This window comes from Hyla sarda, chromosome 2 (genome assembly GCF_029499605.1).
Source record: "Hyla sarda isolate aHylSar1 chromosome 2, aHylSar1.hap1, whole genome shotgun sequence".
NCBI lineage: Eukaryota > Metazoa > Chordata > Amphibia > Anura > Hylidae > Hyla > Hyla sarda.
The window spans coordinates 335,791,874-335,936,052 of record NC_079190.1 but is presented as its reverse complement, the minus strand read 5'-3'; the positions used below and the strand labels follow the sequence as shown (position 1 = coordinate 335,936,052).

The window sequence follows — 144,179 nt, the reverse complement described above, 5'->3', positions numbered from 1 at the left end:
GAAAAAACGAGAGCGTAAAAGCGAAAATTGGCCGGGACAAGTGGATCGTCATGAGGGACAAGTAGATTTTGCTCCATTTTAGTCCCGTGGACAAGTAGTTTTTTATAAAATTTCCACACCCCTGTGACTGTTTTCCTGAGGGCCAGTCCTTGACCTCGGGAAATCCGTTAAAATCCCAGCACTGCATTTTCCAATGTCCTGACTTATTACAGTAAGTGTAAAAGGGTCTTTGAGTCCCAAGGGTCTATTGGGCGGAGGATTGCGGTAATTGAAATTGTGGGGAGCAGGGGCAGGTTTTCTAGGCAGTGGCGGTCAGGTAGAGCGGCCCGGGTGGCAAGCTCCTTCACCGCCTTAGTCAGTTGTTCAATGTCCTGCCTAACACTCTATAAATCTGAGGCTGCGGTGTCGGGCATAGTAGAGGACACCGTGGCAGGGGCAGGTGACGGAGGTGGTGTAGGTTGGGCTACCGCCTCAAATGGCTCTTGAATGTGAGTAAGGGGTGTGCAACCTTCCTCTAACTCAGTCATGGACTCAATCACTAGGATAGCCAGTCTTTTAAAAGCGGGGAATGACATGTTGGGGTTTTGAACTGCTAACATTCTCAGCTGGGCTTTGTCCCACTTATTATGAACTCCATCAATAAATCTGTCCATTAACACCTTGTTGCCCTGCTCGGGAGTTATACCATCTAATTTTTGGACAGTGTCTAGGGCATTCTGCAGGGCTACGGCATATGCTCTCAATGTCTCACCTGGCTTTTGTCAACTTTCATACAGCCGGAGACGTACCTCTGATGGAGAATGTGACTCAAATACCTGGTACAGTTCTTCAAAGATCTGCTCTACTGTTGCCTTCTCAGAGGCTCACCAGGTGCGGACTTCCTCTAATGCTGGTGCTTGTAGTTGTCCTGTGAGCAATTGCATCTGTTGGTTAGGAGGAAAAGAGTAAAAGACAAACAATCTATGGATCCTCTTTTTGAAATCCCATTGTAGGTAGGGAGGACAGGGTTCCCCACCTACCTCCAGCAGACGCTGGAACACCAGGACTGTTGATGTTGACTACAGGCAGGGAGGGCAAGGTCCCGACTGTTGGGGCAGGTGATGACCTTGCTGCTGGTTGATCTGGAGAGCTGGGTTCTGACATCCTGTTGATTTTTGAGTACGCTGTCGCTTTAAGAGAAATAAGGTGGGTTCCCTTTTAAGATGCTTGCTGTAGCGCTACAGCGGCTTTGACTTGACTAATGGGGGGGGGGTACTGTAATGGATGCTCCCCCTCTATTTTGCAGGTACCAGGTTGTGAATAGTCTTGCGACCAGACTTGCGGGCACTAATGGGTTAATACTGACAGCTGCTTGCACCGGAGACTTAATACTGACAATTGTTGGTGTTTGCAGAGTCTGCACTGCAGTGGGTGTTGACAGATAACAGCAGAAACTAGCGCAGCAGCCGTAACTTTCAATATGGCTGCGGCCAGGGAACTTCCGGTTTTTGTCCAGTCGGCAAAATCATCCCCTGTGCAACACAGGATGGCTCTTTGGTTCCTCCTTGCTGTACTGAAGAGGCATCACCAATGGGGACTGACGAGGTGGAGCTGCGACCACTCACGTGCGCGGGCAGCACCCGACCAAGTTTACCCTTTCAGGTACCGACTCTCTGCTGTTCACAATGGCAAACAACAGTCCTTTCTTCACCTCCCCTTCTATTTCACAAGCGCCTTGGGTAAAACACTTTCCACTGAGTCCCATACACTTTCTGGCACAAATTTTATTTGCATTAGCATGCGATTTTCAGACAATACTGGACACAGTTCAGACTGGGGAGGACTAGGCGCACACTCGTATCCTGTTCGTAGGATGACAAAAGATGTGGTATAGGGTGTGATGCAGGGCAAATGGAATTACCCTATGGACAGATGGCATTAACCCCTTGTATTTGTGACGTCAGGGCGTGGTTTATCCTCAATACCACCCGAAGGTAAACCTCTGGATCCATGGCTAGGCATGGGGGCAATAATGACTCCGATGCCAAGTTACGGACAACGGTAGCTTTACTGAGTGACAGATGGTACAGTCTATACAGTGTAGTTAGGCCCATGGAGGTGACCAGTGACCTCAGAAACCTTTAGTGCAGGCCACATTGACTTGAAATTAGATGACAGTGACTGACTTGACTTGACTGGAGACAGACTAAGCTGTGACATTAGCTTACTTGCAGATTTGTAGCTTGTGGCTGCAGACTTGACTTGAGGCCTCCTATGACTCCAGACACACTCTTAGGCTCGACTGCACCTCAGCAAAGACTCAGGAACTAAGAGAGAGAAGAGACTCCTCCTAGGGCTTTTATGGGGGGAAACTCTGGTGGGTCCCATTGGTCACTTTTAAGTCACCTGGTCACTGATACTTCCTAGGTAACAATCACATGACAACTCACATGACAACTGATGATCACATGTTAACCTTTCTTAAAGATACAACATTCTTATATACATAGCATAGGGGATAATATACAATTACAGTAGAACAGATGCAAGGGGGGGGGGGGGGGGAGGGGACACTGTGACAACTCCTGTACTGGGCCACCAAATATATCTCTGTTATGCTCTGGTCATTTTCATATGACCAGTGGCACAGTAAAGGCAGGGCATTGCTCCAGCACTTAGTTTCTTCCCCTTCAACCCCTGGATGTGTTTAGATGCTAAAGATAGGCTTTAGCAGGTCTACTGCTTTATGCAGGAAATTGAGTACAATAGGGTGAGTTATGGTGACTGTAGAAGACAGGTAGATGATATTGTAACTGTAACACCAAACGCTCCTTTATGTCTTACTGATCACAAAGTAGTAACAAAATGTTTCTGTCACAATGAATTCAAATTTCCAGTAGATCAATTCGAGACACCATCTTGGCAAGTATCACATAATTTGGCTAGAGTGCTGGTAAACCCTGTTTTAACTTAGTAGATAAGAAAATCTCTAAAATGTATGGTCTGTCTTTAATTTGCCATGTGGTAGGGGTTTTACATTCAGTCCTAATAGGGGCACGGGCTGTTTTATACTCCTTGTAGTTCCTTTTCAAGTTCCCAGCTGTGGGTTGTAGACCGAGAGTTGCAGTCTCTTTAGCCACTACTTGTTGACCAGGCGTGGCCAGGAGACCGCAGGTCCTGTATTGCAGCACTTTACTTGTATCCACAGACATATCTTTACTGACTAGTAGCAACTTGATTCTTCTGACCAGTAGACTTAGTTTAGGTCCTGAAAAATATGTTAAAAACCATTACATAGGACAAAAAATTCATGATATTTAGGTCTCTTTGCTGAAATTTAGGCCTATGTGACTCAAGGCTCTGCAGATTCACACTCTACACTCCTTGCTCTTCACGCTCCCTATTCACTACATTGACTACTTTCTACTGACTAGACCCCTCCTCTCTAGTTGGAACATCCTCCTCCCAGCTAGGGCAGGGATTGGTGGCTGAGCAGGGACCTCCTCCTTTTAGAAAATTCTATACCATATATGGATGTGAAATACAAAACAATATGGTTTACCCATAAGATGTAGCTAAAGCTCAGGAAACACCATATGCTCGGCTTGTGCATAGACATTTCCAGAGAGAAAATAGTATAATAGAATTGTAATACAGTGCGACATTAAAGTGTACCTGTTACAATAAAAACACAAATCACTAGCTTTACTCTTTAACTGGTGCTGATCCTGTCCCTGTCTTAAATCCTTGTTTTCATCCTTTCATGGCTCCTAATTCCCTTATGTATTGTTGCTCACATTGCATGCAGGTTATTAAAGAAGAGGGAGCATTTCCTTGCTTGCCCTCACATCTCATAACAGAGCTGACAGTTGGTTGTGCTTTTCACTCCGGCTCACACAGCAGGCTGATAGGCAGGGGGCATACACAGTGCCCTGCTGGTCTCACCCACACTTTCTGTATTTTGTCTCAGTATAGAGACAAACCTGCAATAGCTGCAGTTTTCTGAACAGTGGAGGGTACCCTAGTGGTCACAAGTACAGAACAATTTTTTACCCAAAAATATACATATTTGTCAGGATCGCAACCTTAAACAGTGACCATAACAAAAAAACAACACAAATAAATAAAGTGCAGATGTGTTGGTTGGTCTCTATTGCCTCTAACCACTTTATAGTTATAATGAGTTATGACTTACACATATACACAGATAAGAAGAGATATGCTGTATTATAATAGTAAGGGTTCAATTGTCCCTCTTCAGTAATGAGGCAATAGAACTAATAACCGATATTATGGGGGAGATATATCATTGCTTTTAGAGCATTTTTTGTCTATGTTTTAGTGCAGTTCAGGCGCACGCAGCACATTTAGCGACTTTTATTCGTCTTTTGATATAGACAGTTTCACTCTTTTTGCCTACCCGTAGAACTTTTTCTTTTTGACCATGCAGTAGTTATATATCTATAATTTGCGACTTTTGTCAAAAGCTGCTATTTTGTGCGCAAAGGTACTTTTTCAGGCGCAAAGCTACACCACCTACCAGTAGGCATGAGAATAATTTCTTCCTTCCGCAATTCAACCTTTAACCTCTTATGGACGACAGCGTCCCACTCCCTTTCTATGACATGCGCTCAGGAGCTGAGTGTGGGTCATAGCTGGGTGGTCCTGGTGGCTATCCCATCTCTAATGCCAGACATCACCGATGTCTAGGACCCATCTCTAATGCCAGACATCACCGATCACGGTGATGCCTGGCTTTAACCCCTTAGACACCGCAATCAAATTTGATTGTAGCGTCTAAAATGCAAGTAAAAATGTCCTGGCAGCTCTCTGAAATTAAGTAAAAACACCTAACCTGCCAAATTCAGGACCCAGGAAAGTGTCTACTTCCCTCCCTCACAAGCGTCAAGAAAAAGTATGAGGTAGAGCTTTTCCCACCACAGCAGAGCTGCGCAAAATTCATCATCCTGCTGCACCTTCTCGATAACAAAGATGCCCGCTAGTCAAACCCACCACCCAAATAAACATGGGAAAATAGCTCTACCGTAGACATTCTTTGATAAATCTGGGCGCATGTCTCTATATACTGTATAAGTCTAAAATAGAGGAGAAGTGCAAGTTAATTGGCTTATGAAAAGAAAATAGTAGTATAAAATCTCTATGATGAACTATAATGAATATTTTTTATTGCTATAATAAATATTTTCTGAACCATCATAGTTGTGACTTACCAACATTTTTTATTCAAGCTGATGTATATAAAACTTCAAATAAAAAATTCAAGAAGTCACAGAAGTTTAAATTTTATGACTATTAGCAAACTGGCTCATAGGCTGGTTTTACACCTGTCTGTTATAATAATCAAACCCCCTCATCAGGCCGGACTTGTTGCAGTGTAAAAATGGCATTATATATCTCCTATAAAATAAGTCCAAAAAATTATACACAACACATTTTGTTATACAAAATAAATTTTTATTTAAACATAAAGTTTACCCAATATTAACCCATAAAAACACATACACATAAGACCATTAAAATATTTTCTATAGGATGGAGGGGTACAGTGCAGGACAATTTATCAAAAATATCAAAAATGTTCATATAATAATAATTCATCAACTAGGATACTAAATATGTATATAGAAGAGATCCATAGTTATTCAATATATATGGCATGTAAACAGATGTAATATTGCACCATACATAAGGTGCATAACAAAAAGAACTATATGTAAACAATAATATATAGTATTGCACTAAAAAGATATTGCACTAATTCCAAAGGCTGCAAAATATATGATTATATTGCACAACAAGGTATATTGCACAGCAAGATGTATTGCACTTGAGAATAAAATGTATTGCACTAAAGGTAAGGTGCAATCAATAATAACATATAGTCACTAAGCAGCTTAATCACATAACAAGAATAGAGTGCCATACAGATAACACATGCCTATATAGATATAGGACCGCTCCTGGACAAAGCAGCAGCGAAACGCGTTGGAGGGTGAGGTGGGGGGGTGGGGGGTCTGGGGTCCGGTGCAGTCTCTGGTTACGATCTCATTGTTGGTTCTGAGTCCTCCACTTGGAGGTATTTATATATCTATATGGGCATGTGTTATCTATATGGCACTTTATTCTTGTTATGTGATTGAGATGCTTAGTGACTATATGTTATTATTGATTGCACCTTACCTTTAGTGCAATACATTTTATTCTCAAGTGCAATACATCTTGCTGTGCAATATACCTTGTTGTGCAATATAATCATATATTTAGCAGCCTTTGGAATTAGTGCAATATCTTTTTAGTGCAATACTATATATTATTGTTTACATTCAGTTCTTTTTGTTATGCACCTTATGTATGGTGCAATATAACATCTGTTTACATGCCATATATATTGAATAACTATGGAGCTCTTCTATATACATATTTAGTATTCCAGTTGATGAATTATTATTATATGTGCATTTTTGATATTTTTGATAAATTGTCCTGCACTGTACCCCTCCATCCTATAGAAAATATTTTAATGGTCTTATGTGTATGTGTTTTTATGGGTTAATATTGGGTAAACTTTATGTTTAAATAAAAATTAATTTTGTATAACAAAATGTGTTGTATATCACTTTTTTGGACTTTTTATAGGAGATATGTTTAGTTTATAAGTATTGTTCATAAAATTTGAGGGTTACTAACCTACCTTTTTTGGGCATAAAAAGGGCATTAGCTGGTGTTCAAACACAGTACTTAGTATTTGGAACTCATTTTGTTCGGTTTTGTACAAAACCCAGAAGTGGAGCCTACACAGGGAAAAACTATAATGGAAACACTTGCACCTTTTTTTATTTTGTACCCACTCCTGGTTTTGGTAAAAATACAGACCAAAATAAAGATCAAGATGAGTACCAAATACCAACTAAAATACTGTGTGTTGACCCAGCCTCAAGAAAGAAATTAAAACCAGGTTTTCATATGTGCAGGTGCAGTAGCCCAAATAGACATATGTTTATTTAATATTTTGGTGGCCAAAAATAAGCAATAAATAGACTTTGTAAGTTGGTCACCGGTGTCCTAGAAGTGGGGCCAGCGGGCTGCTGACACCCAGGTAGACTTGTGTGTCAATCAATGGCCAGTGATGTCTAGAAGAGAGGCGGTGTTGGTTGAGAGGTTTGTCCAAAATTTAACATGCAGCCCAAAGGACATTCCTGAATCCTGGTTTTGAGTTTGAGAGTTGATACTTAGTAGACATTGGTAGAACCCACCATTTTCTATTTAAAAGGTGCACCTTGCAATACTGCTTCCAAATTGTGTTGTTATGTAATGTGTAATGTGCTCCAAATGAATAAGTACATCAAAGCAGGTCTCACATTTACTGGTTTAGAAATGTAGTTGTTTCACATCAGACTTGTTGGGACAGTTACGTTTGTGTTTCTTACTTCACATTTCCAGTGGCTGGTAATCTGCCCCAGTTTCTTACTCTTCCAGATCAGGGTATATTGTTACAATACCTCCTCCTGTGGCAGCTGTACCACTGTGGCTGCAGAGAACGTGTTGTCTGTATGTCTTACTACAGTGGGTCTCAACCCAGCACCCTTAGAAAGGAATGCAGCACAAACATTGCCAAGCTGTTTAGCTGAACCACTTTTTAGCGTTTAGTGACTAAAAAATAACTTTACCACTGTACAAATCACTAGTCAGACCACACATAGAATACTGTGTACCGTACTGGGCACCAGTGTACAAGAAAGATATAGTGGAGCTGGAGAGGGTTCAAAGACGGGTAACCAGGGTATTACGGGGAATGGGAGGACTACAGTACCCAGAAAGATTATCAGTATTACGGTTATTTAGTTTAGGGGGAAAAAACTGTAAGATGCAACCAAATAACTATAACTATGTATAGAAAGTTCATAAAAAGCAGCACATCCAGATAAGTGGAATGGGTGCAAGCCTGTTGAACCTCGGTGCTCCGGTTCTTACTAAATATGTAATGGATAAAGGCAGCACACCACGATGATATAATCCAAAACTGTGAATTTATTCCATGATGTATAAAACAACGTTTCGGCGATCTCTCACCTTGAAAATGGCGGTGAGAGATCGCCGAAACGTTGTTTTATACATCATGGAATAAATTCACAGTTTTGGATTATATCATCGTGGTGTGCTGCCTTTATCCATTACATATAACTATGTATAAATATATCAGAGAATCTAATAATTCCCAGGACTTTATTTATAACAAGAAGGCATCCTCTACATCTAGAGGAAAGAAGGTTTCTACACCAGCACAGATGGGGATTCTTTACTGTAAGAGCAGTGAGGCTATAAAAATCTCAGCCAGAAAACTCAATAAAAACAGTTCAAAAGGGACATGGATACATTTCTAGAGAGTAATAACATTACAGATTTATAGGAATGATAGAACATTGATCCAGGGATTTATTCTAATTTTTGGAGCCGGGAAGGAATTTTTCCCCTAGTATGAGGCTATTGGCATTAGCCTCATAAGGATTTTTTGTTTTGCTTCCTCTGGATCAACACAGTAGGGACACAGTAGGGATACAAGTTGAACTTGTTAAACATTTGTCTTCTTTGAACCTTCTGAACTATGTTACTATGTTACTAATGACGCTTTTACCTGACTCCCACCTGACTGGGAAAGATAACTGTGTATAACTAAGGTTAGGGAATTCAAAAACATGTACAAATCTAAGAAGGGTTTATATAAATCACTTTAACATACACAAATGATGTGTTATAACTATGCGCTCAACTAATAAAAAACAGACATTCATATGGCTAAGGTTGGGGTGTTCAGATAAATGACGTAGGTAAGGGGTATGAATCAATAAATTATTGTGTAACAAAGTAATAAAGGATTCATAATACAATTTTATAAATGTTTGTTTTCTGTAAATATCTCTGATTATCAATAGATTTTTACATTCAGAGTAATAAATATCTATTGACTGGTAGGTGTTAAAAAGAAATACATTTATTTTCAATGACTGATAAGATAGTGAGATTGTGTTGGTGACTAACAACTCAATACACTATGGGGGGGTATTTATCAATTTTGTCTACAGTAGTTTTGGAGGACGTGCTCCAAATTTATCATTTGGTGCATGTTGTTACAAATTTTGGCACACATGGCAAAATCAAAAAGCGCCTTTTACACAGAAGTTACCGCCACAGAGGACAGCATTTTACCCTGCAAAGTCCCTGAAGCAGGATATCATTAAGCGACGTAAGTCAGTAAGTCAAATCTTTTTTTTTTTTTTTGGGGGGGGGGGGGGGGGGGTATCCACCATGTGAACTAGATAAACTAGAAGAGAAGAAGCGCCATTGAGCTTTTGGAAAATAATTTGTTTGGAATGGAAGTAAGGGGCCATGTGCGTTTACAAAGTCCCCCGTGCTGCCAGAACAGTGGACCCCCACACATGTGACCCTATTTTGGAAAAAGCCAAGGTCTGAGCCTTGGAGTTCAGACACACCTTTGGAATCTGAAGCACCAGGACCATCCAATCCATTGGAATATTTTGACCAACAACTGTATGTAGAGGAGGATGTGTCTAACTGCCCCCAGCAGCACACCTACACCAGCTGCAGGTGAGATTGAAGAGATGGAAGAAGCAACAAACATACCTTCTTCCCAAACAACGACCAGACCACCCACTGGTCAAAGGACCCATGGAAACACAACACAGAACATTGAATACAGGATATGGTAAAGATATATTTTTGAAGACATTGAGGCAAATTATAATTTGAGTTTACTACTCATCCTTTTGTAAAAAAAATAATAACACAGAAAATGGCATGATACAACATTTACAAAGGGTGATGTTCTTCATATCTAACAAAAAATACAGAAAAAGGAACAACAATGAGCATCTTCTTGTGTCTAGAAGACATCTTCAAATAGACAACATGGCTGTCAATTTGTCCAGAGAACGGCACCTTCAGTAGACAGGAAATAGGAAGAGAATGCTTCTCTAACCACTATCGCTTGTTGAGCTGTGCGTCCAGAACCCCATGAAACAGCAGACTCACCCCACGACACATGTTCCTCCTCTTCTATATCAGGGCTAGAATAGTCCAGAATATAGTTGTGGAGAACACATGTCGCTTTAATGACTGAGTCTACTGTGTCAACATCCAACTGAATAGCAGTGCTCAAGATCCTCCACTTCCCAGCCATGATCCCAAATGCACACTCCACGAAGCGTCGTGCACAGGTAAGCCTCTGGTTGAACCCTTGTTTCCGGTCATCAATTCCCCTTTGTGGGTATGGTCGCATCAGGTTCGGCAAAAGTGGGAAAGCCTCATCAGAGAAGAAAACATAGGGAAGTGGATTCATGGTACCCGGAAGGGGCTTTGGTGGAGGCAGAGTAAGTTGATTTTGAAGGACATGACGGCCAAATTCTGAAGACATCAGCACCCGTGAGTCCCCGATACTGCCATAGGCGCCAACTTCAATAGCAATAAACTTGTACTGAACATCAGCCACCGCTATCAGGACCACTGAAAAATACTTTTTATAATTGTAGAAGCGTGATCCTGATCCCAGTGGCTGCTGTCCACGAATATGCTTACCGTCGACAGCGCCTATGCAGTTGGGAAAGTGGGCAACAGACTGAAATCCTGATGCTGCCTGAAGCCATCTCTCCTGGTTTGGACTGGGCAATGAAATTGACTGCGTGTACTGCCAAATCAAGGTGCATGTTTCCTTCACAATACCACTGATGGTTAATTTGCCAACACGAAATTGCAAATGTAATGAGGCATAACTCTCCCCAGTCGCCAGAATAAAAAAAAATTTATTTAAATTGAAAACAGCTGTATGACCAAAGGTCACATATAGATTTATATCAACATCATTAAATCATAACATAAATATTCGAAAATAATACAAAATTCTTTGAAGATTTATATTACATTCTAATGAGTTAATAAAATAAAAAAATAAAACTAATAAAATTAAATAAGACAAAATACAATGTTTGATAATTAAACTCCACATAGGAATCCAGATAATATATTACATTTACCTCAAGGTGATCAAAAGACGCTCCATTGGTGAGATTGCTTTGCGCAAATGTGTGTGGAAACGCTGAAGATGTGGTCCAACAATGGACAAAAGATTATCAAATGCCTCCATATGGACAAAGTTATAGAATTTTTCAGGAAAACTACAGTAGAAATTTAAAAAAAAGTTACAAAATATGTGACAAACACATAAAAATTTTACAGGATACATATACACACATACTGTCTGAGCTCAGCATAAAGATGACAAATATGACCACGGTCGTCTCGCAGCAGATTTATGGGGTGAACCCAATAACGGCGAAGCCTCCTGGCTTCCAACTAAAAACAACATACAAAATGAAAGCTATTTCACATTGGTACAACACATGTAAAGTTGATTAAAACATCCTTTAAATTTACAAAGAAGTTTGACAATAAATTACCTGATGCTGCCTGCGACGATGCAATACATTCACCAAAATGCTCATCAAAGCACACATCTCAGGGGGTTGCAAGTGCGTAATTGGTGATTCCTCGGCAGAAATGATTGCAGGAGAAGTAAGATCCGACATTATATTAAATTAGTGTGGAGAAAAAGCTGAAAGGAAGCCAAACACCAAGCCACAAGAAAAAGCACAACTCCTTGACCAAATAGGAAAATGGAGATTGCAAACTGGATAAGGGGTGTATTTAAAATGAAGAATATGGGCTAGTCCAAAAACCAGTGGGCTGATCATATTTAAATTTCTGACTCAAATTCGTACGGATTTTCCGCATGTAATCCGCTTTCAATATGCCTATGTTCCGCGTTTGAACAAAAATCTGCCGGGAAATGAGAGTCCCATTGAAGTCAATGGGATTCTGCGGCGGAAATCCGTCTGAAGGAAGAGCACCTCCTTTCTTCATGCGGAAATTTTCAAGCGGAAATTAGGCACGCAAATTTCGAGTGTAAAAATCCGAAGTATGAACAGGTGCACGGAAATCCCATTGACTCGCATGCTCTTTTTAGCAAGCGGAATTTCGGACGGAAATTTTAAAACAGAATTTCTGTCGGAAAATCCGTAGTCTGAACCTAGCCTAATGCTTAGATTGTCGGAGCTTGTTTGGCCATGTCAGATGCTGGGTCAACGGAGGGTGAAGGTCCCTCTGAGATGTCGTAGGATACTAGTGGTCAGCCCCGGAGGCGTCGCTGCCTTCACAAAAAAAAAAAATTTTCACACCACCTTGTCGATCAGGTATTTATATTGTTAAACATGTTTTTTTTTTAATATGTCCTCATGGTGCATTCTTTTAGGGGAATATTGGGCTTTTTTTTATATAAAGAAGGTGTTTTAGTTGACTTGAAAGTAATATTTTATACTATAATTTATAAAATTTTCTTTAGAATTTCCGTTTCAAACGTAATAAATGTGATAGGTTTACATTTGGCTTGCCTACGTTTTCTTTCATTAAATATACTTTTTACAATGAAAAGATGCCAGCTCACCTGGCAAACAGGCGTCATTTTGAATTCAATTGTTGGACTCTTTTTGCGAGGCTGCTCAGTGGAACTTTGCATGCTGTGTTCACTTTTAATCATGTACTGATGTGGATGGAAATATCCATTGCCAAATTTTTACCACTAGATACGTGGGTTAAAGGGGGAGAATTATCAAAACCTGTCAAGAGGAAATGTTGCAGAGTTGCCCATAGCAACCAATCAGATCGCTTTTTTTATTTTTCAGAGGTCTTATCAAAAAAGAAAGAAGTGATCTTAACCTCTTCAGGACCCATGACGTATGCATACGCCATCACACCCTGGGTCTTAAGGACCCATGACGTATGCATACGTCATGTCTTTTCCTGGTCTCCGCCGCTCACCCGGCGGAGATCGGAAGCGGATCCCTGCTGAAATCCTTCAGCAGGGATCCAGGGCAAACGCCGAGGGGGGCCATGTATGGGAAATCGCCCTTGCGATCTGCGGCGATACCGGGCTGATCGGGTCTCTGGGACCCGACCGCCCGGTAATTTCGCATGATCCCGGCTGTCACAGACAGCCAAGACCATGCTGGAGCCTAGGAGCGAGGAGGCAAGCCTGCCACCTCCTCCTATTCCCTGCGATCTGTCGGTTAGTTAACCGACCAATCGCAGGAGGGGGGGCGGTTACTTCCTCCCGTCCTGCCCGGCCCCTTGAAGTCCGGAGAGGACGGGAGGAAGACCGGAGGATGCGGCGGGGGACGGGGGAGTGCTGGGGACCGTCCCCGGTACTTACCTCGTCCCTGAAGACCCGGATCCCGGCGGGGAAGATGGCGGCGGCGGCGACAGGTGAGTAGATCTTCAGCCGCGGTCGGGCCCTTTACAGCAATGCACGTCGCCGTAAAGCGACATGCATTGCTGTATTGGGACCCTATATACTACAACTCCCAGCATGCCCAGACAGCCCTTGGCGTCTGGGCATGCTGGGAGTTGCAGTTTTGCAACATCTGGAGGTCCACAGTTTGGAGACCACTGTGCCCTTCCAGATGTTGCAAAACTACACATCCTCAGCATGCCCTTACTGTCCAGGCTTGCTGGGAGTTGTAGTTCTGTAACATCTGGCCCTTCAGATGTTGCAGAACTACAACTCCCAGCATGCCTGGACAGTTTTGGCATACTGGGAGTTGTAGTTTTGCAACATCTGGAAGGGCACAGATTGGGAACCACTGTAGTAGTGGTCTGCAAACTGTAGTCCTCCAGATGTTGCAAGCTACAACTCCAAGCATGCTGGGAGTTGTAGTTCGGCAACATCTGGCTCTAAAGATGTTGCCGAACTACTACTCCCAGCATGCCGGAGAATGTTTGGGAGTTGTGGTTTTGCAACAACAGGAGGCACACTGGTTGGGAAACATTGTCTGTTTCCTAACTCAGTGTTTCCCAACCCGTGTGCCTCCAGCTGTTGCAAAACTATAACTACCAGCATGCACTGATAGACTGTGCATGCTGGGAGTTGTAGTTTTGCAACAGCTGGAGGTTCTCCCCCTGTGAATGTACAGGGTACATTCACATGGGCAGGGGGCTTACAGTGAGTATCAGGCTGCAAGTTTGCGATGCAGCAAATTTTGCGCGGCAGCTCAAACTCGCAGCGGGAAAATCGCTGTAATCCCCCGCCCGTGTGACTGTACCCTAAAAACACTACACTACACTAATACAAAATAAAATAAAAAGTAAAAAACACTACATATACACATACCCCTACACAGCCCCCCTCCTTCCCCAATAAAAATGAAAAACTTCTGGTACGCCACTGTTTTCAAAATGGAGCCTCCAGCTGTTGCAAAACAACAACTCCCAGTATTGCCGGACAGCCGTTGACTGTCCAAGCATGCTGGGAGTTTTGCAACAGCTGGAGGCACCCTGTTTGGGAATCACTGGCGTAGAATACCCCTATGTCCACCCCAATGCAAATCCCTAATTCAGGCCTCAAATGCGCATGGCGCTCTCTCACTTCGGAGCCCTGTCGTATTTCAAGGCAACAGTTTAGGGTCACATACGGGGTATCGCCGTACTCGGGAGAAATTGCCTTACAAATTTTGGGGGGCTTTTTCTCCTTTCACCCCTTATGAAAAGGTGAAATTGGGGTCTACACCAGCATGTTAGTGTAAAAAAAAAAATTTTTTTACACTAACATGCTGGTGTTGCCCTATACTTTTCATTTTGACAAGAGGTAAAAGGGAAAAAAGCCCACCACAATTTGTAATGCAACTTCTCCCGACTACGGAGATACCCCATATGTGGGCGCAAAGTGCTCTGGGGGCGCACAACAAGGCCCAGAAGGGAGAGTGCACCATCTACATTTGAGGCGATTTTCACAGGGGTGGCTGATTGTTACAGCGGTTTTGACAAACGCAAAAAAAAAAAAAAACACATGTGACCCCATTTTGGAAACTACACCCCTCACGGAATGTAATGAGGGGTGCAGTGAGAATTTACACCCCACTGGTGTCTGACAGAGCTTTGGAACAGTGGGCTGCGCAAATTAAAAATTTTGTACAGCCCACTGTTCCAAAGATCTGACAGACACCAGTGGGGGGTAAATGCTCATTGTACCCCTTGTTACGTTCCTCAAGGGGTCTAGTTTCCAAAATGGTATGCCATGTGGGGGTTATTTTGCTGTCCTGGCACCATAGGGGCTTCCTAAATGCGACATGCCCCCGAGCAAAATTTGCTCTCAAAAAGCCAAATATGACTCCTTCTCTTCTGAGCATTGTAGTTCGCCCATAGTGCACTTCATGTCAACTTATGGGGTACCACCATACTCAGAAGAGATGGGGTTACAAATTTTGGGGGCTATTTTCTGCTATTAACCCTTGCAAAAATGTGAAATTTGGGGGGAAGCACACATTTTATTGAAATTTTTTAAAATTTTTTTACATATGCAAAAGTCGTGAAACACCTGTGGGGTATTAAGGCTCACTTTATTCCTTGTTACGTTCCTCAAGGGGTCTAGTTTCCAAAATGGTATGCCATGTGGGTATTTTTTGCTGTCCTGGCACCATAGGGGCTTCCTATATGGGACATGCCCCCCAAAAACCATTTCAGAAAAACGTACGCTCCAAAATCCGCTTGTTGCTCCTTCCCTTCTGAGCCCTCTACTGCGCCCGCCGAACACTTTACATAGACATATGAGGTATGTGCTTAGTCGAGAGAAATTGGGCTACAAATAGAAGTATACATTTTCTCCTTTTACCCCTTGTAAAAATTCAAAAATTGGGTCTACAAGAACATGCGAGTGTAAAAAATGGAAATTGTGAATTTTCTCCTTCACTTTGCTGCTATTCCTGTGAAACACCTAAAGGGTTAAAATGCTGACTGAATGTCATTTTGAATATTTTGGGGGGTGCAGTTTTTATAATGGGGTCATTTGTGGTGTATTTCTAAGATGAAGATCCTTCAAATCCACTTCAAACCTGAACTGGTCCCTGAAAAATTGTGATTTTGGAAATTTTGTGAAAAATTGGAAAATTGCTGCTGAACTTTGAAGCCCTCTGATGTCTTCCAAAAGTAAAAACCCATCAATTTTATGATGCAAACATAAAGTAGACATATTTTATATGTGAATAAAATAAAATAATATTTGGAATATCCATTTTCCTTACAAGCAGAGAGCTTCAAAGTTAGAAAAATGCAAAATTTTCAAATTTTTCATCAAATTTTGGGATTTTTCACCAAGAAAGGATGCAAGTTACCAAAAAATGTTACCACTAAGTTAAAGTAGAATATGTCACGAAAAAAAAATCTCGGAATCAGAATGATAACTAAAAGCATTCCAGAGTTATTAATGTTTAAAGTGACAGTGGTCAGATGTGCAAAAAATGGCCGGGTCCTAAGGTGTAAAATGGCTGGGTCCTGAGTAAATTGAACAAACTGAGCAGATTGGTTCCTTTTAGCACCATTACATCATTTAATTACAGTTAAACTTGCATTATTATTTATATAATGTATTGTATTATTTATATTATGGAAATGCTGTTAAAAATTATCGTATGAAGTAGGATAATATAGTTGCAAATATGAAATGTATTATTGACACCAAATCTTGTTCTGCTCTACTCATGTTTTACTTCAGAATTTAAAAAAAAAATGCTAATAGGTTTTCCTAAAGTTTGAAGTACTTTTTGGCTCCTGGAAAAAATCCTTACCTTTAAGTGTAAAAAATAAAATGTGGGAAGACATCCTTGTGGCCGTGAATGCGATTTGTGTGGATCAACGCACTGTTATTGAAATAAAAAAGAAATGGACAGATCTGCGCAGTGTTGTGAAAAATAAGTTGGCCATGATTTCAAGATCAAGTAAGCAGACTGGTAGAGGGCCAAGCATTCCCGTTACACTTACACCGCTTGAAGAGAAGGTGGGAAGCACCTACCAAAGGATTCTCATTGATGGTCTAGGGAGGATGGACATGTTTGCCATGTCAAGGGAGACAAGTATTTTTTATTTTTGGGGGATTTTGGAAATAATCCTTTTCATAGAATCATTAGATTTTGGGTGTTAACTTTTTTTTTCTATAATTTACCTTTTGTAGATACTCAAGTTCCTGACCCTGCAGAATTGGAGGTCAAAATTGAGTTTCCTGAACAGAACACCCAGGAAATGTTATGCAAACTTCTTCAAATAACCCAGATTTGGGTTTGACAGACCTTCAAACACACTTTTTGCAAGATTATACACAAGAAGCGCAGGATACTTTAAATGATCTTGTTGCAAATGTGGGAACCTTAGGTGACCACCTACACACCCTAACATCCACAGTAGGTGAAGGCTTAGAAAAAATGTATGATGTTTCTTCAGAAATGGGAGAAAAACTTTCCCAATTAGTGGCCATTCTGTCCAATATTTTGAACAGGTTTAATTCTTCTACTTTAGCCCCTGTGGCAACAGTATATCCCACCCAAAATGAATCCCCAAACCAGTTTTCTCCATCAAATCTGGAAGATAGTCATCCCACACCATCACCTGTGCAGTGGTTACATTTAAGCCCTAGTGAAGGCAAATTCTCTGGTGCAAGTGTAACGGTTGATGCACCAAGTACCCACCACTCCCAATCAGGTGGTGTTCATGGTAAAAGGAGAACTAAAAGCACATGAATAGCCACTGAGCCTATAAAACAAGTTTCTAATGTACAGACTACTTATTCTACAGCTAACTTTCTTTTAGATGTGAAAGATAGTCTCATTCCTATACGTGCTCCATACCTGTAATAAAAAGATTTAAAAAGATTTAATTCAAACACAAGGGTTAGGGAACTTGTTGTTTCATTTATGCTTACATGTTTATCTTGAAGATGGCCTGATCTGTAAGCAATAGATGTTGCTTTTATTTGTTCAAGGAGTAGTGTGGTGCAGCCTACTCTATCTGTGCTGGAAAAAAATAAATCAAAAAAACATAACCCACGTTCCTGTATTCACGATGAGGTCCACAACAGCTGATGGGTACTCCGGTCCATCTACTTCATTCTTTTGTGTGCATGTTTCGCAAACAGTGCTTAGCTTATCAATGGGCGAGGCAGGACACGGCTGCATCCTTATGAAGTCATGCGCTGTTTGATGTTCAGTGGACACATAAATAGGAAGAAGACAGATGAGAGGACCTATAAGCATTTCCAACCAGCTTTTGTTTTTTAGCTCTATAATCTAAAAGTGATTATTGTGTGTTATTCTCCACACAGTTGTTGTTCACTGTTAAGGCAATAAAAATACTTAATGAAAAAGCAAATTTGTTTTCATTTGTCATTCATACTTTCAGGAGCATCTTGTGAACTTTTGACATTTCTGAATTTAAACTTTTTTTTAGCTAATTCAGAATTTATAGAAATTACAACACTGTACTCTCTGCTGATACCTCCTTGTCGATCAATTAATGAACTTAGTTGAAGAAATTACAAAATGTAAACCCTTCCTGATTTAATCATTAAATGAAATCTGTCACCATTCTCAACATCAATAAACTCACTTTAGCAACAGGTATTGAAGGTGACACTGATGCCCACGTTACTCACCTTGTGCAGTTATGTTTCCGTGATCTCCGTTAATCTTCACATTTCGCCCAGCTCCGGTGAACCGGCTTTGGGCATGGGCGGACATTCTTTACATCAACAAAGCTGTTCTCTCATAGTGTTCCTCACAATGGAACATCACCGGGACGTCACTGAGCTCCGCACCATGCCCCATCAGCTGCTGCTCTATGCTGAGTCTTGCTGTGAGAGAACTGCAGTAGGGATGCCACTAAGCTCCTCTCATGCCCAAAGGCGGTTGGCCATACCAGAACCAATGGAGAAGAATAACTCATATCCCCGCAAGGGAACATCCAAAGTTGAGTACAAAGGAACTTACATCTAGTTCCAGAAGTAACGTGAAGTGATATCCTGTCAACACCTACGACCCTCATTTGAGCTTTCATCTCCTCCAGGTCCTTGATAGCTGATGTGCTCTGTGAGATCGTCAGCAAGTTCAATATTTCTGTCACGATTCGGCTGGCAGGAGGTGGATCCTCTGTGCAAGAGAGGAATTGGCGTGGACCGTGCTAGTGGACTGGTTCTAAGTTACTACTGGTTTTCACCAGAGCCCGCCGCAAAGCGGGATGGTCTTGCAGCGGCGGTAGTAACCAGGTCGTATCCACTAGCAACGGCTCAACCTCTCTGACTGCTGAAGATAGGCGCGGTACAAGGGAGTAGACAAGAGCAAGGTCGGACGTAGCAGAAGGTCGGGGCAGGCAGCAAGGATCGTAGTCAGGGGCAACGGCAGGAGGTCTGGAACACAGGCTAGGAACACACAAGGGAACGCTTTCACTGGCACGATGGCAACAAGATCCGGCGAGGGAGTGCAGGGGAAGTGAGGTATACATAGGGAGTGCACAGGTGAACACACTGATTAGACCCACTGCGCCAATCAGCGGCGCAGTGGCCCTTTAAATCGCAGAGACCCGGCGCGCGCGCGCCCTAGGGAGCAGGGCCGCGCGCGCCGGGACAGGACCGACGGAGAGCGAGTCAGGTACGGGAGCCGGGGTGCGCATCGCGAGCGGGCGCCACCCGCATCGCGAATCGCATCCCGGCTGGGGGCGGTATCGCAGCGCACCCGGTCAGTAGATCTGACCGGGGCGCTGCAGTAGCGAGGATGTTGCGAGCGCTCCGGGGAGGAGCGGGAACCCGGAGCGCTCGACGTAACAGTATCCCCCCCCTTGGGTCTCCCCCTCTTCTTGGAGCCTGGGAACCTGAGGACCAGACTTTTGTCTAGGACTTTTGTCCTCAGGTTCCCAGGATCTCTCTTCAGGTCCACAGCCCTCCCAATCAACCAAAAAGAACTTTTTTCCTCTGACCGTCTTGGAGGCCAGTATCTCCTTCACTGAGAAGATGTCAGAAGAACCGGAAACAGGAGTGGGAGAAACAAGTTTGGGAGAGAAACGGTTGATGATGAGTGGTTTAAGAAGAGAGACATGAAAGGCATTAGGAATACGAAGAGAAGGAGGAAGAAGAAGTTTGTAAGAGACAGGATTAATTTGGCACAAGACTTTGAAAGGACCAAGATAGCGTGGTCCCAGTTTGTAACTGGGGACACGAAAGCGGACATATTTAGCGGAGAGCCATACCTTGTCTCCGGGAGCAAAAATGGGGGGAGCTCTTCTTTTCTTATCGGCAAACTTTTTCATGCGAGATGAAGCCTGTAAAAGAGAATTTTGGGTCTCTTTCCATATGGTGGAAAGATCACGAGTCACTTCATCTACAGCGGGCAAACCAGAGGACAAGGGAATAGGGAGGGGGGGAAGAGGGTGACGGCCGTACACCACGAAAAATGGGGATTTAGCAGAAGATTCAGAGACTCTAAAGTTGTACGAGAATTCGGCCCAAGGTAGAAGATCTGCCCAGTCATCCTGGCGGGAGGAAACAAAATGCCGTAAATAGTCACCCAGGACCTGGTTAATTCTTTCTACTTGCCCATTGGATTGAGGATGATAAGCAGAAGAGAAGTTTAATTTAATCTTGAGTTGTTTACAGAGAGCCCTCCAGAATTTTGACACGAATTGGACACCTCTATCCGAGACAATCTGCGTGGGCAAACCGTGAAGACGAAAAATGTGTACAAAAAATTGTTTTGCCAACTGAGGCGCTGAAGGAAGACCAGGAAGAGGAATAAAATGTGCCATCTTGGAAAATCGATCAACGACCACCCAAACAACAGTGTTGCCACGGGATGGGGGTATGTCTGTAATAAAGTCCATACCAATCAGAGACCAAGGCTGTTCGGGGACAGGCAGAGGGTGAAGGAGACCAGCAGGCTTCTGGCGAGGAGTCTTATCCCGGGCACAGACAGTACAGGCCCGCACAAAATCAACAACATCTGTTTCCAGAGTCGGCCACCAATAGAAACGAGAGATGAGTTGCAAGGACTTTTTGATGCCCGCATGGCCTGCGAGGTGGGAGGAGTGACCCCATTTGAGAATCCCGAGACGCTGGCGTGGAGAAACAAAGGTCTTCCCTGGAGGAGTTTGCCTGATGGAGGCTGGAGAAGAGGAGATCAGACAGTCAGGAGGAATGATGTGTTGCGGAGAGACCTCTACTTCCGAGGCATCCGAGGAACGAGAGAGAGCATCGGCCCTAATGTTCTTGTCGGCAGGGCGAAAATGAATTTCAAAGTTAAAACGGGCAAAGAACAACGACCACCTGGCCTGGCGAGGATTCAGCCGTTGGGCAGACTGGAGATAGGAGAGATTCTTGTGATCGGTGAAAATGATAACTGGAAATTTTGATCCCTCCAGCAGATGCCTCCATTCCTCAAGTGCCAATTTAATGGCCAGTAGTTCTCGATCCCCGATGGAGTAGTTCCTCTCCGCCGGAGCGAAGGTCCTAGAAAAAAAAACACAAGTAACAGCATGCCCGGAAGAATTTTTTTGTAGAAGGACCGCTCCAGCTCCCACTGAGGAGGCATCAACCTCCAATAGGAAGGGTTTAGATGGGTCAGGTCTGGAGAGCACGGGAGCAGAAGAAAAGGCAGACTTGAGACGTTTAAATGCGTCTTCCGCTTGAGGAGACCAGGACTTAGGATTGGCATTCTTCTTGGTTAAAGCCACGATAGGAACCACAATAGTGGAAAAGTGTGGAATAAATTGTCTGTAATAATTGGCGAACCCCAAAAAACGTTGGATAGCACGGAGTCCGGAGGGGCGTGGCCAATCTAAGACGGCAGAGAGTTTATCTGGGTCCATTTGTAGTCCCTGGCCAGAGACCAAGTATCCTAGGAAAGGAAGAGATTGACATTCAAACAGACATTTCTCCATTTTGGCATAAAGTTGATTGTCTCGAAGTCTCTGAAGAACCATGCGGACATGCTGGCGATGTTCTTCTAAGTTGGCAGAAAAAATCAGAATATCGTCCAGATACACAACAACACAGGAATATAAGAGATCACGAAAAATTTCATTAACAAAGTCTTGGAAGACGGCAGGGGCGTTGCACAGGCCAAAGGGCATGACCAGATACTCAAAGTGTCCATCTCTGGTGTTAAATGCAGTTTTCCATTCGTCCCCCTCCCTGATGCGGATGAGATTATATGCACCTCTTAAGTCCAGTTTGGTAAAGATGTGGGCACCTTGAAGGCGATCAAAGAGTTCAGAGATAAGAGGTAGGGGGTAGCGGTTCTTTACCGTGATTTTATTAAGTCCGCGGTAATCAATGCAAGGACGTAGGGAGCCATCTTTTTTGGACACAAAGAAAAATCCAGCTCCAGCAGGAGAGGAGGATTTGCGGATAAACCCCTTTTTTAAATTTTCCTGGATGTATTCAGACATAGCAAGAGTCTCTGGGGCGGACAGAGGGTAAATTCTGCCCCGGGGTGGAGTAGTGCCCGGGAGGAGGTCAATAGGACAGTCAAAAGGCCTGTGAGGGGGTAAAGTCTCAGCTTGCTTTTTGCAAAATACGTCAGCATAGTCCATATAAGCCTTAGGGAGACCGGTTACAGGAGGAACCACAGGGTCACGGCAGGGAGTACTGGGAACCGGTTTAAGACAGTCCTTGAAACAAGAAGTACCCCAGCTCTTGATCTCTCCTGTGGACCAATCAAGGGTTGGGGAATGGCGTTGAAGCCACGGTAGTCCAAGGAGAATTTCGGAAGTGCAATTGGAGAGGACCAAAAACTCAATTTTTTCGTGATGAGGTCCGATGCACATTAGGAGGGGTTCCGTGCGGTAACGCACGGCACAGTCCAATCTTTCATTGTTAACACAATTGATGTAGAGGGGTCTGGCGAGACTGGTCACAGGGATGTTGAACCTGTTGATGAGAGAGGCCAAAATAAAATTTCCTGCAGATCCGGAATCCAAGAAGGCCTTAGTAGAGAAGGAGAAGGTAGAGGCAGATATCCGCACAGGCACAGTAAGGCGTGGAGAAGCAGAGTTGACATCAATAACTGTGTCACCTTTGTGCGGAGTCAGCGTACGTCTTTCCAGGCGGGGAGGACGGATAGGACAATCCTTCAGGAAGTGTTCGGTACCGGCACAGTACAGGCAAAGATTCTCCATGCGGCGTCGTGTCCTCTCTTGAGGTGTCAAGCGAGACCGGTCAACTTGCATAGCCTCCACGGCGGGAGGCACAGGAAAGGATTGCAGAGGACCAGAGGAGAGAGGAGCCGGGGAGAAAAAACGCCTCGTGCGAACAAAGTCCATATCCTGGCGGAGCTCCTGACGCCTTTCGGAAAAACGCATGTCAATGCGAGTGGCAAGATGAATGAGTTCATGTAGGTTAGCAGGAATTTCTCGTGCGGCCAGAACATCTTTAATGTTGCTGGATAGGCCTTTTTTAAAGGTCGCGCAGAGGGCCTCATTATTCCAGGATAATTCGGAAGCAAGAGTACGGAATTGGATGGCGTACTCGCCAACGGAAGAATTACCCTGGACCAGGTTCAGCAGGGCAGTCTCAGCAGAAGAGGCTCGGACAGGTTCCTCAAAGACACTTCGAATTTCCGAGAAGAAGGAGTGTACAGAGGCAGTGACGGGGTCATTGCGGTCCCAGAGCGGTGTGGCCCATGACAGAGCTTTCCCAGACAGAAGGCTGACCACGAAAGCGGCCACTCGCTGCGGGGGAGGTGCAGGAGCTGGCGGAGGAGATGATTGCTGAAGCTGTGGTAGTAACTGCTGTAGCATCACGGTCAGTTGAGACAGCTGGTGGCCTTGTTGCGACTGCTGGGCGACCACCGTGGTGAGGTCGGCGACAACTGGCAGTGGAACTTCAGCGGGATCCATGGCCGGATCTACTGTCACGATTCGGCTGGCAGGAGTTGGATCCTCTGTGCCAGAGAGGGATTGGCGTGGACCGTGCTAGTGGACCGGTTCTAAGTTACTACTGGTTTTCACCAGAGCCCGCCGCAAAGCGGGATGGTCTTGCAGCGGCGGTAGTAACCAGGTCGTATCCACTAGCAACGGCTCAACCTCTCTGACTGCTGAAGATAGGCGCGGTACAAGGGAGTAGACAAGAGCAAGGTCGGACGTAGCAGAAGGTCGGGGCAGGCAGCAAGGATCGTAGTCAGGGGCAACGGCAGGAGGTCTGGAACACAGGCTAGGAACACACAAGGGAACGCTTTCACTGGCACGATGGCAACAAGATCCGGCGAGGGAGTGCAGGGGAAGTGAGGTATACATAGGGAGTGCACAGGTGAACACACTGATTAGACCCACTGCGCCAATCAGCGGCGCAGTGGCCCTTTAAATCGCAGAGACCCGGCGCGCGCGCGCCCTAGGGAGCGGGGCCGCGCGCGCCGGGACAGGACCGACGAAGAGCGAGTCAGGTACGGGAGCCGGGGTGCGCATCGCGAGCGGGCGCCACCCGCATCGCGAATCGCATCCCGGCTGGGGGCGGTATCGCAGCGCACCCGGTCAGTAGATCTGACCGGGGCGCTGCAGTAGCGAGGATGTTGCGAGCGCTCCGGGGAGGAGCGGGAACCCGGAGCGCTCGACGTAACAATTTCTATTATGTGCATTGACTATGTTGTTAAGAATACAGCAACAAACAATAATTTTTCTGACCAACACGAGGTTGTATCCATACATCGGAATCTGCTCTTAATTGTGCCAAAAAGCCTCTCAATTAGGGATTGTGTTCTACAATGTGCAGTATTAAATCTCTGTTCTGAATCATTTGACAGGTTCAGATAAGGTGTCATGAGCCATGGAGCCAACCTATAGCCGTTGTCACCTTCAACAAATAAAGAAATGTGTGTATATTATGTGAAAATATCCAAAAAGACTAGCAACAAAGTAAGTTTGCACTTAAAAAACAACATTATTGTACAATCTTATTTATAAAATTATTTTTCAAAGTTTTGCCTGTAGTATTGGAATTTGAATAAAGTCCAAGTTAATAAATTTTTTCATATTTTTTTTTTACAATTTTTTAAAAGAAAAATAACATCTTTCATAAAGAAAACACATTTGTTTACCTTCTTACCTAATAAAATAGCCTCACAAAATTCACCATTCTTAAAGGCGGCTCCAATCTCAGAATTTGCCAAAATAAAAGCATCGTGGCTGGAGCCTGGATAACGGGCCACAATGTCCAAGATTTCCATATCCGGACCACATATCACCTGCACATTACCTGTTTTTCATTTCTGTAGTTGGCCTCTATTGCGTTCGGTGACAAAAAAGTCACGTGGGTACAGTCAATCAAGCTGACCACCTGTGGGAATCCATACCTTCTATAGAATTTTTGCTGAATATTATGGATCTCAGACCTTGAGGTTGGAAATCGAATGAATTGTGGCGCTAGGGTAAGTATGGTGGAAACTTCTTGTCGGAGATTACGGGAGAAACTGGGCTGACTTATACCAACCTTAACCCCAATGACATACTGGAAGGTCCCTGTTGCAAAAAAATTTTAAATTGCCAACAATTTAGTCATTCCAGGGATTGCATTACTCCGCAAAGTCTGGCTCTCCAACTGTGAAGTTATTTTCTGGTATATATTCTCGAGCACATCTTTATTTAAACGAAAGTGGTGTTTCATCTCCTCATTTGTGGTAAATATGAGAGTAACATTTTTTTCCAGGTTTTCCGCGCAATCCACCAAGGATGGGTCAGAGTTTCTTCAAAGGAATTTTATTTGCCAAAGAAACAACGCGTTTCAGAGCTTTGGAGCTCCTTCGTCAGGTAAACATGGCAGTATGACAGAACTGAGTGCAGGAGTGCTCTTTATGTTCAAAATTGGCGCCAAAGTGTAGTTAGCCCCGCCCCCTGGGCATGGCCACCAGCTCCAGGCTCTTACTGGATGCGGATCAGGAATAAAAAAAAAACCCCACTCGACATCTGCCTCACAGGAAACACAGCTGTGTTTCCTGTGAGGCAGATGTCGAGTGTTTTTTTTTTTAAATTCCTGATCCGCATCCAGTAAGAGCCTGGAGCTGGTGGCCACACCCAGGGGGCGGGGCTAACTACACTTTGGCGCCAATTTTGAACATAAAGAGCACTCCTGCACTCAGTTCTGTCATACTGCCATGTTTACCTGACGAAGGAGCTCCAAAGCTCTGAAACTCGTTGTTTCTTTGGCAAATAAAATTCCTTTGAAGAAACTCTGACCCATCCTTGGTGGATTGCGCCGAAAACCTGGAAAAAATTTTTACTCTCATATTTACCACTGTACCTACCGGCCAGGAGCACTCCTAGATCCGGGACCAGGAGGCTGCACCACCTGCATGATTACCCAAGCGCATTTGTAGTTGTGTCTTTATACACAACTAAGCAAGGTGATTGGTTCACTAACACCCACTGCACACCACTTGCTTGATAACACACTGATACTTGTCCCATTAGGAGCTCTGCCATTTTTTCCTCTCCAGACTTACGCCATCTCCTCATTTGTGAAATGGTCTAAGTCAGCTCTTAGTTAAAAAATGCATGGACGTCTATACACTGTGTTTTGAGGTGTCTCTGCTAGTCCGTCTTGCCTATTGTTGTTGACCCACATCAGAAAGAGAGGTACTGTTATATCCATCCTGTCTATGTTTCACCTACAAAAGAGCAAATGTGATAGTGATAATTTTTATAAACTAAACATAAATGTAAATTAGTAGTCAAGTATGTTTTTCTGTGTTCACATATTTCATTTTTTTTATGGAAAGGCAACTCTGCATAATTCTAAACGCTAGTGATGTCCCCACTGATGATAATATGGCATCAATTTTGGTTCAGAAATTGATTTGTTTTACTGTGCAACGTAGATGACAAATGATAAAGATGAATGACCCTTGGTAGTGATCAGACAGCATTATAAATGGAACTGTACCTTATAAACTCTGAATGGTTTCAAACAATACACTACAGTATCCCTGCTTGATTATTGACAAAAAAAGGAATACCTACAGTACTTATCAGCTGCTATGTGCTCCATTGTAAGTTATTTCATTCTTGAAAAACCTTTCTGTCCGATGACAGTGCTCTCTGCTGACATCTCTGACCATGTCTGGAAGTGGCCAGAGCAGGATACTTTTTCCTCCAATTTTTGCTCCAATTCAGGAAAGTACATAGAATGGACAAAGGTGTCGGAAGAGAAAACATAAAACATGAGTGAACTTGAAATTGCAAAGAAAATCCAGTGGAAGGATTAATATTTAAAATGCCAAGTAATTTCTAATTAGATTATAATTTTTTGCATAAATTATTAAAATAGCATTTTTGTGAGACATCTGTAACCCTTTAAATTTTAATTTTGAAACTACCTACTACATTTTGAATCATGAAAAAAATCCGTCATTCAATTTTTTTAAGAAAAAACCATGGGACACATTTTAAATACTGTTGTAATTAAGAACGGGAGTTATGCTACAAATGTACATTATGAATTGTTTGCCTAGCTCCTTTATTTTTTTGCATGTAAATAATGTTTGTTTAATTTTTAACCATTATGCTGTTTTGTGTTTTTTTTTCTGATATTGTAGGCTTACATATCAAATTTTTTACAAGTTAAAACTTGTAATATCAAATTTTTTACATGTTAAAACTTTTTACATGTTTAACTTTTAACCTCTCTATTCTTTAATGTTTTTATCTTTTAAATCATGTCCCCAATGAATTGTGAAAGTTTCTGGCGAATTTCTAATAAAGGTTTCCTTCAAAATTCCCTCATTTCTTTACATAGGCTTTGCACATGCGCCAAGCTTTTGGTACCCTTCTGTGAGGTATTCTGGGTTTTGATTGGTTCATATTAGACTCTGTGGTTGCGCCTTTTCTCCATATAATACATGCTTAATGATGTCATCACATAATGGCTTTGGCGTACGCAAGTTCAGAACAAAGGCGCAACATAGAAGCCACGCCCGGCGCAACGTGAGAACCATCCAATCAGAAAGAAGCACACCCTCGAGAAACGTCTAGAAGAGCCAAGGAAGCCAGGAAGCAAGAGAGACACCCCAAACTTCTGAGGTAAGTGTTCCGGAATCCCCAAAACACAATTTTTAATGTTAAACTCTGCCCATTACAAACAGAAAATAAACATGAAACACTCAGAGAACAAAGGAATAAGGAGAAAGGTTGCACAAACTGTATGTGCAAGCAGTCTTTATTTTCTATGTGACAGCTGCATGTACAACTTCATGCTTGCCCTTTCTTATCACAATAAGCAACCATGCAAATGGCCTGTATTTCCCAGTCCCTAGCAATTGCCTACTGGCGCCCACAGCACCGAAGACGGCGATGGCGTCGGTCACAGAGCTAAGGTAACGCGGGCCGCAGCACTAAAATCACTGTGGATGCAACACGCACTGTTGAAAATTAACATTATGGCGCAGCTCCTGCGGCCTGCAGCAGTGACGTCCTGTTGCGCATAGTAGCTGCGCAGGGGGACGTCACAAGACACAGAAGGAGCCTTGAAAAAATTTCATAAAGAAGGTTGCTTGATGGTGTAAAAAACGCAGTTACAGGCAGAGAATGTCGCTTACTATAAAATTTAACAATAAAGGTGATTGTTGTCCGGGAGGGGAGTCCGAAGATTTTTCTTTGGAGGGGTTTTATTAACTTAAAATGAAAAAGGTGATTATTGTCCTCAAAAAAGAAGAAAAAAAAATTACATTCTAGTTGATAAACATGTTACATTGTTAATGACCCACAACCTGAATCCATGAGCAATTTAAAGGACCAGGGGGATCAGTGGTCGAATTAAAGGGCACGTGAGGTTAAATGAAATGGACTTAGGGGGATTGGTGGTGACAAAGAAGATGGCACATGAGGATCAAGGTTGAAGGAATTTAAAGCCACAGGGGCACTGTGTCATTTAAATGTACCATATTGATGCACACGTTTCAAGGGAGTGGACTTCACCCTATCCTCCTGCTCACACAAATCCACTTTTACATATCAATTGCCTCTCACTAATCAAACTGTGCAATTTCAATCTTAAAATGAACCACCCTGTGCCATTTAAATCTCTCCCTCTGATACCCCTGGCCCATTGCTGACTGACTCCTCATGCTGAGTGGTTGTTCATTCAACCTCTTCAGGACACAGGGCGTATGGATACGCCCTGCATTGGGAGTCCTTAAGGACACAGGGCGTATCCATACGCCCGTGGGAAATCCGGTCCCCACCGCTTCAGCAGGCACCCAGGCACATCGCCCAGGGGGGTCCTGAGACCCCCTATGTCGGCGATCGGAGAAAATCGCATGTCAATTCAAACATGCGATTTTCTCCAATTCCGGGCTGATCGGGTCTCTGGTGACCCGATCACCCGGAAAATAGGGCTGATCGGAGTTGTCAGCAACAGCCCCGATCAGCCTAAAGGATAGGAGTGAGGTCGCAGAGCTGCGATCTCCTCCTATGCCCTGCCATTAGTCAGAACGGAGTTCTGACCAATGGCAGCGCAGGACAGGGGTTGCCATGGCAACCCCCTGTTCTGCACGCCCCTGGATGTCGAGGGGATCTGGGAAGAAGATGGAGGCTGTACCTGCAGGAGAAGATGCCTGGGGGGGAATTGAAAATGAAAGTAAAACTATCTTTACTGTGGCAACCACTAGGAAGGCCAAACTGTCTGGGCATGCTGGGAGTTGTAGTTTTGCAACATCTGGAGGGTCACAGTCTGGAGACCACTGTTATAGTGGTGCCCAAACAGTAGCCCTCCAGATGTTGCCAAACTACAACTCTCAGCATGCTTGGACTGCCCAGGCATGCTGGGAGATGTAGTTCTGTAACATCTGTCCCTTCAGATTTAGCAATTTTCATGAAATTTTGAAAATTGCTGCTCTACTTTGAAGCCCTCTAATTTTTTCAAAAAGCAAAAATATGTCCATTTTATGATGCCAACATAAAGTGGACATATTGTATTTGTGAAGAAATTTTTTTTTTATTGTGAATATCCATTTTTCTTACAAGTAGAGAGCTTGAAAGTTAGAAAAATGCAACATTTTCAAAATTTTCATGACATTTTGGGATTTTTCACCAAAAAAGGATGCAAGTAACGCCGACAATTTACCACCAAAAGAAAGTAGAATATGTCACAAAAAAACAATCTCAGAATCATAATATTCGGTAAAAGCGTTTTCGTGTTATTAATTCGTAAAGTGACGGTGGTCAGAATTGCGAAAAAGGGCTCAGTCCTTAAGGTGAAAAAGGGCTGCGTCCTTAACCCCTTAAGGACTCAGCCCATTTTGGCCTTAAGGACTCAGACAATTTAATTTTTATGTTTTCATTTTTTCCTCCTCGCCTTCTAAAAATCATAACTCTTTTATATTTTCATCCACAGACTAGTATGAGGGCTTGTTTTTTGCGCGACCAGTTGTCCTTTGTAATGACATAACTCATTATATCATAAAATGTATGGCGCAACCAAAAATAACTATTTTTGTGGGGAAATTAAAACGAAAAACGCAATTTTGCTAATTTTGGAAGGTTTTGTTTTCACGCCGTACAATTTATGGTAAAAATTACGTGTGTTCTTTATTCTGAGGGTCAATACGATTAAAATGATACCCATTATTACATACTTTTACATTATTGTTGCGCTTAAAAAAAATCACAAACTTTTTAACCAAATTAGTACGTTTATAATCCCTTTATTTTGATGACCTATAACTTTTTTATTTTTCCGTATAAGCGGCGGTATGGGGGCTCATTTTTTGCGCCATGATCTGTACTTTTTTTTGATACCACATTTGCATATAAAAAACTTTTAATAAATTTTTTTGGGACTTTTTTTTTTTTTTTCGTTCACGCCGTTAACCGTACGGGATCATTAACATTTTATTTTAATAGTTCGGACATTTACGCATGCGGCGATACCAAATATGTCTATTAAAAAAATTTTGACGCTTTTTGGGGGTAAAATAGGAAAAAACTGACGTTTTACTTTTTTATTGGGGGAGGGGATTTTTTACTTTTTTTTTACTTTTACTTTTACATTTTTTTTTACACTTGAATAGTCCCCATAGGGGACTATTCATAGCAATACCATGATTGCTAATACTGATCTGTTCTATGTATAGGACATAGAACAGATCAGTGTTTTCGGTCATCTTCTGCTCTGGTCTGCTCGATCACAGACCAGAGCAGGAGACGCCGGGAGCCGCACGGAGGAAGGAGAGGGGACCTCCATGCGGCGTTATGAATGATTGGATCCCCGCAGCAGCGCTGCGGGCGATCCGATCATTCATTCAAATCGTGCACTGCCGCAGATGCCGGGATCTGTATTGATCCCGGCACCTGAGGGGTTAATGGCGGACGCCCGCGAGATCGCGGGCGTCGGCCATTGCCGGCGGGTCCCTGGCTGCGATCAGCAGCCGGGATCAGCCGCGCATGACACGGGCATCGCTCCGATGCCCGCGGTTATGCTTAGGACGTAAATGTACGTCCTGGAGCGTTAAGTACCACCGCACCAGGACGTACATTTACGTCCTGCGTCCTTAAGGGGTTAAGGGGTTGAATCTGGTAAATTGGTCTGGTAATTGATGGGACATGTGCGTAGGTAGATATTTGAGCACACCACTAGATTTAACTATGGCAATTCTAATGGCTGTTAATTTTGGGTGATAAATAGGGAAATACCATTCACAAATGTTAACTCAGAGCAGTGCACAAGTGGGTGTAGCAGAATTTATGAGGACAATAAGCTACGCACATGCCCCTAGTCGGATGGCCAGAGCAGGAGCTAATTGAAGAGATTAGTGAAGATCACCCCCAACTAATGGGAAAAGGACATGTACTGTTGATACAAGTGTCCCCTCCAATAACCGTCGTTAACAACATGTTAGTGCAGGTGGCACTGGTGACAGATTTACTTGACTTATTGATTATAATCATTCATTTTGGTCATCTTAACCCCTTAAGGACCGGAGGTTTTTCCGTTTTTGCATTTTCGTTTTTTGCTCCTTGCCTTTAAAAAATCATAACTCTTTCAAATTTACACCTAAAAATCCATATGATGGCTTATTTTTTGCGCCACCAATTCTACTTTGTAATGACGTCAGTCATTTTGCCCAAAAATCTATGGTGAAGCGGGAAAAAAAATCATTGTGCGACAAAATTGAAAAAAAAAACGCTGTTTTGTAACTTTTGGGGGCTTCCGTTTCTACGTAGTACATTTTTCGGTAAAAATGACACCTGATATGTATTCTGTAGGTCCATACGATTAAAATGATACCCTACTTATATAGGTTTGATTTTGTCGGACTTCTGGAAAAAATCATAACTACATGCAGGAAAATTAATACGTTTAAAATTGTCATATTCTGACCCCTATAACTTTTTTATTTTTCTGCGTATGGGGCGGTATGAGGGCTCATTTTTTGCGCCGTGATCTGAAGTTTTTAACGGTACCATTTTTGCATTGATAGGACTTATTGATCACTTTTTATTCATTTTTAAATGATATAAAAAGTGACCAAAAATGCACTATTTTGGACTTTGGAATTTTTTTGCGCGCACGCCATTGACCGAGCGGTTTAATTAATGATATATTTTTATAATTCGGACATTTCCGCACGCGGTGATACCACATATGTTTATTTTTATTTTTATTTACACTGTGTTTTTTTTTTATTGGAAAAGGGGGGTGATTCAAACTTTTAATAGGGGAGGAGTTAAATGATCTTTATTCACTTTTTTTTTTCACTTTTTTTTTGCAGTGTTATAGGTCCCATAGGGACCTATAACACTGCACACACTGATCTTCTATGTTGATCACTGGTTTCTCATAAGAAACCAGTGATCAACGATTCTGCCGGATGACTGCTCATGCCTGGATCTCAGGCACTGAGCAGTCATTCGGCGATCGGACAGCGAGGAGGCAGGTAGGGGCCCTCCCGCTGTCCTGTCAGCTGTTCGGGATGCCGCGATTTCACCGCGGCTATCCCGAACAGCCCACTGAGCTAGCCGGGATGCTTTCGGTTTCACTTTAGACGCGGCGTTCAACTTTGAACGCCGCGTCTAAAGGGTTAATAGCGCGCGGCACAGCGATCAATGCCGCGCGCTATTAGCCACGGGTCCCGGCCGTTGTTAGAGGCCGGGCCCGACCCGCTATGACGCGGGGCCACGCCGTGGCCCCGCGTTATAGATCGGGAGTGGACACATGACGTTCCAGTACGTCATGTGTCCTTAAGGGGTTAAATATACAATTGTCCTAATGTTACATGAAATATGTAATTGTATTAAAATTTAACAATACTCTTATAAAAAGCTTTAAAAATATATTATAAAAAGGAAAGATTACCAAAAAAGTATTTGCCTTTGCAGATCCTGTATGTAAAGGAAATAATAAAAAAGAAATCCACAAGAGCCTAAAGAAGACAAGACCAGTTTCAAAATCTTTTGAATGGTTCATGCAACCATGACAACTGGAGGTTGTTACAAATAATTAGAAAAATAGTTTGTAATTAGTGATGTTCCGAATAGTTCGCCGGTGAATAGTTCCCAACGAACATAGCTTGTTCGCATTCGCTGCGGCGGGGGAGCATATGCGATGGTCGATCCGCCCCCTATTCATCATCATTGAGTAAACTTTGACCCTGTACCTCAAAGTCAGCAGACACATTCCAGCCAATCACAGCAGACCCTCCCTCCCAGACCCTCCCACCTCCTGGACGGCATCAATTTTAGATTCATTCTGAAGCTGCATTCTTAGTGAGAGGAGGGACAGTGTAGCTGCTGCTGATTTAATAGGGAAATAGATAGCTAGGCTAGTATATTCAGTGTCCACTACAGCCCCGAAGGACTCCTCTGATCTCTGCTGTAAGGACAGCACCCCAAAAAGCCCTTTTTAGGGCTAGAACATCAGTCTGCTTTTTTTTTCCCCCTGTGTAATCTAATTGCAGTTGCCTGCCTGCCAGCGTGTGTGTCAGACTCACAGCGTATACTGTGCCCACTTGCCCAGTGCCACCACTCATATCTGGTGTCACAATAGCTTGCATTTAAAAAGAAAAACTTTTTGACTGTAATGTAATAGCAGTCAGTTTCCTTCACACATGTGTTTTGCAACAGCTGGAGGCACCCCGGTTGGGAACCACTGGTTTAAAGGGGTACTCCGGTGGAAAACCTTTTTTCTTTCAATCAACTACAGTATTCAGTGTCCACTACAGTCCTGAAGGACTCAGCTGATCTCTGCTGTAAGGACAGAACCCCAAAAAGCCCTTTTTAGGGCTAGAACATCAGTCTGCTTTTTTACAAAATGTTTCCTGTGTAATCTAATTGCAGTTGCCTGCCTGCCAGCATGTGTGTCAGGCTCACAGCGTATACTGTGGCCACTTGCCCATTACCACCACTCATATCTGGTGTCACAATAGCTTACATTTAAAAAAAAAAACTTTTTTGACTGTAATATAATAGCAGTCAGTTTCCTTCACACGTGTGCGTTTCAGGGCCTGCCAGGGCACAGTGTCATACCAGTGCAACTCATATCTGGTGTAACAGTAGTGTACGTTAAAAAAAGAAAGAAATTTTTTTTTTTGACTGTGAAATAATAGCAGTCAGTTTTCTTCACACGTGTGAGTTTCAGGGCCTTCCAGTGCACAGTGTCACACCAGTGCAACTCATATCTGGTAAATAGTAGTGTACATTTGACTGCATAGAACACACTTCCCCTTATATACCAAGAGCTCTCTTCTCCTTTCCCCCCAAACACGACATACTCAATTCTCCATTTTAACTGGGCGGGGTAGTGGTCACAGCTCAAATTTATTTTATTTAAACAACATAACCATATAAAACTGCACGGTAGTTAACATTTAACATCAGCTTTTACCTCAACATAAACCAGAAACTCTTACCAAGGCGGTATGCCAACCGCCAGACTCCTGGTGGGCATATGTGCCCTCGGTACCTTTTCCTCCAACTCCCCTCTTACCAGGCCACCGAGGAGCCCGTGTACACCTACACGGTGCTCCAACCGCCACTAAGGAGGAAAAGTTCCTGTTCTAGGCCATCCTGAAGGCCAGGCAAAATATGTCCAGGCCAATATCGTTCAGGTAGATCCCGTCTGGGATCATAAAACGCCTGTTGTCTCCTTCGAGCTCCCGGTGGCGAACAACCACAACACCTTTTGAGCGCACAAACCTTGCCATCCACGAGTTCACCAGCCGGCGAGATCGCTCGATGGTGTCAGCATTGCGAGCCCCCTGCCACGAAACCCTCTCCCGGTTCCTAAAATCGATGCCATGTACATGTTCCCTGATAGGGGACGTAACAGAGATTAAACTGATGAGAATAGTACTACTTAACACACCACTCCTATCTGGTGGCACATTAGATTGCATCCTCAGTGCCCCAAATTTGAAGTAGGAGGTCTGACCAAGCATCTTTTTCCATCTCCCGGTTCCTAAAATCGATGCCATATACACATCCCCTGATAGGGGACGTAACAGGGATTAAACTGATAGGAATAGTGCTACTTAACACACCTTATAATAACGCAGAGAGAGGCAACGCAGAGAGAGGAGTCTCAAGAAGAGGAGTCAGAGGAGGAAGGGGGCTTTGAGGAGGTGGAAGACCAAACACAGCAGGCGTCCCAGGGGGCTTGTTGTCACCTTTCGGGGACCCTTGGTGTTGTACGTGGCTGGGTGGAGGAAAAATTTGCTTTGCAATGAACCTGAATATCGCAGCGATTAGATCGCACAAATCGATTCGTTAAACTCCATTTAGTGCAGTCCAAGCTCCAGGGCATCCAGGAAATGGGGCAAGGAACTATGGCAAGGCGGCAAGACTGGTAGACGGGATGACCCTGAATCACATGCAGCATGCAGCCTATCAGCAGCCAGCCATCCCTGTGATGTCACAGCCCTATATAATCGGCAGCCATCTTGCGGCCAGTCGTTTTATTTCAGAGAGAGCATTTCATTGCAGGGAGAGATAGAGCATTGTGTGCGTTGCACAGAAAAACAGCTTGACAGCAGCGATTCACCACAAGCCCAAATCACTTCATAAAAGCACTGACAGAGAGAGAGAGAGAGAGAGAGAGAGAAAGTACACTTTTGGGTGTAATACACAGCGACTCCACTGCTGTAGTGGGGTGTACAGCAACTCTAAAGCTTAAAGGGGCCAGTCAGGCAGAGCAGTAAAAGCCATTGTCACCTGCTAGTAGTGCCTAATAATACTGTACTGGGCTCTACTGCACAGCGATTCTGTACTGCTGCAGTTGGTTGTACAACAACTGTAAAGTTCACAGGGGCCAGTTAGGGTGAGCACGAAAAGCCATAGTCACCTGATTATGGTGCCTAATACAGGTTGCGTAGCGGAGCTTATTGTCCTCTCATAAGTGTAACCTGTGAGTACATATGTGGTAGAGGGTGTGATGCAAAGGGCAGATGGAATTACCCTAGGGGCAGATGGCACTAACCCCTTCTATTCGTAATGCCAGGGCATGGTTTATCCTCGATACCACCCAAAGGTATACTGCTAGATCCTGGGCTAGGCACGGGGGCAATAATGACTCCGACGCCAAGTTACTGATAACGGTAGCTTTACTGAGGGTAGACAGATGGTAAAGTCTATACAGTTAAACCAGGGCCCACAAAGGTGACCAGTGACTCAGAAACCTTAAGGGCTTGCTGGGACGGGACTTGTAGTAGATATGGTCAATTTAATGCAGGCCATGTTGACTTGACAAATGGTGACTTTGACTGACTTGACTGACAATACTGAGACTGTGGCTTACTTGTAGCTGCTTGTGGCTGCAGACTGGACTTGAGGCCTCCTATGACTCTAGACACTCTCTAGGACTTGATCTCAGCAAAGACTTGTAAGGAAAGAGAGAGAGAGCTAGCTCGACCTAGGGCTTATATGGGGAGGCTAGCAGGGAGCCCATAGGTCACCCCTGGGATCACCTGGTCACTGGTACCTCCTGGGTAACAATCACATGACAAGTCACATGATAAACAGTCTTAAAGTTACATTGGTTTCCAAACACATTACATGCTATAATACATTAGAAACATATTTACATGGGGGGACAGATGCAAGGGGGGCCCAGAGCACTCTGTAGGGAGGCTGCCTAACAGGGCAGCAAGGGTACGGGGTAGCACCTCCCTTACTGGGTCCCCACACATAGGTGGTGTATGTTTTTTCTTTTCCCCTCAAAAACTAATTTTGGCCTAGTTACTGTAAAAGGCCAGCCAAAGCTGGTGGTGGTGTATCCTCTGGGCATGTGTGGATGATGACGTGAGCCGTGCCAGGGAGCGGAGTCTAAGGTGCCACTGGTTTTCACCAGAGCCCGCCGCAAAGCGTGATGGTCTTGCTACGGCAGGCGTCACTTAGGTTGCTACCACTGGCACAACTCGTCCACACAGGTAGATGGGAGGTGGCGTGGCACAGAAGGAGACTGTCAGGATGTGGCAAGATGGCCGTAGGTCAGGGCAGGAACACAGGTGCAGGGGAGGTAAGGTAGCAAGGAACAGGCACACGGTAACAGGGAAACAGGACCATCTCTATGGCACAAGGTAACCAAAGATCTGGCAGAGAACCCTAGGAAGTGGGGGCACATGTGCCGGGGCTGCGAGGACATGGAGAGGCGGAAGATGCGGGAGGTGAGTGACTGGCTGGGATTCGCATGTGGGCGCGTCTCGCGATACGGATCCCAGCCATGCCGGCAGCTGGGCCATGAGCAAAGGGCGCTCACGGCGGGCGTGTCTGGCCGGAGCGCAGGCATTACACTAATTTGGGCCTAGTTACTGTGAAAGGCGATCCAAACCTACACACTTGTTTTTGTAGCCTAATGGAGCGTATTGTCCACCTCTCATAAGTGTAAACTGTACTTTATATATTTTCCTGTTAAACTAATTTGGGCCTAGTTACTGTGAAAGGCCAGCCATAGCTACGCACTTGTTTCTGTAGTCTAATACAGTTTTAAGGGTAGTGGAGTGTATTGTCCTCCCCGCATAAGTGTAACATATACGCACTCAGCTGGTGTATAACTATGTCAGGCAGATAAGTGCCAGGATGTGCACAGAGGAGTTGCAGAGGCCTAAATTCCTCAGGCAGAGGTAGTAGCAGACTAGGGGCTAGTGGCAGCAGGAGTCGCAGCGAGAGGCCCGAGCTCCTGGTATCAGCTAGCGGTCGTTTCTCAACCAGCAACCCATCTGCAGTCATTGATTGGTTAACTCGGTAATCCACTTCATCACAAGTGACATCCGACACCCCCAGTCAACAGTCAATGGGTTCTTCAGACACAACCCTCAGTTTGCATGGCCCGGGAGAAGTCCCTGTTCTCCCATTGCCTTTGTCCTATGCTGTTCCCTCTGCCACAGAAGCATCGCATGCTGTGGGTTCAGCTCCACTATTAAGTGAGGACGATCTAGAGGACAGTCAGCAGCTACTGCCCATCCAAGAATTGGAGGAGATATCCGCTGCTTCCTACACTAGGCGGGCAAGTAATGATGAGCAGAGTGACAAGGGAGGCGGTGTTGCGAGCTTTCAGTCTCCTGAAGCAGACACTGTTGAGGAACCTGAGTAGGACATCAGTGATGTGCAGATACAACTCTATGAAGATGAAGCCGATCGCACTTGGGAGCCGGGTGCAGAAGGGGCTTCATCATCATCAGATTGCCCCTGAGGCAGCAGCTGAGCCAGAAAGGTGGTAGCATGATTAGCAGTCAGCATGGTGGCAGAAGTGGAAAGTCTGGAGCCAAACATGCCCGGGGTAGACCACCTGCTTTGCAGCAGCCTACCTGCTCAAGAGGGTAGTGGAAGAGGGGTTCCTGGAGTTGGTGGTAGTAGCAGTCAATCAGTGCATACAGTTTGGGGGGGAATCAGCTCTTCGGCGGTGTGGCAGTTTTTAATCAAGCATCCGGAGGATGTTAACCTGGCCACATGCAAGATGTGTCGGCAGAAGGTGAAGCGTGGCCAGGGTCCCAATGTTAGCACCACGGCCCTGCGTCAACATATGCAGCGTCACCATAAAGCGGCCTGGGAGAACCGTGGCTGAGATGTGGTGGTCCAGCTTACTGCTTCACCCAGTCCCACGCCACTCCCTGTTTCAGCCAGCCAAGGCTCCGCCACCTCAGCCGAAGGGAGCTGTCTTTCATACCCATCTTCTGTTGCTCCAGATGCTCCTGCTCCTCCTACTTCGAGTCAGTCATTCTGCCAGCAATCCATCCGCAAAGCCATGTCCAAGAGACAACAATATGCGCCCACTCATCCAATGGCTCAGAAGCTGAATGTGTCGAGCCAAGGTGGAGAGTCCCAAGCCGTAATTTCTTTACAAAAAAGGCAGTACCAGCCCTGCACAATTTTGTGGAACAGAAGGTGTGCCGGTCCTTGAGCCTGTCGGTGTGTACCAAAGTGCACAGCAGCACCAACATGTGGAGCTGTAACTACGGTCAAGGACAATTCATGTGCTTTACAGCCCACTGGGTGAATGTGGTTCCTGCACAGCCACAACACCAACTTGGACAGGTCATGCCGCTTCCACTTCCATGCTCTCAGGCCGTTGGTCCTGTGACAGTGTGCGACTCCGCCTCCTCATCCTCCACCGTGTCCTCAGCCTCTACTGCATGGACAAGTCTCAGTGCCCCTCCAGCATACAATGTGTGCAAGGCAAGGCATGTCACGTTATTCTTCACATGGTTTACCTTGGCGAACTGAGTCACACAGGGGAGGAACTGCTAAAAGTCATTCATCAAGAAATCGGAGCATGGCTTACTCCACGAAAACTGGAAATGGGGACCATGGTGACCGACAACGGGAAGAACATCTTGTCTGCACTGCGACAAGGAAGCCTGAGCCATGTGCCCTGCATGGCAAACATGTTCAATCTGGTTGTCAGCGGATCCTGAAGTGTTCCCCCCATCTGCAAGACATCCTAACAATGGGAAGGAAACTTTGCATGCACTTCAGCCACTCGTACACCTCAAAGCATACCCTCCTTGAGCTGCAACGTCAGAACGGCATTCCCCAACATAGTTTGATTTGCAACGTTTCCACACGTTGGAATTCCACCCTCCATATGTTGGACAAACTATACGAACAGAGAAAAGCTATCACCAATTTTTTGATGATCCAAGCGGATAAGGGGACTCCCCTGTGTAACTTCAATGTCAACCAGTGGCAGCTCATACGTGACACCTGCCATTTGCTAAGGCCCTTTGAGGAAGCCACATTATTAGTCAGTCACCAGGATTACAGAATGAATGAAGTAATTCCACTGCTTCATCTACTACAACACGTGTTGGAAACAATGGCTGGTAAGGGCACTGGAGACATGGTGCCTGCATCTCACGGCCCCATGAGCCCAGTGGGGGCTGAAAAGGAAGAGGAGGGGGATGGGGACAGCGGAGCACAGTTTAGGTTTTGCGAAATGGGTGGTTTTTATAGTCATCTGACAGGAGAGGAGGAGCAGGAGCAGCCAGAGGAGCTTAGAGGGTGATGAGGAAGGCAAGACAGAGGACCCAGACACACCATGGCAGTAGGCAGTGGAGATAGAGGCAGGGAGTCCTTCCGGGTCACTTGCACAAATGGCACGATGCATGCTCACTTGCTTGCGTAGTGACCGCCGAATTGTCACCATTCGGCAGCGGGATGTCTTCTGGCTCTCCACCTTATTGGACCCTCGCTACAAAATGGGTGCCTTCTTTACACCCACTGAGAGGGAGGTCAAACTGACCTACTACAGACATCTTACGTAGTCAGTTGGCCGATGCCTATCTGCGCCATCGTCCATCCTCTCGCAGGTCTGAATCAGGGGCCCCTCTGCGCTCGCTTTCCACTGCCATGGCTGCTGGGGAAGGGTTGGGGTGGAAGGAGCAGTACCAGTTCCATTAGCAAGTCTAGTCCAGTCTACAGTCGCTGATGAGTAGCTTTCTTCACTAGTGTTGAGCGGCATAGGCCATATTCGATTTCGCGAATATTCGCGAATATATGGCCGAATATTCGTCATATATTCGCGAATATTCGCATATTCGTTATATCCTCGTTTTATTTTCGCGTATGCGAAAATACACGCATGCGAAAATTAGCAAATATGAAAATTCGCATATGCGAAAATTAGCATATGCTAATTTTCGCATATGCGAATTTTCGCACGCCAGTCTCACACAGTAGTATTACAGCCTTCTTTACACCACACAAGCTGGAAGCAGAGAGGGGTGATCACTGTGATGTGTACTGTGAAAAAAAAACAAAAACGAATATTCGTAATTACGAATATATAGCGCTATATTCGCGAAATTCGCGAATTCGCAAATATGCGATATTCGCGAATAATATTCGAATTGCGAATATTCGCGAGCAACACTATTCTTCACCCGCATAGTGAAGCAACTCATCAGCAGCATGTAGACATGGAGCAGTACCTGAACCAGCAGGTGGTGGCATACCTTGACATGACCCTGCCAACACACTTTGAAGATCCACTGGACATCTGGGCAGCCAAACTTGATTTGTGGCCGCAACTAGCAGAGTTTGCCCTGAAAAAGCTGTCCTGCCCGGCCAGTAGTGTGCCATCAGAGCGGGTGATTAGTACGGCGGGGCCCATAGTAACCCCAAGGAGAACTCGTCTGTCCACAAAAAATGTGGAGAGACTGACCTTTGTCAAGATGAATCAGACATGGATCAGCCAGGATTTCCACCCACCAATGCCTGATGCATCAGAGTAGATTAACCTTGGTGCCACACCAACACTTCACAAATAAGGATAGTGCAAAACGTATTTAAGGTTCTGCTCCCCAATTACAGAAATTCCTCTGCATCAGACCACGAGTAAGTATTGAGGATATGCATTAGCTAAAACTTATCTTTTCTTAGGATAAAATATATGGACCGCAATTTTTTTTTTTTATATCTAAGAAAAGGAAAGGTGTGCAAAAAACACCATGTGCCACCTACACCACCAATTATTAATATGAGACCTCTAAAAGGTGGAAGGGAACAACGTATTGTAAAAACTTCCCCTGTGAAGCCCTACTCTCGCACTATTAATTCCCTTCTTGGCAGGGTGGCCCCACACAGAAACCACTCCCTATTTCCAACTAAAAACCCTGGGAAATGGCAGTGTTTGTAGGTGGAAATAGGGAGAGGTTCCTGTGTGGAGCCGCCCTTTTTAGGGCGAGTAATGCTTGTCAAGAAGGGAATTAATAGTGCAAGAATAGGGCCTTCCAGGGGAAGTCCCCCCCCCCCCCCCCGTTACAATGAACCATACGTTGTTCCCTCCCACCTTTTAGAGGTTTTTGCATCATATCAATACTTGGTGGTGTAGGTGGCACGTGGTGTTTTTTTGCACACCTTCCCTTTTCTTAAATAAAAAAAATTGGGGTACATGTATTTTATCCTAAGAATATTCTTAAAAGTTAAGTTTTACATAATGCATATACTCAATATCAACACTTTTACAAAATAGACTGTTTTGTTCTGCTACCTGCCTCAGCTACCATTCTGATCCTGCCACCCACCTGATGCCAGACATCTGATACCAAGTTCTCCTTCTTTCACCCACCTTCGTCACTGGGTACTGGTATTGCCACCCACCGACCCACCCTGTTACCGGGTCACTTTCTGGACTCCTGAAGCTGCAGCAAGCCCCAGGCTGTCTCATTCTGCCACCATATGTTCTGCTCATGCTTCCGCCACCTCCACGCTGTGTCATTCAGCCACTATATGGTCTCCTCATGCTGCTGCCACCTCCAGGCTGTGTCATTCAGCCACTAAATGGTCTCCTCTTGCTGCCGCCAACTCCAGGCTGTGTCATTCTGCCAGTTTATGGTCTCCTCATGCTGCTACCACCTCCAGGCTGTGTCATTGTTTCGCCATCTGGTCTCCTCATGCTGCTGGCACATTAAATAAAACTTTTTAGGTTCATCTATTTGAAATCTTCAATTTAAATGTTAAAAAATATCTTTAATCTTTTCAATTGTGAGGCCCTATGGTCTCATCAGGCTGTTGCCAACTCCAAGCTGTGTCATTCAGCCACTATTTGGTCTCCTCTTGCTGCCGCCAACTCCAGGCCGTGTCATTCAGGCACTATATGGTTTCCCCATGCGGTCACCACTTCCATGCTGTGTCATTCAGCCACTATATGGTCTTCTTATGCTTCCGCCACCTCCAGGCTGTGTCATTCGGCCACTATATGGTCTCGTCTTGCTTCCGCCACCTCCAGGCTGTGTCATTCAGCCACTATATGGTCTCCTCATGCTGCCGCCCCCTCAAGTCTGTGTCAAAAGTGTTCTAGACCCCTATTGAGGCTCTCTGTTGGCCAGAAATAGCCGTTTTAAATAGCGATTTGCCGTGAATGAAATCGAAAATTCAGCGAATCGGCCAATTGAATTTTTCAAAAATGTGTTCATTTCTAATTATAACACAAGTTCAGGGTGCTTACACGTTAGGTAGGTATAAGAACCATATATAGAAAAACCCAACAGTAAGAAGTGACGGAGCACTCATCATACGTTGTCTTGAAAAGCAATGCTTTTTTGTTAAATCACTTCCTCTCAGGTAAAGGGCAGGGAGACAGACATGTGTGGGTGGGGGTGTTCAGGCGACGGACCATGTAGTGCATGCAGCACTTCGCTGGACTAGCTTAGTTACAGTAAATCTTACTGTAAATGTCTTAAAAAGTAAGTGTGGCCTTTCTATTTAGAGATGACTAGCTGGGTACCCGGCCTTGCCCGATTTTTCCTTCCTAATCCTTGTTGGGGAGAAAAATAAACAAAGGAAAAAGCTTTTGACTTCATATCCCATCCTCATATAATGTTGTCATATCCCAACCCCATATCCCGTCCTCCTATCCCGTCCTCCTATCCCGACCTCCTATCCCGTCCTCCTATAACGTCCTCATATCCCGTCCTCATATCCCATCCTCCTATCTTGACCTCTTATCTCGACCTCCTATCTCGACCTCCTATCCTGACCTCCTATCCCGACCTCCTATCCCGTCCTCCTATCTCAACCTCCTATCTCGACCTCCTATCCCGACCTCCTATCCCGTCCTCCTATCTCAATCTCCTATCCCGACCTCCTATCCCGACCTCATATCCCATCCTCATATCCCGTCCTCATATCCCGTCCTCCTATCTCGACCTCCTATCCCGACCTCCTATCCCGTCCTCCTTTCGCATCCCCATATTTTGACCTCCTATCTCGACCTCCTATCCCATCCTCCTTTCCCATCCTCATACCTTGACCTCCTATCCGGACCTCCTATCCTGACCTCCTATCACGACCTCCTATCCCGTCCTTATATCCCAACCTCCTATCCCGACCTCATATCCCGACCTGTAATATGTGTACCAGGTATTGAAATATCTCCAGCCGTACAGAAGTTATGTGGGAACATACATTTCCCATTGATTTGCATGGGACTTTAAACAAAAAACCCGACCCTCACAAATGGGGGTAGTTAAGGGTTAAATTAACTGTCCTATATTTTTAGTGGACATATAAGTAATATGTGACCAAGTATTATCGAAATATAACTCCAGCTGTTTGGAAGTTATACAGTAACATACATTTCCCATAGACTTGTATGAGACTTTAAGCAAAAACCCTGGCCCTGGCAAATGGGGGTGGGTAAGGGTTAAATTACCTATCCTATGTTTGTTGTTGACATATAAGTAACATTTGTGCCATGTTTCATGTTAATATCTTTAGCCATTTGGACGTGATGCTGGAACATACACACACACACACATACATATACACATACACATATTGGGTGACATGTATCAAAGAGTTTACCCCTGTTGTGTGTTAAAATTTTTGGGCATAATTTTGCGCAAGCTGTTTTTTTATGTCTTTTTTTGCGCACATTCTGGTGGAGCATTTCCTCCAGATATGTATGTTTAGGTGTACCTTGGAGTGACATATTTAGTATGCACTAATTTATTAACTGCGTACATTTCATTTACCGCAGAAATCTTGGGCAATGACCATATTTTAAACGCAAATATAAGCCATCTTGGACTGCACATAGCAAGGTGCTCTAAATCATGGATTCCAAGGAGATGACTATGCTTCTGCCACCAGTCAGATTATCTCTGGGATACTTAAAACCTTTCCATGTACTTTTTAAAAACAATGAAATGTTTATGGACCTTGTGATCACCCTTCACCCGCAGTCTAACCCCATACACTGGGATAATACACCGGGATAATACACTGGGATAATACACTGAGATAATACACCGTGATAATACACCGGGATAATACACTTGTTATGATTCGGCTAGCTGGATGTGGATCAACTGTGTCAGCGAGGGATTGGCGTGGACCGTGTCGGTGGACCGGTTCTAGGGATGCTACTGGTATTCACCAGAGCCCACCGCAAAGCCGGACGGTCTTGCTGCGGCGGTAGCAACCAGGACGTATCCACCGGCAACGGCTCAACCTCGCTGACTGCTGAGAAGACGTGAAGGTCGGGGCAGGCGGCAAGGTTCGTAGTCAAAGTGGATAGCAGAAGATCTGGAACACAGGCTTTCGACAACACTAACGCTTTCTCTGGCACAAGGCAACAAGATCCGGCAAGGAAGTGCAGGGGAAGTGAGGTAATATACACAGGGAGCAGGTGGAAGCTAATTAGACTGATTGGGCCTGGCACCAATCACTGGTGCACTGGCCCTTTAAATGTTAGAGAGCTGGCGCGCGCGCGCCCTAGAGAGCGGAGCCGCGCGCGCCAGAACATGACAGCCGGGGACCGGGATGGGTAAGTGGCTTGGGATGCGATTCGCGAGCGGGCGCGTCCCGCTATGCGAATTGCCTCCCCATCGCGAATGTCAGTGCAGCGCTCCCGGTCAGCGGGTCTGACCGAGGCGCTGCAGAGAGGAGAACGCCGCGAGCGCTCCGGGGAGGAGCAGGGACCCGGAGCGCTCGGCGTAACAACACTGGGATAATACACCGGGATAATACATAGGGATAATACACTGGGATAATACACCAGGATAATACGCAGGGATAATACACCGGGATAATACACAGGGATAATACACCGGGATAATCGCCGGGATAATACACAGGGATAATACACCGGGATAATCCACTGGGATAATACACTGGGATAATACACCTGGATAATACACAGGGATAATACACTGGGATAATACACCGGGATAATACACAGGGATAATACACCGGGTTAATACACAGGGATAATACACCGGGATAATCACCGGGATAATACACAGGGATAATACACCGGGATAATACACTGGGATAATACACTGTGATAATACACCAGGATAATACATTGGGATAATACACTGGGATAATACACAGGGATAATGCACCGGGATAATCGCCGGGATAATACACAGGGATAATACACCGGGATAATACACTGGGATAATATACTGGGATAATACACCAGGATAATACACAGGGATAATACACCGGGATAATACATTGGGATAATACACTGGGATAATACACCGGGATAATACACAGGGATAATACACCGGGATAATACATTGGGATAATACACTGGGATAATACACCTGGATAATACGCAGGGATAATACACCGGGATAATACACTGGGATAATACACTGGGATAATACACTGTGATAATACACTGGGATAATGCACTGGGATAATACACCGGAATAATACACAGGGATAATACACAGGGATAATACACAGGGATAATGCACCGGAATAATACTCCGGGATAATACACCGGGATAATACACCGGGATAATACACTGGGATAATACACCGGGATAATACATTGGGATAATACACTGGGATAATACACAGGGATAATGCACCGGGATAATCGCCGGGATAATACACAGGGATAATACACCGGGATAATACACTGGGATAATATACTGGGATAATACACCAGGATAATACATAGGGATAATACACCGGGATAATACATTGGGATAATACACTGGGATAATACACCGGGATAATACACAGGGATAATACACCGGGATAATACATTGGGATAATACACTGGGATAATACACCGGGATAATACACAGGGATAATACACCGGGATAATACACTGGGATAATACACTGGGATAATACACTGTGATAATACACTGGGATAATGCACCGGGATAATACACTGGGATAATACACTGGGATAATACACCGGGATAATACACCAGGTTATGGATACACCGGGATAATACACCAGGTTATAGATACACTGGGATAATAAACAGGGTTATAGTGTGGGTGAAATACTTCCTGGTACAGTTCATACTTCAACTGTCTAATAATCAAACTCTGCTGTTCATGACGAGAGCAGGAGATTGCACCTGTGTAGTGTAACCATGGTGACCCTACAGCTAAGAATATACCACTGTATGTGCAGGGAAGGAGAAGGAGGTACAGCTGTTAGGTCTATGTTTATGTGTGTCAGGATCCGGGCTTGCGGAGGGTGAGGACACTGGAAGTGGATACTCTGTGCCAGAGAGCTGATGGCGTGGGCCGTACCAGGGGAACGGCGTCTAAGGGGTTACTGGTATTCACCAGAGCCCGCCGCAAAGCGTGATGGACTTGCTGCGGCAGGTAACCCCCAGGTCGTTCCACCCGGTAGCGACTCAACCTCTCTGGGGGCTGAGATGGCGTGGTACAAAAGGACTAGGCAAGGCATGGCCAGACGTAGCAGAAAGGTCAGGGCAGGTGGCTAGGTTCGTAGTCAGGGGCAACAGCAAAGATTCTGGAAACACAGGCAAAGGACACACTGGAACGCTTTCACTAGGCACTAGGCAACAAGATCCGGCAGGGACAGGAAGGAGGAAGTGATGTTTTATAGGGAAAACAGTGATTGGACTTGATTGGGCCAGGCACCAATTAGTGGTGCAATGGCCCTTTAAGTTTCAGAGAGATGGCGTGCGCGCCCTAGAGAGCAGGGCCGCTCGCCGGGACGGGACAGAGGAAGGACAGGGCAGGTGAGAAGAGATATGGGATGCGATCCGTGAGTGGGCACGTCCCGACCCGCGGATCGCATCCCCTCCGGTGACAGGGTAGCAGCGCTCTCGGTCAGCAGCGCCGACTGGAGCGCTGCAAGCAGAGTAACGCCGCGAGCGCTCCGGGGAAGCAGCGGGACCCGGAGCGCTCAGCGTTGCAATGGGTGCATGCAGCAGGTTTGAGTGTGTAAGTGTGTGCGTATGTAGCAGAGCCGAGTGTGTGTATGTAGCAAAGTTGAGTGTGTTATGTGTGTATGTAGCAGAGCTGAATGTGTGAGTGTGTATGTAGCAGAACTGAGTGTGTAAGTGTGTGTATGTAGCAGAGCTGAGTGTGTGAATGTGTGTATGTAGCAGAGCTAAGTGTGTGAATGTGTGTGTGTATGTAGCAGAGTTGAGTGTGTGAATGTGTATGTAGCAGAGTTGAGTGTGTGTGTGTGTATGTAGCAGAGCTGAGTGTGTGTGCTTATGTAGCAGAGTTGAGTGTGTGCGTTTGTGTATGTAGCAGAGTTGAGTGTGTGTGTATATGTAGCAGAGCTGAATGTGTGAGTGTGTATATGTAGCAGAGTTGAGTGTATGAGTGTGTATGTAGCAGAGCTGAGTGTGTGTGTGTAGCAGAGCTGAGTGTGTGAGTGTATGTAGCAGAGTTGAGTGTGTGAGTTTGTGTATGTAGCAGGGTTGAGTGTGTGTATATGTAGCAGAGCTGAGTGTGTGAGTGTGTATATGTAGCAGAGTTGAGTGTGTGTGTGTTACCAGGGTGCCTCCAGCTTTTGCAAAACTGCAACTCCCAGCATGTAGCAGAGCTGAGTGTGTGTGTATATGTAGCAGAGCTGAGTGTGTGAGTGTGTATATGTAGCAGAGTTGAGTGTGTGAGTGTGTATATGTAGCAGGGTTGAGTGTGTGAGTGTGTATATAGGTCATGCTTACACATAATCACACATTCAGCTCTGCTGCATACCCATGTCGCACACTAATTTCTGCTACCATGGTGCCTCCAGCTTTTGCAAAACTGCAACTCCCAGCATGTAGCAGAGCTGATTGTGTGTGTGTGTATGTAGCAGAGTTGAGTGTGTGAGTTTGTATATGTAGCAGAGTTGAGTGTGTGTGTATATGTAGCAGAGCTGAGTGTGTGAGTGTATGTAGCAGAGTTGAGTGTGTGAGCTTATGTATGTAGCAGAGTTGAGTGTGTGAGTGTGTGTATGTAGCAGAGCTGAGTGTGAGATCAGGTGTATGTAGCAGAGTTGAGCGTGTGCGTGGTTATGCTTACACATAATCACACATTCAGCTCTGCTGCATACCCATGTCGCACACTAATTTCTGCTACCATGGTGCCTTCAGCTTTTGCAAAACTGCAACTCCCAGCATGCCAAGTTTTGCAACACTTAAAGGCATTCTGGTTGGTAAACACTGAAATAGAGATAAGGGGACAGATTGTTCAGCAAAATTACATTTTTTTTTAAACCCAGACTTTCTGGGGGAGATTCTCAAAAACTACTGTAATTTCTGTTCTAGCGATATTATTCACACCATTTTTTTTCTCCTCACATTTTCAAAGGTCTCTTTTGCTGCTTTGAAAATATGTGAAAATTAATTTTTGCGGCACTTTTTAAAAAATATTTTATTTTTTTTTGCACCAATTTTTTGGGTTGCAGCCATATTGTTTTTTTTTTTTGCATCAAAATTGCTGAGTTTGGTGCCAAAATTGGCAATTTTTGTGCCAAAATTGTTGATTTTTGCGCCAACTTTTACATCCAAGAAAAGCTGGTGTGAAATTTTTGATGTAAACTGGACTCCCTCCTTTGAAAATATCATGTAAAGCAGACAATATAGGTGGACACGCCCACTTTTACAAAACTGACGTGAACAGTGTAAACCGTGGCACAAAGCTCTTTTTTGGCGCAAAATTCTTTGAGAATATCCCCCTCTGTGTACGTTATAAAGATTTATGATTTTACTATTGGGCAAAGTCTTGTTTGGCGCACACTCTTGCTCCGGCACTATTAGCTATGTGAGCAGTGTACAGTGGGAAAATGCCACAGCTCTGAGAAGTGTGCGGTAGAGAAGGAGTGCACGGTAGAGCGAGGGGGGGGCGTTTCTTTAATAGCACAAAATTTATCAAAGCAGTGCACAACTTTTTGTAAATCTTGAGCAAAAGTGTAAATTAGACAAGAGTGTAAAGGGGTAGATCTGTGTCTACAATAGACACCTAATGATACATGTCCCCCATTGAGTTTTATATATATATAGATAGATTAGCTATATCGTTTATAAATGATTTTTCTCTTCGATTCATACTGGCTATTGTAATTGACAGTAAGAGAATAATAAAGATAATTAATTTGTGTTAATATACCATTATATTACTTCTAATCTAACCAGATATGTGTACATGTTATGTGTACATACAGCCCAAGAGGTGAACAATCCTTAGGGTACATTCACATCTGGCAAGTCTTCTGTGGATTTCATGCAGTCGATTTAGCTGCATGAAATCTGCACTGGATTTGCTACCCATTGACTTCAATGTATGGCAAATATACTATTAACTTGCACCAAATGTGCAGATTCTACACTTCGTGGGTCTGTTGCAGAGTAGGGCATAGGTTGTTGAAGCGTAAGGCATAAATTGACAATAAATAGATAGCATCACCTTTTATCTCTATGGCCTTACAGTAAACAATGGGGTATAGCGCACCAATGTTTACTGTACAGGAACCCTGACTTCTGCCAAAATGACAGGAGTTCCTTGCCCGTACAGGGTTTCCCTCTCGAGAGCAGAAGGTGTGTCAGATTTGGCACATCTCCTGCTTCTGAACTGTGTATGGCCACTTATCTCTTTTAGGGCCAGGCACTTAGCATCAATTTATATAGATCCCTACTTATTGTAGAGAAGCAAAAAACCTGTTCTGCTCCATGAGGACTGGATTAACACTTACCTTTCCTCACTCCTGGTTCTGTTCTGGATGCCATCTTCTTCTGTACTGCAGACTCTAGGGATTACCCAATGGGCCCTAAAGGCTGCACTGCAGAGAAAGCTACTAGCTGTGACAAAAGCAGGAGTAAGAAGGGGTTAGTGTTAAACTGTGTCCTCACGTTACTTTAATGTTGTTTTTAACATGTTTTTAGGAAATGCATGTGAAATACGCAGTATTGGAACACAGCATTCCAGCACTTTGTGAGTGCTCTTCCCTCCTGCACTAATGGCTAGCATAGGCGGTTGTCTACTGCAGGATGGACCAGGTTCTGCCTGTGGTTCACAACCGTATGCATAAGCTATGGCAAGTTGTGCAGTAGGGAAGAGCGCCATTCATTTACTAATGTTTTTAGAGAACTTTGTCATATTCAATGGCCTATGAGGGGTGTGGGAGTATTTTATTTTGATACATTTATTTTCATTGGTTTCTTGTGTTTTTTAAAATTCACTTTACAGGCTTAGAAAGTGTTAAATAGACAGCATCCATTACTAGGCTGACGCTTAGTGTTAGCCCTTTAAAATGACTAACACTAACTTAAAAATGGCCCTATACATCCGTATAGTACTACACTGCCACTGCTTGGTTTCTTACGTATCTGCTTAGGAAAAAGAGAGGGGACCCCCAAGCATTTTTTTAAACGATTTACTTATTTTTTTTAAAAGTGCCAGATCCATGGAGTGTAGGTCCGTTTGGAGATGCATTGGATGATGTTTATAATTCTCACATTTGGAGTGAATTGGTAGAGTTTTCTTTTACCCATTGAAGTAAATAGGTAGCAAATACACTGTCGATTTCCTGACTCACTACTTGTAAGTGTACCATTAAAGGGGTACTCCAGTGGAAAACAAATTTTTTTTTTCAAATCAACTGGAGCCAGAAAGTTAAACAGATTTGTAAATTACTAAAAGTAAAAAAGAAACAACAGTGGCACCGATACCTTAAGCCTCCTAAGACCACAAGATTGAGACGGCGTCCCGCTAGTCTGGAAATCTACCCTGGCAGCGGAGGTGCTAGGACAATAAAGACCGTAGTCACCAAATAGTAGTAAATAAAGAAAAAAGGTGTCCTGCACTCACCGCTTCAGTCCAGGTAATCCTGCTCCCATCTCGGGTCACAACTCGAACACGGAGGACATGGATAGTGGAGCGCTCAGAGGCGACTGCCGGCGGTTTCACGCATAGGAGGCCGGATGAAGGCCGGATGAAGCGCTGGAGGCCGGATGAAGCGCATTCCTATGCGTGAAACCGCCGGCAGTCGCCTCTGAGCGCTCCACTATCCATGTCCTCCGTGTTCGTGTTGTGACCCGAGATGGGAGCAGGATTACCTGGACTGAAGCGGTGAGTGCAGGACACCTTTTTTCTTTATTTACTAAGATTTGTAAATTACTTCTATTTAAAAATCTTAATCCTTCCAGTACTTAACAGCTGCTGTATACTACAGGGGAAGTGCTTTACTTTTTGAATTTCTTTTCTGTCTAACCACAGTGCTCTCTGCTGACACCTCTGTCCATATCATGAACTATACAGAGCAGGAGAGGTTTGGTATGGGGATTTTCTCCTGCTCTGGAAACTTCCTGAAATAAACAGAGGTGTCAGCAGAGCGTACTGTGGTCAGACAGAAAAGAAATTCAAAAATAACTTCCTGGGGTGCATACAGCAGCTAAGTACTGGAAGGATTAAGATTTTTAAATAGAAGTAATTTACAAATCTGTTTAACTTTCTGGCACCATTTGATTTAAAAAAAAAATGTTTTCCACTGGAGTACCCATTTAGTACATCTGGCGCATTTTACTCCAGTGAACTTCATTAGGCACTGTCACTTAAAAAAAAAAAAAAAAATTGATATGTTGTAGAGACATGTCAAAAATTTTGATCAGTCCGGTCTGAATGTTCAGACCAATAGCTAGAACCAACTGGGAGAAAAGCATGCTAAGCAACACAAATTTACAATGTAAGTCTATGGGATTGTCTCGGCTGTGCCTTTCTTCTGGCTAGTTCAAAAAATAGGTCAGGGTCTGGATCTCTACAACATGTCATAAAACACAAAAAATGTATTAATTTGTCATTCATTTTTTCATTAAAACACAATACCATAAAATATGTATATGTTTACACACTGCATACTTAGAAATAAATGTCACTCACAACAGCACTTGACTTTAAAAACACTTGTAATATTAAATAGCCATACAAAAAAAATCTTACAATCACGTAATCTAATAGAGGCATATATCCATAAATTTGAACAACAAACTGCTTTTCCTCTACTAATACCCTTTAAATTCCTTCACTCCAGGGGCCTCTTTAATTAAATGAAGATTTAAAAGAATATCAGTGTATAATCCAATTAGAATAGAGGCTGCTGGTGATTTAAAACCCGGTAAAGTAGTGAAAGAGAACAAACAAGCAGGGCAGACAGACTTTCAGATATTAACCGTTTAATGGTTTGCTATGGGTTAAATTTGAATGCACTACCCATAAATTCTGCTATAATCTGCTAATAGCGTCATCTTTTAAAACATAAATTCCCCTTAGCTCACTACCTACTAGTATTGTGCATAATTTTTTATGAAGTTCTGCAGTATGTTTGGGCACTTTGTCGAGGTAGAGTGGATCTGACCATTTTGGCTTTTTTGAGCTTTTTATATAGTAAAGTATACTAAGGTTGGCCATACACATTACAGATGTAATGCCTGAACCTGCCGATTTCAGTGAAAGTTGCTCACCATCTAATTTGTAATATATACAGTGCCGGTGCAAGCATTTCTGTCTACACAGGCAAAGGTACATTTTGGTATGACTTAACCCCCACCCCCATCCCCCACCCCCTATTGCTGACTTAGCGTAGGTTGAAGCATCCAGGCAAGGCAGAATATCTTGCATCCCCCCCAACCTGTACATGTAAGAGGATGGCGGTGTGCACAGTATATGCATCGCTACTCACCAGGGGTGCACCCAAGATTTTCTCACAGGTTGGGATTTAGAAACATAAATAATAACTCCACACCTGGATGACATATTACTACTGCAGTGACTAATACCATCGTACTTTTATTAAATGAAAACCACTAAACAGAGACCATTATCACCACAATACAAGGGACAATTAATTACCCCACATCATGACCACTACCATTCCCACATATAGTGACTGCATAATACTAACATACTGACACTGAATAAAACCACTATACACAGACAATTACCAATATCATCACTATTCAAAAGATAAACAATTGCACCACACCATGACTACAGATTACCCACACATAGTGACTGAATAATACCACCATACTGATACTGAATCAAAACCACTGTACATAGACTATTATCCCCCATACATTTACCATATAGTGGTGAACCCAGCTCTATGCAGGCCCTGCAGTGCAGTTAAATTTAGTGACTCACAGAGGGCGTCTTTGTGGAGTCTTTTCCTCTCTGTCTTGCTCAGACTGCCATGAAGACTTTCTCTAACCATTACTCGGCACCGCACAATTTGCCAAAAAAAAACATTTTTAGGCTCTGCACATTTCCCCACTTTTTCCTACCCTCAGCATCCCCAATAATGCCTACCTTGGTGCCCTGCATAGTATAAAGGAGTAAGTAATCGGATTGGGGGGTAGAGTTAAGGAATCGGCTGGTGGTGGCTAAGTAATTTGCCCCTACTAGGTGGATACCCCCAGTAGATGGGTAGATAATCCCCCCCCCCCAGTAGGTAGGTAGATGATCCCCTTTAGTAGTTAGGTAGATAGATAATCCCAACCGCCAGGGCCAGCCCAAGACATTGTGCTGCCTGGGTCCAAGAATGAAATGCTGCCACTGCATTACACTGCAACTCACATTAATCTGCAACATTACAGTATCAGGTAGGCAGCAGTTCCCCCACATTAGGTATCATAGTTTCCCTACATTAGGTATCATAGTTTCCCCACATTAGGTAGCATAGTTTCCCCACATTGGGTAGCATAGTTTCCCCACATTAGGTAACATAGTTCCCCCACATTAGGTAGCATAGTTTCCCCACATTAGGTAGCATAATTTCTCCACATTAGGTAGCATAGTTCCCCACATTAGGTAGCATAGATTCCCCACATTAGGTAGTATAGTTTCCCACATTAGGTAGCATAGATTCCCCACATTAGGTAGCATAGTTGTCACGATTCGGCTGGCAGGAGGTGGATCCTCTGTGCCAGAGAGGGATTGGCGTGGACCGTGCTAGTGGACCGGTTCTAAGTTACTACTGGTTTTCACCAGAGCCCGCCGCAAAGCGGGATGGTCTTGCAGCGGCGGTAGTAACCAGGTCGTATCCACTAGCAACGGCTCAACCTCTCTGACTGCTGAAGATAGGCGCGGTACAAGGGAGTAGACAAGAGCAAGGTCGGACGTAGCAGAAGGTCGGGGCAGGCAGCAAGGATCGTAGTCAGGGGCAACGGCAGGAGGTCTGGAACACAGGCTAGGAACACACAAGGGAACGCTTTCACTGGCACGATGGCAACAAGATCCGGCGAGGGAGTGCAGGGGAAGTGAGGTATACATAGGGAGTGCACAGGTGAACACACTAATTAGACCAACTGCGCCAATCAACGGCGCAGTGGCCCTTTAAATCGCAGAGACCCGGCGCGCGCGCGCCCTAGGGAGCGGGGCCGCGCGCGCCGGGACAGGACCGACGGAGAGCGAGTCAGGTACGGGAGCCGGGGTGCGCATCGCGAGCGGGCGCCACCCGCATCGCGAATCGCATCCCGGCTGGAGGCGGTATCGCAGCGCACCCGGTCAGTGGATCTGACCGGGGCGCTGCAGTAGCGAGGATGTGGCGAGCGCTCCGGGGAGGAGCGGGGACCCGGAGCGCTCGGCGTAACAGTACCCCCCCCCCTTGGGTCTCCCCCTCTTCTTGGGGCCTGAGAACCTGAGGACCAGACTTTTGTCTAGGATGTTGTCCTCAGGTTCCCAGGATCTCTCTTCAGGACCACAGCCCTCCCAATGGACTAAAAAAAATTTTTTCCCTCTGACCGTCTTGGAGGCCAGTATCTCCTTAACTGAGAAGATGTCAGAAGAACCGGAAACAGGAGTGGGAGAAACAATTTTGGGAGAGAAACGGTTGATGATGAGTGGTTTAAGGAGAGAGACATGAAAGGCATTGGGAATACGAAGAGAAGGAGGAAGAAGAAGTTTGTAAGAGACAGGATTAATTTGGCACAAGACTTTGAAAGGACCAAGATAGCGTGATCCCAGTTTGTAACTGGGCACACGAAAGCGGACATATTTAGCGGAGAGCCATACCTTGTCTCCGGGAGCAAAAATGGGGGGAGCTCTTCTTTTCTTATCGGCAAACTTTTTCATGCGAGATGAAGCCTGTAAAAGAGAATTTTGGGTCTCTTTCCATATGGTGGAAAGATCACGAGTCACTTCATCTACAGCGGGCAAACCAGAGGACAAGGGAATAGGGAGGGGGGGAAGAGGGTGACGGCCGTACACCACGAAAAATGGGGATTTAGCAGAAGATTCAGAGACTCTAAAGTTGTACGAGAATTCGGCCCAAGGTAGAAGATCTGCCCAGTCATCCTGGCGGGAGGAAACAAAATGCCGTAAATAGTCACCCAGGACCTGGTTAATTCTTTCTACTTGCCCATTGGATTGAGGGTGATAAGCAGAAGAGAAGTTTAATTTAATCTTGAGTTGTTTACAGAGAGCCCTCCAGAATTTTGACACGAATTGGACACCTCTATCCGAGACAATCCGTGGGCAAACCGTGAAGACGAAAAATGTGTACAAAAAATTGTTTTGCCAACTGAGGCGCTGAAGGAAGACCAGGAAGAGGAATAAAATGTGCCATCTTGGAAAATCGATCAACGACCACCCAAACAACAGTGTTGCCACAGGATGGGGGTAGGTCTGTAATAAAGTCCATACCAATCAGAGACCAAGGCTGTTCGGGGACAGGCAGAGGGTGAAGGAGACCAGCAGGCTTCTGGCGAGGAGTCTTATCCCGGGCACAGACAGTACAGGCCCGCACAAAATCAACAACATCTGTTTCCAGAGTCGGCCACCAATAGAAACGAGAGATGAGTTGCAAGGACTTTTTGATGCCCGCATGGCCTGCGAGGTGGGAAGAGTGACCCCATTTGAGAATCCCGAGACGCTGGCGTGGAGAAACAAAAGGTCTTCCCTGGAGGAGTTTGCCTGATGGAGACTGGAGAAGTGGAGATCAGACAGTCAGGAGGAATGATGTGTTGCGGAGAGACCTCTACTTCCGAGGCATCCGAGGAACGAGAGAGGGCATCGGCCCTAATGTTCTTGTCGGCAGGGCGAAAATGAATTTCAAAGTTAAAACGGGCAAAGAACAACGACCACCTGGCCTGGCGAGGATTCAGCCGTTGGGCAGACTGGAGATAGGAGAGATTCTTGTGATCGGTGAAAATGATAACTGGAAATTTTGATCCCTCCAGCAGATGCCTCCATTCCTCAAGTGCCAATTTAATGGCCAGTAGTTCTCGATCCCCGATGGAGTAGTTCCTCTCCGCCGGAGAGAAGGTCCTAGAAAAAAAACCACAAGTAACAGCATGCCCGGAAGAATTTTTTTGTAGAAGGACCGCTCCAACCCCCTTCTGAGGAGGCATCAACCTCCAATAGGAAGGGTTTAGATGGGTCAGATCTGGAGAGCACGGGAGCAGAAGAAAAGGCAGACTTGAGCCGTTTAAATGCGTCTTCCGCTTGAGGAGACCAGGACTTAGGATTGGCATTCTTCTTGGTTAAAGCCACGATAGGAGCCACAATAGTGGAAAAATGTGGAATAAATTGTCTGTAATAATTGGCGAACCCCAAAAAACGTTGGATAGCACGGAGTCCGGAGGGGCGTGGCCAATCTAAGACGGCAGAGAGTTTATCTGGGTCCATTTGTAGTCCCTGGCCAGAGACCAAGTATCCTAGGAAAGGAAGAGATTGACATTCAAACAGACATTTCTCCATTTTGGCATAAAGTTGATTGTCTCGAAGTCTCTGAAGAACCATGCGGACATGCTGGCGATGTTCTTCTAAGTTGGCAGAAAAAATCAGAATATCGTCCAGATACACAACAACACAGGAATATAAGAGATCACGAAAAATTTCATTAACAAAGTCTTGGAAGACGGCAGGGGCGTTGCACAGGCCAAAGGGCATGACCAGATACTCAAAGTGTCCATCTCTGGTGTTAAATGCAGTTTTCCATTCGTCCCCCTCCCTGATGCGGATGAGATTATATGCACCTCTTAAGTCCAGTTTGGTAAAGATGTGGGCACCTTGAAGGCGATCAAAGAGTTCAGAGATAAGAGGTAGGGGGTAGCGGTTCTTTACCGTGATTTTATTAAGTCCGCGGTAATCAATGCAAGGACGTAGGGAGCCATCTTTTTTGGACACAAAGAAAAATCCAGCTCCAGCAGGAGAGGAGGATTTGCGGATAAACCCCTTTTTTAAATTTTCCTGGATGTATTCAGACATAGCAAGAGTCTCTGGGGCGGACAGAGGGTAAATTCTGCCCCGGGGTGGAGTAGTGCCCGGGAGGAGGTCAATAGGACAGTCAAAAGGCCTGTGAGGGGGTAAAGTCTCAGCTTGCTTTTTGCAAAATACGTCAGCATAGTCCATATAAGCCTTAGGGAGACCGGTTACAGGAGGAACCACAGGGTCACGGCAGGGAGTACTGGGAACCGGTTTAAGACAGTCCTTGAAACAAGAAGTACCCCAGCTCTTGATCTCTCCTGTGGACCAATCAAGGGTTGGGGAATGGCGTTGAAGCCACGGTAGTCCAAGGAGAATTTCGGAAGTGCAATTGGAGAGGACCAAAAACTCAATTTTTTCGTGATGAGGTCTGATGCACATTAGGAGGGGTTCCGTGCGGTAACGCACGGCACAGTCCAATCTTTCATTGTTAACACAATTGATGTAGAGGGGTCTGGCGAGACTGGTCACAGGGATGTTGAACCTGTTGATGAGAGAGGCCAAAATAAAATTTCCTGCAGATCCGGAATCCAAGAAGGCCTTAGTAGAGAAGGAGAAGGTAGAGGCAGATATCCGCACAGGCACAGTAAGGCGTGGAGAAGCAGAGTTGACATCAAGAACTGTGTCACCTTTGTGCGGAGTCAGCGTACGTCTTTCCAGGCGGGGAGGACGGATAGGACAATCCTTCAGGAAGTGTTCGGTACCGGCACAGTACAGGCAAAGATTCTCCATGCGGCGTCGTGTCCTCTCTTGAGGTGTCAAGCGAGACCGGTCAACTTGCATAGCCTCCACGGCGGGAGGCACAGGAACGGATTGCAGAGGACCAGAGGAGAGAGGAGCCGGGGAGAAAAAACGCCTCGTGCGAACAAAGTCCATATCCTGGCGGAGCTCCTGACGCCTTTCGGAAAAACGCATGTCAATGCGAGTGGCAAGATGAATGAGTTCATGTAGGTTAGCAGGAATTTCTCGTGCGGCCAGAACATCTTTAATGTTGCTGGATAGGCCTTTTTTAAAGGTCGCGCAGAGGGCCTAATTATTCCAGGATAATTCGGAAGCAAGAGTACGGAATTGGATGGCGTACTCGCCAACGGAAGAATTACCCTGGACCAGGTTCAGCAGGGCAGTCTCAGCAGAAGAGGCTCGGGCAGGTTCCTCAAAGACACTTCGAATTTCCGAGAAGAAGGAGTGTACAGAGGCAGTGACGGGGTCATTGCGGTCCCAGAGCGGTGTGGCCCATGACAGAGCTTTCCCAGACAGAAGGCTGACTACGAAAGCCACCTTAGACCTTTCAGTAGGAAACTGGTCCGACATCATCTCCAAGTGCAGGGAACATTGTGAAAGAAAGCCACGGCAAAACTTAGAGTCCCCATCAAATTTATCCGGCAAGGAAAGTCGTAGGCCGGAAGCGGCCACTCGCTGCGGAGGAGGTGCAGGAGCTGGCGGAGGAGATGATTGCTGAAGCTGTGGTAGTAGCTGCTGTAGCATCACGGTCAGTTGAGACAGCTGGTGGCCTTGTTGCGCTATCTGTTGCGACTGCTGGGCGACCACCGTGGTGAGGTCGGCGACAACTGGCAGTGGAACTTCAGCGGGATCCATGGCCGGATCTACTGTCACGATTCGGCTGGCAGGAGGTGGATCCTCTGTGCCAGAGAGGGATTGGCATGGACCGTGCTAGTGGACCGGTTCTAAGTTACTACTGGTTTTCACCAGAGCCCGCCGCAAAGCGGGATGGTCTTGCAGCGGCGGTAGTAACCAGGTCGTATCCACTAGCAACGGCTCAACCTCTCTGACTGCTGAAGATAGGCGCGGTACAAGGGAGTAGACAAGAGCAAGGTCGGACGTAGCAGAAGGTCGGGGCAGGCAGCAAGGATCGTAGTCAGGGGCAACGGCAGGAGGTCTGGAACACAGGCTAGGAACACACAAGGGAACGCTTTCACTGGCACGATGGCAACAAGATCCGGCGAGGGAGTGCAGGGGAAGTGAGGTATACATAGGGAGTGCACAGGTGAACACACTAATTAGACCAACTGCGCCAATCAACGGCGCAGTGGCCCTTTAAATCGCAGAGACCCGGCGCGCGTGCGCCCTAGGGAGCGGGGCCGCGCGCGCCGGGACAGGACCGACGGAGAGCGAGTCAGGTACGGGAGCCGGGGTGCGCATCGCGAGCGGGCGCCACCCGCATCGCGAATCGCATCCCGGCTGGAGGCGGTATCGCAGCGCACCCGGTCAGTGGATCTGACCGGGGCGCTGCAGTAGCGAGGATGTGGCGAGCGCTCCGGGGAGGAGCGGGGACCCGGAGCGCTCGGCGTAACAATAGTTTCCCCACATTAGGTAGCATAGTTTTCCCACATTAGGTAGCATAGTTTTCCCACATTAGGCAGCAGTTTCCCCACATTAGGTAGCATAGATTCCCAACATTAGGTAGCAGTTTCCACACATTAGGTAGCATAGCCCCCCCCCACCCCTGACACACACACACACACAGCGACATACTTACCTGGCCTGCGCAGCACTTCTCTCCTGGGGCAGCCTGACAAGTGACATCACTGACGTCCTGCGCGGGTCTGCAGAGGACGTCCCTTGCGCAACGTCCCTCATCAGACCCAGGTCGGACGGCCACAGACTCACTCTCTAAATTCTAAAGTGCCCGCTGCACTATTATGTGCCATGGCCGCTTTAGAACAGTAAGTAGGACCGGCCCTGCACCCCACCCACCCCCATTGGGTAGATGCCCCTGGTAGATAGGTAGGGAATCACAATGGTAGATATTAAGGCATTATTCCCCTGGTGGATAGGTAATGCCACCTGGTAGATAGGTAATGGTCCCAGGTAAGTTATGGTTCCTGGTAGGTAGATATTGAAGAGCATCTTGAATAGATCGTATAAATGACATGTTCCCTACTGGAATAAATGTGTCAATTAGACAAAAAAAGCTTTATTGGTAAAAGAAAAAAAAAATTTACCTGCGCATGCGCCGGAAGAGGTCGCAGATTCATCGCTGAGCCACGGAAGAAACCAGAAGAAAAGATTCACTTCAGACGTCAGAAGATAGGAAGGACAGAAGCAAGAACAAACCCCCGACATCCCACTTACCGAACACAACATGGCGGAGGCCGAGGTTACACAGCAAGCCGCTGGAAAAAAAAGGGGCCAGCTTCCGGATCTTCATAAAAGGTAACAAAATACATATATACATAATCACAACACACATAAAAAAACACATACTTATACCCACATAACACACAAACATAATAACAAAAAAGAGTATAAACAAGGGAGAACCCCTTTAAATAACCACTCATTACAACCAAGGTATGCAGAATATCATCTCCAAATGCACAACATGTTCAACCTTAAAGCAGATAGGATACAGCAACAAAAGACCACACTGGGTGCCATACCTGTAAGCTAAGAACAGAAACTGAAGCCAAAATACAAGACCGGAAGAACGTTGCCTGGTCTGAGGAGTCTTGATTTCAGCGTCAATATTCAGATGGCAGGGTCAGAATTTGGCATAAACAACATAAAAGTTCAGGTTAGTGGTGGTGTAATGGTATGTGGAGGGGGAATTTCCTTGGCCTACATTGGGCTCCTTAGTACCAATTTAGCCTATAATTTATATGCAACATGTTGATGACCATGTCCATCCCTATTATGATTACAGTGTACCAATCTTCTGATGGCTACTTCCTGCAGGATAATGCACCATGACACAAAGCTCACGTCATCTCAAACTGGTTTGTTGAACATGACAATGAGGTCACTGTACTCCAATCGCCTCCACGGTCACCAGATCTGAATCCAATAGAGTGGCTTTGGGATTATGGTGGAATGGGATATTCACAAATTGATGAGAAGCCAACAAATCTACAGAAACTGTGCGATTCCATCATGTCCATATTGACCAAAATCTCTGAGGAATGTTTACTGGGCCTTGTAGAAAGTAAGCCATGATGAACAAAGGCAGTTCTGAGGGCAAAAAGGGGATCAACCCAGTACTAGTTGTACCTAATAAAGGGGCCAGTGATTGTATGTCACAGATACTGTCAAAAAGGCCAGGCAAAGGGGCACAGCATGCGCTCTGTTTTGATTAATAAAATGTTGATCTGCAACTCAAAGGACACAGTTATGGTCAGTTGAGTCCTTCAGGTAGTATGGGTGTTCATCAAGTAATGGATATCCGGCACCACCATAAGTTTTGTTGTTCTACTTCATAGTTATAAAGGCTTTAAGAATGGCAAGCCTATAATCAGACTATATCATCCATTTTGATCAGTGTGTGTGTGTGTGTGGGGGGGGGGGGGCTGAATTTTACCCCCTCCTCCCCAGCTGATTAGCCGATCAAAGGGCTTGGGGCACCTGAGAAAGTGCTATAGCCTCTTTGTTGTTTACATATGCTGATATCTATACAAGTTGTAGACTGGCTCACCTCTCTGCATGCTTGTGGGTACGGCCCTTGTTTAACCATCAGTACATAATATCTAGAAGATAATGTCACAACACTTTCACTTCATTTCTTCATTTAAAGGGGTTTTCCACCATAAGGTGATTTTAGTATGTACCTGGCAGGCAGTAATGGACATGCTTAGGAAGGATCTGCGCTTGTCTTGGGGCTAAATGGCTATGTTGTGAGATTACCATAATACTGTGGCTAGCTGTTTGTGATCTGGTATTTCCTGTTTGACTTTTCTTTTTTTGACTACAAATCCCACAATTCCATCTTCCTCCCTCCCACACATCAGCCACCCCACCCACTGAAACATATATGAGTTGCATCCATTCGAATCAGTGTGGTTTTCAATCAGGGTGTCTACAGCTGTTGCAGATTGATCTCTTTCCTACCAAGCGATCCCTCCACCCATTGAAGCAGACAGGTTCCCTGTCATCAGCTGACTAGTGAGTCAGGTCTCGGCCGCATTGCAACCTGGGAAAAATCTGAGACAACAGTCATTTTGTATGCTGTTAAAAATAAATATTGGGGTGAAAATCTCAGAAGAATTGTGAGAAAACCGTCACACACAGGTACAGACACTATATCATGAACTACACTAACTTTACACCCCCTGTGGCATAGTCAAATAAAAATTTTCCTGGAATACCCCTTTAAAATCTCATAGAAAATATGGGTCCACTCACCTCTAACTAGTTTTTAATTTTAATTGTGAATGATGCTGTACTTTTCATGGCAATGGGTATGGCAGCTTTGTCCCATTATTATTATTTTTTTTTGCAGTTTAGATGCAGCCATTAAGCATAGGACCCAGTTTAGAGTAACTATCAAACATTATACTAGGTTTGACTCCTTTGCCCCCCCCCCTTATTATTCCACATAAAGATAGGATGATGAAAGAGCGTCTGACAAAAGCTATAGATTTAGGTCCCTAGCACTGTATTTTACACCTATACTAATGGCCCTATGTATCTCTTCATATTTAATAATGCTGCTGGAAATCTACAGGGCCCAACACACAAACAAACAGAAAGGGCAACAAAGCAATGTCCTGTAGTCTGGATCAACCAGGATAGCTTGCATTACCAATATGGAAGACAGTAGAATGGTTAGGCCACAAAAGCCAAGGTCATTATACACAAGAAAGATTAAGCTAGGAACAGGACAAAAGCTAGTGCACAGAGATTCAAACACAAGCCAGGAATGACAGGCTCGCTGCGATTGTATATTCACCTGAGAAAGGTGTGGAGGCTAAGACCAGTTGTGATTGGCCTGGGTGTCGTCACAGCAATGCATAATGCTTCAGCCAAACACCAGGAAGTATTACTTTACTGAGAGAGTAGTAGATGCATGGAATAGCCTTCCTGCAGAAGTGGTCGCTGCAAATACAGTGAAGGAGTTTAAACATACATGGGATAAGCATAAGGCTATACTTCATATAAGATAGGGCCAGGGACTAGTCATAGTATTCAGAATATTGGGCAGACTAGATGGGCCAAATGGTTCCTATCTGCCGCCACTTGTTTCTATGTTTCATTTTATGGCTTATTTTTACTGCACTGAACTTCATTATATATATTTTTTATTACATCACAAAATGCATGAATACCTGTTTTGCATTTTACTCGTTGTAACAACATAAATTACTCTATATACAAAGAACTTATTTTCATGTCAGGACCACATTGAATGAATTACACCTTTTTATATATTGTTAGCGATTCAAAAAGGTCACATACTTTGTTGATATTTTTCCTGTGACCATAATTCATTCTATCCTTATATCTATCTAGAGATGAGCGAACTTACAGTAAATTCGATTCGTCACTAACTTCTCGGCTTGGCAGTTGATGACTTATCATGCATAAATTAGTTCAGCTTTCAGGTGCTCCGATGGGCTGGAAAAGATGGATACAGTCCTAGGAAAGACTCTCCTAGGACTATATCCACCTTTTCCTGCCCACGGGAGCACCTGAAAGCTGAACTAATTTATGCAGGATAAGTCATCAACTGCCGAGCTGAGAAGTTCGTGACGAATCAAATTTACTGTAAGTTCTCTAGTCCTTATATACATACTGTAAATATATATATATATATATATATATATATATATATATCTACTGTAGTGGTATTATTTGGTAGGCTTGACAGATTGTCTTGGGTGTAATACTTTTTACAAGCAGGGTAGATGCCAAGCTATGTTATGTTCCAATGAAGGGAAGGCCATAGAGAAGGTTTGGTATTATCATGGACGGGAGGAAGAGGAAAATGTTTTCTGCAGTCATTTGTTCAATAATCTATACCTTGTGGAATATATTTTGTTTAATAATATATCCATAGATGTGTACATTGGATTGTATAGTAATATGAATGATGTACTCCAAGGAGGTTTATTCATCTTTGCTTTGGTCTACAAAGTAATGTCAGTTCATGCGCTGCTTCTGAAAATATCAAAAAACAACAAAAAAAGCAACAATATGAAATTCAAGAGCAAACATAAAACAAGTATTGTCCTGTACTGGTGATTCCCAAAATAAGCTCTCTTTTGACCTGCTTATTTCTGTAGTCTAGAACACCATACAGTGGCCAATACCGAGTAATAATAAGATTGAACTGGCGTATAATGACACCTAGTGGCTAACACTGAATATTACAAGGGTAAAACTAATATGTATCAACTTGCAAAATGTGTAATCCATCATCATGTTTCAGCTAATTTATCACATTTCTTAGGGAATTAAAAATACTAAATAACAAGTGCCATATTTGCAGCTTTATTGACATATAAAAACAGATATAGAAATCATCTTCACTTGATATGTTGTCTTGGGACTGTGTGTTTCTTTGTATATATGATTGTTATATAGCAGCTCTAGCACTATGACACTAGTGTTTTTTTGTTGTATAGCTTTTTGTCTGTTTGAGGGGGGTATTTTAAGCAGTTGACGCTGAATAGATGCCTGGTTTAGGCTAGGTTTCCACTTGTTTTTTTTTTGTACACCTAAAAAAACGCCAGCAAAAACGCCAGAAAAACTGCCACAGGTTTTTCCTGCGTTTTGGCAGTTTTTCTGGCGTTTTTTCTGGCGTTTTCCCTGGTGTGTGGAAACAGCCAGTTTTGTCCCCTATGGCAGTTTTTTCACTGCCTTCTGGTACCACTCTGTGGGTCGGATGCTGAGCGCCCGGTTCAGAGAGTGTAAGGAGATGAGTGATGTATAGCATCACTACTCACCTCCCCGGCAGTATAGTATACAGGGGTGCATAGTGTACCCGTGTATACTATACAGGAGCCGAGAATCCTGTCACCAGACTGACAGGACTCCCTGCTCCAATAGCCCCTTTGGGCAGTATACAGTATATACAGCCATCTATAGATAGCTGTATATAGCTGTATACAGAACAGGAGGCCCACTTACCTCCCTCGTTTCTGTCACTGTCGGTCCGTGTAGCTCCGCCCCCTAGTGATGTTGTCATTAGGGGCGGAGCTACAGACATTCAGGCTAGTCTGAAGCTCTGTTCACATTGTCCGTTTTGGATAATGGGAACAGACCCTTCTGCCAGTGTCTACCCAGACAGGGAGACTCCAGCTGTTTCTAAACTACAACTCCCTGCATGCCCAGACAGCCAAAGGCTGTCTGGGCATGCTGGGAGTGGTAGTTTTGCACCAATTGGAGGCTCACTGTTTAGGTAGACATTGCATTATGGGCGCTCTCACCTGCAGAGAGCACAAAAAATGTCCTAACCTATTTTTTTTTGTGTTTTTTTTCTTCTCGTTTCAGATCCGTGTATGCAGAGGATTACGACGGATTCGATGGATTACGACGGATGAACAGGATTTTTTTTTATATTTTAATAAAATGGTTAACGAGGCCTGTGGGGGAGTGTTTTTTAAAATAATTTTTTTTTTCCAATGTGTTGTGTTTTCTTTTTTATTGAATATTCAGGCTTAGTTATGGAGGCTGTCTAATAGACAGAATCCATGACTAAGCCGGGGCTTAGCGTTAGCCCAAAAAACAGCTGGCGCTAACTCCCAATTATTACCCCGGTACCCACCGCCACAGGGGTGCCGGGAAGAGCCGGTACCAACAGGCCTGGAGCGTCAAAAATGGCACTCCTGGGCCTAGGCGGTAACAGGCTGGCGTTATTTAGGCTGGGGAGGGCCAGTAACAATGGTCCTCGCCCACCCTGGTAACGTCAGGCTGTTGCTGTTTTGTTGGTATCTGGCTGATACTGAATATACAGGGAACCCTATGCGTTTTTTTTTTCATAAATAAAAAAAAAACTAAGAAAAAACCGCATAGGGGTCCCCCTATTTTCAGTTTCAGCCAGATACCAACCAAGCAGCAACAGCCTGACATTACAAGGGTGGGCGAGGACCATTGTTACTGGCCCTCCCCAGCCTAAATAACGCCAGCCTGTTACCGCCTAGGCCCAGGAGCGCCATTTTTGACGCTCCGGGCCTGTTGGTACCGGCTCTTCCCGGCACCCCTGTGGCGGTGGGTACCGGGGTAATAATTGGGGGTTAGCGCTAGCTGTTTTTGGGGCTAACGCTAAGCCCCGGCTTAGTCATGGATTCCGTCTATTAGACAGCCTCCATAACTAAGCCTGAATATTCAATAAAAAAAGAAAACACAACACATTGGAAAAAATTTTTTATTTTAAAAAACACTCCCCCACAGGCCTCGTTAACCATTTTATTAAAATATAAAAAAATCCTGTTCATCTGTCGTAATCCATCGAATCCGTCGTAATCCTCTGCATACACGGATCTGAAACGAGAAGAAAAAAATCACAAAAAAAATAGGTTAGGACATTTTTTGCGCTCTCTGCAGGTGAGAGCGCCCATAATGCAATGTCTACCTAAACAGTGAGCCTTCAATTGGTGCAAAACTACAACTCCCAGCATGCCCAGACAGCCTTTGGCTGTCTGGGCATGCTGGGAGTTGTAGTTTAGCAACAGCTGGAGTCTCCCTGTCTGGATAGACACTGGCAGAAGGGTCTGTTCCCATTATCCAATACGGACAATGTTAACAGAGCCTTATACCCTTGCCAGCCTGGATCGCGTCTGTAGCTCCGCCCCTGAAGACGTCATCACTAGGGGGGCGGAGCTACGCGGACCCGCGTGGACTGGAGGGAGGTAAGGGGACTTCTCCATCTTCTGTATACACTATATACAGCTATCTATAGATAGCTGTATATAGTGTATACCGCCCAAAGGGTTAACCTACACTGTCTAGCAGTGTAAGTTAACTCTTTCCTTGCTGGGCTGGTGCATAGCGCACAGCTCAGCAAGGGGTTAAGTGAGCCAGCAATGTGTATACTGTATACACATTGCAGGCTCACTGTAAGTTCTTGCTGGGCAGTAGATATAGGATGTATATCTACTGCTCAGGATCAGCTGATCTCCCGGCTCTGTAGCCCTGAGAATAGCTGATCCCGACAGTCACTTTGATCGCAGCGGGTGTCAGGAGAAGTGACATCCCTGGGATCTGTCCCTTACTGCAGGTACTAATACTCCCAACATGGAGCACACTCTGCTCCATGCTGGGAGCTGTAGTACCTGCATTAATAGACAGATCGCAGCTAGTGTCACTTCTCCTGACACCCATTGCGATCCTCCTGTATAATGTATAGATGCAGCAGCCGATGGTCCCCTGCACTGCCGTATATATACACATGTTCCTATTTCCCACAGAGTTGTGATTGGCAGGAACAATCTGACCAATCACAGCTCTCTGCGGGAAATATGAATATGTGTATATATACGGCAGTGCAGGGGACCATAGAAGAGCGGCTGCCGCATCTATACATTATACAAGGGACCCCAGCGATCTTTCAATTAGTACAGGTAACTACTACTCCCATCATGGAACAGTGTGTTCCATGCTGGGAGTTGTAGTTCTACCTAAAAAATTTTAAAAAAAGTGAAACACACACACTACATTTTTATTATTGTCGGCTACATTTTTAGTGCCCTACCCGCGCACATGAATTGATCCCTGTTTAAAAATTAATAAAAATTTTGTTATAAAAAAGATATATTTCGTTAAATACAATTTTTCCTATCACTACTGTATCTTTTTTATTATTATTTTTTAATGGTACCCTACTAAATTTTAATAAAAAAGCGATCCAAAAAACACTTTTTTGGATCGCTAAAGTCCAAAAGAGAATAAAAACTGCCTGAAAAAACCCACATGGCGTTTTTCTTGGCGTTTTTTCACTCCCATAGACTTCTATGGGAGAAAAACGCCAAGATTTTCCCGAAAAAACGCCAAAGTCTCGACAAGAGGTCGTTTTTTAAAAACTGCCAAGGAGCCCAAAAACGCCAAAATGATTAAAAAAACGCCAAACTGAAAAACGCCAAGTGGATTTGGCATTTTGCAGTTTACTATTGACTTGCAGCTAACATCTGGCCGCAGCGTTTTTTCACAAAAAAAACGCCATGCGGCAGAATGGGCGTTTTTATTGGCGTTTTTGTCAAAAAAAAACAAGTGGAAACCTAGCCTTACTGTTTTTGATTTGCAATTAGGCTGGGGTCCCACTGTATTCTAGCTTCACTGACAATTACTACATTTGACATTAAAGGAGATATCCAGTGCTGAAAAACTTATATTATAAGTTTCAGATTGCGGGGGTCCGACTGCTGGGGCCCCCCACGATCTCCTGTACAGGGTCCTGGCAGCCCGCGGGAAGGGGGCGTGTTGACCACCGCACAAAGCGACTGCTGACACGCCCCTCAATACAACTCTAAGGCAGAGCTGGATCGTGCGGTGGTCGACACCCGCTATCTGGCCAGCGAGCAGGGACTGGTACAGGAGATCGTGGGGGGCCTTGATCTGAAACTTATCTCCTATCCTTACAATAGGGGGTATGTTTTTCAGCACTGGACTACCCCTTTAATATAGATGTCTTATCAGTAGTTATTTTGATTTCTTGATTTATTATATCAATCTATGAAAAGTAGAGTAGATCTGATAATAGCACTGTACAAGTTCTCATTATCTGTGCACGGTTTGTTTCTGATCATATCTTTTTCCTGCCAAATATCTACTTACAGATTATTGCAGTGTATGGTGATGTTTTTTGTACTTTAGGGCTTATGGTATTTGTCTGTTTTTGATGTGACACTTTAACCCCTTAAGGACTCAGGGTTTTTCCGTTTTTGCACTTTCGTTTTTTCCTCCTTACCTTTTAAAAATCATAACCCTTTCAAATTTCCACCTAAAAATCCATATTATGGCTTATTTTTTGCATCGCCAATTCTACTTTGCAGTGACATTAGTCATTTTACCCAAAAATGCACAGTGAAACGGAAAAAAAAATCATTGTGCGACAAAATCGAAAAAAAAAAAAAACGCCATTTTGTAACTTTTGGGGGCTTCCGTTTCTACGCAGTGCATATTTCGGTAAAAATGACACGTTATCATTATTCTGTAGGTCCATACGGTTAAAATGATACCCTACTTATATAGGTTTGATTTTGTCGTACTTCTGGAAAAAATCATAACTACATGCAGGAAAATTTATACGTTTAAAAATGTCATCTTCTGACCCCTATAACTTTTTTATTTTTCCACGTACAGGGCGGTATGAGGACTCATTTTTTGCGCCATGATCTGAAGTTTTTATTGGTATTATTTTTGTTTTGATCGGACATTTTCTGATCACTTTTTATTCATTTTTTTAATGGTATAAAAAGTGACCAAAATACGCTTTTTTGGACATTGGAATTTTTTTTGCGCGTACGCCATTGACCGTGCGGTTTAATTAATGATATATTTTTATAGTTCGGACATTTACGCACGCGACGATACCACATATGTTTATTTTATTTTTTTTTACACTGTTTTATTTTTTTTTTATGGGAAAAGGGGGGTGATTCAAACTTTTATTAGGGAAGGGGTTAAATTACCTTTATTAACACTTTTTTTAAAAAAAATTTTTGCAGTGTTATAGGTCCCATAGGGACCTATAACACTGCACACACTGATCTCCTATGCTGATCACTGGCATGTATTAACACGCCTGTGATCAGCATTATCGGCGCTTGACTGCTCCTGCCTGGATCTCAGGCATGGAGCAGTCATTCGTGGATCGGACACCGAGGAGGCAGGTAAGGTCCCTCCCGGTGTCCGATCAGCTGTTCGGGACGCCGCGATTTCACCGCGGCGGTCCCGAACAGCCCGACTGAGCAGCCGGGATACTTTCAGTTTCACTTTAGAAGCGGCGGTCAGCTTTGACCGCCGCTTCTAAAGGATTAATACCGCACATCGCCGCGATCGGCGATGTGTGGTATTAGCCGCGGGTCCCGGCCGTTGATGAGCGCCGGGACCGAAGCGATATGATGCAGGATCGCGGCGCGATCCCGCTTCATATCGCGGGAGCCGGCGCAGGACGTAAATATACGTCCTGCGTTGTTAAGGGGTTAATATATTGACTAAAAGTTATATTTTAAAAGGGGGTTAAAAACCTTGCAGTGATTTTGTTTTTGGAAGCTGACACACCATTTTTATTTTTTTTGTACTGTGAGAGAACTCAATAGGGACTCATTAGGGATATAGGTTGAACTTGATGGACTCTGGTCTTTTTTCAACCTTATGAACTATGTTACTATGTTACTATGTTCTCTTGGCAGAACATTACAGCAGTGTCCTGCTTCAACCACTGATCGGCTGTGTGAGTACTTATTGCTTTTTCAGTATGTCATCAACAAGAACGAAGAAAAAGTGAGGACTGAGCAACAGGAATGTCTTCTCGGCAGCTATGAGGACCAGATGAGGTGAGTATAGTTTGTTTTTTATACTTAACCCACTCAAGCCATATTTCAATATGAATGTTTTTAGAATGTTACATGGTATTATTTTGTTTGTATACATATATAATTATGTTGATCAGGTCTACACACTTGGTGTATAACTTATACCTCTGTTTTCATGTGATCTGAACAGTGCCTGAGAAACAACTCAGCATTCCTATGAGAAACCCAGGATGCACATGGATGCAATATTTATGTAAAAGAGGTCCCCAGAACTAAATATAGTATTACAGAGGCAGTCGTGTTAGAGCACCATACAGTGAGAGTAGAATCTTTAACAATCTACAACAAATAAAACAGTGCCCCCTATTATAGTATTCTACAATAGATTTCCGCTGCTTTCAGTTTGCTTATGTAGCATATATTATGTAGCAGCAGTCTCCACAATTCCTGCATCCATACCTATATGACGCTAAGATGTTAAGAACACCATTATGAACTATGTTACTATAAGGCAGTGTTTCCCAACCTTTTTCGGCTCGGGGCACCCCTCCTGAAAAATCTTTTTTTCACGGGGCACCCCTAGCGAAGTTGATGAGCAAAATAAAAAAAATAAAAAAAGCAAAAAGCCGCAATGCACAATATCTGTGGGTATGTACATTACAGTGCTGCTTTATATAGCAACTCACAGATGACGTCTTCTCTGATCAGTGTCGTTCCCTTTTCTTCTCCATCTGGTCCAGGCCATCATAAAGATTTCTTCCAGCCACAACTCTTCACCCTTAAACTTGCAAAGCAAACCTATTAGGCTCCGCACTTTTCCGGCATCAGCCTCCAGTTTTCCCTTTTACAAGTGAAGAGGAATACAGGGGTGTATAGGTGTTCAGGGGTGACAGAGGGGTGTAGAAAAGTGTACATGGGTGACAGGTGTATAGAGAAGTGTACATGGGTGACAGAGGAGTGTACATGGGTGACAGAGGGCTGGAGAGGAGTGAACATTGGTAGCAGAGGGGTGTAGAGGAGTGTACATGGGTGACAGAGGGGTGTAGAGGAGTTTAAATGGGTAGCAGAGGGGTGTAGAGGAGTGTGCATGGGTAACAGAGGGGTGTAGAGGAGTGTACATGGGTGATAGATGGGTATACATGGGTGACAAAGAGGTGTAGAGGAGTGTATATGGGTGACAGAGGGGTGTAGAGGAGTGTACATGGGTGACAAAGGGGTGTACATGGGTAACAGAGGGTTGTAGAGGAGTGTACATGGGTGACAGAGGGTTGTAGAGGAGTGTACATGGGTGACAACGGGGTAATTAGGAGTCTACATAGGTGACAGAGAGGTGTACATGGGTGACAGAGGGGTGTACATGGTTGACAGAGGGGTGCAGAGGAGTGTACATGGGTGGCAGAGGGGTGAAGAGGAGTTTATATGGGTAACAGAAGAGTGTACATGGGTGACAGAGGTTTGTACATGGGTGACAGGAGTGAAGAGGAGTGTACATGGGTGACAGAGGGGTGTACATGGATGACAGAGGGGTGAAGAGGAGTGTATATGGGTGACAGAGGAGTGTATAGGTGTTCAGGGGTAACAGAGGAGTGTAGAAAAGTGTACATGGGTGACAGGTGTATAGAGAAGTGTACATGGGTGACAGAGGAGTGTACATGGGTGATAGATGGGTGTACATGGGTGACAAAGGGGTGTAGGGGAGTGTACATGGGTGACAGAGGGGTGTAGAGGAGTGTACATGGGTGGCAGTGGGGTGTACATGGGTGACAGAGGGCTGGAGAGGAGTGTACATGTGTAGCAGAGAGGTTTAGAGGAGTGTACATGGGTGATAGATGGGTGTACATGGGTGACAAAGGGGTGTAGAGGAGTGTACATGGGTGACAGTTGTATAGAGAAGTGTACATCGGTGACAGAGGAGTGTACATGGGTGACAGAGGGCTGGAGAGGAGTCTACATGGGTAGCAGAGGGGTGTAGAGGAGTGTACATGGGTGATAGATGGGTGTACATGGGTGACAAAGGGGTGTAGAGGAGTGTACATGGGTGACAGAGGGCTGGAGAGGAGTGAACATGGGTAGCAGAGGGGTGTAGAGGAGTGTACATGGGTGATAGATGGGTGTACATGGGTGACAAAGGGGTGTAGGGGAGTGTACATGGGTGACAGAGGGGTGTAGAGGAGTGTACATGGGTGGCAGTGGGGTGTACATGGGTGACAGAGGGCTGGAGAGGAGTGTACATGTGTAGCAGAGAGGTGTAGAGGAGTGTACATGGGTGATAGATGGGTGTACATGGGTGACAAAGGGGTGTAGAGGAGTGTACATGGGTGACAATGTGTATAGAGAAGTGTACATCGGTGACAGAGGAGTGTACATGGGTGACAGAGGGCTGGAGAGGAGTCTACATGGGTAGCAGAGGGGTGTAGAGGAGTGTACATGGGTGATAGATGGGTGTACATGGGTGACAAAGGGGTGTAGAGGAGTGTACATGGGTGACAGAGGGGTGTAGAGGAGTGTACATGGGTGGCAGTGGGGTGTACATGGGTGACAGTGGGGTGTACATGGGTGACAGAGGGTTGTAGAGGAGTGTACATGGGTGACAACGGGGTGTATAGGAGTCTACATAGGTGACAGAGGGGTGTAGAGAAGTGCCCATGGGTAACAGAGGGGTGTACATGGGTGACAGAGGGGTGCAGAGGAGTGTACATGGGTGGCAGAGGAGTGTATATGGGTAACAGAGGGGTGTACATGGGCACAGAGGGGTGTACATGGTTGACAGAGGGGTGCAGAGGAGTGTACATGGGTGGCAGAGGGGTGAAGAGGAGTGTATATGGGTAACAGAGGAGTGTACATGGGTGACAGAGGTTTGTACATGGGTGACAGGAGTGTAGAGGAGTGTACATGGGTGAGAGGGGGGTGTACATGGATGACAGAGGGGTGTACATGGTTTACAGAGTTTACCTGTATAGAGGTCCCCAAAGACAGAGTCCCTAGGACGTCGGGGTCCCTCTGTTGTAGATCTCCCCTTGTCATCTCACATTTAGTCTATAGCTATATAGTCGTTCTATTCAATATTAATATAAGTATAAGGATATATATATAAATATTTAGATATCTACCTGTTCGGAGCGTAGCATGACCTGCGGGTCACGTGGTCAGGTTGAAACTCTATGGTTTTGCAACAGGACCTTTGGAGGTTCCTGTGATGTGTTCATTCACAATGCACTGTAACGGTGAGTGACAGTCGTTACGGACCAATCCAAAACGGCCGGCCCCTGCCCATATAAGGGACCTGCGCCATCTTGATCTTCCTCCTCTCTCTTGGGTTGCTGACTCTGGAAGAGGTAGGACCTCTGCAGCTTACAAGACAATTTACTAGGCCAAAGCCTTGCAGCCTAGGCCTCTAACCCAGCGGATAGACTAAGCAATTCCCCGCTACTCATCGCAAGATCACTGGACCTAAACGCACCCCTAAATCCAGCGGATCTCTGCTATATAATCCTCAAGAAGCCAAATTGGGCTTCCCTGATCCAAACCGACTGTCAATCGCTACTAAAGCCATATGTAAAGAGACTTTGTTATCTGGACTGTTACTGTTACTACATGCACAGAAACTCCTCAGTAAAAGTTCCTGCAAAATTTCAGTTAACAGCGGTTGTGGACAATCCTTTATTTCTGCATCACCTATTGCTCTTGGGAAGGTTGGCAATAGGCCTATCAAGAAACACAGCATTTAATCCTCACCCTGACATCACAAGTGACAATGGTTAACAGTGCCCTTAACTATCCTGCACAACAACACCCTAAACACCCTACACTCCCACAAGACAGTATCCTCTCATCCGCCACCACACAGGTGTATAGAGGAGTGTACAAGGGAACAGAGGAGTGTACATGGGTGACAGAGGGGTGTACATGGGTGATAGAGGGGTGTAGAGGAGTATGCATGGGTGGCAGAGCGGTGAAGAGGAGTGTATATGGGTAACAGAGGAGTGTACATGTGTGACAGAGGGGTGTACATGGGTGACAGGAGTGTACATGGGTGACAGAGGGGTGTACATGGTTGACAAGGGGTGTAGAAGAGTGTACACGTGTGACAGAGGGGTGTACATGGGTGACAGGAGTGTACATGGGTGACAGAGGGGTGTACATGGTTGACAAGGGGTGTAGAAGAGTGTACATGGGTGGCAGAGGGGTGAAGAGGAGTTTATATGGATGACAGAGGAGTGTATAGGTGTAAAGGGGTAACAGAGGGGTGTAGAAAAGTGTACATGTGTGATAGGTGTATCCATGAGTGTACATGGGTGACAGATGGGTGTACATGGGTGACAGAAAGGTGTTGAGGAGTGTACATGGGTGGCAGAGGGGTGTACAGGAGTGTACATGGGTGACAGAGGGGTGTAGAGGAATGTACACGGCTGACAGAGGGGTGTAGAGGAGTGTACATGGGTGACAGAGGGGTGTAGAGTAGTGTACATGGGTGACAGAGGGGTGTAGAGGAGTGTACAGGGGTGACAGAGGGGTGTAGAGGAGTGTACATGGGTGACAGAGAGGTGTAGAGGAGTGTACATGGGTGACAGAGGGGTGAAGAGGAGTGTACATGAGTGACAGAGGGGTGTAGAGGAGTGTACAGGGGTGACAGAGGGGTGTAGAGGAGTGTACATGGGTGACAGAGGGGTGTAGATGGGTGACAGAAAGGTGTAGAGGAGTATACATGGGTGGCAGAGGAGTGTAGAGGAGTGCACATGGGTGGCAGAGGGGTGAAGAGGGGTGTATATGGGTAAAAGAGGAGAGTACATGGGTGACAGAAGGGTGTACATTGGTGACAGTAGTGTAGAGGAGTGTACATGGGTGACAGAGGGGTGTAGAGGAGTGTACATGGGTGGCAGATGGGTGAAGAGGGGTGTATATGGGTGACACAGGAGTGTGGAGGAGTGTACATGGGTGGCAGAGGGGTGAAGAGGGGTGTACATGGGTGACAGGAGTGTATAGGAGTGTAAATGGGTGACAGAGGGGTGGAGAGGAGTGTACATGGGTGACAGAGGAGTGTAGAGGAGTGCACATGGGTGGCAAAGGGGTGAAGAGGGGTGTATATAGGTAAAAGAGGAGTGTACATGGGTGACAGAAGGGTGTACATTGGTGACAGTAGTGTAGAGGAATGTACATGGGTTACAGAGGGGTGTAGAGGAGTGTATATGGGTGGCAGATGGGTGAAGAGGAGTGTATATGGGTGATAGAGGAGTGTACATGGGTGAAGAGGGGTGTACATGGGTGGAAGAGGGGTGTATATGGGTAACAGAGGAGTGTACATGGGTGACAGAAGGGTGTACATTGGTGACAGTAGTGTAGAGGAATGTACATGGGTGACAGAGGGGTGTAGAGGAGTGTATATGGGTGGCAGATGGGTGAAGAGGAGTGTATATGGGTGACAGAGGGGTGTAGAGGAGTGTACATGGGTGGCAGAGGGGTGAAGAGGGGTGTACATGGGTGGCAGAGGGGTGAAGAGGGGTGTATATGGGTAACAGAGAAGTGTACATGGGTGACAGAGGGGGTGTACATGGGTGACAGGAGTGTAGAGGAGTGTACATGGGTGACAGAGGGGTGTACATGGGTGACAGAGGGGTGTACATGGGTGACAGGAGTGTAGAGGAGTGTACATGGGGAAAGAGGGGTGTACATGGGTGACAGAGGGGTGTACCTGTTTGACAGAGGGGTGATATATAAGGGGCTGTAGTCTCTATTCTCACTCTCTTATCCCCTGGACCTTAAAGCAAGCACAAGTCCTGTACAAGTCAAGTCCCATCATATCTAGGCCAAAGCCTATAAACCTGCAGCAACATCAAATCTTTGAGTACAAGTCAAGTCACTACTGTCCCTACAAAGTGATAACAGTAGTACAGTGGCCTGCATCATCATTGTAATAACTACAAGTCCAAGCAAGCCCGAGAGGTTCCCTGTGTCCCGGTCACCTCTGTGGAAGTTGGCTGTTTGTAAAAACAGTTTTATGCCTTTTCCAAGTAAAAGTTCAAGTTGCATCAAAAACCTGCTTTGGACTCTCATTCATCACATGCCGTTTTTGGGCTGGTTGTCCGCAGTGCCCTACACCAAACAACCACATCCTGGCGTCATGAACACTAGGGATTAACAACATCTTGCCCCAGGGGTTAATACCATCCGACCCCACCACTCACTGCAAGACCCCGTGGTCACCACACATGGCTACAGAGGGTGCCACTCCCCCTAAATTGCAGAGCAAAAAAAAAAAAAAGAAAAATAGCCAGCTCAACTACCTGATACACGGGTGCACGCTGCTGTGGCAAATACAAAGTATACAAAAAAGAAGGCCACCTCCGCGTGGTGGATGGAGGACACGTTTTTATTAAAAAGTGCAGTAAGAGCCTCCATTTTTTGACCAAGAGTGCTGCTGCAACCTTCTTTTTTGCATACTTTGTATTAGCACAGCATCGTGCACCCGTTTATTTGGTAGTTGTGCTGGCTATTTTTCTTTTTGCTGTGCAATTTAGGGGGAGTGGCACCCTCTGTAGCCATGCACCCCTCCCTGTCTCCATTTTTTGACCAAGAGTACTGCTGCAACCTTCTTTTTTTTTTTAAATTCGTTTTATTGAAAAGTAAATAACTGTAGACCACAGGCCCATTAAAGTGAACATGAAGCATATCCACAGTACATAGAAAAGGGTCATGAGACCATACATCAATTTACAGAATGTAAGCGACAGGATACTCCAGGTTACATCACATGGTAAACGTCAAAGTCATAAAACACTACCCAACTGAGGTAGGGAAACTGAAAACAAAATAGAACAAGAAGGCGAACATTCGCCAAAATTAGCAATCGTATACCATCCCGCGAGGAGCACCAATACTATCACTAGTTAGTGGTACCATCAAATAACCCATGATAAATAATCCCGAAAGGCACCCACGCATCCAAAGAGGTAGAAAAAGAATCGACAAACGTACACAGAAAGAGAAACGAAGGTTAGTAGAGACCACAGATAGCAAGCATAATATCAATGTATCTTACACTGTCCCAGAGGGGGTCACAGAATACGAGCATTGAGTCAAGGGAGAGGAACACCAACCACCCCACACAGAATAAAATTTACCCGGGCACTTCCTATTTTTGTACACTATGTGTGAGAAAGGCAATGTAGCATTCACCAAAGCCTTCCATTGAGTCAGGGTAGGAGAGCCGGGGTCCATCCATTTAAGAGCAATAGCCTTCCTGGCCAAGAACAGAGTTTCCCGCAAAAACGTACGTACGTGATGTGTCCATATCTCTTCATCTAAGATACCAAAAAGGCAGATCAAAGGATCAAGAGATAGGGAAGGTTGAGCCAGAGTAGCTAAAAAAGTGAGCACTGCACGCCAGAAAGCTGCGATATATGGGCAAGCCCAAATCAAATGCCAAAAGTCTGCCCTGGCAGCGCTACAACGATGACAGGCATCGGAGTCTGAACGACCCATTCTATTGAGCCTTAAAGGAGTAATATAACTATAGTGTATAATGTTCAATTGGATCAATTTATTATTCGCCGCCGGGGACACTAACATGTGGGAGGAAAAAATGTCCTCCCATACATCCTTAGTCAAATTAGGGATATGGGATTCCCAATGCCGGACCGCCGATACTGGATTGCGGGAGTTCTTGGCCTGAATAAGGTGCGTGTACAGGATGGACACCAGCCCCCTGGGACCCTGTGACTTCAAAACCCCGATGAGGGGAAACGCTGATATCAATGGGCTCCCAATGGGGAACTGGGCATTCAGGGCGTGTCGGAGCTGGAGGTATTTAAAAAAACTGTGTCTGGGAAGAGCATGACTGGATTGCAACTGATCAAATGAACAGAGCACATTGTCACGATATACATGCCCCAAGGTGAGCACCCCCGCGTTCTGCCAGAAGACTGGGTCCAGAGCATCGCTCACTTGAGGAAGTTGAGGATTATGCCATAGAGGGGTATCCTCAGCGATGTCAGTATATCCATATATCCCCTTAACAGCCCGCCACACCTTTATAGCCAGCTTATGAAGTTGGAGATAAGCTCTACCACCCAGAACAGGACTATCTAGCAGCATCCTAAGGGACATTGTCGAGACAGACCTAGCTAGGGACTGTTCGGAGTCCGGCACCACATCCCCAGAGATCCAGTGCCTGATATACCGAAGTTGACCGGCCAAATAATATAAATAAAAATCAGGGAGTGACATTCCCGCCGCCAACTTGGGGCGTTGTAACGTGGTTAGCCGAATTTTAGGTCTATTTGGGCCCCAAATAAATAGTGAAAGAAGGGAGTGAAGAGAATCAAAGAAGTGTCTAGGTACAGGCACTGAGGCATGCTCCAGCGCATAAAGGCACTTAGGTAAGACAATGAGTTTAATAAGATTGATACGGCCAGCGACCGACAATGGGAGCGTGGTCCACACCCGGAACTTCGCTTTAACATAAGGAAGTAGAGTGAGTATATTGGCGGACAGGTCAAGCAAAGGATCTCTGTGAATGTGCACCCCCAAATACTTAAATGAGGAAACCACCGGGAGGCCATTCATTACCGGGGGCCAATCCCTAGACAGAAGCGGCATCACTGCAGACTTAGTCCAGTTGATGAGTAGACCAGAGAAATACCCAAATCGGTCCATGAGTGTCATGACATAAGGTAGCATCACTGTAGGGTCAGAGAGGAATAATACCATATCATCGGCATATAGGCCTATGCGCTCCTCCCGGCCCCCCGTAGACATACCTCGGAAGCCAGGATCCTGCCGAATGCGGAGGGCGAGGGGCTCCACTGCCACCGCAAACAGAAGCGGGGACAAGGGACACCCCTGACGTGTGCCCCGGCCGAGAGCAAATGGGGAGGAACACACACCATTCACCAGGATCTGGGCCTGCGGGCATCTGTACAGGAGGGACACCCATTTTCTAAAATTAGGACCAAAACCAAATTTAACAAGGGTAGCCTGCAAATAACCCCATTCCACGGAATCAAAGGCCTTGGCGGCGTCCAGCGACGCCAAAGCCCAATCTCCCCCCAGAGCGTTACCCACCTGGACAGCCGCCTGTACCCTACGGATGTTATCGGATGTGGATTTGCCAGGCATAAAGCCGGATTGATCTGGGTGAATTATGGATAGGATTACCTTGTTCAATCGGTTAGCTAAAACTTTCGTAAGCACCTTGTAATCCAGATTCAGCAGCGAAATGGGTCTGTAAGAACCGCACTCCACAGGATTTTTATCAGGTTTTAGGAGAACAACTATGGTTGCCTCATACATGGAGGCTGGTAAAATACCATCCTCAAATGCCCGTTCAAACATTGCAAGCAGGGAAGGAAGGAGCATGTCGGAATACCGTAAGTAAATCTCCAGTGGAAGGCCATCAGGGCCCGGAGATTTACCCTTAGTCATGTCCACCATGGCATCCTGAATCTCCAGTAAGGAGAGGGGGGCCTCCAACATCATCCGATCACTATCCGATAGTATCGGAAAGTCAATACCGTCCAGGTAGGTGTCCAACTCCTCAGCACCATATTGCACCTGTGAAGAATAAAGATTAGAGTAGTATGTGGCAAAGCAACGCGCAATGTCCGCAACCCCCGACAGCTCGGACCCATCCGAGGCCACTATCTTAAGAATCGCAGGGGCAGAAGAGTTCTGCCTGACTATATGTGCTAACAGCTTACTAGATTGATTGCCATGTTCAAAGTAGAATTGTTTTGTGAAAAACAGCTTTCTATTGGCCTTCTCTGAGAGGTGCAGCATATATTGCCGCCCCGCACACAGCCATTCAACCTTATTAGCCTCGGATGAGTCCGCAACGTATCGGGCCTCCAACTCCGCACATCGTCCAGCCAGCTCCTCCTCCCGCCTAGACGCTGACTTTTTGAGAAAGGAGATAGTGGAGCGCAAACACCCCCTCAAATACGCTTTCAGTGTCTCCCATACCAGGGTGGGGGAACTCCCAGGGGAATTAGCCTCAAGAAAGACTCGAAGCTGGTCTGGAATACGGTCGCAGGGGCCTATCTGTTCCAGCCAGAAAGGGTGGATTTTCCACCTCCGTGGTGAACCAGGATCTATCATGGAGACATCAAGCATTAGGGGGGAATGGTCTGATATAGCCCGCGGTTCATAGGAAACCGCTGAAACTTGGGGAAGAAGGAGCGAGTTGCCACATGCAAGGTCAATCCTGGACAGCGCATTTCTGCCCAGAGTGTGACAAGAGTATTGCCTAGCCTGAGGGTACCTGGCCCTAAAAATGTCCACCCATCCAACCTCCTCCAAAAACAGCGATAAAGGGCCACCCCCGACTCCCGCCGGGATCCCCCTGGGGCTATGACGATCTAGGGACGAATTCGGTACCATGTTGAAGTCCCCCATACAGAGGACACGGGCAGAGGGATAACTAGCTGCGAATGTAACCGCCTTATGGAGTATATCCATAGAGGCGGGGGGAGGGTTGTATATGAATAAGAAGACAAAAGGCACATTATTCAAGAATGCGTATACGAAGATAAAACGACCCTGTGAATCCTTACGTACTGTAACCGGGTCCCACCTCACTCTCCGACTAACCAGTAGGGAAACCCCCCTTGAGAAGGACGTGTGATAGGAGTGCAAGGACCATTGGACCCAGGGTTTAGAAAGTTGCCCAGCTCTATCTGGAGTAAGATGTGTCTCCTGCAGTGCCACAATATGAGGCTGATACTTCCTAATATGGGAGAATATCATAGTGCGCTTGCGCGGGGTGCGTGCTCCTCTAACATTCCATGACATTATCTTAATATCAGCCATAAGAAGATACAACACATAAAACAGCAGGGGGAGAGGTAAAGACAGAGAAGACATACATGCCCCAGCCGGGGTGAGAAATACTGACAGGGATGCGCGGGACCATATATAGACCGTGGTACTGAAGTGGTTAGACCCAAAACCCTACTAATAGGTGACCTCACGGGTAGGTATCTTGGAGGCAAAATGAAACCCCAAACTAAGTAGGGGAACAGTAAATAAATCAAACAGTAAACATATTTATACCAGTGTTGCATAAGCATCAGTGGAGCAACAGCTCCATCTAGTGGGGAGAACCTGCTCTTACATACTAACAGTGGAGAACCCTGAGTATGTACATCAATCAGTAGGAGAGTATTAGTCCAACTGGGACCCGAGAGAAGAAGTGGAGGAGAATACAGGAAGAAGGAGAAGAGAAGAGAAAAAAAAAAAACGAGGGGGGGGGGGAAGGGGAAAAAGGAGGGAGAGAAGAGGAAGGAGAGAGGAAGGAGAGAGGAAGGAGAGAGAGGGTGGACGGGAGGGGGAAGATCAGGGGGTGGAGGGAGGGTCCCACTAAGGAGAGAAGGATAGGGGAAGCAGGAGAGAGAGAGAGGAAATAGAACATGAGAAACTCATATGATCAACAGTAAATCCCATCCCCTCCTCAGGAGATTGTCCACCCGCCACCCCGACCCCCCCACAAATGGAAAAAAAAATAATAAAAAAAAATAGGGGAAGAAAAAGGGAAAAAAAAAAAAAGAAAAAAAAAATATAAAATAAATAATAACCCCAGCAAACAGGAGTCACACAGCAAGGGACAGTCCAGGTAGTCGAGGAACAAAAGGCCTAAGGCACTAGAATGGGGGGGGGGGGGGTTTGTTGGTTAGGAAGGGAGAATGGGAAGGGGGGGGAAAAATGGCACATCAGGGAGGGGGGAAGGAGACCATATAAAGATCGCGTACTAGTAGTCCAGTGGCCGACGTCCTCCAAGTCCGTGACTCAAAAATAAAAATAAAAATAAAAAAAAAAAAGGGGGGGGGGGGAAAAAATGTAAAAAAATGGACCGACCCAGGAAAAAGGGACAGGGTGACGTGGAAGGTAGACTGAAGAGGGACAGAGTAAATCCCTTCAGAGGGTTAGGGTAGGGCCCTCATGCAGTCCCGGAGGAACAGTCCTGAGTCAGGGCACACAGCAGTCCAAAGTAAGCAACAGGATGAGGGCGAGGGAAGGGAGAGGTAAGGCCTGGGATCATCAGGGGGGCATTAGGTGCATGGGAAGAGTGGAGGATCTGGGGAGACCAGGCTCCCGGGGAGGAGGGAAGAGGAAGCACAGTACCTTGAGCTCCGCAGAGGGGTCCAGGAGACCGGGGCCATACAGGGGGGTAGAGGTAAGGAGAGGGAGGGTAAAGGTCATGGCAGGGGGTCCAGTACCGGCATCTCCATCTCTCCACGTAATCCGGGGTCACCTACAGGATCCGGTTCAACGTTGGCGCCGTAGCCAGTCATCCGCATCCTGCGGGGAAGTAAAGAAAATCGCCCGGTCACCATCCACGATCCTCAACCGGGCAGGGTATGCCATGGAATATGGTACCCCTCTCTCTCTCAGCCGCGCCTTGATAGAAGTAAACGAGGCCCTCTTGCGTTGAAGATCAGAGGAGAAGTCCGGGAAAATGGACACCTTTGCGTTCTGCACTATGATCTCCGGCAGCCGCCGGGCAGAGCGGAGGATCAAGTCCCGATCATTGCAGTTGAGAAACCTCGCCAATAGAGGACGAGGAGGTGCACCAGGGATCGGAGGCTTAGATGGTACTCGGTGTGCTCTCTCCACGGCGTAAGCAGCTGAGAATGGGGCATCCGGAAAAAGCTCTTTGATCCAGGACTCCACATAGGCCCCCGGGTTCTGACCCTCCGCCCGCTCAGGAAGACCGATCACTCTAATGTTATTCCGGCGCAGCCGGTTCTCGAGGTCGTCATTCTTCTGACGGGCCAAATCCAGCTGCTCCCGGACCTCGCGGAGTGAAGAGGGTAGAGGCTGTACCGTGTCTTCCAGGGTGGAGATGCGCGTCTCAGTCTCCGTCACCCGCTCCCTCAGGGTCTGAAAGTCCTGCCGTAGGAGGCCCACGTCCACCCTGACCTCTTCAAGCTTTCCGGTGAGAGAAGTGCGGCATGTCTGGATCGCCATCAGGAGGGTATCGCTCACCTCTCGAAGGGTAAGGTCAGTAGAATCTGCTCCCTCTTCACGATGTGGAGCCTCTCCTTCCTCCTCAGCCGCTGGTGGAACACGCGCCCCGGCCTGAGCGGCGCCATCTTGCCTGACAGCGCGGGCATAGTCCCGGAGCTTTTCCACGGCCGGTCGATCCTTGTTTCTAGTCGGGTCTTGTTTAGAGGCCATAATGCGGGTCCTCAGCCGAGTCTGTGGGGTCAGGGACTCCAGGATTCACCTCAGGATAAGTTAAATGCAGGTTCTAAGCGGGAGCACTCACAGCGTGCGACCGCTCATCTCAACCGCCAAGCCACGCCCCTGCTGCAACCTTCTTTTTTGTATACTTTGTATTTGCCACAGCAACGTGCACCCGTGTATTGGGTGTACAAGGGTGACAGATGGGTGTAGAAGAGTGTACATGGGTGAGAGGGGGCATAGGGGGTGACAGAGGGGTGGGCAGGAGTGACATGGTGGTAACAGAGGGGTGGACAGGGGAGACAAAGGGACAGAGGGGTGAATAGGGGGTGGACATGGGTGACAAGGATGTGGTCAATGGGGGGTGAACATGGTTGACAGGGGGGTGGACAGGGGTGGCAGACCGGTGGATAGGGAGGAGGCCAAGGTGAACATGGATGACAGGAGGGTGAACATGGGAGACGGGATCAGAGGGGTGGACAAGGGTGACAAGGGGGTAAAAGAGGGGTGGACAGGAGTGACAGAGAGGGGTGGACTGGGGTGACAGAGGGGTGAATAGGGGGGTGGACATGGGTGACAGAGATGTATACTGAGGGGTGGAAAGGGGGGTGAACATGGGGGACAGGGGGATAGACAGGGGTGACAGAGGGGTGGCCAAGGTAGACATGGATGACAGGGGGTGGACATGGGGAATGGGGAGGGGGGTGAACAGGGGTGACAGGGGGTCAGAGGGGTGGACAGGGGTGACAAAGGCTCAGAGGGTTGAATAGGGGGCGGACATGGGTGACAGAGGTGTAGACTGGGGGGGTCAGAGTGGTGCACGGGGGGGGGGTGAACATGGGTGACAGGGGATGGACAGGGGTGACAGAGGGATGGCCAAGGTGGACATAGATCACAGGGGGGTGGACATGGGAGACAGAGGGGGTGAACAGGGGTGACAGGGGGTCAGAAGGGTGGACAGGAGTGACAGAGAGCGGTGGACAGGGGTGACAAAGGGACAGAGGGGTGAATAGGGAGTGGACATGGGTGACAGAGATATAGACTGGGGGGTGGTCAGAGGGGTGGACAGGGGGGGTGAACATTGGTGACATGGCCATGGGTGACAGAGAGATGGCCAAGGTGGACATGGATGACAGGAGGGTGGACATGGGAGACAGGGGGTCAGAGGGGTGGACAAGGGTGACAAGGGGGTAAAAGAGGGGTGGACAGGAGTGACAGAGAGGGGTGGACTGGGGTGACAAAGGGACAGAGGGGTGAATAGGGGGGTAGACATGGGTGACAGGGGGTAGACTTGGGGGGTAGACTGGGGGGTGGACAGGGAGGGGTGAACATTGGTAACGGGGTAGACTGGGGGTTGGACAGAGGGGGTGAACATTGGTAACAGGAGGTAAACTGGGGGGTGGACAGGGGGGTGAACATGGGTGACAGGAATGGACAGTGGGGTGAACAAGGTGGAAAGAAGGGTGTACATGGGTGACGGGGGGGTGTACATGGGTGACGGGGGTGGATATGGGTGACGGGGGTGGATATGGGTGAAGGGGGCAGGGAGGGTGGTCATGGAACATGGGTGATGGGAGGGGGTTGACAGGGTTGAGAAGGGGTAACAGAGGGATGGAAAGGGTACCGTACCTTAAGCAAACCAGTACGGGAATCCGGCGCAGCTTCCACGGGAGTTCTTCCCCTCTCAGGCAGGGCACCATTTTCAGCCTGCGACGTACGCACGCACAAGCTTCCCTTCCCCCGTGCGGCACCTTGAGTCACAGGCATGCAGGCCGGGGTGGGAAATGTAAAAAAAATAAAAAATTTAATGAAAATTTGGTGCCCGTCAAATTTTCATTTTTTTTTTATTTTTACATTGTGTTGGGGTCCCCCCGGATGAGAATCACTCCCCTGCACGCTCATAGATCTGTAAGTCTCGTAAGTCTCTTGTGGATGAGTTTATTGCTCTATAGTGTCTAATTTTGTCTGTACATGTACCCTCAGTATTATAAAGTGCTGGAATATGCTGGAACTGCATAAATAAGATAGCATGGACAAAAAATAAAACAACTTTTTTTTTTACCAATTTACCTGGGTCTTAATTTTAATAACTAAATACAAATACAATCCATAAAGACACAATGTAATGTTTTGTGAAAAGGTTTGACCTGACCTTTATTTGGAAACAGAGAATAACCTAACAAATGCAAACACAACTTTTCAGCCCTATAACTAATTATCTGACATGCTATGCCCTGTAGCTCTCTAGGTGCCAATTCAGATCCCATATCTTTCAAGAGGGTAAAGAAGAACCTGATAAAGCTGTGACATCTGGAAACAAAAGATGGGAGCAACAAGTTTCGCGCTCAACGGCGCTTCCTCTGGCCAGAGGAAGCGCTGTTGAGCACGAAACTTGTTGCCGTCCCTGTGTTACGCCCCTGCCTCACCTGTATCACCTACAGCTCCCTGTGTCTGTCCCGTGTAATGAAGCTGTTTGCTGCTGACACAAATAAAGCCTGAACTTTGTTGCATCATTACCTGCGGTGAGTGCGTTATCTCCATTCTTGTTGTGCTCAAAGTATGGCACGATTAGTCTACAATGGCACAGGATGCATCTTCAGTCAGTGGTGGCAAGTAAAATGTACTAGTCTACAATGGGAACGGTGTATGTGTAATTCACAATAGGAATGTTGCTGTAGGCCACAATGGGTATAGTGAAATTACAATTGACAAGAGTAAAGATAAAAAATTCTGGGGTTAAGGGTGATGTGATTCTGGACTACAAACCAACACCTGTTTATTCCCTTTAATGTCTCTCTGGTGTGTGGTCCATTCATACTAACTACATATTGACTATTGTTGGGTAGACAAGACAGGGGCCTGCCTATAATCAATAGCAAAGAAGAAATAGAAGGTCTTGCACTGCTGTTTCACACACCTGTGGACTTCCTTATAGTATGACACTATATTCCAGTATACGTATAGGTGGTGGTGGTGCTAAACTTGCGTGAGAGCTTGAAGTACATCTACAAATCCAGAGAAAGAAAGTGACTCAAGCGAGCTCACCACGTTTGTTGCTTCTTCGGTGCTCTTTATTTCATGTAGAAGTATTGGAGAGAAAAAGCTGCGTTGGCGCTCCCAAGGAAGTAACCCAAGTCGTGGGTATTGATGCAAAATCATTTATTCTTACAGCATAAGAAATCAAAGAAAATAATAAATATAAAGCAAGACGCGTTTCGGGAGTCACAGCTCCCTTTTTCAATTGCAGGTGGTTGCTGTATGGCAACCACCTGCAATTGAAAAAGGGAGCTGTGACTCCCGAGATGCGTCTTGCTTTATATTTATTATTTTCTTTGATTTCTTATGCTGTAAGAATAAATTATTTTGCATCAATACCCACGACTTGGGTTACTTCCTTGGGAGCGCCAATGCAGCTTTTTCTCTCCAATACTTCTACATTACTCTACGGACTCTCCTCTGGGCTCCGTCCTCACGCTGCTGGCCTGCATACCAAGCTACCATCATTGGCAAGGAATACGCTACCCCCACCTGGGTACCTACCTATACCAGATAAAGACCTACACCGCACCCGGCGCTACCTCCGCTTTTTTCCTCCATTTTATTGCTCTTTATTTCATGTCACACATAGACAAGGAGCAGGGAGGTGACATAAGGGAGGTGTTTCAGGGCTACAGACCCATCTCGCGCTACAAGGGCTTCATAAGGCCCCTTACTGACATAACAGGTAGTAAGGTGTGCTTTAGAAAGGACCCCATCGGAAGGGTATCCCGGGTAACAGATAAACATGCATTCCTTTGAATAAACAAGGTATTGAAAAGCTGTTGAAACAACAACATCTTACAGGGTAAGTTCTTTTTTGCACAACAAATCTCTACCTCCTGTAAGAGACTTGACTCGCCGAATGAGTTTTATTGGATCGCACAGAACAATTAGACAATCAGTTAAAAAACGCACCCATCTCGTTCCGGTCATTAAGACCTAGCGGGCCTGTTGCGTTTAGGTGTGCAATCCAATAAGCCTCCTTCTGCAGGAGTTGGTTGTCCTTATCTCCGAACCTTCTTGTTTTCTCTACCCTTTCAAGGGCTGTAAATGTTAAAGTATTGGATGGCCCCCATGAATCTCTATCATGTGTTTTACAAATCGTGGGGCTCCTGTACCCGTTTTTAAGGAACGGAGGTGCTCTCTCACCCTGTGGAATAATGGTCTTATTGTCTTGCTGACATACAAAAAACTGCACCCCCATATTAAGGCATAAATCACATGTGTAGAACGGCATGTACCGTATATACTCGAGTATAGGCCGAGTTTTTCAGCACGATTTTTCGTGCTGAAAACACCCCCCTCGGCTTATACTCGAGTGAACTCCCCCACCCGCAGTGGTCTTCAACCTGCGGACCTCCAGAGGTTTCAAAACTACAACTCCCAGCAAGCCCGGGCAGCCATCGGCTGTCCGGGCTTGCTGGGAGTTGTAGTTTTGAAACCTCCGGAGGTCCGCAGGTTGAAGACCACTGCGGCCTTCAACATCATCCAGCCCCCTCTCACCCCCTTTAGTTCTGAGTACTCACCTCCGCTCGGCGCTGGTCCGGTCCTGCAGGGCTGTCCGGTAAGGAGGTGGTCCGGTGAGGAGGTGGTCCGGGCTGCTATCTTCACCGGGGAGGCCTCTTCTAAGCGCTTCGGGCCCGGCCTCAGAATAGTCACGTTGCCTTGACAACGACGCAGATACGTCGTTGTCAAGGCAACGGCTCTATTCCGGGCCGGAAGCGCGGAGAAGAGGCGCCCCCGGTGAAGATAGCAGCCCGGACCACCTCCTCACCGGACCACCTCCTCACCGGACAGCCCTGCAGGACCGGACCAGCGCCGAGCGGAGGTGAGTACTCAGAACTAAAGGGGGTGAGAGGGGGCTGGATGATGTTGAAGGCCGCAGTGGTCTTCAACCTGCGGACCTCCGGAGGTTTCAAAACTACAACTCCCAGCAAGCCCGGACAGCCGATGGCTGCCCGGGCTTGCTGGGAGTTGTAGTTTTGAAACCTCTGGAGGTCCGCATGTTGAAGGCCGCAGTGGTCTTCAACCTGCGGACCTCCGGAGGTTTCAAAACTACAACTCCCAGCAAGCCCGGACAGCCGATGGCTGCCCGGGCTTGCTGGGAGTTGTAGTTTTGAAACCTCTGGAGGTCCGCAGGTTGAAGACCACTGAGGGCGAATGATGAGAAGAGGATGATGAAGGGGGGGGGGGTGTGGGGATGATGAAGGGGGGTGGGGATGATGAAGGGGGGGTGTGTGGGATGATTACAAGGGGATGATGAAGGGGGGATGTGTGGGATGATAAGGGGATGTGTGGGATGATGACAAGGGGATGATGAAGGGGGGATGTGTGGGATGATGACAAGGGGATGATGAAGGGGGGATGTGTGGGATAAGGGGATGTGTGGGATGATGACAAGGGGATGATGAAGGGGGGATGTGTGGGATAAGGGGATGTGTGGGATGATGACAAGGGGATGATGAAGGGGGGATGTGTGGGATGATGACAAGGGGATGATGAAGGGGGGATGTGTGGGATGATAAGGGGATGTGTGGGATGATGACAAGGGGATGATGAAGGGGGGATGTGTGGGATGATGACAAGGGGATGATGAAGGGGGGATGTGTGGGATAAGGGGATGTGTGGGATGATGACAAGGGGATGATGAAGGGGGGATGTGTGGGATAAGGGGATGTGTGGGATGATGACAAGGGGATGATGAAGGGGGGATGTGTGGGATGATGACAAGGGGATGATGAAGGGGGGATGTGTGGGATGATAAAGGGATGTGTGGGATGATGACAAGGGGATGATGAAGGGGGGATGTGTGGGATGATGACAAGGGGATGATGAGGATGTTAATGACGGGTCTGGATGATGACAGGGGGGGATGAGGTATTTCCCACCCTAGGCTTATACTCGAGTCAATAACTTTTCCTGGGATTTTGGGTTGAAATTAGGGGTCTCGGCTTATACTCGGGTTGGCTTATACTCGAGTATATACGGAAATTGTTTAATTTTAACTGTGTGTTCTCCTAGTTGAATTAAACTGTTCTTCAAGTTAAATTTACAAAATGAACATGTACCACATGCAAACATGCCTGCTGGTGCGTTTTTTTCCAGCCAATTAGTGGACGTCTCACCGGGGGTTTGTTTTTTCTTTATGTCATTTTGTAGAGTTTTATTGCATTTGTATGTTATTATCGGTTTTTTCATAGCAAATTCTTTTACATCCTCATCTCTCTCTATCATGAACCAGTTATTAAAAATAGCTTGTTTTATTTAGTTATTCATAGCGCTATTTTGGAACGAAAAAAATAATCTGTTGGACTGGTTATTCTTTTTTGATTTTTTTCTTCAGCAACTCGGTTCTAGGTATCCCTTCTACCTTCTGTCTCGCTTTTTCTATACTTCCCACGGGTATCCACGTTCTAACAACCGTTGTGTTAGTTCTGCTGCTTGGTGTTGGAAACTATTTATGTCATTATTAAAGGGGTACTCCCCCCCTAGACATCTTATCCCCTATCCAAAGGATAGGGGATAAGATGTCAGATCGCCGGGGTCCCGCTGCTGGGGACCCCTGGTATCCCCGCTGCGGCACCGCGCTATCATTACAGCACAGAGCGAGTTCGCTCTGCACGTAATGATGGGCAGTACAGGGGCCGGAGCATCGTTATGTCGCAGCTCCGCCCCTTGTGATGTCACGGCCCGCCCCTTTCAATACAAGTCTATGGGAGGGGGCGTGGCGGTCGTCACGCCCCCTCCCATAGACTTGCATTAAGGGGACGGGCCGTGATGTCATGAGGGGCGGAGCCATGACGTCATGCTGCTCCGGCCCCTGTATCGCCCGTCATTACGCACTACGAACTCGCTCTGTGTTGTAATGATAGCGCGGTGCCGCAGCGGGGATCCCAGGGGTCCCCAGCAGCGGGACCGCGGCGATCTGACATCTTATCCCCTATCCTTTGGATAGGGGATAAGATGTCTAGGGGCGGAGTACTCCTTTAATCCGTTTGAGGCGGATAAACTGGCTGTATGGGATACTATTTTTAATGTGTATTGGGTGTGATGAATCATAGTGGAAAAGTGCAATTTTTTTTAATCGTTTTTCTGAATCCGGATGTAATTATATTACTCCCAATAATGTCTAATTTTACATCAAGGAACTCTAAGGAATCACCTCCAAAGTTGGAGGTACACCTCATATTTACATTGTTGGCCTCGTTTAAATATGTAACAAAAGCATCAAAATCATTTAGTGTCCCTTCCAAATCATTCGAATATCATGTGGTATGGTACGATTTTATGTGGCGGCAAAACGAGTTCCTTGTTGAAAAAATGAAATCACTTTCATATATTGCCAATAGTTAATAGGCCAGTATTATCCCATAGTTGGGGCCAATAAGCTCCTTTGGCAATTTGGTACCCAAGTGCATAAGTGTGCCTTTGCCTTCATATAGAACCACAAATAGCTACTAGATATATATTAGAGGTTTTTTGTCCCAATGGCCTTTAGAGATTAAGGCATTTCTCTCCCAAGCTTGCTGATCCTCCACTGCATTCCCCAAATCTTTACCTTATGCTTTAGGCTAAGTTTTTACTTCTATTCTGCCGCATGGCGTTTTTTCGGCCAAAAAATGCTGCGGCCAGATGTTAGCTGTAAATCAATGAGAAATCCAAAAATTCTTTTTCCACTTGGCGTTTTTCAGTTTGGTGTTTTTTTAATCCTTTTGCCATTTTTTCACTCTTCTTTGGTGTTTTTCAGCTCCTTGGCGGTTTTGCAAAATTGCAGCATGTTGAGCCACTGCCATTTTTTTGTCTGAATTTGTGGTGTTTTTCTCCCATAGAGGTCTATGGGAGTAAAAAAAACGCCAAGAAAAACGCCATATGGGTTTGGCATTTTTTCAGGTGGTTTTTATTCTCTTTTGGACTTTAACAATCCAAAAAAGGGATGGAGATACCTTTTTTAATAACATTTTGTAGGGTACCATTAAAACAATTATTAAAAAGATACAGTAGTGATGGAAGAAATAGTATTTAACGAAATTTATCTTTATAACAAATTTTTTATAAATTTTTAAACAGGGATCAATTTATGTGTGCAGGCAGGGCACTAAAAATATAGCCGACAATAATCAAAATGTAGTGTGTGGGGGTGTTTTTCACTTTTTATTCTTAATTTTTTAGGTGGTACTACTACTCCCAGCATGGAACACACACTGTTCCATGATGGGAGTAGTAGTACCTGTACTAATTGACAAATCCCCCCAGGTCCGTTGCGATCCTTCTGTTTAATTTATAGATGCGGCCGGCCGCTCTTCTATGGTCCCCTGCACTGCTGTATATATACACCTATTCATATTTCCCACAGAGAGCTGTGATTGGCCAGATGGTTCCAGCCAATCACAACTCTCTGTGGGAAATATTAATAGGTGTATATATATATATGCTAGTGCAGGGGACCATAGAAGAGCGGCCGGCCGCATCTATACATTATACAGGAGGATCAAAGCCGGTGGCAAGAGTGACATCCGCTGTGATCTTCCTTAACTGCAGGTACTACAGCTCCCAACATGGAGCAGAGCGTGCTCCATGATGGGAGTAGTAGTACCTGCAGTTAAGGACAGATCACAGCGGATGTCACTCCTGACATCTGCTGTGATTGTCCTTTCTATTGCAGAGATGTGGAGCGTCTCTATACAGCGCTCACATCTCTGCTCTGTACTCCGGCCAGTAATATGAATAGAACATCATTCATTCATATTTCTCTCAGAGCTTTGATTGGCTGCCACCATCCGCCCAATCCCCACTCGGGGCAGAAAATATGAATGAGTGATGTTCTATTCACATCACTGGCCGGAGTACAGAGCAGAGATGCGAGCGCTGTATAGAGCCGCTCCGCATCTCTGCTATATTGTGGGCGATCGCATCGGGCGATATGTCTATTATTACAGGTACGGTTTCATGCTGGGAGTAGTAGTACTACCTAAAAAATTTCAAAAAAGAGAGAAAAAAAAGTGAAACACACACAAAAGTGAAACACACACTATTAAAAATTAATAACATTTTTGTTATAAAAAATATAAATTTCGTTAAATACATTTTTTTCCATCACTACTGCGTCCTTTTTTTTTTTGGGTACAAATTTTGGGTACCAAAAAAAAAAAAATGCCAAAGGGGCCAAAAATGCAATTTCCCCACAAATAAAAACATTACACAAAAACGACAGAAAAAACGCCAGATGCAGGAAATTGCAGGACAAAAAAAACAAGTAGAAACTTAGCCTTATACAAGTCAAGAGTGTTCATAACTTTCTCTGCTAATACTGTCCTGATTCTGACTTTTCTTCATTGCATCATAGGCCTTTGGGCTGTTGCGAACACAGAAAAAGAAAAGTCCACATTTTGAGTAGTCATTAGAAATTGTTATAAAACATGCCATACACTATAAGTACATAAAACAGTGGAGACAAATACAGTCTCATATGAGATGTCCTGATGCTTCATAGTAAACAGACATCGATCTTGTAGATCTATACTATTTACAAAGCCTTTACACAGCTTGAGTGTGAGGTGGGGAGGTCTGAATGAACAATCGCTGGATTGTTCATGCAACTCTTTGCTGCAGCAATAGGCCACACTTCCCTATTACACATCCTCTATTACACAGGGAGATGTGCGGATGACAGGCAATATTTTGGGTCAAAACTACAAGCTTTGTTTGGCAGCTGATCACTAGCTGTATTACACAAGGGAATATCGGCCTGTTTCTCCCTGTAATAGGGCCCTAAAACTCAGTTGTTCGTGATAAGGGAATGTAATGTCTCAGTACAGGACATGGTCCGGCACTACACTTAGGCCCTGTCAGGTTGAGCCCCTCAGTGACCTGGGGGCTCTCCTGCAGTGTCTCCCCTGTTGTTACTATATTGTCATTTATTGTCATAGGATTATAGTCAGTGTATTAATGTCTAGATAGTATAAAGAACATTTGGAGGACTCCAGTAAATGTCTAAAGGACCTGTGAGATGTAATATGTTTTGTTATGTTATCACATGATGTTACCCAGAGGGCACCAGTTTAATACATGACCCGCAGCTTGACCAATGGGCTTTGGCTCAGCCCCCCCCCCCTTTATATAAAGGGATGGCCATTACAATTCTCTCTCTTCTATCATCACTCTTGCTGAGGAACAGTGGAGACCAGATGTCTCAGTGCTAGTTTCCAGCTACCGGGAAGGCCTCAAATCTACAGTCACTTCCAGTAAGTCAAGTCTATGTCTGCTGTCACTGCCTACAGTCCAGTCAAGCCTAAAGTCAATTATCTCCAGTCTATTACAAGTATAATTGGTCCCAGCAAGCTGCAAGGTCCTTCTTTGTTCCTGGCCACCTCTCTGGGATTCTGGCCTAGCTGTGAAGATAATAACACCTATCTGACCTCAGTAAAGCCTCCGTTAAACCATAACCTGGTTGTGGACTGTCATTTCACTGCTTAGCTATTGGAATAGTGGAGATACCGTTTGGGTGGTTCCGGTACCCAAAAAGCACTCTGGCGTCACGAACATTTGGGGTTAATAACACCTTGCCCCTGGGGTTACTACCATCTTGATTCATCAACCTACACCGCGACACCCCGTGGTCTTGCCATCACCGTGGGTCACCACAGGAACACAGCAGGGAGAGAAGCACACATAGCATGCTTCTGTTCCCACTCGTTTTAGTGATCAGTAGTTGTCTGAACACCCAGGAGATGTCAATTTTTTTATTTTTTTATTCAGGTACCTTTTAAAACATGATACACTTCTTCAATGCAAAATTTTGAATGCTGGTTTATTTGCTACATTGTGTGTAACCTCTCAAATAGGAAATTGCCAAAGATAACTTATACTGAATACAAAAAAAATTAAAAATGCCCTAGTTCTCCATAGGAGTCTACATCAATTACAGAGGCACCAAGTTATTTGCTCACATATAGACTTGATGTTTTTCATTATCTGTCCAAAAAGTCATGTTTTACATGTTTAAATTCCATAAAACTTTTTTAAAACATAAAAACAGTCGGGGAGAAAAATGTTGTACAGTATCATGACTGTACAGTCCTGTCAACAGCAAACACTCTCATGAGACTCTTTAAGTTGAGTTAACTTGATGGAATCAGTAAGGTGACATTCTCTACACTCGTGGTACTGTGAAAAAAACATAGGCACATAAATAAATGGAGAGAACAATGAAAAAAAAAGTTTTTATACTTTCATAAGCTAGGTATTATTTACATACAACATGTATACTGAAATTATATATAAAAAAGCCACACAACTATGAAAACATATGCACAACAGCACTCCCAGCCAACAGGTAGGGAACTACAGCACAGCCCCCACTGAAAACTAAGGTGGTGGTGGTGGGGGGCAATTATTTAATTTGTGTCTCCTTTATGATGCCTTTTATATTTTATACGTTTTCTGTATGAGAGAAAATATATAATGTTATATTAGGCAGAAGAAAAATCAGAAAGCAACATATACTGGGTATCATGTCCATAAACCACAAGCTAGGGAAATATTTTTCATATTTTTCTGAAAGAGATGTCTAGTATGACTTACACTGTCAACTGTTATAGTTTGGGAGGTTCTGTGCTAGATATTGTGGCCCTATTAATAGGGTACTCTGATGGCAGTGTCATTGAATGAACTCTGGTAACATGAGATCACCATGTTCTTCGTATGTCGTATGTTCCCATGTGATGGATGTACTTGGCGGAATTGGACTTTTTCTGGGCCTTCAGAATTTCTATGAATGGAACCGGATGCCAGTTGGTATTTCCTTATTGTTGTATGAGAGGCTCGTGCTGCTTGGTGGGACTATACGTATTCATTACTGTGTGACTCTCACTACTATAGCCTAGTTTGCTTTATTTCTAGAAAATAGCACAAGAAAAGTGAACGTTAATACTCACGTGTACTAGTGCCTCTTTTGCCAGTGTTTCAAATGCCAGATCTACGTTGATGTTGTCTTTGGCACTAACTTCAAAATAAAGAATTTTTTTTTCTTGACACCAGGAAACTGCTAAATCCTGAGAGACCTACAGCAGGTAAGATAGGTAGTATTATTTCAAGAGTACTGTTATTGAGATGATATATAGAAAGTGCTTTCTAATAAAGGAAAAGGATCACCCGCCCTAACCTGAACATAAAGGTAGATAGTTTCTAAAGCCCTGTTTCTAACGCTTCTAACTGGATGAATAGATATTCCTCTTGTCGCTGGTATGATATGGGGTACTCCACCCATAGACATCTTATGGCTGTCCGGGCATGCTGGGAGTTGTTGTTTCGCAACATCTGGAGGTCCGCAGGTTGAACACCGCTGATGAAGGAATTGACTGGCGGTGATGATGAAAGGGGGGATGATGACAAGGGGATGATGACAGGGTGATGATGATGGGGGTGTTAATGACGAGGGTCTGGATGATGACGGGGGATGATGACATGGCGGAATGATGTATTTCCCACCCTAGGCTTATAGTCGAGTCAATAACTTTTCCTGGGTTTTTGGGGTGAAATTAGGGGCCTCGGCTTATATTCGGGTCGGCTTATACTCGAGTATATATGGTAAGTCACAGAGAATACTACTGGTGAGCAAATAATTTATATCATATTTATATTATTTTAAAAAGGAAAACATAGTTTCTATCTATTTATCCATAATTTCCTTGTATTTTATTCTGGAATAACTTTAAAAATATTCTGACTACTTTAACCATAATTTAGAAAGGGAAGTTTATTTAAAGGGGCTGTCCAGTAAAATAATTTTTCTAAAAACATGCTCAAGCTGCTTCATTAACCCCTTAAGGACTCAGCCTATTTTGGCCTTAAGGACTCAGACAATTTAATTTTTACGTTTTAATTTTTTCCTCCTCGCCTTCTAAAAATCATAACTCTTTTATATTTTCATCCACAGACTAGTATGAGGGCTTGTTTTTTGTGCGACCAGTTCTCCTTTGTAATGACATAACTCATTATATCATAAAATGTATGGCGCAACCAAAAAACACTATTTTTGCGGGGAAATTAAAACGAAAAACGCAATTTTGCTAATTTTGGAAGGTTTCGTTTTCACGCCGTACAATTTATGGTAAAAATGATGTGTGTTCTTTATTCTGAGGGTCAATACGATTAAAATGATACCCATGATTACATACTTTTCTATTATTGTTGCGCTTAAAAAAAATCACAAACTTTTTAACCAAATTAGTACGTTTATAATCCCTTTATTTTGATGACCTCTAACTTTTTTATTTTTCTGTATAAGCGTCGGTATGGGGGCTCATTTTTTGCGCCATGATCTGTACTTTTTTTTGATACCACATTTGCATATAAAAAACTTTTAATACATTTTTTATAATTTTTTTAATAAAATGTATTAAAAAAGTAGCAATTTTGTACTTTTTTTTTTTTTTTCGTTCACGCCGTTCACTGTACGGGATCATTAACATTTTATTTTAATAATTCGGACATTTACGCACGCGGCGATACCAAATATGTCTATAAAATTTATTTTTTACGCTTTTTGGGGGTAAAATAGGAAAAAACGGACGTTTTACTTTTTTATTGGGGGAGGGGATTTTTCACTTTTTTTTTACTTTTACTTTTAAATTTTTTTAAATTTTTTTTTACACTTGAATAGTCCCCATAGGGGACTATTCATAGCAATACCATGATTGCTAATACTGATCTGTTCTATGTATAGGACATAGAACAGATCAGTGTTTTCGGTCATCTTCTGCTCTGGTCTGTTCGATCTCAGACATGAGCAGGAGACGCCGGGAGCCGGACGGAGGCAGGAGAGGGGACCTCCGTGCGGCGTTCTGAATGATCAGATCCCCGCAGCAGCGCTGCGTGCGATCCGATCATTCATTCAAATCGCGCACTGCCGCAGATGCCGGGATCTGTATTGATCCCGGCACCTGAGGGGTTAATGGCGGACGCCCGCGAGATCACGGGCGTCGGCCATTGCCGGCGGGTCCCTGGCTGTGATCAGCAGCCGGGATGAGCCGCGCATGACACGGGCATCGCTCCAATGCCCGCGGTTATGCACAGGACGTAAATGTACGTTCTGGTGCGTTAAGTACCACCGCACCAGGACGTACATTTACGTCCTGTGTCCTTAAGGGGTTAAGCAAGAAAAAAAAAACATATGTGATCCCCATAGCTTCCGATATTTCTTCTCCCCGTACACTTCCTGTTCCACGTTAAAACATGCAATTTATACAGTTCATTGTTATTTATTTTTATTTTCACTTGCATATCTTTTATTTATTATGAGTGTCATTAAGGGCCTTATGTTCAAGTTTCGTCTAAGGCTTCATTAAGTCTAGAGCCACCTCTGACTGAAATAGTGAAGCCCATATCCAAGGATATGCTAGCACACATCTGGACAAATCTGAACTGCCGCCTAGGCATTTGCCGGGTCGCCAATTGAAAATCACTTTGAACATTTCGATAAATAGTATGTCCTTTCATGTTAATAAACTTGTGTTATGTTCATTAAAGTGGTATTCCGGCCTTAGACATTTTATCCCCTATTCAAAGGATAGGAGATAAGATGTCTGATCATGGGGATTCCACTGCTGATAACCTCCACCCCCGTGATCTTCATGCAGCTTCCAGCATTCTCGGGGAAGTGATGTTACGCCACGCCCCCTCATAACATCACGAGGGGGTGTGGCGTGACATCACGTCTCCGTCTTGGGAGCAGCGCCCAACACAGAATGCCAGAGGCAGCACGGAGATCATGGGGGTCCCGACGCTGGATAGGGGATAAGATGTCTAAGGCCAGAATATCCCTTTAAGATGCCCACACAGTTAAAAGCTGGGCTCGCTTGGGGATCAGGGAAGTGTTTCCTGGATCCCTGGGTGGGCCCCACCTTCAATTGCAGGCCTGGCCGCGGGCACACCCCTTGCAACCGCAATTGTTGGCCCCTAACCGCAGCCTAGAGCCATCAGCAGTCAGAAGCAGTATTCTGTTCATTCTATGTCAGAAGCAGCAAAAAATGTATTTTAACCAAAGCCTTTATGAAAGGTGCAGTGTGCTGCCAATAAAAGATAAATATAGAGAAAGACCAGTTCTTGGTGATATGTGTGGGATATTCTTATGGATCTTGGTTTTACCAACTTCTATTTATCTATTATTGACAACACATTGCACTTTATTAGGGTTATTTTGGTGTATATGCAGCTGGAACCACATGGGAAGCATTATTGACAGTGGCAGATGGGTAGAAGACCTGTGAGATGGCTAGTTTTGCAGTACACAGCCTAGTCACATTTTTATGTAGGGCCTTGAGGGCTTCACAGGACTTTCCCATAAGAACATGGGAAAGTCCTGTAAAGCCCTCAAGCCTCTACATAGAAATGTTTCTTTAGTCTATACCTTGTCTGAGGTAGCTAGTGTCTCAGTGGTTAGTTACCAGGGGTATTCTATATGGATTTCTAGGCCTGATCAGAGGCCTACAAAGGTCCTAGGTTAAGGCTATAGAGTTTCTGTACAAACTTATCTCTACAGATTACTGACACTGGTCCTTTTCTCTCTCTTGAAGGTTGCAAGTGAGGCTGGTCATTTCAGCATGGAGGCCACATGACACTGGTTATGTAGCCATAACGTGGTGTCTCAACACCAAAGGCTGTCCTGTGGGCTGAGGATCTCCTCGGGCATGCCTGCTGCACATGTGTTGGGTCCACTGAGAAACTGCACTGTATAATATGTTGTCTGTGTACTATGCCTTTAAGAGCAATAGAAGTAGTGTTAACCAGGTGACTCTGCCTGCCCAATGGGAACCTCTAAATTGACCAGAATATAGTGTAGTGGGGGGAGGAGTTGCCCCAGTTCATTCCAGTTCAGAGTTCAGTTCCAGTCTGAGCCACAGTGTGAAAAGGAGGTGGAAGTCGTGTGTAGTGAATCTACAGGGAAGCCTAAGAAAAATATCTTCTCAAGTTAGCCCCGCCATTCTGCAAGTGTTCCCCATATGGCAGTGAGTCAAGCCCTGGCGGTCATAGTAATTGGACCTTGTCAGAACCCTAGTCTGTGTGGGAAATCTACAGTCAGGGAATAGGGCTCCCAAAGGGATACACTGCATCCCTTCTACTCTGCTCCATTCTGTGTGTGTAATACCATCTGCACCTTCTCAGTAAGGGTGGGTTCACATTACGTTTGTAGTGTATGGGTGCCGGATCTGGTTGGAAGGAGCAAAAACCGTCCGCTCCCCCCAACCGGATCCAGCACCCGCACACTACAAACGTAGTGTGAACCCACCCTAAAAGGCAGTTATCCGTGACCCGACGTTGGTGTGTTTATTACCTCGTGTCCGGCCCAGGAAAGCTGTCTCCACCTCCGACCCTGTATAGGCTTTTGGGTGATGGCGTCACGAAGTGATAAGAATTCCTTGCACCCCTGTGTCACCACAATAACAATGAAGAATCTTCTCTCTCTCTCTCTTACTCTAATGTTAATGCTTGCATCAGATGTGACTAAGTTATTACAGGAATTTAAAAGGGGTTACCCAGCCAAAAAAAGGATAGGATAGGGAATAAGCATCTAATTCCTGGGGTTCTGACCACTTAGACCCACCTCAGTCTCCAGAATTGGATCCCAGCTAGCTATGCCAGCTGCATGGAATACAGCATTTAGGTATCTCTGCCACTCCTATAGAGCATTGTGCACGTGCTATATGCTCCTTCATGCCGATGGGGGAGCTGAGCAGATGGCACACCCTTCATGAACTGTGTATTGGAATGCCAGACATATAAGGGATACATTTTTTAGGTTGGATAACCCCTTTAAGGTTCAATATAGGAGCCAGGAGGGGGCCCAAGTGACCCTAGGTTAGACCTGACTAGCCTTATTCAGCTCACTCTATAACAGATACAGTCTCTCACTGGAGGCTCAGCTCACACTCTACTAACTCCTTTCTCTGCAGGGTGGATAGCCCCTATCCTACCTGATTTACCCCCTAATCTAGAACTCTCTACAAGTTTCTACACTAACTCTGCTATGCTTAGGCTAGATGTGTAGGGCTGGTTGTAATGTGGTGGTTAAGTAAGTTGCCACCTGCCAAAACAGCACATGCATCTGGGCTTTATCAGAGTAATGAGATAAAAGCCTCTCCTCAGAAAAAGACTCAACTGTCTCAAGCTTGCAAACAAAGGACTCTCAGACTGTGAATACAAGACTCTCTGGTCTCATAAAACTGGAGAAAGCATATGCACTACTCAACACCTGCCCAATACCATCCCTACAGAAAAGCATGGTGGCAGCATCATGCTGTGGAGGTGTTTTTTTTTTTTAGTTGCTGAGACAGGGAGACTGATCAGGGTTGAGGGAAAGCTGAATGGAGCAAAGTACAGATATATTGTTAATGGAAACCTGATCCAGAGTGCTCTGGACCTCAGACTGGACCAATGACAATGACCCTATACGCACAGCCAATACAACACAGGATTGGCTTAGAGACAACTCTGTGAATGTCCCAGCCAGGGTCCTGACTTGAACCCAATCAAACATCTCTGGAAAGACATAAAAATGGCTGATCATCGATGGTCCCCACCCATCCTGACAGGGCTTGAGAGGATCTGCAGAGAAGAACGGCAGTTTGTGTTTTCTTGTTTATTTTAGCACAAGAACGCAACATAACAAAATATAGGTTTAGTATTGGGAGGAACAGGAATTTACTCTCCAAGCTGAAACCTGTTTTAGGGTGTTGCAGTTTATCAAGGCTTGCACCTCTGTAGATTACACCTCTTTATGTGTTTTTATATGTTCTAAGTTGTAAGATCTCATACTATTGTGGGTATTTGTGCAATACAATTATATTTTGTATTTCTTTGAACTGTACAATTTTGAAGTCACATACAATCTTTCTTTTTTTGTATTTAACCCCTTAAGGACCGAGCCCTTTTTCACCTTAAGGACCAGAGCATTTTTTGCAATTCTGACCACTGTCACTTTAAACATTAATAACTCTGGAATGCTTTTAGTTATCATTCTGATTCCGAGATTGTTTTTTCGTGACATATTCTACTTTAACTTAGTGGTAAAATTTTGTGGTATCTTGCATCCTTTCTTGGTGAAAAATCCCCAAATTTGATGAAAAAAATGAAAATTTTGCATTTTTCTAACTTTGAAGCTCTCTGCTTGTAAGGAAAATGGATATTCAAAATATTTTTTTTTTGGGTTCACATATACAATATGTCTACTTTATGTTTGCATCATACAATTTATGAGTTTTTACTTTTGGAAGACACCAGAGGGCTTCAAAGTTCAGCAGCAATTTTACAATTTTTCACAAAATTTTCAAACTCGCTATTTTTCATGGACCAGTTCAGGTTTGAAGTGTATTTGAAGGGTCTTCATATTAGAAATACCCCATAAAAGACCCCATTATAAAAACTACACCCCCCAAAGTATTTAAAATGATATTCAGTCAGTGTATTAACCCTTTAGGTGTTTCACAGGAATAGCAGCAAAGTGAAGGAGAAAATTCAAAATCTTCATTTTTTACATTTGCATGTTCTTGTAGACCCAATTTTTGAATTTTTGCAAGGGATAAAAAGGAGAAAATTTTTACTTATATTTGAAACCCAATTTCTCTCGAGTAAGCACATACCTCATATGTCTATGTTAATTGTTCAGTGGGCGCAGTAGAGGGCTCAGAAGGGAAGGAGCGACAAATGGTTTTTGGGGGGCATGTCACCTTTAGGAAGTCCCTATGGTGCCAGGACAGCAAAAAAAACATGGCATACCATTTTGGAAACTAGACCCCTCAGGGAACGTAACAAGGGGTAAAGTGAACCTTAATACCCTACAGGTGTTTCACGACTTTTGCATATGTAAAAAAAAATTTTTTTTTTTACCTAAAATGCTTGGTTTCCCAAAAATTTTACATTTTTAAAAAGGGTAATAGCAGAAAATACCCCCCAAAATTTGAAACCCAATTTCTCCCGATTCAGAAAACACCCCATATGGGGGTGAAAATTGCTCTGCTGGCGCACTACAGGTCTCAGAAGAGAAGTAGTCACATTTGGCTTTTTGAAAGCAAATTTTGCTCTGGGGGCATGCCGCATTTAGGAAGCCCCTATGGTGCCAGAACAGCAAAAAAAAATCACATGGCATACCATTTTGGAAACTAGACCCCTTGGGGAACGTAACAAGGGGTAATGTGAACCCTAATACCCTACAGGTGTTTCACGACTTTTGCATATGTAAAAAAAAAATTTTTTTTTAACCTAATATGCTTGGTTTCCCCAAATTTTTACATTTTTAAAAAGGGTAATAGCAGAAAACACCCCCCAAAATTTGAAGCCCAATTTCTCCTGATTCAGAAAACACCCCATATGGGGATGAAAAGTGCTCTGCTGGCGCACTACAGGTCTCAGAAGAGAAGGAGTCACATTTGGCTTTTTGAAAGCAAATTTTGCTCTGGGGGCATGCCGCATTTAGGAAGCCCCTATGGTGCCAGAACAGCAAAAAAAAAAACACATGGCATACCATTTTGGAAACTAGACCCCTCGGGGAACGTAACAAGGGGTAATGTGAACCTTAATACCCTACAGGTGTTTCACGACTTTTGCATATGTGAAAAAAAATTTTTTTTTACCTAAAATGCTTGGTTTCCCAAAATTTTTACATTTTTTAAAAGGGTAATAGCAGAAAACATCCCCCAAAATTTGAAGCCCAATTTCTCCCGATTCAGAAAACACCCCATATGGGGGTGAAAATTGCTCTGCTGGCGCACTACAGGTCTCAGAAGAGAAGGAGTCACATTTGGCTTTTTGAAAGCAAATTTTGCTCTGGGGGCATGCCGCATTTCGGAAGCCCCTATGGTGCCAGGACAGCAAAAAAAAAAACACATGGCATACCATTTTGGAAACTAGACCCCTCAGGGAACGTAACAAGGGGTTAAGTGAACCTTTATACCCCACAGGTGTTTCATGACTTTTGTATATGGAAAAAAAATATATTTTTTTTACCTAAAATGCTTGTTTTCCCAAAAATTTTACATTTTTAAAAAGGGTAATAGCAGAAAATCCCCCCCAAAATTTGAAGCCCAATTTCTCCCGAGTACGGCGATACCCCATATGTGACCCTAAACTGTTGCCTTGAAATACGACAGGGCTCCAAAGTGAGAGCGCCATGTGCATTTGAGGCCTAAATTAGGGACTTGCATAGGGGTGGACATAGGGGTATTCTACGCCAGTGATTCCCAAACAGGGTGCCTCCAGCTGTTGTAAAACTCCCAGCATGCCTAGACAGTCAGTGGCTATCTGGCAATACTGGGAGTAGTTGTTTTGCAACAGCTGGAGGCTCCGTTCTGGAAACAGTGGCGTACCAGACGTTTTTCATTTTTATTGGGGAGGGGGGCTGTGTAGGGGTATGTGTATATGTAGTGTTTTTTACTTTTTATTTTATTTTGTGTTAGTGTAGCGTTTTTAGGGTACAGTCGCACGGGCGGGGGTTCACAGTAGTTTCTCGCTGGCAGTTTGAGCAGCGGCAGAAAATTTGCCGCAACTCAAACTTGCAGCCGGATACTTACTGTAATCCTTCGCCCATGTGAGTGTACCCTGTACGTTCACATGGGGGGGGGGGGGAAATACCTCCAGCTGTTGCAAAACTACAACTCCCAGCATGTACGGTCTATCAGTGCATGCTGGGAGTTGTAGTTTTGCAACAGCTGGAGACACACAGGTTGTGAAACACCGAGTTTGGTAACAAATTCAGTGTTTTGCAACCAGTGTGCCTTCAGCTGTTGCAAAAGCTACAACCCCCAGCATGTACAGACAGCGGAAGGGCATGCTGGGTCTTGTAGTTATGCAACAGCCGGAGGCATACTACATTGGCTGGGGATGCTGGGGATTGTAGTTATGCAACAGCTGGAGACACACTGGTTTGCTACTTAACTCAGTGTGCCTTCAGCTGTTGCAAAACTACAACTCTCAGCAGTCACCGACAGCCAACGGGCATGCTGGGAGTTGTAGTTATGCAACCGCCAGATGCACCACTACAACTCCCAGCATGCACTTTAGCTGATTGTGCAAGCTGGGAGTTGTAGTTATACAACAGCTGAAGGTACACTTTTCCATAGAAAGAATGTGCCTCCAGCTGTTGCAAAACTACAAGTCCCAGCATGCCCATAAGGGCATGCTGGGAGTTGTGGTGGTCTGCCTCCTGCTGTTGCATAACTACAGCTCCCAGCATGCCCTAAAATGGACAGAGGTGTCAGCAGAGAGCACTGTGGTCGTGACGGAAAAGAAATCCCAAAATAAAAGAATTTCCTCTGTAGTATACAGCCGCTAATAAGTACTGGATAGATTAAGAATTTTAAATAGAAGTAATTTACAAATCTAGAAAAGAACTCCGTCCGGCACCAAAGTATGGGGTAAAAGGCTTGTCTTTATTTATTCCACAGCAGGATACATACAGATCAAGATGTCTTGATCTGTATGTATCCTGCTGTGGAATAAATAAAGACAAGCCTTTTACCCCATACTTTGGTGCCGGACGGAGTTCTTTTCTAGCATAAGGAGTTGCCGGAGGCGGTGCCGGCAGTCCGCTGCACAGGTGTGAGAGGTGTCCAGCGCTGGTGAGAGCGGTATCCATATTCTTTTAATTTACAAATCTGTTTAACTTTCTGGCACCAGGTGATTTAAAAAAACAAAAACAAAAAAGTTTTCCACTGGAGTACCCCAGGCTGTGACTTTGAAGGGAATTTGTGTAGGTCACCTGTGAGTCATTCAAGGGAGATATGTTTTGTTGCTTAGGTGAAGGTGATATCAGCACACACAAGTGGAGAATAAGTCCTTGAAACACAAAAAACAGTCTGGAGGTTTAGGAGGAAGTTGTAGAATAAAAGTACTGAAAAAAGAATATAGAAATAAGTGGCAAAGAAACTATACAATCAGATTATTGTTGGACTGGAAAAATAAGCAAGTGTGGTAATGTGGTGGCCAAGTACAGGAGTTATACCTCTGTATCCTTGCTGCCCTGTCAGGCAGCCTCCCTGCAGTGTCCCCTGGGCCCCCGACATCTGTCCCCTTATGTATATATATTTTCTGCCATGTGTTATATTGTAAAATGTATATAAGAGTGTTTTTGCTTTAAGAAATGTTAACCAGTTGTCATGTGAGTTTTCATGTGAGTGTAACCCCGTGAGGGGTCAGTGATCATGTGACCTAAGGGTGACCTATGGGACCCCTCCTAGTCTCCCCCATATAAGCCCTGGGTGGAGCTAGCTCTTATGCTCTTGATTTCCAGTTAAGTTTTTGCTGAGATCTAGTGCAGTCAGGTCCTAGAATGTGTCTGAAGTCCATAGGAGGCCTCAAGTCCATCCTGCAGCCACAAGCCTTCAAGTCTACAAATAAGCTACAGTCATAGCTTAGTCAGTCTCAAGTCAAGTCAAGTCAGTCACAGTCATCTATTGTCAAGTCAGATTGGCCTGCACTAACATTGGCCAAATCTACTGCAAGTCCCAGCAAGCCCTTAAGGTCTCTGAAGTCACTGGTCACCTCCGTGGGCCTGGCTGAACTGTATAGACTGTTCCATCTCTGTAACTTGGCGTCGCAGTCATTATTGCAACCATGCCTAGCCCAGGATCCTGCGGTATACCATCGGGTGGTATTGAGGATAAACCACGCCCTGGCGTCATGAATACAAGGGGTTAATGCTATCTGCCCCTACGGTAATGCCATCTACCCTGCATCACACCCTCTACCACAGTAAATATATGAAAAAAAAAATAAGAAATGCAGCAAAGTCTATTTAAAAAAAAAAAAAGAAAGACAGCAGTTAATACACCCAGGGGAACTGAATCTAAACAGACTCACTACTTGCTGAGCACGGTTCTGTAATATACAGGCAATCGGTCACAGATTAGTTATTAGGTGCTCGACAAAGTCCACGAAGTCCACAATCCAAAATCCAGGTAAGAAGGAAGTCTTCTCTATTTCATTAAAAAAGTACAGACACAGCTGGAAGACATCACAGAGGTCTGGGGAACAGGGCGACTCTCACCACATACCCCAGTCCCCTGTGATGTCTCCCCACTGTTTCTGTACTTTTTGCATGAAAAAAAATATTTGGGACAGTAATGGTGGGTGCTCTCTCTTACTCCTTCTTACCTGGATTTTGAAAAGTTTATTTTGAGGCAACAGAAAGAATATGCCAGAAATAGAGGATAATATACCAATAAAAACACAGATATAAGAAATAACTAAAAGAACATAACTGGAATAGGAAGTAGCTGAATCAAGTTAAATAATGTTATAAAACGTAGTTGTTTATTTATTAAAGTTTTTATCACAGGAATTGTTTGAGAATTGCACTTTAATTCTAAAGCTAGAATTTAATCAGTATTTAATCAGTATTTGGTAAATATTTTTCTGTCAAAACCTGGAAGCACAGAAAAAGGCGGAAATCTTTCCATTATTGGTTTTCTCTGTGTAGGTTCAAAACCTGGTTTTGGCTAAAATAATAACTCCTAGTGTTGCTCACGAATATTCGCATATTACAAATTTTGCGATAAAAATTCGCTATTAAGAATATTCGTCTTTCTTTCAAACTGTTTTAACCCCTTAACCCCTTAAGGACCAGGCCATTTTATACCTTAAGGACCGGAGCGTTTTTTGCAATTCTGACCACTGTCACTTTAAACATTAATAACTCTGGAATGCTTTTAGTTATCATTCTGATTCCGAGATTGTTTTTTCGTGACATATTCTACTTTAACATAGTGGTAAAATTTTATGGTAACTTGCATCCTTTCTTGGTGAAAAATCCCAAAATTTGACGAAAAAATTGAAAATTTTGCATTTTTCTAACTTTGAAGCTCTCTGCTTGTAAGGAAAATGGATATTCAAAATAAATTTATTTTTTATTCACATATACAATATGTCTACTTTATGATTGCATCATAAAATTGACGAGTTTTTACTTTTGGAAGACACCAGAGGGCTTCAAAGTTCAGCAGCAATTTTCCAAATTTTCACAAAATTTTCAAACTCAATATTTTTCAGGGACCAGTTCAGGTTTGAAGTGGATTTGAAGGGTCTTCATATTAGAAATACACCATAAATGACCCCATTATAAAAACTACACCCCCCAAAGTATTCAAAATGACATTCAGTAAGTGTGTTAACCCTTTAGGTGTTTCACAGGAATAGCAGCAAAGTGAAGGAGAAAATTCAAAATCTTCATTTTTTACACTCGCATGTTCTTGTAGACCCAATTTTTTTATGTTTGCAAGGGGTAAAAGGAGAAAATTTTTACTTGTGTTTGTAGCCCAATTCCTCTCGAGTAAGCACATACCTCATATGTCTATGTTAATTGTTCGGCGGGCGCAGTAGAGGGCTCAGAAGCGAAGGAGCGACAAGGGGATTGTTACGCCGAGCGCTCCGGGTCCCCGCCCCTCCCCGGAGCGCTCGCAACATTCTCGCAATTGCAGCGCCCCGGTCAGACCTGCTGACCGGGTGCGCTGCGATACCTCTCTCAGCCGGGATGCGATTCGCGATGCGGCAGGCGCCCGCTCGCGATGCGCATCCCGGCTCCCGTACCTGACTCGCTCTCCGTCGGTCTTGTCCCGGCGCGCGCGGCCCCGCTCCCTAGGGCGCGCGCGCACCGGGTCTCTGCAATTTAAAGTGCCACTGCGCCACTGATTGGTGCAGTTAGCTTAATTAGTGTGTTCACCTGTGCACTCCCTATTTGTACCTCACTTCCCCTGCACTCCCTCGCCGGATCTTGTTGCCATTGTGCCAGTGAAAGCGTTTCCTAGTGTGTTCCTAGCCTGTGTTCCAGACCTCCTGCCGTTGCCCCTGACTACGATCCTTGCTGCCTGCCCCGACCTTCTGCTACGTCCGACCTTGCTCTTGTCTACTCCCTTGTACCGCGCCTATCTTCAGCAGTCAGAGAGGTTGAGCCGTTGCTGATGGATACGACCTGGTTGCTACCGCCGCAGCAAGACCATCCCGCTTTGCGGCGGGCTCTGGTGAAAACCAGTAGTAACTTAGAACCGGTCCACCAACACGGTCCACGCCAATCCCTCTCTGGCACAGAGGATCCACCACCTGCCAGCCGAATCGTGACAGTAGATCCGGCCATGGATCCCGCTGAAGTCCCACTGCCAGTTGTCGCCGACCTCACCACGGTGGTCGCCCAGCAGTCGCAACAGATAGCGCAACAAGGCCACCAGCTGTCTCAACTGACCGTGATGCTACAGCAGCTACTACCACAGCTTCAGCAATCATCTCCTCCGCCAGCTCCTGCACTTCCTCCGCAGCGAGTGGCCGCTTCCGGCCTATGATTATCCTTGCCGGATAAATTTGATGGGGACTCTAAGTTTTGCCGTGGCTTTCTTTCGCAATGTTCCCTGCACTTGGAGATTATGTCGGACCAGTTTCCTACTGAAAGGTCAAAGGTGGCTTTCGTAGTCAGCCTTCTGTCTGGGAAAGCTCTGTCATGGGCCACACCGCTCTGGGACCGCAATGACCCCGTCACTGCCTCTGTACACTCCTTCTTCACGGAGATTCGAAGTGTCTTTGAGGAACCTGCCCGAGCCTCTTCTGCTGAGACTGCCCTGCTGAACCTGGTCCAGGGTAATTCTTCTGTTGGCGAGTACGCCATCCAATTCCGTACTCTTGCCTCCGAATTATCCTGGAATAATGAGGCCCTCTGCGCGACCTTTAAAAAAGGCCTATCCAGCAACATTAAAGATGTTCTGGCCGCACGAGAAATTCCTGCTAACCTGCATGAACTTATTCATCTGGCCACCCGCATTGACATGCGTTTTTCCGAAAGGCGTCAGGAGCTCCGCCAGGATATGGACTTTGTTCGCTCAAGGCGTTTTTTCTCCCCGGCTCCTCTCTCCTCTGGTCCTCTGCAATCCGTTCCTGTGCCTCCCGCCGTGGAGGCTATGCAAGTTGACCGGTCTCGCTTGACACCTCAAGAGAGGACACGACGCCGCATGGAGAATCTGTGCCTGTACTGTGCCGGTACCGAACACTTCCTGAAGGATTGTCCTATCCGTCCTCCCCGCCTGGAAAGACGTACGCTGACTCCGCACAAAGGTGAGGCAGTTCTTGATGTCAACTCTGCTTCTCCACGCCTTACTGTGCCTGTGCGAATATCTTCCTCTACCTTTTCCTTCTCTGCTATGGCCTTCTTGGATTCCGGATCTGCAGGAAATTTTATTTTGGCCTCTCTCATCAACAGGTTCAACATCCCAGTGAACAGTCTCGCCAGACCCCTCTACATCAATTGTGTTAACAATGAAAGATTGGACTGTACCGTACGTTACCGCACGGAACCTCTCCTAATGTGCATCGGACCTCATCACGAAAAAATTGAGTTTTTGGTCCTCTCCAACTGCACTTCCGAAATTCTTCTTGGATTACCGTGGCTTCAACGTCATTCCCCAACCCTTGATTGGTCCACAGGGGAAATCAAGAGCTGGGGTACCTCTTGTTTCAAGGACTGTCTTAAACCGGTTCCCTGTACTCCCTGCCGTGACCCTGTGGTTCCCCCTGTAACCGGTCTTCCTAAGGCTTATATGGACTATGCTGACGTGTTTTGCAAAAAGCAAGCTGAGACTTTACCTCCTCACAGGCCTTATGACTGTCCTATTGACCTCCTCCCGGGTACTACTCCACCCCGGGGCAGAATTTATCCTCTGTCTGCTCCAGAGACTCTTGCTATGTCTGAATACATCCAGGAAAATTTAAAAAAGGGGTTTATCCGCAAATCCTCCTCTCCTGCCGGAGCTGGATTTTTCTTTGTGTCCAAAAAAGATGGCTCCCTACGTCCTTGCATTGATTACCGCGGACTTAATAAAATCACGGTAAAGAACCGCTACCCCCTACCTCTTATCTCAGAACTCTTTGATCGCCTTCAAGGTGCCCACATCTTTACCAAACTGGACTTAAGAGGTGCTTATAATCTCATCCGCATCAGGAAGGGGGACGAATGGAAGACTGCATTCAACACCAGAGATGGACACTTTGAGTATCTGGTCATGCCCTTTGGCCTGTGCAACGCCCCTGCCGTCTTCCAAGACTTTGTTAATGAAATTTTTCGTGATCTCTTATATTCCTGTGTTGTGGTTTATCTGGACGATATTCTGATTTTTTCTGCCAATTTAGAAGAACACCGCCAACATGTCCACATGGTTCTTCAGAGACTTCGAGACAATCAACTTTATGCCAAAATGGAGAAATGTCTGTTTGAATGCCAATCTCTTCCTTTCCTAGGATACTTGGTCTCTGGCCAGGGATTACAAATGGACCCAGACAAACTCTCTGCCATCTTAGATTGGCCACGCCCCTCCGGACTCCGTGCTATCCAACGTTTTTTGGGGTTCGCCAATTATTACAGACAATTTATTCCACACTTTTCCACTATTGTGGCTCCTATCGTGGCTTTAACCAAGAAAAATGCCAATCCCAAGTCCTGGTCTCCCCAAGCGGAAGACGCATTTAAACGTCTCAAGTCTGCCTTTTCTTCTGCTCCCGTGCTCTCCAGACCTGACCCATCTAAACGCTTCCTATTGGAGGTAGATGCCTCCTCAGTGGGAGCTGGAGCTGTCCTTCTACAAAAAAATTCTTCCGGGCATGCTGTTACTTGTGGTTTTTTTTCTAGGACCTTCTCTCCGGCGGAGAGGAACTACTCCATCGGGGATCGAGAATTACTGGCCATTAAATTGGCGCTTGAGGAATGGAGGCATCTGCTGGAGGGATCAAAATTTCCTGTTATCATATACACCGATCACAAGAATCTCTCCTATCTCCAGTCTGCCCAACGGCTGAACCCTCGCCAGGCCAGGTGGTCGTTGTTCTTTGCCCGTTTTAACTTTGAAATTCACTTTCGCCCTGCCGACAAGAACATTAGGGCCGATGCCCTCTCTCGTTCCTCGGATGCCTCGGAAGTAGAGGTCTCTCCGCAACACATCATTCCTCCTGACTGTCTGATCTCCACTTCTCCAGTCTCCATCAGGCAAACTCCTACAGGGAAGACCTTCGTTTCTCCACGCCAACGTCTCGGGATTCTCAAATGGGGACACTCCTCCCACCTCGCAGGCCATGCGGGCATCAAAAAATCCTTGCAACTCATCTCTCATTTCTATTGGTGGCCGACTCTGGAGACGGATGTTGTTGATTTTGTGCGGGCCTGTACTGTCTGTGCCCGGGATAAGACTCCTCGCCAGAAACCTGCTGGTCTCCTTCATCCTTTGCCTGTCCCCGAACAGCCTTGGTCACTGATTGGTATGGACTTTATTACAGACTTACCCCCATCCCGTGGCAACACCGTTGTTTGGGTGGTCGTTGATCTATTTTCCAAGATGGCACATTTTATTCCTCTTCCTGGTCTTCCTTCAGCGCCTCAGTTGGCAAAACAATTTTTTGTACACATTTTTCGTCTTCACGGTTTGCCCACGCAGATCGTCTCGGATAGAGGCGTCCAATTCGTGTCTAAATTCTGGAGGGCCCTCTGTAAACAGCTCAAGATTAAATTAAACTTCTCTTCTTCTTATCATCCCCAATCCAATGGGCAAGTAGAAAGAATTAACCAGGTCCTGGGTGACTATTTACGGCATTTTGTTTCCTCCCACCAGGATGACTGGGCAGATCTTCTACCATGGGCCGAATTCTCATACAACTTCAGAGTCTCAGAATCTTCTGCTAAGTCCCCATTTTTCGTGGTGTACGGCCGTCACCCTCTTCCCCCCCTCCCTACTCCCTTGCCCTCTGGTTTGCCCGCTGTGGATGAAGTGACTCGTGATCTTTCCACCATATGGAAAGAGACCCAAAATTCTCTTTTACAGGCTTCATCCCGCATGAAAAGGTTTGCCGATAAGAAAAGAAGAACTCCCCCCATTTTTGCGCCCGGAGACAAGGTATGGCTCTCCGCTAAATATGTCCGCTGTCGTGTCCCCAGTTACAAACTGGGACCACGCTATCTTGGTCCTTTCAAAGTCTTGTGCCAGATTAATCCTGTCTCTTACAAACTCCTTCTTCCTCCTTCTCTCCGTATTCCCAATGCCTTCCATGTCTCTCTCCTTAAACCACTCATCATTAACCGCTTCTCCCAAACTTGTTTCTCCCACTCCTGTTTCCGGCTCTTCTGACGTCTTCTCCGTGAAGGAGATTCTGGCCTCCAAGACGGTCAGAGGAAAAAAAATTTTCTTGGTGGATTGGGAAGGCTGTGGTCCAGAAGAGAGATCCTGGGAACCTGAGGACAACATCCTAGACAAAAGTCTTGTCCTCAGGTTCTCAGGCTCCAAGAAGAGGGGGAGACCCAAGGGGGGGGGGTACTGTTACGCCGAGCGCTCCGGGTCCCCGCTCCTCCCCGGAGCGCTCGCAACATTCTCGCAATTGCAGCACCCCGGTCAGACCTGCTGACCGGGTGCGCTGCGATACCTCTCTCAGCCGGGATGCGATTCGCGATGCGGCAGGCGCCCGCTCGCGATGCGCATCCCGGCTCCCGTACCTGACTCGCTCTCCGTCGGTCTTGTCCCGGCGCGCGCGGCCCCGCTCCCTAGGGCGCGCGCGCGCCGGGTCTCTGCAATTTAAAGGGCCACTGCGCCACTGATTGGCGCAGTTAGCTTAATTAGTGTGTTCACCTGTGCACTCCCTATTTGTACCTCACTTCCCCTGCACTCCCTCGCCGGATCTTGTTGCCATTGTGCCAGTGAAAGTGTTTCCTAGTGTGTTCCTAGCCTGTGTTTCAGACCTCCGGCCGTTGCCCCTGACTACGATCCTTGCTGCCTGCACCGACCTTCTGCTACGTCCGACCTTGCTCTTGTCTACTCCCTTGTACCGCGCCTATCTTCAGCAGTCAGAGAGGTTGAGCCGTTTCTGGTGGATACGACCTGGTTGCTACCGCCGCTGCAAGACCATCCCGCTTTGCGGCGGGCTCTGGTGAATACCAGTAGCAACTTAGAACCGGTCCACCAGCACGGTCCACGCCAATCCCTCTCTGGCACAGAGGATCCACCACCTGCCAGCCGAATCGTGACAGGGATTTTGGAGAGTATATTTTTCTGAAATGGTTTTTGGGGGGCATGTTGCATTTAGGAAGCCCCTATGGTGCCAGAACAGCTAAAACCGCCCACATGCCATACCATTTTGGAAACTAGACCCCTTGAGGAACGTAACAAGGAATTAAGTGAGCCTTAATACCCCACAGGGGTTTCACAACTTTTGCAAATGTAAAAAAAAAAAAAAAAATATCTAAAATGCTTGGTTTCCCAAAAATTTGACATTTTTACAAAGGGTTAAATCCGAAAATACCCCCCAAAATTTGAAGCCCAATTTCTCCCGATTCAGAAAACACCCCATATGGGGGTGAAAAGTGCTCTGCTGGCGCACTACAGGTCCCAGAAGAGAAGGAGTCACATTTGGCTTTTTTGAAGCAAATTTTGCTCTGGGGGCATGCCTCATTTAGGAAGCCCCTATGGTGCCAGGACAGCAAAAAAAAAACACATGGCATACCATTTTGGAAACTAGACCCCTTGGGGAACGTAACAAGGGGTAAAGTGAACCTTAATACCCCACAGGGGTTTCACGACTTTGGCATATGCAAAAAAAAAAGAATAAATTTTACCAAAAATGCTTGGTTTCCCAAAAATTTAACATTTTTACAAAGGGTTAAAGCAGAAAATACCCCCCAAAATTTGAAGCCCAATTTCTCCCAATTCAGAAAACACCCCATATGGGGGTGAAAAGTGCTCTGTTGGCGCACTACAGGTCCCAGAAGAGAAGGAGTCACATTTGGCTTTTTTGAAGCAAATTTTGCTCTGGGGGCATGCCTCTTTTAGGAAGCCCCTATGGTGCCAGGACAGCAAAAAAAAAACACATGGCTTACCATTTTGGAAACTAGACCCCTTGGGGAACGTAACAAGGGGTAAAGTGAACCTTAATACCCCACAGGGGTTTCACGACTTTGGCATATGCAAAAAAAAAAAGAATAAATTTTACCAAAAATGCTTGGTTTCCCAAAAATTTTACATTTTTACAAAGGGTTAAAGCAGAAAATTCCCACCAAAATTTGAAGCCCAATTTCTCCCGATTCAGAAAACACCCCATATCTTGGTGAAAAGTGCTCTGCTGGCGCACTACAGGTCCCAGAAGAGAAGGAGTCACATTTGGCTTTTTTGAAGCAAATTTTGCTCTGGGGGCATGCCTCCTTTAGGAAGCCCCTATGGTGCCAGGACAGCAAAAAAAAAAAAAAACACATGGCATACCATTTTGGAAACTAGACCCCTTGGGGAACGTAACAAGGGGTAAAGTGAACCTTAATACCCCACAGGGGTTTCACGACTTTGGCATATGCAAAAAAAAAAGAATAAATTTTACCAAAAATGCTTGGTTTCCCAAAAATTTTACATTTTTACAAAGGGTTAAAGCAGAAAATACCCCCCAAAATTTGAAGCCCAATTTCTCCCGATTCAGAAAACACCCCATATGGGGGTGAAAAGTGCTCTGCTGGCGCACTACAGGTCCCAGAAGAGAAGGAGTCACATTTGGCTTTTTTGAAGCAAATTTTGCTCTGGGGGCATGCCTCATTTAGGAAGCCCCTATGGTGCCAGGACAGCAAAAAAAAAAAAAAAAAAACCATGGCATACCATTTTGGAAACTAGACCCCTTGGGGAACATAACAAGGGGTAAAGTGAACCTTAATACCCCACAGGGGTTTCACGACTTTGGCATATGCAAAAAAAAAAAGAATAAATTTTACCAAAAATGCTTGGTTTCCCAAAAATTTAACATTTTTACAAAGGGTTAAAGCAGAAAATACCCCCCAAAATTTGAAGCCCAATTTCTCCCGATTCAGAAAACACCCCATATGGGGGTGAAAAGTGCTCTGTTGGCGCACTACAGGTCCCAGAAGAGAAGGAGTCACATTTGGCTTTTTTGAAGCAAATTTTGCTCTGGGGGCATGCCTCTTTTAGGAAGCCCCTATGGTGCCAGGACAGCAAAAAAAAACCACATGGCTTACCATTTTGGAAACTAGACCCCTTGGGGAACGTAACAAGGGGTAAAGTGAACCTTAATACCCCACAGGGGTTTCACGACTTTGGCATATGCAAAAAAAAAAGAATAAATTTTACCAAAAAAGCTTGGTTTCCCAAAAATTTTACATTTTTACAAAGGGTTAAAGCAGAAAATACCTCCCAAAATTTGAAGCCCAATTTCTCCCGATTCAGAAAACGCCCCATATGGGGGTGAAAAGTGCTCTGCTGGCACACTACAGGTCTCAGAAGAGGAGTTACAAATTTTGCTCTGGGGACATGCCGCATTTCGGAAGCCCCTATGGTGCCAGGACAGTAAAAAAAAAAAAAACATGGCATACATTTTGGAAACTAGACCCCTTGGGGAACGTAACAGTATTACAGTGAGTACTTACACCTCACAGGTTTTTTGAAAAGTGGGCCATAAATTGAAAAATTAGATTTTTTTACAGTAAAATGCTGGGGTTACCCAATTGTTAACATTTTCACAAGGGGTAATATGAGGAATTGGGTTACACATTTTGGAGGGCTTTTCCCCCTGACTATAAAAATACATCCACATATGGGGTAACGTGCTGGACGGGCGCACAACAAGGCTCAGAAGTCATAGAGGTCACTTTGTATTTGTGACCTTTGGCATATCAGTAGCTGACGGTTACATACATTCCGAGGAAAATACAAAAATGAAACACCCACATGTGGCACCATTACAGAAAGTACCCACCCTGAGGATTGGGTATAGGGGTAAAGAGGACATTTTTAATGCACATGTGTTTCCTAAATTTATTTTCCAGGAATGGATGAAGGGTAGCTTTTGAAAATTGCAATTTTCAACCTATACTCTGCTTCATTTTTCTGGGAACAACTAACATGTGACTCCGAATTGTCGCCTGGAAATACGACAGAGCTCAGCGAGAACTCTTCGCATTTGAGGCGGATGTTTGTTACGGACCTAACAGTTACATACATTCAGAGGAAAATACAAGAAAGGAACACCCACATGTGAGCCTATTACAAACAGTACACCCCCTAGGGAAGGTGTATAGGGTGAAGTGGAGATTTGGAACAGACGGGTGTTCCCTTCATTTATTTTCCAGGAATGGATGAAGAGTACTATGGGGGGGGGGAAAAATTGCAATTTTAGAACTGATATGCCAATTATTTTCCCAGAATGATGACCCAGAGTACAGCCAAAAGTAAAAATGATGCCCGCCCCAAACCCTATACTCTGAATCATCATTCTGGGAAGGGGATGTGTGGGGCCGTCCCTATTCTGTTACCTCAAATGCGCAACCCGCTCAGGTGGAGACAGAGAGCGTTGCGCATTTGAGGCAACTGCAAACCTCCAATGCTGTTGACTCTGTGTCCCATGACCCATTTTTGGGGGACAAAGATATTATGAGGGGCATTGGGAAAGAGGTTTTGGGTTTGATTTTTTGGGGGTAGGGTATTTTGGTATAAAATTTGGAAGATAATGTACCCTGGACTGGTACATTGGAGCCGAATTCTGGGGAATGAAATTTAGGGCAAAGGATGGAAAATTTAGTACTCCATGGAAGTGTGATACTCCCTGAAGCAACCTATGCAGAGGCCCGGATGATCGGGGCAAGTGTCACACTGAGTGGTGGTGTCCCTCCGTCTCCCCTTCCTGTGACACACTCTGCATCTTTTCTGGGTTCGTCCCGACCTTCCAGTGTTGGGGATCACACCTGGAAAGTGTTGGCCGGGGACGATCCGGGGACCTAAAGTTCCAGAGGTGCTCTGACCCGCTCTTTGGCGATCACCATAGATGAGGGCCTTTAGAACTACCTCTTGGAACTCCAGGTATGTCCCTGTGTTGCCAGCGTTCTGGTACAGTATAAAAGAGTTGTACATGGCAACCTGTACCATGTAGACCGCAACCTTTTTATACCATACGCGTGTTTTCCGCATGGCATTATATGGCTTGAGGACTTGATCAGAAAGATCAACTCCCCCCATATACCGATTGTAGTCCAGAATACAATCGGGCTTGAGGACCGGTCCCGCGGTACCTCGCACAGGGACAGGGGTGCTGCCATTCCCATGAATTGTGGTGAGCATAAGGACATCCCTCTTGTCCTTATACCGGACCAACAACAGGTTCTCATGGGAAAAGGCACGGGACTCACCCCGGGGGATAGGAGCATGTAGGGAATGATGGGGCGGAAGGCCTCTTTGATTTTTCCGGACTGTCCCACAAGCGACCGTGGATCTGGCGGCGAGGGATGAAAAGAGAGGGATACTAGTATAAAAGTTATCCACGTAAAGGTGGTAACCTTTATCTAGCAATGGGTGCAAAAGGCCCCAAACGATTTTCCCGCTAACACCCAGAGTGGGGGAACAATCTGGGGGTTCAATGCGGGAATCTCGTCCCTCATACACCATAAACTTGCAAGTGTACCCGGTGGTACTCTCGCAAAGTTTATACATCTTCACGCCATACAGCGCTCGCTTGGTCGGGATGTATTGCCGGAAGCTGAGTCTCCCCTTGAAGCTGATGAGCGACTCATCAATAGAGACCTCCCGCCCCGGGACATAGGCCTCCCAAAATCTGGCCCCGAAGTGATTGATGACCGGCCTGATTTTATACAGGCGGTCATACACGGGATCAGTTCGGGGGGACATGCCGCATTATCAGCATAATGCAAACATCTCCGAATGGCCTTGAACCGGGAACGTGTCATGGCCATACTGTAGAGGGGTGTCTGGTAAAAGACGTCCCCACTCCAATATTGCCTGACACAGGGTTTTTTAACTATACCCATATGCAGCGCAAGGCCCCAAAAGGTCCTCATTTCGGCTGCATCGACTGGAGTCCAGCCGCCGGGTCTAGCTAAAAGTGAGCCCGGGTTAGCGGCGACGAACTGTTGGGCGTACAGATTCGTCTGTGTAACCATCAAATTAACAAAGTCGTCACTGAAAAAATGACCGAAAAAGTCCTTTTCAGTGAACCCGGCGATGTTAATTTTGATTCCTGAGTCGCCAACAAACTCAGGAATCATGGGCTCGTGGTCCGCTGGCTCAGCCCAGTCAAGTTCTCCGGTACGAGGTACCAGTGACCTTGGCAGGGGGGCTTCACTAGTATGAGCGCCAGGGGGACTCATACTAGCATGGGGCACAGGCTCAAGGACAGAGGAGGTTTGCGGCACCGCATGGCGGCGAGTTCGCCGCCTTGGTGGCTCATCATCTGAACTAGATGATGAGGAGGACGATGAAATAAGGAAGGTGGGGTCTTCATCGTCCTCTGAGATGCTTTCAGAGTCGGAGGCAATTAGGTCATATGCCTCCTCCGCCGAAAACACTCTGCGGGCCATTTCCCTACTCTAATGGGGATACGGGTATGTGTGTGTGTGGGGGGGAAAACTTTATTGGTGTGTGTGCTGCGTGTGGTGTGGTGCGATACTACCTCCCTAACCCGCCCTTACCCGCCCTAGCCTAACCTAACTAAACTAACCCGCCCTAACAGAAAAAAATATAAAATAAAAAGGGGACTTTTTAAAAAAAGGAGGACTTCTAGCGCAAAAAAAAACCCTGCACCAAAAAAATAAGCGTTTATCTAATCAGTGGTGTGCGCACTGATTAGCGCTTGTGGCGGCAGGGGGCGCAGAAGTCAGTGGGGGGTCCAGCCACTCAGCCCAGGACAGTGGCTGGTGGCTTGTTCACAGACCCCCACACAAAAAACCCGAAAAATTAAATAAAAAAACGCTTTACCCCGAAAAAAATGCACCCGCCTGAACCAAAAAAAAAAAAACGCTGATCAGTGATAAATCACCGACAGCGGTGGGACAGGCTGCACACACAGGTACGGTCCGTCCACACAGTACACGCCTGCTACTGGTGGCACGGACCGCCTATGGGTGCAAAAAAAAATCCGCGTTAACCGAAAAAGGTGCCTTTACCACAAAAAAAAAGCTGATCAGTGATAAATCACTGACAGCGGTGAGGCACGCCGCACACACAGGTACGGTCCGGCCACACAGTACACGCCTGCTACTGGTGGCACGGACCGCCTATGGGTGCAAAAACACGCTAGAAAACCCGAAAAAAAGCGCCGGCACCACAAAAAAAATCAGCGGCGGGTGGGCTTTAACAAACGGTGGCGGACCGCTCTTTTATAACTAAGAGGGTCCGCACACACGCTTAGTGAAAAAAATAAAAATAAAAAGATCTGCGCCAAAAAAAAAGGCTGACGGCAGACCGCAGCGACCCAGCAGGTCCGGGGTCACGCAGCTAAAGGTGCTACGGACCCACGGACACCCACTGAGGTACGCCGAAAAAAAAATAGATTAAAAACTATTTTTTTTTTTAACCCTAACCTGTCCCTACCTAATCTAAAGCTATCCCTGGGATTTCTATGCCAAGGGGCCACAGAAAGGGGGCAAGGGGCACTTTTTTTTTACTGAGGGGATGGTGGGCAGCATGGGGCTCCGTCCTGCACACCAGATCTCTGTGGAATGGTGGGCAGAACGGAGCAACATGCTCCTAGCCCACCAGATCCCCTCCCATTACTATGTGATTGGTGTGGCCACTTTGGCCACCCAATCACAACTGTACTGAGGGGGTGGCCACAATGCCAGCCCCCAGTACAGCATGGATGGTGATTGGTGGTGTATACTACACCACCAGTCACCATCTATATCCAGGTCACAGGGTCACACGTGACCCTGATGACCTGGAACCGCTGCAGAACGCCGGTTAGTAGTTACCGGCGTCCTGCAGCGATCGCCGATATAGGAGGTCCTCCGGACCTCCTCCGACACACTGCCGGGATGTCTGCTGATAGAAATCAGCAGACATCCGGCTCCGATCCCCGCACGGCGAGCGGCGGGGAACGGAATCGCAGCGCATCGCTCGTCTGAATTGACGAGCGATGCGCCACGATCGCCGACATGGGGGGTCATCATGACCCCCCTGGGCTATATGCCCCGATGCCTGCTGATCGATTTCAGCAGGCATCGGGCGCCGGCTCCGCTCCAGATGGTTGCGGGGGGCCGGCAAAACACATGACGTTCTCATACGTCATGTGTCCTTAAGGACTCGGACATGGAGACGTATGAGAACGTCATGTGTCCTTAAGGGGTTAAGGACCGAGCGTTTTTCGGTTTTTGCTCTTTCGTTTTTTCCTCCTTACCTTTAAAAAATCATAACTCTTTAAATTTTGCACCTAAAAATCTGTATTATGGCTTATTTTTTGTGGCACCAATTCTACTTTGTAATGATAGCAGTAATTTTGCCCAAAAATCTATGGCGAAACAGGAAAAAAAATCATTGTGCGACAAAATTGAAAAAAATACAGCCATTTTATAACTTTTGGGGGCTTCCGTTTCTACGTAGTAAATTTTTTGGTAAAAATGACACCTTATCTTTATTCTCTAGGTCCATACGGTTAAAATGATACCCTACGTGTATAGGTTTGATTTTGTCGTACTTCTGGAAAAAATCATAACTACATGCAGGAAAATTTATACGTTTAAAAATGTAATCTTCTGACCCCTATTACTTTTTTATTTTTCCACTTACAGGGCGGCATGAGGACTTATTTTTTGCGCCGTGATCTGAAGTTTTTATTGGCATGATTTTTGTTTTGATCGGACTTTTTGATCACTTTTTATTCATCTTTTCATGATATAAAAAGTTACCAAAAATACGCTACTTTGGACTTTGGAATTTTTTGCGCGTACGCCATTGACCGTGTGGTTTAATTAGCAGTATATATTTTTAATTCAGATATTTCCACACACGGCAATACCACATATGTTTATTTTTGTTTTTATTTACACTGTTTTTTTTAAATTATTATTGGAAATGCCGGGTGATTCAAACTTTTATTAGGGGAAGGGATAATTCAAAGGGTTAATGATTTTTTTACACTTTTTTTTTGCAATATAATAGCCCCCATAGGGGGCTATAACATTGCATTTACTGATCTTTATCAGTGTTCAATGCATCTCCATAGGGATGCATTGATCAGGGTTTTCGGCGATTGATTGCTCAAGCCTGGATCTCAGGCTTGAAGCATTCAATCGGCGATCAGACTGCAGGAAGGAAGGTAAGAGACCTTCCTCCTGTAGTAAAGCTGTTCGGGATGCTGCGATTTCACCGCGGAGATCCCGAACAGCTCCCTGAGCTAACAGGCACTTTTTACTTTCACTTATAGCCGCGTGGCTCAGCTTTGAGTGCACGGCTAAAGGGTTAAAAGTGCGCGGCACCGCGATCAATGCTGCGTGCTATTAGTGGTGGGTCCCAGCTTCACTATGATGCAAGCCCCGCCGCGATATGCGGGGTCACCGTCCCTAGCAACGTCCCTAGCAACATCCCTCGCATGATGTTATAGCGCTCATGCGCAGACGAGCGAAATTTCACTATTAATTTCGCATTCGCAATAGCGAAATTTCGCAATTCAAAAAAACATCACGAATATAACGAATATTCGGATTTCACGAATATGGGACGAATAATCGTCCTCATATTCGCGAAATATCGCAAATTCGAATATGGCACATGCCGCTCATCACTAATAACTACAGTACAGACCAAATACTGATCACAATACTACATGCAAACCCAACCTCTCATGTGAAATAAAATAACTATGATGTAAGTGAACATAAATTTATCACACTAATGACATTACTAAGCACAAGGTTAGCATAGAAGCAAAACAGTTTATGGCTATAAAAGCTATATTGCTAACATGGGCCAAGCCACACCGCTACAACATACGTTTCAGAAGAAATTCTAGAATATTCCCTGATAAATAGGCTCTTCAGTATCTCATAAAATGCTTTTGTAAGTTGTATCAAAATGTTCCCATTTTTTCTTCTCAAACAGATGAGATCTAGCATGTAGAAAAATAGCAACACACCCAATTCAATTGCTTTGAGTGCTTTTAAAGTTCATTTTTGACTCATTCCAGCGGACAGTGTTCTTTGGCAGCATATTAAGCATGATTCAGAAAACATCTGAACGTTATTCCTCAATATAAATTACAAAAGATCATGCCCAGATCAGAAATATATTTTTATAAGACCTCATGCCTACAGCTGTTCTAAAGATATCTCTTTCATGGATCCATAATATTGGGTCCATAAACTGCTATGGGTCCGATCATTGCCTCCCTGTGACTTTAATCTAAAAAAGAACACATGCCAACTTACAGTGTCATAGTCTCCTAATAACATTAGAGGAGAATGTGATGCTGAGGCGAGTGGAGTATGTGAGGGGATTATGGGATACCATACATGCACATGTATTTGTCATGTTTGAGGCTTTAAAGGAAATCTATCATTAGTATTACTGGCACTAACCTGTTGGTACAGGCTTGTAGTGCGGGGGACACTGATAAATATTATACTTGCCGTTTATTGCTCCATGCCTCTGTTCTCCATTAATCCCCATTCAGGGCCAGTTCTGCCTATAGGCAAAATAGGCAGCCACCTAGATCGCCCTCTTGATGGGGGCGTCGCTCTGTCTGCTGTATGAAAGTTAGTAGCCAGCCAGCATCTAAAGCCCCCAAGCACCCGCCCAGCCAGCACCACCATTGCAACCCCATCCCCCACGCTACCATAATAATCTGCATTCTTCAGCCTGCTGGAGGAGCACAGTGCCACCTCCAGGGCCAGATAGGCAGGTCAGGTCTGTCCATCATCCTGACATCGAGCGCGCCTCCATACATCCGCCCCATGAGGAGAAGGTTTGTTACAGTGTGTCAGGTGGGGCGTGTCAAAGCTTTCGCCTAGGGTGGCAAAAATCCTTGCACCAGCCCTGTCCCTATTCTTTGGTATATGCTAATAAAGGAGCTAGGAGCCCTGCGTGTCAAAGCATCGGGTGCACTGTGACATCCGGCCGACATCTTCATAGTAATTCATCACCCCTATGCTGAGCGCTACTCTACATTCAGACCCTCCCCCCCCTCTGCATGCACAATAGCTGCGGCCACAGGCATGGAGTGGAGCTCCATTCTGCAGCAGAAGAGGCTCAACACTGGGAAGGAGGTCTTACTATAAAGATGCTGGCCAGAAATCACCATGCACCCAGGGGTGGGCACACTCTGTGTGCACCAAGCTCTTTCATTAGGATAATGGAGCAAAGAATGGTGTGGTAGCCTGGGGGATGTAGGGTATGGAGAGTGTAGCTGTGCGGTGATTAAAGGGTGTTTGTTAACCCTTGCTATTCGTGACGCCAGGGTGAGGGCTCCTCAGTAATGCTTGTCCTTCCGCCACCCTTCCCAAGAGAGATAGGGAGGTAGATATTAATAGATTGTCCACAACCGGAGAGTTTTCTGAAACAGGATTAACTTTTACTGAAGGTTTTCTGCAAGCTTCAATAACAGAACAGTCTCTAGGCATACAACTGTTTACTTTGGAGATTGACAAAGCTTGGGACTTTAGCATTTAGAGTCTTTTAGTATTGCGCGCTGTTCCACTGGATTTAGTTGCGGTCCAATAGTCACGCTAGCTTTAGCGGGGTTTAGATTAGAACTCACGGTTTTGGTTCAGCTGAGGCCGGTAGGTTTTCAGGCCTAGCGTGTCTTTGAAAGTTGCATAGATCCGTCCTGCTAGTCCGGCATCCACGAGAGCAGCAACCCAAGAGAGCGATAATTGGCTTCAGATACCTTATATGGGCAGGGGCTGGACTAGTGCTAATTGGTCCATACTAATGTAAATCACCATTACAAAGACTTGTGGGTAACACGTGACCCAAGGACCTCCAAAGGTCCCCCAACATACCATAGAGGATATCTAACATGGTCACATGACCGAAGGTCCTGCGACGCTAAACAAGGTAAGTACTATACATTATTATAAAATATATACTATTATTAAATATATACACGTATTAACATTAGAGAATTAGACTTGAGAAGAGGCGACTAGGGGCTGTCCCACCTGAGGAACCCTACCTGAACTTAGTTACTCTGACTTTGGGAACCTCTACACTAGGTACAGTATGTAATACGGAACCGGGACACCACAAATGGGAAGTATTATTTGCATCAGTGTCACCTGCACTACAAGTCTGTACTAACAGGTTTGTGCTGGTGATACTGATTGCAGATTCCCTTTATGAGTTAGCATAGACAGTAAGTGAAGCATCTGCTTTACCTCAGAATCACTTTACATTTGCATCTGGAAGATGCACTAGTCACCTTAATTCTTACCAATAGGAGCATGAGGCCATCAAATAGGAACATGACCAATAGAAACGGCCTCACTGGGGCCTGAAACACGTTTTCTGTACTCAATGTCCCCTGTACCCTATACAAATAAGATTAAACACAACAGCTATTGCTTACTTTGCCGTAAACATTATATTTTACAGCATATGCTTACCTGTCGATCCTCCAAGTCAATCTTGTTTCCTAGAATGATTATCGGGAAATTAGTAACCGGTGACTGTATTTTATCCATAAAGTCTGCCCTCCAGGTCTCAAGGCTTAAAAAAGATTCCTTGTCTGTGACATCGAAGACCAGAAAGCAACCATCAGAGCCCTTATAGAAGGAGGATACCAAAGAGCGGAATCGTTCCTGTCCACCTGTGTCCCAGATCTACTGAACAAGAACAAATAATGTGTGAACAATTCAGAGTTTACCAGATTGAGCTCTTTACTACAAGATCTTCTGAGATGAAGTCACTAATATGTGAAAAAGGTCTGGTTGTCTGTTGAAATCATTTTATTAACCTATATAGGACATAGGACGTTCTGGAACGTCCCCGCTACCTGGGCTTTAATGCCCAATGACGTTAGAGAACGTCCTGTTGTATTTCCGGTCTCTGCCGCGCGCCGGACAGAGATCGGAACGGCATGTCTGCTGAAATCTTTCAGCAGGCATGCCGTGCAATTGCCGAGGGGGGTCCCGGGACCCCCGCATGTCGGCGATCGCAGAAAATCGCATGTCAATTCAGACATGCGATTTTCTCCTATTCCGGGCTGATCAGGTCTCTGGTGACCCGATCACCCGGAAAATAGGGATGCTCGGACCTGTGAGTGACAGGCCCCAGCATCCTGCAGGGTAGGAGTGAGGTCGCAATGCTGCGATCTCCTCCCATCCCCTGCCATTGGTCAGAACTGATTCTGACCAATGGCAGAGCAGGAAGGTGGGTTGCCATGGAAACCCCCCGTTCTTCCCACCTCTGAATGTCAGGCAGAACGGGGGGAGAACATGGAGGCCGGTACCTGGAGGAGAAGATTCGTGGGGCCTGGCAATCATCGCAGATATTCACCGGAGATCCCGGCTCAGGTAGGGAATCGACGGTGGGGGGGAGAAATGAAACTGAAAGTAAAGTGATTTTTACTGTGGCAACCACTAGGAAGGCCGAACTGCAACTCCCAGCATGCCCAGACAGCCAAAGGCTGTCTGGGCATTCTGGGAGTTGTAGTTTTGCAACATCTGGAGGGTCACAGTTTGGGGACTACTGTTACAGTGGTGCCCAAACTGTAGCCCTCCAGATGTTGCCAAACTACAACTCTCAGCATGCCTAGACTGCCCAGGTATGCTGGGAGTTGTAGTTCTGTAACATCTGTCCCTTCAGATTTTGCAATTTTCATGAAATTTTTGAAAATTGCTGCTCTACTTTGAAGCCCTCTAATTTTTTCAAAAAGTAAAAATATGTCCATTTTATAATGCCAACATAAAGTGGACATATTATATTTGTGAATCAATATAAAATGTATTTGGAATATCCATTTTCCTTACAAGCAGAGAGCTTCAAAGTTAGAAAAATGCAAAATTTTCAAAATTTTCATGAAATTTTGGAATTTTTCACAAAAAAAGGATGCAAATAACGCAGAAAATTTACCACCAAAATAAAGTAGAATATGTCACGAAAAAACAATCTCAGAATCAGAACATTCGGTAAAAGCATCTTAGAGTTATTAATGCTTAAAGTGACGGGGGTCAGATGTGCAAAAAACGCTCTGGTCCTAAGGTGTAAAATGGCCTGGTCCTTAAGGGGTTAAACACATATATGTAGAACATTACTACAGAAGACTTCCAGCTCCAAGATTGGTAACATTCTAAAACTTTATTAAACATTTAGTAAAAACGCATTCCCTACCAGGCATATGCTTTTAGTAGATGTTTATTAAAATTGGAGAATGTTATGAATGTTGAGCTGGAAGTCTTTCTGCATTCTTAGTCATTGCTGGGTTTCACGTCAAATTTTTCTTCTATATTTATTGTATAAAGCAGGAAAGCAGTATGCTAAGTGTCTTCATAGGGATCTATTCGTCAAAGAGTGTCTTTTTGGCCTGCATCTGGCTGGCATATGTTAGTTAGGCCATAAAAAATGAAGAAGTGAATGTCATAGTAGACTTTCTATAGTAGAATGTGTTACTAAGGAGGGCCATGTAAACAAAAATAGTGACATCCATCCAGAGGCGGCTCTCCCATTAGGTGAGTAAGGCACAGAGGAGAGGAGAAGAGAGGACACGCTACGGGGGAGCATTGTAAGTATTTTTTTATTTGTTTTTCTTACAGTGGGAGCCTCCACTAAAGCCACCTTAAGGGTTCTGCCCTTATCACCTAAAGAGAGGTGCTATTACCACCTAAAGGGGGTTACTAAAGTGGACTGCTATTACTATCTAAAGGCGGTTATTAAAGTGGACTGCTATTACTACTTAAAAGGAGTTACTACTACTACCATCTTTAGGTGGCTGCTGCTTCTACTGCCTAATGGGGGGCTGCTACTAATATATGCGGGGCCTGTAACCATATACAGGGAACTGCAAATTTATAAAGGGGACAACTATGACCAGGGGTACCTACCTACAGGGAGTTACCCCTTGTTTTAGGAGGCCACTACTACTTACAGGAAGCAGCTATCTACAGGGAATAACTACATACAGATGGCATCTACCTACTTGGTGAACCTATGTAACGTGGGAAAAAAATGTGAAAGGACCTAACTACCTAATGGGAGTACACAAAAGAGGCGTATAAAGATCAAATCACAGCCCTATATAATCGGCAGCCATCTTGGGGCCAGTCACATTAGCGTTTTATTTTAGAGAGAGCGTTTCATTGCAGGGAGAGATAGAGCATTGTGTGCGTTGCACTGAGAAACAGCTTCACATCAGCGATTCACCCCAAGCCAAAATCACTGCATAAAAGGAGAGAGAGAGAGAGAGAGAGAGAGAGAGTATTTTCCAGCTCTCATAAGTGTAAACTTTACGTACACCTACGTGGTGTATTTTTTTTTTTCTCCTGAAAACCTAATTTGAGCCTAGTTACTGTGAAAGGCCAGCCAAAGCTACACCCTTGTTTCTGTAGCCTTCTACAGTTTTAAGCTGAGCGTACTGTCCAGCCCTCATAAGTGTAAAGTGTAGGTACACCTACGTGGTGTACATTTTTTTTCTTGAAAAACAAATTGGGGCCTAGATACTGTGAAAGGCCAGACAAAGCTACACACTTGTTTCTGTAGTCTAATACAGTTTTATTCCAGGCCAAAACTTTTTTTATATATCTACTGGCTCCGGAAAGTTAAACAGATTTGTAAATTACTTCTATTAGAAAATCTTAATCCTTCCAATAGTTATTAGCTTCTGAAGTTGAGTTGTTGTTTTCTGTCTAACTGCTCTCTGATGACTCACGTCCCGGGAGCTGTGCAGTTCCTATGGGGATATTCTCCCATCATGCACAGCTCCCGGGACGTGACATCATCATTGAGCAGTTAGACAGAAAACTTCAGAAGCTAATAACTATTGGAAGGATTAAGATTTTTTAATAGAAGTAATTTACGAATCTGTTTAACTTTCCGGAGCCAGTTGATATATATAAAAAAAGGTTTTGCCTGGAATACCCCTTTAAGTGTAGTGGAGCGCATTGTCCTTCTCTCATAAGTGTAACATATACGCACTCAGCTTGTGTATAAGTATGTCAGGCAGAGAAGTGCCAGGACGTGCACAGAGGAATAGCAGAGGCCTAAATTCATCAGGCACAGGCAGGGGTCACAGCAGGGGCGTGTGGCAGAGGATTCGCAGTGAGAGGTCTGAGCTCCCGATGTCAGCTAGCAGTCGTGTCTCGACCAGCAACCCAGCAGCCATGATTGATTGGTTCACTCGGTCATCCACTTCCAAAATGACATCTGACTCCCCCAGTCAGGGCCGGTTTTAGGCTTAGCATGGCCCTAGGCAAAATGAAAAGAGGGGCCCCAAAATCGTAATAGTGAACTAACCAGATTTGCACGTTTTTGGTCACTTCAAATACCATAAAAATATCTAAAAAGCAATTGAAAAGTCTCATCAAAACAAAAAATAGTACCAATAAAAACTACAAATCACAGCACAAAAAATGACCCTCATACATCCCCATATACAGAAAAAAAAAACAGTTATAAGGATCAGAATAGTACGATTTTACATTTTTTGTATAGTTCCCCCACATTAGGTTGGCAGTATAGTTCCCCCACATTAGGTTGGCAGTATAGTCCCCCACATTAGGTTGTAGTTCCCCCACATTAGGTTGCAAGTATAGTTCCCCCACATTAGGTTGGCAGTATAGTTCCCCCACATTAGGTGCAGTATAGTTCCCCCACATTAGGTGCAGTATAGTTCCACCACATTAGGTTGGCAGTATAGTTCCCCCACATTAGGTGCAGTATAGTTCCCCCAAATTAGGTGCAGTATAGTTCCCCCACATTAGGTTGGCAGTATAGCTCCCCCACATTAGGTGCAGTATAGTTTCCCCACATTAGGTGCAGTATAGTTCCCCCATATTAGGTTGGCAGTATAGCTCCCCCACATTAGGTGCAGTATGGTTCCCCCACATTACGTTGGCAGTATAGCTCCCCCACATTAGGTGCAGTATAGTTCCCCCACATTAGGGGCAGTATAGTTCCCCCACATTAGGTTGGCAGTATAGTTCCCCCACATTAGGTTGGCAGTATAGCTCCCCCACATTAGGTGCAGTATAGTTCCCCCACATTGGGTGCTGTATAGTTCCCCCACATTAGGTTGGCAGTATAGTTCCCCCACATTAGGTTGGCAGTATAGTTCCCTCACATTAGGTGCAGTATAGTTCCCCCACATTAGGTGCAGTATAGTTCCCCCACATTAGGTTGGCAGTATAGTTCCCCCACATTAGGTGCAGTATAGTTCCCCCACATTAGGTTGGCAGTATAGTTTCCCCACATTAGGTTGGCAGTATAGATCCCCCACATTAGGTTGACAGTATAGTTCCCCCACATTAGGTCCCCCCTCTCCTCCTGATTTTTCATATTTCCTTACCTGGCCGCACCCGGCAGGCTCAGGTAATGCGGGGGGGTCTTGTGCGCTGTGTGGATAATATGACTAGTGTCGCCTCCTGCGGCTCCTCTGCAAGGCGACAGGGACATCACTTATTATTTCCTGCAGCCGCGGCCGGACTGCTAAACTTAAGCAGACAGCACTGCAGGAAATTATAAGTGACGTCCCTGACGCCGCGCAGAGGAGCCGCATGAGGCGACACTTGTCATATTATCCACACAGCCCACAAGACCCCCCGCATTACTTGAGCCTGCCGAGCACCCTTCTTCATCTCCCCCAGACCCCTCTGCACCCTTCTTCATCTCCCCCAGACCCCTCTGCACTCTTCTTCCCCTCCCCCAGACCCCTCTGCACCCTTCTTCCCCTCCCCCAGACCACTCTGCACCCTTCTTCCCCTCCCCCAGACCCCTCTGCACCCTTCTTCCCCTCCCCCAGACCCCTCTGCACCCTTCTTCCCCTCCCCCAGACCCCTCTGCACCCTTCTTCCCCTCCCTCAGACCCCTCTGCACTCTTCTTCCCCTCCCCAAGACCCCTCTGCACTCTTCTTCCCCTCCCCCAGACCCCTCTGCACCCTTCTTCCCCTCCCCCAGACCCCTCTGCACTCTTCTTGCCCTCCCCCAGACCCCTCTACACTCTTCTTTCCCTCCCCCAGACACCTCTGCACTCTTCTTCGCCTCCCCCAGACCCCTCTGCACCCTTCTTCCCCTCCCCCAGACCCTCTGCACCCTTCTTCCCCTCCCCCAGACCCTCTGCACTCTTCTTCCCCTCCCCCAAACCCCTCTGCACCTTTCTTCTTCTCCCCCAGACCCCTCTGCACCCTTCTTCCCCTTCCCCAGACTCCTCTGCAACCTTCCCCTCCCTCCCCCAGTCATCCTTCATTTAACTTTTGTGCCCCTTCTGCCCTTTTCCCCCATCATTCTTCTTCTTTTACCTTTTGTGCCTCTTCTCCTCCCTCCCCCCAGACACCACCTCTCTGCCCTCTCACCTTATGCTGGAGGCAGGCTGCAGCACGCAGAGCTCCACATTCTTCCTCCTGCTGAGAGCGGAGAAGCCGGGGCAGGAACGAGTCGCACGGACGTCCTCTGCCCTAAAAGTTGCAGTGATCCTGCCCCGGCTCACTTTTGTAAATGCCTGGGCCAGCAGCGAGGCCCCTTTAGCGCGATCTGAAAAGGGGGCCTTGTGCGGGGGACCAGGGGCCGTATTTGAAGTCTGCCCCCGGGGTAGTTGAGCGGCCCCGCAGACAGCGGCCCGGCGCACCCGATCACGGCCGTCTTTGAACTGTGTGCGTGCAGTTCAAACAGGCTCTGCAAATCACTAGTGTTGCGTGACCGGCAATGGATGTTCCCTGGGTTAAATGGACAAAGGGAGCATTTAATTCGATAAAGTCTGCGGGCAGAACTGGGAGGGATTCCTCAATTATCTGTCCCCCCGCATGATTTTCTGGGGGGATGTGTCCCTCCCTGTTCCTACGCCCCTACGCTGGTCACTGTTTTAAAGTTGCCGTGGCTGGGCTGCCACAGGCTGCTGATCCACTACTGAGCATCCAGCAGGGGGCCCCCTGGGGGCCGTAGGCAATTGCCTGGATTGCCCCGCCCTAACGCCGTCCCTGCCCCCAGTCAACATTCGGTGGGTTCCTCAGACTCAACCCTCAGTTGACATGGCCCTCATGCTGCTGCTGCCACCTCCAGGCTCTGTCTTTGTGCAGCCATATGGTCTCCTCATGTTGATGCTTCCGCCTCCAGGCTCTCTCATTGTGCTGTCATATGGTATCCTCATGCTGATGTTGCCACCTCCAGGCTCTGTCATTGTGCCTCCATATGGTCTCCTCATGCTGATGCTGCCACCTCCAGGCTCTCTCATTGTGCTGCTATATGATCTCCTCATGCTGATGCTGCCACCTCCAGGCTCTGTCATTGTGCTGCTATACGGTCTCCTCATGCTGATGTTACCACCTCCAACCTTTCTCTTGTGCTGCCATGGATACTGCAAAATATAATTAAGGTGCTGGTCCCCAGATACAGAAATTCCTCCGCATTAGACCACAAGGAAGTATTGAGGATATGCATTAGCTAAAACGTAACTTTTCTTTGGATAAAATATGGACCCCAATAATTTTTTTTTTAAATCTAACAAAAGGAAAGGTGTGCAAAAAACACCATGTGCCACCTACACCACCAAGTATTGATGCGATGCAAAGACCTCTAAAAGGTGGAACAACGTATGGTACATTGTAACAGGTGGGAGTAAAAACTTCCCCTGTAAGGCCCTACTCTCGCACTATTAATTCCCTTCTTGGAAAGTGTTATTCGCCCTAAAAAGGGCAGCACCACACAGGAATGTCTCCCTTTTTCCACCCAAAAACACTGCCATTTCCCAGGGTTTTTAGTTGGAAATAGGGAGTTTCCTGTGTGGGCTGCCCTTTTTTGGGCGAGTAACACTTGCCAAGAAAGGAATTAAGAGTTCGAGAATAGGGCCTTACAGGGGAAGTTTTTATAATGGGCCATACATGTTCCCTTTCACCTTTTAAAGGTCTTTGCATCGCATCAATACTTGGTGGTGTAGGTGGCGCATTGTGTTTTTTGTACAACTTTCCTTTTGTTAGATTTCAAAAAAATGTATCACTTACTTGTGCACACCAACACTGCCAAAAGAGACCATTTTCTTCTGCCTACCTGTCTCAACTACTATTCTGATCCTACCACATGCCTGATACCACACATCTGATGCTAAGTTCTCCTTCTTACACCCACTTTCGTCGCCGGGTACTGGTATTAACACCCACCACCCCACTCTACCAAAGTGCAAGGCAGCACCGATGTGTGGAGCTGTAACTACGGCCATGTCCTTTATGGAACCACTGAATGTGGTTCCTGCACAGCCATAACAGCAACTTGGACAGGTCACGTCACTTCCGCCTCCGCGCTCTCAGGCCGTTGGTCCTGCAACAGTGTGCGACTCCTCCTCCTCATCCACCACTGTGTCCTCAGCCTCCACTGCACAGACAAGTCTCACTGCCACTCCAGCATACCATGTGTGTAGGGCACGGCGGTGTCATAGACTGATTTGCAACGTTTCCACATGTTGGAATTCCACCTTCCATATGTTGGACCAACTATACGAACAGAGAAAAGCCATCACCGATTTCTTGATGATTCAAGCCGATAGGAGGACTCCTCTGTGTAACTTCAATGTCAACCAGTGGCAGCTCATATGTGACACCTGCCGTTTGCTCATGACCCTGTTTTAAACACCGGGACCAGGCGCAGGGCGTACAGGTACATCCTGCGTCCTTAAGAGTTTAAAATTTGTACACATGTTTTGATACAGTTTAGTCAGGTTTTGAGGAATCTGTTTTTTTTTTAAATCAAAAACCTGATACGGGAACTGTATTGCAAAAACGTGGTGTGAATCGAGCCTTACTAGCTGGAGCACACTATCCTCTCGACTGCAACTCTGACTAGAATTGAACTCCAACTGAACAGTTCAAGACCCTAAATGAACAGCTCCTTAACCCCTACACTACATAAGGGCTGGGTTTGGGGTGTCAGGGTCACCTGGTCACTCTTCCACAATCCCTTAAAGGTACAGTGCACAAATTAGTATATAGCATAACATCGCAATATATCACATTATAACAGGTCAGGCAATGGAGCAGTGGGCCCAACACATAGACAGCAGGGATGCCTGAGGCAATCTTTAGCCCAGAGAACAGCCTTTGGTGCTGGGAAACCACAGTCTCAACACAGGTCCAGAATCCAGAAAAAAATATTTTGAAATGTCTGCATTACATGAGCAAAGTTTTTTTTATGACAGTTATAACACATTATAACATTTGACAACTTTCATCCTGAGCTCCTATAGTGCAAAGGGACTATTAGATACATAAGATTATTGTACAGTACCCAGTGTAAAGATTACACTGCCCAGAAGAAAATCAGAGCACAATCTGTTCAAACATTGGCAAAGCAAGGAATGCTGGGCAGTATCAGGTGAGGGTTCAGTGGGCCTACCATAGAAAATACTTTCTTATTTAACCAAAACATTAGCCAAAGCAATAAAACATGTTATAGTGGCAATTTTTTTTTTCATAACTAACCTGCATCTTTATGGTCTTATTTTCCAGCTGGATGGTTTTTGTAAGTATGTGTGCTCCCAATGTGTTCCGGTAGTCATTTTGGAAAAAATTATGTACATATTGGTTCAGAAGGGAGGTTTTTCCAGTTCTGTAGACATAAAATCACCATTTCATTTAGTACCCTTTTGTTGGTAAAATATTTTTTGGTTAAGTGTCTTTTGAACTATTTACATATTACTGTAGTTTTGGAGTAGGGTTCAGAGTTGTTTTGAAGAGAACCAATCACCTAGGCCCACATTTATTTTTTTGTTTCATTTTATAGTATTAAATGTAGACATTTTTCCTTAGTAATGCCGCTACATACCATAGTATCGCAATGACACTTTCGAGAAGAGTCAACGCACGGACACCCAGCCAAATGTTCCCGGCTTCTCCTGCAGCAATACATTCCTACAATGCCCACTGCATGGAGATACTGAATGATCTTGTGTTATCCAGCGAGATCGCACTGTATCTCTAGACAAGCCGCTAGCAAGCACCCAGATGCGTGATCTGATTGAATAACCAGAACAATCAGATCACCGGCACCTCCGCACTCTTCTTCTTCTGTGACCTCACACACATTGCCAGAAGAAGAGAAAATTTAAAAAAATGGCGGCGTCCACCGGTGCATGGCCGTTAAGTAAACATAAGAAGTGTTAGGCTGCTTTCCCACTATAAAGTTCTTCAGTTTTAAAGAGTTTATCATGTTCCATAATGAAAACCCTTAAAAACGGCCGTTGCAAAATCCCATATGGCTGTTACAAAATCCCATTAAAGTCTCTGGGATTTTTACATTATCCGTTTTAACCCGTCATAGCCCATTATTAATAATGGCACTATTTGTGACGGGAGAAAAAACGGATATGATATAATAACAGGCTATGGCGGGTTAAAACGGATAATGTAAAAATCCCATAGACTATAATGAGATTTTTTAACGGCCATATGGGATTTTGTAACAACCGTTTAATGGCCGTTTTTAAGGGCTTTCATAACGGAACATTATAACGGCTTTTAAAACAGAAAAATTTCATAGTGTGCAAGCAGCCTAAGGCTGGGTTCACACTATGATTTGAACTACGGTTCCCGTATACGGCTGGGAGGATGGGTGGGCGGGGCTTAATCGCGGCACCCGCACTCAGGCGTATTCGGGAACCGTAGTTAATATTAGCCGACTGGAGTGAACCACAGCCTCCGGTCGGCTGTTTTTTCAGCCGTATGCGGTTTCCCGACCGCAGGCAAAAACGTGGTCGACAGCAGGGGGAAAAAAAATCTAAAAGCAGTAATAAAATAATAACCATACTTTACTTGTTGAATCCCATGTCCCTCACGCTTCAGCCCTGTTAGCCTTTGCTTTGCTACAACTATGAAGTTCTGTACATTCACATGCGAATGCTGCAGCCAATCAGTGGCCTTAGTAGTCATGTCTAGTAGATACTAGCATCACTGCTAAAGCCAGGGGTTGGTTGCAGTAGTCACATGTATAGTATGTACTGGAGGGGCCAGAGCATTAGCACTCATGGACAACCATTTTAAAGAAGACCTGTTACCTAATGTTAAAAACAGTTAAGTTTTTTGTCCCTAAGTTGTATTGTAGAGATACAGACTGTCGTTGCAGTCTGTATCTCTAAGGCTGGGTTCACACAACGATTTGAACTACGGTTCCCGTATACGGCTGGGACTTAATCGCAGTGCCCGCACTCAGTCGTTTTCGGGAACCGTAGTTAATGTATGTCTATGAGCCGACCGGAGTGAACCGCAGCCTCTGGTCGGCTTATAGACATACATTAACTACGGTTCCCGAATACGGCTGAGTGTGGGCGCCGCGATTAAGCCCCACCCACCCCTCCTCCCAGCCGTATACGGGAACCGTAGTTCAAATCGTAGTGTGAACCCAGCCTTAGAGATACACACTGCAACGACAGTCTGTATCTCTACAATACAACTTAGGGACAAAAAACGTAACTGTACATACTACACATGTGACCACTGCAACCAACTGCAACCAACCCCTGGCTTCAGCAGTGATGCTAGTATCTAACAGACATGACTACTAAGGCCACTGTTTGGCTGCAGCATTCATGTGAATGTACAGAACTACATAGTTGTAGCAAAGCAAAGGCTAACAGGGCTGGAGCATGAGGGACATGGGATTTAACAAGTAAAGTATGGTTATTATTTTATTACTGCTTTTAGATTTTTTTCCCCCTGCTTGTCCCAAAGCCTTAGAAAAAGCTTTTAACATATTTTCTCATTTTGTGCAGTTTGGTCATAACAATGAAATGCATAAAGAAGTTTTCAGTAAATATACTTCTCTTGATCTTACCCCATAGGGCCGATAATATTAATTTTCAGATCCACTTTCTGGTCAGAATGCATGAGCTTAAAAGATAAAAAACAGATACATAAGTGTTAACTTAATATTATAATATTAATATTATATCATTTTTGAATGGTTAAATTGAGATTCTGCTATAAACTGCAAAAATGAAAGTCACATTTCCCCAACATTTCAGTTTCTTAAATGGGCACTGTCATTTGCAACAACTTTTTATAAAATGTGAATAATAACATTATGGCCCTCATTTACTATTGCAAACCTGACATGTTAGAATTAAAAAAACCTGACTAACCTGACTAACTCTCCATTTTACTAAGAAAACCCGAAAAGGGAGCATGGGGGTGTGGTCACTGAAAAGGGGCGTGTTCCCGATATTTTCACAAAAACCCAACATATTTACTAAGGTTTCCACAAAAAATGTGGTGGAAAATCTGACAGATCAGAGCATGTGTAAAAAAAGCAAAATGTAGGGAAGGTGGAAAATGTAAGGAAACCTTAGTAAATACCGTGGGAAAGAAATTGTAGGGAATTAAAACCCACAAAGAAAAACAAAACAAAAACCTACACTCCACTCTTAGTAAATCAGGGCCTATTGTGGGGTGGGGGGGGTAGGGGGGCGATTTATCAAAACCTGTCCAGGGGAAAATTTGACCAGTTGCTCATAGCAACCAATCAGATCGCTTCTTTACTTTTTAAAAGGAAAGAAGCTATCTGATTGGTTGCTATGGGCAACTTTTCCTTTGCATAGGTTTTGATAAATCTCCACATATATGTATATTTTTTATACTTGGAGCACTAATCGGACAGAACACAGGCAGGTAGGAACCCTCTGTCAGTCATCTTAGCTGATTGACACCCCACGATTTTGCCAAGGTGGTTCCAGTCAGCCCCCTGAGCTATCTCAGCGATCAACTATGAACTAATGGCAGCCATTTCTCAGAAATGCCATACCCCAAATCCTAAGACTTAACCCCAACATCCACAATTTTAACCCCTTAAGGACCAAGCCCATTTTGGCCTTAAAGGGGTTCTCCGCTGCTCAGCGTCGGAAACAAACTGTTCCAAATGCTGGAGCCGGCGCCGGGAGCTTGTGACATCATAGCCCCACCCCTCATGATGTCACACCCCGCCCCCTCAATGCAAGTCCCATAGACTCGCATTGAGGGGGCGGGGCATGATGTCATGAGGGGGCGGGGCTGTGATGTCACGAGCTCCCGGCACCGGCTCCAGCGTTCCGAACAGTTTGCAGCAGAGTACCCCTTTAAGAACCAGGCCATTTTTATTTTTGCATTTTCGTTTTTTCCTCCTCGCCTTCTAAAAATCACAACTCTTTTATATTTTCATCCACAGACCCATATAAGGGCTTGTTATTTGCGTGACCAATTTTACTTTGTAATGCCATCACTAATTTTACCATAAAATGTACAGCGCAACCAAAATAATATTATTTTGGAATGTTTTGTTTTCACGCTGTACACTTTATGGTAAAAAATGACATGTTTTCTTTATTCTGTGGGTCAATATGATTACAATGATACCAATGTTATATGCTTTTCTATAATTGTATCGCTTTTAAAAAATCGCAAACTATTTAAACAAAATTAGTATGTTTAAAACTGCCCTCTTTTGACCACCTATAATTTTCTTATTTTTATGAATACGGGGAGGTATGAGGGCTAATTTTTTGTGCCATGATCTGCAGTCTTTATTGGTAACACTTTTGCTTATATTTTATTTTTTTATCACTTATTACGAATTTTTGGGGAATACAATGGGACAAAAAAGCAGCAATTTTGACGTATAAATTATTTTTTTTAGGGTTTTTGGGGATAAAATTTTTATTGGGGGGAGGGGATTTTTCACATTTTTTTTACTTTTTTTTTTTTACACTTTTTATGTCCCCATAGGGGACTTTTTTATTACAATCATTTGATTGCTAATGCTGTTCAGTGCTATGCATAGGCATAGCACTGATCAATGTTATCGGCGATCTTCTGCTCTGGTCTGGGGACCGCTGGCCACCATTATAGATGATCGGATGCCTGTGGCAGCACTGCCGCATATGGCGTGATCTGTCTTGATCACAGCATCTGAGGGGTTAATGGCGGACATTGCTGATGTCCGCCATTACCGGCGGTTCCCTGCCTGCTGACAGCAGCCAGGACCTGCGTGCATGATGCGAGCACCGGTCCGGTGCTCACAGTCATGTACATGACGTAAATGTACGTCATGGTGCGTTAAGACCCACCGCACCATGACGCATTTACATCCGATGTTGTTACACGTGCCCTGAAGATGTCTTTAGGTAGGCCTATAAAATTCCCTAATTGGCCTCAACTACTACCACTTTGCCCCTTTTAAGTCTTAGGGTCTTGGAGATATCAAAAGCTCCATATTGGGCCATCCATATGCACATTAGACATTCGGAGATTGGCTAGTGACTGGTTCACCCTCCTTTATGCAACCATACCTATTTATGAAATATGTCTGGACAATTTTATCAATAAAGCACTTTATGCCTTTTCTCTCAACCTCATTCCTTGTAGTCTGTAAGCTCTCGTGAGCAGGGCCCTCACTCCTCCTGTTTGAATATTTAGTGTGTAATATTGTAATGTCTGATACTTGTCTTTATTTGTAACCCAAGATTGTAAAGTGCTGCGAAATCTGTTTGCGCTATAGAAATAAAATTATTATTATTTCTCATAGACTTTGAAGTAATCTCAGCTCCTGATTTTGCTTTAAAGTCCATTGGACTTGTGATGTACATGTACATTGCATGTCCTTAATTAATCTGTCTTTGGTGTTTATTTGTTTTATTGGTTATGTATGTAACATGAAACGGCTAAATAAACTATATTTTGATAAATTAGAATATTGGTTATGATAATTAGGTGAAGTATTTTTGAATAGTGCCCTTGAGTTGATATTTTATGTTCTTTTGAAGAGCGGAGTATTAAAGTGCACCTGTCATCAACAAAAACTTTTTATATAATGTAAATAATACCATTATATGTATATTTGTAATATACATTTGTTAAAAAATTGGTATATTTTTGTCCATACAGCTATTGTCTGGGTGTCTTTGTGAGGAGTCCAAATACAGGAAGTGAGGGTGGACAAGCAGGGCTCTGTACACTGAGGACAAGCAGGGCTCTGTACACTGAGGACAAGCAGGGCTCTTTACATTGAGGACAAGCAGGGCTTTGTACACTGAAGACAAGCAGGGATATGTACACTGAGGACAAGCAGGGATATGTACACTGAGGACAAGCAGGGATATGTACACTGAGGGCAAGCAGGGCTCTGTATACTGAGGACAAGCAGGGCTCTGTACACTGAGGACAAGCAGGGCTCTGTACACTGAGGACAAGCAGGGCTCTGTACACTGTGGACAAGCAGGGCTCTGTACACTGAGGATAAGCAGGGCCCTGCACACTGAGGACAAGCAGGGCTCTGCACACTGAGGACAAGCAGGGCTCTGTACACTGAGGACAAGCAGGGCTCTGTACACTGAGGGCAAGCAGGGCTCTGTACACTGTGGGCAAGCAGGGCTCTGTACACTGAGGACAAGCAGGGCTCTGTGCACTGAGGACAAGCAGGTCTCTGTGCAGTGAGGACAAGCATGGCTCCGTGCAGTGAGGACAAGCAGGGCTCCGTACACTGAGGACAAGCAGGGCTCTGTGCAGTGAGGACAAGCAGGGCTCTGTGCAGTGAGGACAAGCAGGGCTCCGTGCAGTGAGGACAAGCAGTGCTCCGTACACTGAGGACAAGCAGGGCTCCGTACACTGAGGACAAGCAGGGCTCCGTACACTGAGGACAAGCAGGGCTCTGTACACTGAGGACAAGCAGGGCTCCGTACACTGAGGACAAGCAGGGCTTTGTACACTGAGGACAAGCAGGGCTCTGTGCACTGAGGACAAGCAGGGCTCTGTGCACTGAGGACAAGCATGGCTCTGTACACTGAGGACAAGCAGGGATATGTACACTGAGGGCAAGCAGGGCTCTGTACACTGAGGACAAGCAGGGCTCTGTACACTGAGGACAAGCAGGGCTCTGTACACTGAGGACAAGCAGGGCTCTGTACACTGAGGACAAGCAGGGCTCTGTACACTGAGGACAAGCAGGGATATGTACACTGAGGGCAAGCAGGGCTCTGTACACTGAGGACAAGCAGGGCTCTGTACACTGAGGACAAGCAGGGCTCTGTACACTGAGGACAAGCAGGGCTCTGTACACTGAGGACAAGCAGGGCTCTGTACACTGAGGACAAGCAGGGCTCTGCACACTGAGGACAAGCAGGGCTCTGTACACTGAGGACAAGCAGGGCTCTGTACACTGTGGGCAAGCAGGGCTCTGTACACTGAGGACAAGCAGGGCTCTGTACACTGTGGGCAAGCAGGGCTCTGTACACTGAGGACAAGCAGGGCTCTGTGCAGTGAGGACAAGCAGGGCTCTGTGCAGTGAGGACAAGCAGGGCTCCGTACACTGAGGACAAGCAGGGCTCTGTACACTGAGGACAAGCAGGGCTCCGTACACTGAGGACAAGCAGGGCTTTGTACACTGAGGACAAGCAGGGCTCTGTGCACTGAGGACAAGCAGGGCTCTGTGCACTGAGGACAAGCATGGCTCTGTACACTGAGGACAAGCAGGGATATGTACACTGAGGGCAAGCAGGGCTCTGTACACTGAGGACAAGCAGGGCTCTGTACACTGAGGACAAGCAGGGTTCTGTACACTGAGGACAAGCAGGGCTCTGTACACTGAGGACAAGCAGGGCTCTGTACACTGAGGACAAGCAGGGCTCTGCACACTGAGGACAAGCAGGGCTCTGCACCCTGAGGACAAGCAGGGCTCTGCACACTGAGGACAAGCAGGGCTTTGCACACTGAAGACAAGCAGGGCTCTGCACACTGAGGACAAGCAGGGCTCTGCACACTTAGGACAAGCAGGGATCTGCACACTGAGAACAAGCAGGGCTCTGCACACTGAGGACAAGCAGGGCTCTGCACACTGAGGACAAGTAGGGCTCTGCGCACTGAGGACAAGCGGGGCTCTGTGCACTGAGGACAAGCAGGGCTCTGTACACTGAGGACAAGCAGGGCTCTGAACACTAAGGCTCTGTGACACACTCATACTTCAGGATGATTGACAAGCCATCAGCCTGCACAGAGCCCTGCTTATCCTGCCCTCACTTCCGGTATTTAGACTCCACATGCAATCGCTGCTGGGACAGCATTTATTCACCCAAAAATATACACATTTTTTTTACTAATGTATATTTCAAATATACATATAATGGTATAATCTACATTATATAGAACGTTTTTGTTGACGACAGGTACACTTTAAATCTTCTTATGTAGGTCTCATATCTGGTCCCTGAACCCAGGAGCTTGATTTATACATCTGAGTGTCTAAGAAGACTGATCATGAATGGTTAGATGAAAATCTAAGTGATAATATTAAAACTGTCTACATATAATAAAATACACAAATGTGCAGTTGCATAACTTTCGATTTGTATCATAATAACCCAAACACAGCATTAGCCTTTCTTCCCTAAATGTGATTCCTTAAAGGAGAAATTCATCTATTATCTTCATTCTTGCAAAACTAATACTGTTAAATCTTCTCTGAGATTCTTTAGGTGCTATTGATAGCAAAGAATGGCGTACTTTAGTACTAATAGGAGAGAGTCATCTAGACTTTTTTTCATCTTTCTCCCAATCCAATATGATACAGAAAATATTAATATTAATATGGCCTATGCTGTTGAAATACTAAGAGGGACAAACTCTCTTTCATAAAGTAAGCAAAGAGTGATCTAGTATCTGTATATGCTGAGTTACTCACCAAAAGCTTCTCTCGATACTTCCAGTGAGAATAAGGAAATTCTACAAGCAAGAAAGGTTATCCAAGATCGTGGCTGCCAGCGGCCTCAACGTCACTCATTCTTTGCAGTACAATGATGGGTGCAGCTGGTCTGCCTTTTACATTATGGGAACTGTCATAGCAGCAGTTTGCTTCCCTTTAAGAACCCCGCTGGGCCTCTCCTTCTTCTGGTCTTTTCCCCAGTCTGACACAGTTTTCCTCCCTCCCTTCTTGTAAAGGGGATGTCCTATATTGACAGGACTACAACATTCTTCGCTCCACTTCTACCACAACATAAGGGAGGAGCAGAGAATAATGTGTGAGCAGCTACCACACAGTACATGTGATCATAGAGCTGTAAACCGTGCACAGCCCTGGGCTAAGGCATAGTCCACGCTGTAAAATTGCTGAATATTTACATGACTGACGAAGTTGTTGTAGCTCTATCTCCAGTTAAACAGGGAGGTCATTCTATTTAGCTGCTATATATAGAGCGAAGTTTACATACAGTTGATATGTTTACTTTCTTTTAACTGACAGCAGGGGCGTAGCTGTAGAGGTAGCAGTCGCTCCGGGGCCCTGGTGCCCAAAGGGGCCCCAAAGCACATCTGCCCCATAAGAGACCAGTATTATAATTGGCATATGGGGACCTGTTGCAGATTTTGCATCAGGGCCCAGAAGCTACAAGCTACACCTCTGACTGACAGTACATAGGTATCAATATATACATACATTACTGTGTTGTTTTTGTATTTTTATAGCATCAATGATTACAATGTGGCTTGTAGCAATTCTCTCTATATATGAACAGAGCAGCTCCAATGAAGTCCGCTATTGTTGGCTAAATGTACCGGCTTAAACAA

General features: G+C 45.4%; 1 protein-coding gene across 2 annotated transcripts; it reads right to left on the bottom strand.

The window, feature by feature from the left end:
- Positions 1-65,140: 65,140 nt before the first annotated feature.
- Positions 65,141-143,675, bottom strand: RAB7B (RAB7B, member RAS oncogene family). 2 transcript variants are annotated; one of them, XM_056558021.1, is made up of 7 exons: positions 143,299-143,675; positions 137,431-137,486; positions 135,084-135,210; positions 126,075-126,290; positions 96,634-96,759; positions 86,291-86,412; positions 65,141-65,168 (listed from the first exon to the last, which is right to left on the bottom strand). In XM_056558021.1, the coding sequence occupies exons 2-7, from the start codon at positions 137,481-137,483 to the stop codon at positions 65,156-65,158; spliced, it is 657 nt and encodes a 218-aa protein (XP_056413996.1). In that variant the 5' UTR covers positions 137,484-137,486; positions 143,299-143,675; the 3' UTR covers positions 65,141-65,155. The 2 variants fall into 2 exon arrangements, with proteins under 2 accessions (XP_056413996.1, XP_056413997.1); XM_056558022.1 differs by lacking the exons at positions 65,141-65,168; positions 86,291-86,412 and adding an exon at positions 95,471-95,863 and having other exon boundaries at positions 143,299-143,649.
- Between the last annotated feature and the right edge of the window lie 504 nt (positions 143,676-144,179).

Excerpts from the sequence above, each read along its gene's own strand:
- RAB7B (XM_056558021.1), bottom strand. The coding sequence starts at position 137,483 with ATGCATTCTGACCAGAAAGTGGATCTGAAAATTAATATTATCGGCCCT. Across the intron at positions 135,211-137,430 it reads AATATTATCGGCCCTATGGG|AACTGGAAAAACCTCCCTTC; the intron begins GTAAGATCAAGA and ends TTATGTCTACAG. Across the intron at positions 86,413-96,633 it reads CAAAAGAGGCACTAGTACAC|GTGCCGCACGGGGGAAGGGA; the intron begins GTGAGTATTAAC and ends CTGTGACTCAAG.